The sequence below is a fragment of the Pelobates fuscus genome, chromosome 7 (assembly GCF_036172605.1).
Source record: "Pelobates fuscus isolate aPelFus1 chromosome 7, aPelFus1.pri, whole genome shotgun sequence".
NCBI classification, from domain to species: Eukaryota; Metazoa; Chordata; class Amphibia; order Anura; family Pelobatidae; genus Pelobates; species Pelobates fuscus.
In genome coordinates, this window is record NC_086323.1 from 32,935,797 (window position 1) to 33,079,975 (window position 144,179).

Sequence of the window (144,179 nt, forward strand, 5' to 3'; positions counted from 1 at the left end):
TGCTTAGATAAGGTTTATAATCATTATTGCTGACTGAAAGGATATGAAACAGTTAAACTCTTTTTGCTTTGTATGCTTTAAAATAATGTACAACATAATTATGCTAACTGTGGCAAGACTTAAACAATAACATTCTTCCTTCTAGAGGATGTGCGACATTGCTCAATCTCAGGATGTTCTTGCCCAGTCCAATCTCAGGATATTCTTCCCCAGACTTCATTCAAATGCTTATCTTTCTATTGTCAGACTAGTATGTTCTATTATTTACAAGGAAACGATAAATCTTACTGTTTGTACAACAAATCCCACGGCTTATGTAAGAAACTGTATAAAAGTCAGCTCTGAAATATACTCATTCGAGAAATCTTGTCAAAGCATCCTGTTGTCCGTGTCTTTAATGCTGACAATGATTCTCCATCAACGTTGATTTTGGTGACTGAGGGATCGAGAACCGAGGGGAGTTGAGTCCATTACAGCATCAACCCTTTCAAGGCACACACAAGAATTCAATATGTACAGCGCTCTGGAATCTGCTGGCGCTAAATAAATGATAAAATAATAATATGTGACAACAAACTCCAGACATAAAGTCATGTTGCCCAAAGATGTGTAATGTATTTGCAAAGTACTGTAGCTCACTTTATAAACTCAAAGGCAACCCTGACGTACCCCAGCCTTCCCTAGAAACAGTCAACCGATACTTATACAGAATACCAATCCCCACATGAAATAGCTCACACATGGCAAAACTCTCCAAAACAATACCAGAGAAGGAAGTACTTGCCTGCATTAACACAAAAAGAAAGACACCTAGGCCGTACAGCTTTACTAATATTTGCTATACCAAATTTAAATCTGTCCTGGCCTCTTACTTAACAGACATGTTCAATTGTGCAGTATCGATTGGAAGCAGCTCATGTATTGGGGCTGATGTAGAAACATAGAAACATAGAAACATAGAATGTGACGGCAGATAAGAACCATTCGGCCCATCTAGTCTGCCCAATTTTCTGAATACTTTCATTAGTCCCTGGCCTTATCTTATTGTTAGGATAGCCTTATGCCTATCCCACGCATGCTTAAACTCCTTTACTGTGTTAACCTCTACCACTTCAGCTGGAAGGCTATTCCATGCATCCACTACCCTCTCAGTAAAGTAATACTTCCTGATATTATTTTTAAACCTTTGTCCCTCTAATTTAAGATTATGTCCTCTTGTTGTGGTAGTTTTTCTTCTTTTAAATATAGTCTCCTCCTTTACTGTGTTGATTCCCTTTATGTATTTAAATGTTTCTATCATATCCCCCCTGTCTCGTCTTTCCTCCAAGCTATACATGTTAAGATCCTTTAACCTTTCCTGGTAAGTTTTATCCTGCATCGGTGATTAAAATGAACATTCTCCCACGGCTGCTCTACTACTTCCACACCATTCCCTGGCACGTTCCACCAGAATTTTTTACGTCTCTTAAGTCGGCGGTGATAAAATATGTCTGGAAGGGAGAAAGGGCACGGCTCAGTTTTGACAAGCTATGCCTACCTAAGAATTGGGGGGGCCTGGCCCTACCGGATATCCGCAAATACTTCCAAAAAGATCCTTTAACCTTTCCTGGTAAGTTTTATCCTGCAATCCTGAACCAGTTTAGTAGCCCTTCTCTGAACTCTCTCTAAGGTATCAATATCCTTCTGAAGATACGGTCTCCAGTACTGCGTACAATACTCCAAGTGAGGTCTCACCAGTGTTCTGTACAATGGCATGAGCACTTCCCTCTTTCTACTGCTAATACCTCTCCCTATACAACTAAACATTCTGCTAGCATTTCCTGCTGCTCTATTACATTGTCTGCCTACCTTTAAGTCATCAGAAATAATTACCCCTAAATCCCTTTCCTCAGATGTTGAGGTTACGACTCCATCAAATATTCTGTACTCTCTCTGCCCTTGGGTTTTTACGTCCAAGATGCATTATCTTGCACTTATCCACATTAAATGTCAGTTGCCACAACTCTGACCATTTTTCTAGTTTACCTAAATCATCATGTGTACTATGGTCGTTGCTGCCACCCAAGAGTAGTGGGAGTTTGAGCGCAGAACTTGTTTTTTTGTATTTGTATTCACTTTTTGTATCACACAGCTATGTTACAGTGCTGCCGCCCACCCCATGTGTTCCCTATTAATCGTTAATAAGTATGTAGGGGTTTAGAAAAATACCCCTCTCTGTCTCATTAAGATGTGTACTATGGTTGTTGCTCTAGTAGTGGGAGTTTGAGCGCAGAACTTGTTTTTGTGTATTTTGGCTCATGTAATTACTTGCTGAAACTGGGCAAGTCTCCAACTCAATGCCAAAACTTCAGACCTATTTCCTTACTCAACTTGGATGCAAAGATATTTGCAAAAATATATGCAGAGAGACTAAAGCCTATCTTGCCAGGTGAGCTTTATGGAAGAATGGGAACCGGCTGACAACACCAGGAAAGTGTTCGATATTATGTGTGACTGACTTGCAGTTAAATGGTGGAGATGGACGGCTGGTTTCACTAGATGAAGAAAAATTGTTTTATAGACTGAACTGGCTGTTCCTTGAAGAAACCTTGCGCAGATTTGAATACCCACAGAATTTCTCGACAGCCATTAGGGCGCTTTATAGTTCTCTGTCAGCTACAGTTCTAAATCTAGGAATTCAAGTTCGATCCATTCTACATCACAAATGGCACTCATCAGGGTTGTCCTCTGTCGTCGTCGCTTTGCGTACTTGCCCTGGAAGCACTCACCATTGCAATTAGACAAAATAGAAATATTCTAGGGATACGCGTGGGTTTCAGAGAGCATAGGCTTAATCTGTGTGCAGACGATGTCGCAACCTTTGATCTCTCTGCCCAATTTACAACAGCAAATTCCCATCCATTACAGAATGTCACCAACACTGTAGGCTACGGGCAAATGGCCCTAAATCAACTCCAAATGGGAACTCTACCCAGAAGGCAAGAAAAATGTGGTCAGATTATCTTTTGACATAAAAAAGAAAAACCTGGGGGAACTGCAGCCATCACTAGGGACTTAAAGGGACACTCCAGGTACCCAGACTACTTCTGCCAATTGGAGTGGTCTGGGTGCCAAGTCCCTCTACCCTAACCCTGCAAGTGTAATTATTGCAGTTTTCATAAACTGCAATATTTACCTTGCAGGGTTAAGTCCTCCTCTAGTGGCTGTCTACTAGACAGCCACTAGAGGGCACTTCCGTGTTCATAGAACACGAAAAGTGTGTTATACGATGCTGGACGTCTTTACACTATGTGAGGACCTCTAGCGTCGCCGGAGTTTTCATTTTAACCCCTTCAGCAATTTGGGAAGGGGGTGTGAGGGAGAGGGGCACTAGAGGGTCCGGCAGTGCCAGGAAAACGGATATGTTTTCCTTGCACTGGAGAGTCCCTTTAATAGTGGAATCATCAAACTGATACCCACCTTCTTTACTTTGCATTTGATAGCCTGGGATGGGGGCTTGTAAAGGACAATGAGTAATCATCTGTGAATTATATGTTCTGTAACAAATGGAACAACTGCAATGTTAGTATAAGATGGAATGTATTGCTTAAGGTGAAATGTACTAACTCAAATGCTTACTGTTTTCTGATTCCTATGTAAAACCGTAATAAAATTTAAGTTGAATTTAAATTGTTTTTTTTTTTATTTAAATATGCTTCCTGCGCATTCCAGTCTTTGGCCTGTCTGGAGCCTCTTAGATAATGTGGACGTTTCACACATGACAGGGTGAAATGCAATCAAAATTTACTGCATGCGATTATTTTATTATTTTATTGACAAAAGAGTGACAAGATAGAAACTAATGACTAAAAAAAAAAAACCTCAAAACATTCACCATGCAATATCCAAATACTTTCAAAGTTTATTTTCTGTGAGTAGGTTAAAAAAATAAAGATAAATAAAGAAAGCGGTTTTAATGAAAAGATTTCCAGGGCTACCAAAATACCAAAAACGGCTAACACACATGTGAATTTCAAGATGCTACCGTTACATCAGCCAAAAGAGGAAAACGCAAAGGTGAGAGCTGATTTAGGACCAACAGAAAATTACAAAAATTATATTTATTTTGGTACATTACATTAGTGTATATTTCTACTTTGAAACGGTGGAGCTGTTTCACTCACCTGTATAAGATGCCCGGTTTATTTACTGAAGTGAGAATTGTTTGGAATTCAAAGTTAATTTCCATTTAAGGCCAAAGTAGTTAGACTGGAAACATTCTCCAAGTCAGATATGCTTATAGTTTGGCTACTTTGGCCTTGAATTTTAAATTCACTTTAACCCCTTAACGCCGTTACGGCGTTCTATGCCGTCCCGCATTTAAAGGGCTTTAAAGCCGTTGCGGCGGCATAGAATGCCGTAACGGCTCGCAGCCCCTGGAGGTACTGTGTACTTACCTCCGCCGCGATCCTCTTCTGGATGGCCCTCCCCCGGCCCAGGCAGCCCTCCCCCGGCAAATGAGGCCCCCGGGGGCCATGTGATCACTCTCAAAGAGCGATCACATGGCCCCCTATAGCTGGCTGTGGATCTGCCAGCAGAGGGACTGTCTGAAATGTCAGACAGAACCCCTGCTGGTGGGTAGTGTAAAAAAAAATAAATTAAATATGTTTAAAATAAATTAAAAGTATTTTTATATATATAATAGATGTATATCTATTATATATATATAATATATATACATATTATATATATGTAATGTCATACAAAGTGTATTTTAATATTAATATAAGTATATATATTATTAAAATACACTTAGAATGACGTTACAAATATATAATATGTATATATATTATATATATATAATATATACCCATATATTTTTTATTGATATATATGAAACATGGGGGATGGTTGCACTCACCTGAACATGCTTAATGGGGTGCTGCTGGGGGCCATATTATACAATACACAAGACCCAGCACACTCTCCTATCTTCTAAACAGCAACTTCAATGTTGACAGATTTTATTAGTTTTAACCCCTTCAGGACCGCTGACGGTTCAGGACCGTCAGCGGTAAAACGTGCGTTTGGACCGCTGACGGTCCTGAACCGTCATAACGGTTTTGGGCTACTTACCTGATCGCCGTCGGTCCCACGGCGGCGATCAGCTCTCCTCCCGGTCCAGGGGGACTGCCTGTCTGCCCGGGCAGTCCCCCCTCGGCAGATCAGGACCCCACGGCCATGTGATCACTCGATCACATGACCGTAATAGGGGTCTTTGTATCTGCCTGCAGGGGGACTGTCTGTGCTGACAGGCAGTCTCCCTGCAAGTGAAAAATCAGAAATAAAGTTAAAAAAAAAAACAATCAGTGTAAAAAAAATTATAATATGTGTATATATATATGATATATATACATGTATTATATCTATATATATAATATATGTATATGTATCATATATATAATGTCACACTAAGTGTATTTTTATATTTATATATACGTATATTAATATAAAAATACACTTATATTTAAATTACACACGAATATATACAATATATATAATAACTATATATATATGGTATATATATATTATTATAAAATACAAATAATATGTTAATAAAAATAAATAACAAAAAATAAAAATAATTTTTAATAATTAAAAAAAAATTATATATATATATTCAATTTTATTCTAACAGTATTTTGATATTGATATATATATATTTATATCAAAATACACTTAGAATGTAATGATATATATATCTATGTATAAATAAATAAATAAAAATAATACGAAATATACATATGTCCACATACAAAATTACATTAATAATTTCATAAATATACACGTAGACGTCAAATATATAAATATGTATATATATTAAAATTCTACGTGCATATTTATGTAATATTTTTAACTAATTAAGTAATTTTAATGATTGCAATTTGAGGGACCTGCCTGCCAACCCAGGCCAAAAGTCCAGATAATTTAATTTGCTAGCACTGTGCTTAACCCTGTAACTTTCTATGACACCCTAAATCCTGTACATGGGGTACTGTTTTACTCGGGAGACTTCGCTGAACACAAATATTAGTGTTTCAAAACAGTAAAACATATCACAGCGATGATATTGTCAGTGAAAGTGAAGTTTTTTGCATTTTTCACACACAAACAGCTCTTTCACTGAGGATATTATTGCTGTGATATATTTTACTGTTCTGATACACTAATATTTGTGTTCAGCGAAGTCTCCTGAGTATAACAGTACCCCACATGTAGAGGTTTTATAGTGTTTGTGAAAGTTACAGGGTCAAATATAAGGCTTGATTTTTTTTATTGAAATTTGTCAGATTGGTTAGGTTGCCTTTGACAGCGTATGGTAGCCAAGGAATGAGAATTAGCCCCATGATGGCATACCATTTACAAAAGAAGACAACCCAAGGTATTGCAAATGGGGTATGTTCAGCCTTTTTTAGTAGCCACTTAGTCACAAACACCGGCCAAAGTTAGCGGTTTTTGCATTTTTAACACACAAACAAATATAAATGCTAACTTTGGCCAGTGTTTGTGACTAGGTGGCTACTAAAAAAGACTGGACATACCCCATTTTAAATACCCTGGGTTGTCTACTTTAAAAAATATGTACATGTTAGGTGTGTTTCGGGGATTTATGACAGATAACGGTGTAACAATGTCACTATTGATACATTTAAAATATATATATATTGAAACAGCAATTTCCTACTTGTATTTATAGGCCTATAACTTGCAAAAAAAAGCAATAAAGCATGTAAACACTGGGTGTTTTTAAACTCGGGACAAAATTTTGAATCTATTTAGCAGTTTTTTTCATTAGCTTTTGTAGATAAGTAAAAGATTTTTCAAGTAAAAGTCCAAAAACATGTTTTTTTTTTTATTTTTCACCATATTTCATTATTTTTTTTAAATACAATATATGACATAATATAAATACTGGTATGTAAAGAAAGCCCTTCTTGTCTTGAAAAAAACAATATATAACTTGTATGGGAACCGTAAATGAGAGAGCGGAAAATTACAGCTAAACACAAACACCACAAAAGTGTTAAAACTGCTCTGGTCCTTAACGTACAAACATCGCAAAAACAGGCCGGTCCTGAAGGGGTTAAAAAGTTTTTTTAAAAACACCTAATCTAGGCAAAAAAAATAATGGGGATTTAGTTACATTATATGATCATACATTGCATAAGCCTGCCACAACGTCAATGTACCCCATCTTTGGCAGGTCCTACTCTCACAGTCTAATGTCTGCTCTTATGAGAGTACTGCAGAGAGCCTCAGATGGAATTTGTTCCCAAGTAAGTGGGTTAATCTCCTAAGAGCAGACATTAGACTGTGAGAGTAGGACCTGCCAAAGATGGGGCATATAATTACATAAAAGATTACATTAGTATACACGTAGAATTTAAATACCTATAAATGCATATATATTAAAATTCTACGTGTATATTTAAATAATCTTTTAACATAATTATGTGATTTGATTAATTAAAATTTGATTGACATGCCTGACAACACAGGGAGAAAGTGCAGAGAATTTAATTCGCAAGCACTATATTTGACCCTGTAACTCTCCAAGTCACCATAAAACCTGTACATGGGGGGTACTGTTTTACTCGGGAGACTTCGCTGAACTCAAATATTCGTGTTTCAAACTGGTAAATTGTATTACAACGATGATATTTTAAGTAAGAGTTACGTTTTGTGCATTTTTTACAAACGAACAGCACTTTTATGGACTATATTATTGTTGTAATATGTTTTACTGTTTTAAAACACTAATATTTGTGTTTAGTGAAGTCTCCCGAGAATAACAGTACCCCCCATGTACAGGTTTTATGGTGTTTTGGAAAGTTAGAGAGTCACATATAAGGCTTGCATTTCATTTTTTTTACATTGAAATTTGCCAGATTGGTTATGTTGCCTTTGAGAGCGTATAGTAGCCCAGGAATGGGAATTACCCCCATGATGGCATACCATTTGCAAAAGAAGACAACCCAAGGTATTGCAAGTGGGGTATGTCCAGTCTTTCTTAGTAGCCACTTAGTCACAAACACTGGCCAACTATTAGTTTTTTGCTTTTTTCAAACAAAAACAAATATGAACGCTAACTTTGGCCAGTGTTTGTGACTAAGTGGCTACTAAAAAAGACTAAACATACCCCACTTTCAATACCTTGGCTTGTCTACTTTTTCCAAATGGTATGCCATTATGGGAGTAATTCTCATTCCTGGGCTACCACACCGTCTCAAAGGTAACATTACTAATCTGGCAAATTTAAATTTGAAAATGGAACGTTCTATATTTGACCCTGTAACTTTCCAAAACACCATAAAACCTGTTAATGGGGGGTACTGTTGTACTTGTGAGTCATCGCTGATTACAAATATGTGCATTTTTGTGCAATAAAACCTAACAGTATTATGACATTCACAGCTAAAATGTCAGACAGAAATACAAATGAAAAAAAAAATCTTATTTTCTCACTTTTTAAATTTTTTTTATTCATAATAAATTATGTTCCATATATGAATAGTTAATGATAAATTAAAGCCCTGTTTCTCCTGAACAAAATGATATATAATAAGTGTGGGTGCACTTAATGTGACAGCGGTGAATTACGGTTGGACAGACATATAGCGCAAATTCCAGTTTTTGTTTACGTTTTGTTTTGATCAGAACGTGCATTATTGATCCGTCCTGAGGGGTTAAAGTCCTGACAATTCTCCGTTTAGTAAATAACTTTGTGTGTGTAAGGAGGACAGTCCAGAAAAACAAGGAGGGATTCTAAAAAAGAACGGATAGGAATTCTACTTTACATTAAACCGTCCTTTCCACAGGGTTGGGACCTAAAATTTGCCCCCCCTGTCATTTTAGTGGGTCCTCACTGGTGGGATATTAGTGAAGCTTCGAGTATCTTCTCACAATAAATTAATTTAATCAGTAACGTGCGATGACGATGCTTTTAACTCTGAAAATAGTTTACATCACATATCTATAATTTATATTACAATATAAGGATGGCTAGAATTTGGGGTTATTACCATTGATCTATATACAGAGTCTACAAGGGTGGTTTCCAAAATGTAGAAGTGATGGAGATAGACCTTTATTACTGAGAATGGAAACAAAATGGATACAATTGAAACTCAATGTAAGTATCAGACTTCATATACCTTTATTGTATTGGTGTAATAGTGTGTGTCTTGAAATAGTATTAAAGCCAATCCATTCTATTTTCTAATCGAGGTATTTGTCACCTTTTTCCCTTTGCCCCATGGCCTGTTAGATTAGAATATAAGATTGTTGGTAATACTTGTTAAACCTGTTCTATTGGTTTGTTTCTGTTTGCTAGAATAAATGGTCATTATAGTATTATGGTATTATAGGCAGGAAATAACCCCCATCTTGCAATATATTACAAATATACCCACCCCAAAAAAGAAAGAAATGAAAAAAAAAGGAAAAATATATTTACCTCCAACGTTCATTACAAATATATTTTAATCTCCTACAAATGTTAAGGACATACTTTCACCTTTAGCCCTCTATCATAAATCATGTTCTCTGTATCTAGTACTGCAGAATAAATTAATGCAATATAACTGTTAAAAAAACAAAATATAATAAATAGTGTTCACTTTCAATAAAATCTTTCCTGTTTAGTGTGAAATTAAGCCCACAAATTTCTCCCATATTAAGCAGGGGATAACATATCCCCATGTGTTGAAATATTTTTATATTGCTAAACATGACTAGCTTAAAAAAAATATTGTTTACTATAGATTTTAGTTTGTATACATTTACTTCCTCAATACTAGTTTTCTTCGGCCCTCTAGAGGCTACGATGTGAATTACAACAACTCAATGGTATAGTAGGCAGGCATGTAGTTTTGTTGAATCTGTTACAGTAAGCACACAGCTATCTCTCTCTTTCTGTCGAAAGTGCTGTTCTTACATGAGAACTCTGCATTTCCCTCCTGAGTGCTGGAGTGGAGACTTTGCTCTGTAGGTCATATCTTGGCACCTACAGGGTTGGGCATTTTCAGGGCACAGAGGACAATCCATGGCAGTACTGGGGGGACTGCAGAGGCTGCAGATCATTGGAAGGTCTGCCCATGTATTGCCCTCCAGCTGCACCCTCTGCTCTAAGCTTAGCACTAAATCAGCAGGGGGGCACAGGAGAGGTGCCCAGTCCTACCCAGTGATTAATGGGGACATTCTGCCAATCTATAGACATGTGTATGAAGCCAACACTAGGAACAATGAGGGATGCACACAAAGGTAAGTCATGGGGCTACCAGATCAAGAAACCCAGTGAGACGCCAATTTCCTAGCAGTGGGCATAGTGCCCTGAACCTGCCACCGGTCTGGCAGTGGCATGGGGCTACCAGATCAAGAAACACAGTGAGATGCCAATTTCCTGGCATTGGGCATTGTGCCCTGACCCTGGCACCTGTCTGGCAGTGGCATGGGGCTACCAGATGAAGAAACCCAGTGAGATGCCAATTTCCTGGCATTGTGCCCTCACCCTTGCACCTGTCTGGTAGTGGCATGGGGCTACCAGATGAAGAAACCCAGTGAGATGCCAATTTCCTGGCAGTGGGCATTGTGCCCCCACCCTGGGACCTGTCTGGCAGTGGCTTCTGTCATTCTGTAATAATAACCTCCACCAATTGCTACATTAACTGTGTGTGTGCAAGCAGTAACAAGGTATCATGTAAACAGAGTCCTGTGTTTCAAAACTAAGAAAGCAATATAAACAATAACAAATATTAGCAGTTTTATTAACTAAAGTGAGAATTCAAGGTGATTTCCAAATGAATTTCAAATTTGAGGTTAAAGTAGCCAAACTTGTAAAATTCTCCGATGCTTTTACTTTTAGACACTCCTTCGGCGATGCTTTTACTTTTAGACACTCCTTTCAGCATTAAATTTGAAATTCACTTTGAATTCTCAATTTAGTCAAATATTATCTGATTATTTATATAGCACCAGCAGGCTCCATAGCGCTGCCCTGATACCAGAAAATTAGTATATAGACAATACATAACCATGGAAATTGTATTGGTTTCCATGGTGATTACGCCTCATATAGAACTTTGCCTAACTTTTCTGTTGAGTTTTTTTTTTATATGTGTTTGTCTACATGTTGAATGCGACATAACTTGTTTTTGTTTTGTTTTTTGTTTTTAAATAAATGGTGCCACTTGTTAAAAGTAATTGCATATACATAGAACAATCAATCGTTCAACCGGGAGATGAACAAAAATGATTCCACTCCTTTACTCTGTGAGAATCATTGCATCATGTCACTACAATTCAATGTTCAGTGAATAAACCCCACAGAGGTTTAAGAGTGAATTATGGTGAATTGCAACCTAAACTACAAATTGTAGACCAAAATCAGCTAATTTGGTCAAATTCACCAACTCCGCTACAGGCACCATGTAGGCCAAAATGACGGATTGGGTACAAAATTAACTCACCTGTAGCCCGAGTGACTGTTTTAGTTTTCATTTTTTGTTAGAGAACAAAACCACAAATTGTCAGGAATTTTGCTGTTAATTTTATACCAAGACAGCTGAATTTAAAAAAATCAGCATTTCAGCTATTTTTTCAAGTTTGGCTATTTTGGTGTAAAATGTGAAATTATTTGATCAATTTCCGACTTTTTCCCTTTAAGTTTTGTTTATATATGAAAGTTGGCAGTTCTTTGTGTTGCTAATTGTCTGCCAGACGATTACGGTAAAGATGAGTAATAAAATATGTTGACATTTTATTTTTCCCCTATACCTGAATCATTTAAATTCAGAAACTGAGGCAAATTCTGGTTGTAAAAAAAAAGATAATTAACACTTTGCCTGTAGGATCCCTGGGGGTCTCAATGTGCTCATTTCTGAACAATAGCTTTGTGGATTTCCTCCTGTATGCGTTAACTCCACATCAATGGTACATTTTATATGAGAATAAGGAGTATATCAGAACCTACCCAACTAGACAATTAAACCATCATCTGTCCTCATGTGGGCTAGACAGAGGCCAATGAAAGATAACATAATTTTGCCCTCACTCGGTTAGAAAGCAATGTCTGAGTAAGAGAGTAGTATGTCAAACCCCCATTTTTTTAGGGGTCCTATAAATTACCTGATAGATTAAAGTGTATTTCTGTCATATTTGAAACATAGAATGTGACGGCAGATAAGAACCATTCGGCCCATCTAGTCTGCCCAATTTTCTAAATAGTTTCATTAGTCCCTGGCCTTATCTTATAGTTAGGATAGCCTTATGCCTATCCCACGCATGCTTAAACTCCTTTACTGTGTTAACCTCTACCGCTTCAGCTGGAAGGCTATTCCATGCATCCACTACCCTCTCAGTAAAGTAATACTTCCTGATATTATTTTTAAACCTTTGTCCCTCTAATTTAAGACTATGTCCTCTCGTTGTGGTAGTTTTTCTTCTTTTAAATATAGTCTCCTCCTTTACTGTGTTGATTCCCTTTATGAATTTAAATGTTTCTATCATATCCCCCCTGTCTCGTCTTTCCTCCAAGCTATACATGTTAAGATCCTTTAACCTTTCCTGGTAAGTTTTATCCTGCATCGGTGATTAAAATGAACATTCTCCCACGGCTGCTCTACTACTTCCACACCATTCCCTGGCACGTTCCACCAGAATTTTTTACGTCTCTTAAGTCGGCGGTGATAAAATATGTCTGGAAGGGAGAAAGGGCACGGCTCAGTTTTGACAAGCTATGCCTACCTAAGAATTGGGGGGGCCTGGCCCTACCGGATATCCGCAAATACTTCCATGCCGCGGTACTGCAGCGGATCAGGGACTGGCATACAGCGTCTGATAACAAACTATGGGTGGCACTAGATAGAGAAGGCATGAACAAAGCCCTTTACAGGCTCACATGGCAAGGCTCGGCTGATGTAACATCGAAACTGGGCGCTGAATCACCCATCACACAAACGCTAAAGACGTGGTCTCTCATAAGACGAAACCTACGTATCTCCCCACAACCGAGCCCCCTGATACCGATTACTCATAACTCGGAGATAGGTGGAGGGCTGCACCGATCTTCCTGGCCAATAGAGGGAAACAACGATTATGTCCCGATATACGAGGTCCTAGGCAACTCTGGAATACGGAGCATTCGGGAATGGAGTGGAACACCGCACCCGACGCTAATGCACAGATTTCACTACGCTCAATTACGGCATTTTTATTATAACCTCCCCAACAGGGTAGCATTACATAGAGAACAGACGTGGTTTGAACGCCTCTGCATGACCGGCTCCGACGCGGACGGCAGAGTCTCAGTCATCTACCAACAGCTTATAACAGGAGATCGCACACAAAACACGGCGTTCAAGAGAAGATGGGAAGAGTTGACGGATAGGACGTTCACTGAAGCACAGTGGGAACAGATACTAATATTACAACACAAAAGCTCCATAAGTACCAACTACCAGGAGGTCAACTTTAAGCTACTCTCCCACTGGTATAGGACTCCATCTCTACTACACAGGATATTCCCAGGTACTACGGACACCTGTTGGAGATGCGAAACCCACACGGGCACAATAAGACACATCTGGTGGGATTGCGCAAAGATTAAGCCATTTTGGGAAGATATACAAAGGGAAATGACAAACATCCTGGGAGACCTACCTGATTTCAACATAGAAATGGCCCTGCTGCATCACACGGAAGGCTCAATAGCCCAATACAAGCGATCGATACTGCGACACCTACTGAATGCGGCAAAGGCATCCATACCTGCTAAATGGAAACAGACCCAACCACCAACTGTGACAGAATGGCTTCAGAGGGTAGAAGACATACACACGGCCGAGGCACGATACGCAGAACTGCTCGGACGGAGCACCAAACACGTCGCCACCTGGACCCCGTGGTATGTATACCTCTCTCGACCGGGAGCAGGAGGAACATAACGCACACCATTGTACACAGGGTCCAGGGATGCCCGGGCGCACGTCGACGCACGGTGCCACTTTTACACCCTACCCTCCTTCCCCCCCCCCATCTGTCCCCCCCCTTCCCCTTTCTCTTTCTCTCACTATACAATGCTTCCACTCAAGCCCACGCGACCTACTTCTAGGACACCGTGGCGGCGGCTCGGGCTGGGCCCGAGGAGGTCGGGAACAGGGGTACCCGACTGCGAGGATGCACGAGTTATAGGTCTGGAATGTAGTAGATTTCAGGAAGGCGAGCCAATGTCATCACTAAAGGCTAACTGAAGAAACAACTAGGGAACTGAACATACACAGCAATAACCCCAAAGTATGACACACTAGACTGACAGGGGGACGGGAATACAACATAAACCCTGCAATACTCCAAGGCACCGCATCAGGCTTCAGACTGTAGGACTACTACGATAGACGGACATACCCAAACCACTTCTGTTGCACAGGCGACTCCTGGAATTCTCTTCTTTAGGTGATCCCTGGTTAAGAATCGAATTAGAGGGGTGGCGTCCTTAACTGTGAAATGTATGTGCTTGGAACTGACAATCTTAATTGCACCACAACACACCTAATTCAGCAAATACCTACATGTCTCCGACACTACGCCCAACTGGGGCCACGTAGGATCTTACAGCTCCATGTGCCCAATATAAACATGTTTGAGATTGAAGTTATTATCTAGTTTCTTAGCCATAAGGTCTATATGCCAGGCCCCTTAGTGGGACCAAGGAATGGGGCCCTGAGATATCCCCTTGTTTAAACTCGCTTGATTGATTACTGATGTTACTGAAACAGTTTTGGCTTGTGAAGATGCACCTACCTATAATTGTTTAAATTGTTTAATTTGCTTCCATTGCTTATAATTTACCGATTGATTAACAGCTGTATAATGCATGCTGTATGTTAGATAATCAGAAGACAACAACGCTTACTTTCAGTGTTACTCTCCGAACTGACTATACGTATTTACACTGTTGTGGTGTAAGTATTTTTGTGATTCTGTACTCACCTGATTGTCCTAATAAAGAATTTACAAAAAAAAAAAAAAGTTTTATCCTGCAATCCATGAACCAGTTTAGTAGCCCTTCTTTGAACTCTCTCTAAGGTATCAATATCCTTCTGAAGATATGGTCTCCAGTACTGTGTACAGTACTCCAAGTGAGGTCTCACCAGTGTTCTGTACAATGGCATGAGCACTTCCCTCTTTCTACTGCATTCTGCTAGCATTTCCTGCTGCTCTATTACATTGTCTGCCTACCTTTAAGTCATCAGAAATAATTACCCCTAAATCCCTTTCCTCAGATGTTGAGGTTACGACTCCATCAAATATTCTGTACTCTCTCTGCCCTTGGGTTTTTACGTCCAAGATGCATTATCTTGCACTTATCCACATTAAATGTCATTTGCCACAACCCTGACCATTTTTCTAGTTTACCTAAATCATTTGCCATTTGCTATTGTATACAAAGAAACAAGTAGAATAAAGGCGCTAGTAATAAAAAGTCTAAAAACAGTAATATGCCAGAAATTATTACATACAAAAAGCTGCACCAAAAAAGTGAAAAGCTCCAGAAACCACTTACACAATATACAACTACAAATAAGGTGCGCTGTGTCTTTAAGACATACATTTCAAAATCCAACACAAGTACAGGTAACCCTTCTTTCTTATTCCCGTATGTTCCAATTTGGAAGGCTCCTTACCACTCAGGGGTGTCGACGCGTTCCGAATTGGGACATACGGGAATAACGATGAAGGGTTACCTGTACTTGTGTTGGATTGTGCAATAAATTTGTGAAGAGGATCTTTGGCGTCCGCGCAGTTATTACCCCAGAAGGGACTATTTTGAAGAGGCTGTTACAGTTAGAGCAGGCTTCAATCTGCTCTACCTTTGTGAGTGCACCTCCCCCCCTTTTTAATTTTGATATTGTTTTTAAACGGATTTACACTATTATTGTTTTTTCTTGTGTTTCTCCCTTACATGTATGGTTTGTTATTTGGAGAAGACCCTCAGATGTATGTATGAAATGTTTGTTGTGATTTTTTCTCTATACACAGAGTGCACTTTATATTATTTTGCACTTTATCATATTTAGCACTTGTGGCACTTTTTGAAATGTATGTCTGAAAGACACAGCGCACCTTATTTGTAGTTGTATATTTGCTATTGTGTTGTCTTGTGTCATTTTATGCATATATATATTTATTTTCTAATTATAACTTTTTTTTTTCTTCAGGTATGTAGAATTATTAGAAAAAGTAAAGTTGGGGGGCGGTGAGGATAGCATCCTGCGACATACCCAGCGGAATAAAAAGGTCCTGGTACGAGAGAGACTGAGAATGCTCCTAGATGATGAAATGTTTTTAGAACTTTCTCAGTTTTCCGGCCTGGGATTACCGTATGGAGATGTACCCTCTGCAGGTTGTCTGACAGGTGAGAGAAAAACAACAGTCTTCAGTTTTGAAATGTTCTTTCATAGAATGTTCTCTCGGGGTTTAATGTAATTTGGAAGGATGGTAAGACAGTCTGTTACCATACCAGCTGTATAACCGAATTTCATTGAGTTGGTTTAAAATAACATATTATTATTATTATTTTATTATTTATATAGCGCCATCAGATTCCGTAGCGCTGTACAACGGGTCTATATCTATATCCAAGGACATATATATACAATGAACCTCTGGTAAAACATTGAGGAAATTTGTATTTTAAAGAGAAGCTGTTCATTTTCTGTCCTCACCTCCGTGAACATTACAGAAATGTTTACTGGGGCGACGGGGGCTGAGGGTATAAGTTTAAAACACACTTACCTTGACAGCACCTACTTGTGCGGATGATAGCTCATGCGCTCTCATACACAATCGAGCATCTACTTCTAAAGTGCCATAAGAGTAGGCGCCTGCTTGGGCGTTCCTTCCATAACTCCACGCATCATGCTGCCTGCTGGACTGGCATCTTGTAAAATAGATTTAGTATTGTTCTATGTAAATGCCAATGTTCTGACTGTTTGTATGGTCGTGAACAGCACAATAAAAATATAAAACAACAAAACTAAAATAAAAAAAAAACCTGATTTTGACCCAGTGTAAAAAGTGACGTAAGATGACAGGGGTGCCCAAAGAAAGTTTTCTGGGTTGTGGGGTGAAAGTGAGGGCAAAGCCACGTTATGTTTAGGTATGGTTAAAACCAAAAGAAAAAAAATTTCAAAGAAAAGTTCTCTGCTGGGATGAAATGATAATATATTTATATAATATACATTATTACACATTTTTTGAGAAATTGTAAATGGCAGCGTCATTAAATAGCATTCACCTACAAGCCATGCAGACCCACTTTCAAACTGTAGTAATTATAAAGGATCTACCATGTTACATATCATTTTTTTTTTGAATTTTTTATTTTTTTTGCAGTGCATATTATGGATACAAACTGGCTTGAGGTACCCCAAAGGCAATCCTCTAGCTGCTTAGCATAAGTAACAAGTAGGGTAATCGCTAGACAATGCACAATTTTATATTATATAGTAGCAGTAACGTTGGTGAAACATAAGAGTATTAAAAGTAATTAACAGGGGCGGAGCCAAGCAACGGACGAGAGCGGTCGCATGTCGGCTCGGCTCTGAGCGAAGATAGTGAATTTGACCCAATATACCCACCTTTAAAGGTTCGAAACTCCCCAGAACTATCACTAAGTCCACACGCTCCCAATGGGGAAGAAAAACAAAAAGCTCAAACCTGAGAAGCCTGCAGCCAGCATGAACATCGACGAGATGTGGCGGCAGGCCCGAGGAGCCGCGGGTTCAAACATGGCGTCCTTACACGGCGGATGCTCGGATTTCTATACCGAGACGTCGTATGAGGAAGGGGGGGAACACATCCAGACAAGCCGACCCTCGCCGCCAGCGAAGACACAACAGTTGCCGAGCTCGGCACCCACGCCAGTAAGCATGGAGGCCATCAGGGACCTCATGGCGGACCACCACGCCAAAATCTCAGCGGACGTTGCATCGCTTAGGGACACCCTGCGGGGCCTCACTGGACGACTGGGAGCTGTAGAAACAACTTCAAGCACCCACACTGGTCAACTCTGTCAGCTCCAGCAGGAGGTACAAGAGATAAGACAACAAATGTCTCTGAGTGACATGCGATTTGCAGAACTCGAAGATAAACGACGACAAAAGCACCTCAAGGTCAGGGGCATCAGTGAAAACATACCCGAAGCTGAGTTGCCTCATGTCGTCCGGCGGCTTCTCACGGCCCTACTACAACCAAAGATGGTAAGAGCTGGAACAATCGACGGCATCTTCCGGGTCCCAAAACCCGCCAAAGCGCCGACTACTGCCACGAGAGACGTCGTGGTACAATTTCAGACCTACAGGGACAGGGCTGCAGTCCTGGCGGCCGTCCGCAACAACTCACCCTACCTCTTCGAAGATATGCATCTTACCTTCTACGCAGACCTCTCGGGGGCGACCCTAGCATGGAGAAGGACCTTCCAACAGCTAACTTCCACCCTGCGGGCTCACCACATACGTTACCGTTGGGGCCCGGCACACACCCTGCTGGTCACTAAGGGGGACACCACACTCTCAGCACGCTGTATAACTGAGGCACCGGCACTTTTGAGGCAGCTGGACCTACCCACGGACCCGCTACCAGTACAGGCGGAAAGACCCAAGAACCCACCGTCCTGGGACCCGGCCAGGGCAGCGGAATTCGTACCCAGGTTACCGGCCAGAGTGCCTGCAAGCATGGCCAACACGTGAGGAACTGCAAATGACTTTCCTTCTGGGCCCGTCTAATCACTGCCTGGCTCGAATAGAACTCTTCTCCTTTTTTTTTTTTTTTTTTTTTCATTGTGATTCCTCTTCTGACAGTGGACTGTTTTTTTTTTTTTGTTTTGTTGTTTGTTTTTTAATAGTTACAACTGCATTATTTTACTTTGAATGTTCCACGCTCAGTCCCCATGAGACCACAGCCGTAGGCTAGCACATAAATGTACCTGATAGTTTCAGGCGTTCTTAAAGTGCTGCAATTAGCTAAACGCCAAGAGACACAAATGCTTATTTAAAGGACCACTCTAGTGCCAGGAAAACATACTCGTTTTCCTGGCACTAGAGTGCCCTGAGGGTGCCCCCACCCTCAGGGACCCACTCCCGCCGGGCTCTGGGGGGAGGAAGGGGTTAAACTTACCTCTTTCTCCAGCGCCGGGCGGGGAGCTCTACTCCTCCTCCTCTTCTTTCTCGCGACGTCATCGGCTGAATGCGCATGCGCGGCAGGAGCCGCGCTCGCATTCAGCCGGTCGCATAGGAAAGCATTCATAATGCTTTCCTATGGACGCTTGCGTGCTCTCACTGTGATTTTCACAGTGAGAAGCACGCAAGCGCCTCTAGCGGCTGTCAGTGAGACAGCCACTAGAGGCTCTGGAGGCTGGCTTAACCCTCAGAATAAACATAGCAGTTTCTCTGAAACTGCTATGTTTATAAAAAAAAGGGTAAAAGCTAGCTGGACCTGGCACCCAGACCACTTCATTAAGCTGAAGTGGTCTGGGTGCCTAGAGTGGTCCTTTAATTTGATTTGTTTTCATGCCTATCTCGTATCCTGTATGCACAGTATACTCCTATCGCAATCTTTACGACCTATTACCATAGCATAGCATGTTTACCTATAACTCAGATAGCATAAATGTTACCTACTCTTGCACAAAAGCTAAAACTAACATGTATTACTCTATTCGAAAATTGCTTTTTCATAATGCACAACTGGATGTAAGAATATGTTATATGCTATATAATCAACCAAAATGCATGCCCGCAGCCTGTCACTTAGCCTGTGATTTACAAGACAACCCACCCTCGCTATGTTTTCGATCTTTAGCTTAGAACAGTACCATTTTTTTTTTTTTTTGTATATGAAGCCATAGCAACCCTTATGCCACATATAGAGCATAACAACCTGCGTACCGTACATGCACAATGTGTTTTAATTTTTATTTTACTTAATATATTGCTTAACTGCATCTCGCAGTGAACTTAAAGACAGGGGGCTTAATCCTGCTATGTCTCACTGCGTTTAGTGGCCAAGAGAGTAATAACTGAAGTGTCCAGGCACAGTTACCTTTTTTCCTTTCCTTTCCTTTTTTTTTTTTTTTTTTCTTTTCTTTTTTGCACACGTTAGTTACACTATGTAAATCGTGCCCAATAGCGGGCAGAACCTTAACCTACTGTCACCTGTCTAGCGTAGTGCGATGCTGCGTTCACTAGCCTGATACCGTGTTAAACACATCACTATGCTTTTTGCGACATACATGCCGCACTACATACGAACTACTTAACCTTAAGCGGTAGGCCTCCTCACTCTTTTAAAGCGACATAAACAGACCAGACAAGCGACCTCACAGTCTAACTGTAACGGCAACAGCTCAGGTCTTGTACTACATACCTTAGATGGGTACAGATGAAAGTTTTGCAATCACAGAAATGTTCAACTATGCGACCTGTTCCAGCAGTATAAGCCTGTATGTTATGCCTATTATCCCTGCTCTCCGGGTGATCACTCCATTATATGTTATGTAGGAGACTACAAGCAAATATAACACGCCTGAGATCAACTTTTTATTGCACCTCATAAATACGGTGTTTGAATTTAGCTCGAAACACAGATGCGCTAACTGTTCTAACATAATTTTTACTACATGTCAAAATTGTTACTAGATTGTTACAACGTACAAAAAAAAAAAAAAGTGCAGTTTTGTGAGTACCACATTGTCAATACTGGTGCTTAATCCGTGTGTGCTGTTGTGGCACTTGATATATGCCTGTAACTCCTCATGCACAAACAAAATAAAATAAAATCTAAAGCTTAAAAGTAATTAACAAGCATGGCATGACATATCCCCTTACTGATAAGAGATAGGTACTATGTGTAGATAGTCATGGTAAGGTAAGGGATACAGTAGAGTTTACCACCCCAGATATCCCCAGCAGAATAGATTATAGGAATAGCAGCAGAATAGGTTGCATTACCCTCTGGACCTGGCAACAGGGCCGGTGCAAGGATTTTTGGGTACATAGGCGAAGATGCATTTTTCCGCCCCCCCCCCCTCTAAAATGAACATCTTCACCTATGTGCCTCCTAACCAGCCCCTCCCTCTTCCCCGTCCCTTAGTGTTCCTCTCCCCTCCCCTCTCCTTTCCCTGTCCCTTGGTTTTTTTCTCCCCTCCCCTCTCTGTCCCTTGGTGCACCCCCCACCTTCTTAGTGGTCACACTCCCCTTCCTGGTGTGCCTCCTACCTGTCTTGTAGCGTTGCGGAGCAGACCCTCTACAGGAGCTTCAGTTTTCTGTACCTGGCTGGATTGACAGGAAGTGCTCTCTCAGCGAGCACCTCCTCTCAGTCTGGCCGGGTACAGGAAACAGAAGCTCCTGTACTGCGCTCCGCTCCGCCACGCTACACTCAGTGGTGTATACACACTAACAGCCACACACACTCAATGACAAACACACAGACGTCACTGACAGACACAGACTCACTGATCTGACACACACTCATTCATTGACAGACACACACTCAATCACAAACATACTCTCACTGATTTGACACACTCACAAACACACACTGATACACTGACAGACACACACATTCATACAATCATTCACAGACACACACACACACACAGACACACACATACACACAGAAACACTCACAGACAAACACATACACAGACAAACACATACACAGACACACACAGACACACACTCACACATACACAGACACACTCACAGACAAACACATACAGACACACACTCAGACAAACACATACAAAGACAAACACATACACATACAAAGACAAACACATACACATACAAAGACAAACACATACACACACAAAGACAAACACATACACACACAAAGACAAACACATACACACACACACTGACAAACACATACACACACACACACTGACAAACACATACACACACACTGACATACACACACACACACTGACAGACACATACACGCACACTCACAGACACACACACTCACAGACACACACACTCACAGACACACACACTCACAAACACATACACAGACACACACACTCAGACAAACACACTCACACATAGACTTTCAGACACACACACTTTCAGACACACACACTCACAGACACACACACACACTCACACATACACTTTCAGACACACACACACTCACACATACACTTTCAGACACACACACTCACACATACACTTTCAGACACACACACTCACACATACACTTTCAGACACACACACTCACAGACACACACACACTCACACATACACTTTCAGACACACACACTCACAGACACACACACACACTCACACACACTTTCAGACACACACACTCACACATACACTTTCAGACACACACACTCACAGACACACACACACACTCACACATACACTTTCAGACACACACAATTAAATATTAATATCCACCTAGCATCCCTCCCTGGAGAGCTGGTGTGGATCCGTCCCTGGGGTCCAGTGGGGCTGCTGGGCGGCGTGCGGCAGTGTTCTAACGAGAGGCGGCGAGGGAGCTCTAACCTGTCTGCTCTGCTCCCTCGCGGGCTGTCTGCTGATGCCGGGAGCCGGAATATGACGTCATATTCCGGCTCCCGCAGAATCAGCACACGGCGCGCGAGGGAGCAGAGCAGACAGGTTAGAGCTCCCTCGCCGCCTCTCGTTAGAACGCTGCCGCCAGCCGGGGATCCAGAAGGTGACTTGGCAGGAGGGAGCGCTTCCCTCCTGCCGGTCACCGAAATCTTGCGCCCCCAGTGCCGGTGCGCCCTAAGGCGGCCGCCTGTGCCGCCTTATGGACGCGCCGGCCCTGCCTGGCAAAGTAAAGGAAGTGTGAGGTGCATCACTAGTAAGTTACACGTGTATGGCAATTAAGAAGTCCAGTACGGCCCAGGTACCCCATACTGGGTAGACGCTGGGTTCAGAGGCCCATCTTGGTGGTCAGCCTATCCCCCTTATAGGGAATTTAGTGTCCCAGGGTGCTTGGCTTCTCAGGCTGTCAGGCAGGGGAGACTCCTGCATTTTTTTGTGCTGCACTTCAGTGGCGTACTAAGGGGGGGGCGGGGGGGGCGGCCCGCCCCGGGTGCCACTGACTAGGGGGGTGCCATGACGTCCAGTGTCATGTGTCACCCCCCATCATTACGCTGCGGCGGCTGCGCACAGCCGCAGCACCTTTGCGGCCCGGCAGGACTTACTTCCAGGATGAGAAGGGGGAGGAGTGTTGTGGGCCGCGGCGTCGCGCAACGTGATGACGTCGTGCGCAGCGCCGTCAGCCCGCCTTCACGGAACTATCCAGCGGAAGGATCCAATATCCGGGCGGTGAGGCACCCAGTCGGTCAAGGCATCATCAAAATGTAAGTAGTCATTTTATGTGATGGGGCTAAATTAATTAAAGGGGGGGTGGATAATGGCCATTAAAGAATTAAAGGGGAGGGAGGTTTAATTAAAGGAGTGAGGATTAATTAAGGGGGTGTATTAAGGGGGGTGTGAATTAATTAAGGGGGCTGTATTAATTAAGGGGGAGTGAGGATTAATTAAGGGGGTATTATGAGGGGTATGGATTAATTAAGGGGGTGTATTAATTAAGGGGGTGTGGGTTAATTAAGGGGGCTGTATTAATTAAGGGGGGAGTGAGGATTAATTAAGGGGGGTGTATTAATTAAGGGGGGAGTGAGGATTAATTAAGGGGGCTGTATTAATTAAGGGGGCTGTATTAATTAAGGGGGGAGTGAGGATTAATTAAGGGGGGGTGTATTAATTTAGGGGGGTGTATTAATTAAGGGGGTGTATTAATTAAGGGGGTGTGGATTAATTAAAGGGGTGTATAAATTAAAGGGGGTGTGGATTAATTAAGGGGGGTGTATTAATTAAGGGGGGTGTGGATTAATTAAGGAGGGTGTATTAATTAAGGGGGGAGTGAGGATTTATTAAGGGGGTGTATTAATTAAGGGGGGTGTGGATTAATTAAGGGGGCTGTATTAATTAAGGGGGAGTGAGGATTAATTAAGGGGGGTGTATTTAAGGCAGTGAGGATTAATTAAGGGGGTGTTTTAAGGGTGTGTGGATTAATTAAGGGGCTGTATTAATTAAGGGGGGAGTGAGGATTAATTAAGGGGGTGTATTAATTAAGGGGGGTGTGGATTAATTAAGGGGTGTGTTAATTAAGGGGGGAGTGAGTATTAATTAAGGGGGTGTATTAATTAAGGGGGGTGTGGATTAATTAAGGGGGCTGTATTAATTAAGGGGGGTGTGGATTAATTAAAGGGGGTGTATTAATTAAGGGGCAGTGAGGATTTATTAAGGGGGGTGTATTAATTAAGGGGGGTGTATTAAGGGGTGTGTGGATTAATTAATGGGGGTGTATTAATTAAGGGGGTTGTGGATTAATTAATGGGGGTGTATTAATTAAGGGGGTTGTGGATTAATTAAGGGGGGTGTATTAATTAAGGGGGGTGTGGATTAATTAAAGGGGGCTGTGGATTAAAGAATTAAAGGGGGAGGTTTAAATAATGGGGGTGCAGGGTTTTTTTGATTAAGGGGGTTGCAGTATTCTATTTATTAAGGGAGGATGTGCACTGCAGATTTTTGTTTTTTGTTAAGGGGGTGTGCAGGGTTTTTATAAGGGGGGTGTGCAGGGTTTTTATAAGGGGGGTGTGCAGTTTTTTTGTTATTAAGAGGGGTTGTGCACGTTTTTGTTTTTTATTAAGGGGGTGTGCAGGGTTTTTTATTAAGGGGTGTGCAGGATTTTTATGTGTAGGGAGTGAATGAAATTTATGTGATCGGGGTGCAGGGTTTTTATGTGTAGGGAGTGTATGAAATGTATGTGATCGGGGTGCAGGGTTTTTATATGAAGGGCGAGACAAGGGGCTTTGTAGAAAGGAGCAGGGCAGTTCTCACCAGCCCCTTTCTACAAAAGCACTGGTCTTCCCCCTTCTACAAAACTGGCGCATTTTACAAATGTTACAAGCAGTTTACAAATTTGTGCAATAAATATTATTGAAAACATTGAAAAAAATGTGGGTGTTTTCTTACATTTTTATTATGGGGGGGGGGGGGGGCAGGGGGGTGCCACACTCAGGGTCCGCCCCGGGTGCCAAATGCTCTAGGTACGCCCCTGCTGCACTTGCATTCTACTCCTCTCCCGGACCCTGTGTGTTTCCTTCTGCATGTTGCTGGGGTTAAGGAGCTTTGCGGTTTGCCAGCCGGCTAATTTTACCGCCTTACGCCGCTTAGGCCGTCGTCGCTGTCTCCGGTATGTCGGGTTCGTGGTGTGTGCAGTAGGTTGCTTTGGTGAGTAGCGGGATGGTTGTGGAGGTGCCTCGGTGGTCTCGGTGGGTGTCAGCCTGCTTTCCAGCTTTTTCCAAAAGGCGTCGAAGATTGCCTCTAGGCGCCGGTGTGTATCAGGAATCTCCCCTCCAGGAGTATAGGGACGCGTGTCGTCCGCCATCTTAGCTGATGCTCCACCTTGCTTGCGGGTGTTTGCGGCTCTGCTGCGGCTCTCCGGTAGGGTTTGGGAGCCATCAGGGTAGGGACCGGGATAACCCCCGCCGGTCCAAAGGGGGGGGTAGCAGGGCTCCAGGTACATGTTCAGCACTTCGGTCGCGCCAGTCTGGGAGAGCGGCCGCCTCTCCCCTCCTCAGCGCTCACTAGGCCTCAGTGAAGCTCGGCGTCTGGAGTGCTTGAAAAGGCTGATGGAAGCATTCGCAAGTCGGGTCTTCTCTGTGTACAGTTAGGGGTAAGTCGCTTGATGCCCGGTTTTGGCTATTTCAGGCAAAATAGCCGGTTTGCTTGGTGTGTTCCTGGGAGCTCACAAGAAACACAACCAGTCGCCATGCTTGTCAGGCCCCGCCCCCCTTCATATAATTTTTAATCCCAGCACCCACTGCCTGTAGCGATGTTGTAATGCATTTAGACCAGGCATGGGAGGGGGTGGGGAGGGGGGAGGGGGTTAGTGCAAATAACCTCTTATCCACAATGTTGCTTCGGTAAGTGTAGAACAGTTTTAAGGCAGAGAGCCGTTAATACATTACTGCAGGAATTGTTTGGACGGGCACAGCATTATCTGGGAATGTTTTTTTTAATTTTTATTATTTAAATGTAATGTTATAAACAACACATGCTTTCATTCTTCTAAGGTAAAAAACAATTATTAAAACAATTAAGTTGAGTAAAATATCATCAAGACATTAGAATGTGTTTTAAAATGACAAAATTTAAATGTACCATTCCTGGATAAATACATTCTGGGTTATGCACTAAAGTGGGAGTTTTATGGAATTTAACGTGAATTTGAAAATTATAGGGACTCTATAGGCCCGCAGAGAACTTCATACTAATTAAGTGTTCTGAGTGTCATGCCCCTGTCTTTTTAACTCTGCAGGGTTAACAAGAGTCTAGGGGCTGTCTCTCTGACAGCCGCTATAGGCACTTCTGCCCCGATAGCTATTCAATCAGATGGTCAGATAGAGACCATTTGATTAGCGCAGTATTATGTTTTGCATAATGCACAATATATTCCCAATGTTTATCTAGGAAGAAGCATTGGGTTGGCTGAGATCATTAACATTAATGATCTCAGCCAAGGAGGCCGAGCAGCATCGTGGAGACTGGCGTGGCGAGGGCTAAAAGGTAAGTAATTCTCCCATTTCAAACCCTCAGATGGTGGATGGGACATCAAAATACAAATACTAAAACTATAGCAATAGGAATACATGTTTGTATTTCGAATGCTTTAGTGTTCCTTTAAGGCCAAAATAGAGGAACGTGAAAATTCTTCAAGGAAGCAATGCTTCTAGTCCAGCTACGGTACTTTGAACTTCAGTTTGAGTTCCCGACAATTCTCATTTTAGTAAATAACCTTGCATGTTATTTACCATGTTATGGTATAGGAGACCTGTTTTATAAGATATTACATAAGGGCACTGCATTGCTGTTAATGTATGATTATTTTTTGTAGGAGTTGGTAAAATTTGTGGAATATGGTGTGCGTTTATTGCCACTGATGCAACTGTTAAAGGAGGGACTGCCTATCCAATATCCGTTAAAAAACAGCTAAGAGTTCAAGAAATCGCCATCCAGAACCGGCTGCCCACTGTGTACCTGGTGGATAGCGGTGGGGCGTTCTTACCTCTGCAGGTAGCTGTACTCGTGCCGATTATGTTACATACCATTAATGTTGTAAATAGTGATATTTAAGATATTTTATGTTTTAAATTAACAGGCAGAGCTGTTTCCTGATAAGGAGCATGGTGGGAGAACTTTCTACAATGAAGCCATCATGTCAGCTTTAAAAATACCACAGGTACATCCCACTTCTGCCACCAACGTGTTATGGTAAACACACGTCCAATCACCTTTATCTAATGTGATAACAGCCATCCAAACTTCATTCATAAGAATTGTAGCATCTTATCATTGTTCATGTTTTAAAAAGTGTTTTAATAGAAAAATGTATCCTCATTGAGAGTCCAAAGTATCATTCAACCCAGTTTCAGTGTTATCTCAACTATGGTTGTTGCCAGATACATGAAAATGGAAACGTCTCTCTGCTAGGACATGCTAGGACAGTTTTGTTGAGATATAATTGCCAGACATTCCAGTTTCAGTATGATAATAAGTTTACATTTACATGCTAGAAAAAGGGATTATACAATTCTTTGGACCATCATATCCATTAATTCAATCCGACATGATCACATCTTTTGTCCTACATATATATTATATTTGAGGAATTAAAGTGCATTAATACCCGCTGTGTGATTTGAGTAATATGGTCTTTGTGCAACACGGACGCGGTCTAGAAAAATATATTGAATTGTCCAAAAACCTCATCAGTGAACAAACATACTCTTGCCCAACTCTACCAGAAAAAAATAAAAATATAAATATATATAAAATCGTATAATGTTATACATGAGCTGTGTAAGCATATTTACACATAGTAAGATCTGGTTTCATATTGTCTGCATAATTTTCATCTAAAACTAGAAGGGGTATTTACTTAGTTAAGTTTATATATATGTCAACGTTATTTTCTGGCCACTGAATTTCCTTGTTAGTAGATGGCCAGTTCGGCGTCTGTGAGCTGACCAGAGCTATGCGATGGAATAAGCACATGTAGTGTGATTTTCATCTCTCATATAACCTTGGTAGAAGGGATTAGCAGTTCAGTCAGCTCTAGTATTTCCATATTTAGCAATGAGATCATTCAAATGAGGATAAAGTATGGAGTCACCTTGCTTGGTAACAGAATTTTCTGGCAGCTGTAGGAGTTCTCAATCCTATCTAGATGTTTCTATACTTTTTATATTTTCTTTGATTTAACTTGTAATGCTTGTAATGCTTGGTAGAAGAACCTTTCAGGACATAGCTGAACATTTATACAATGTTACCATTGAGGCAGGTGGCTGTCGTGTGTGGATCCTGTACAGCCGGAGGGGCTTATATTCCTACGATGGCTGAGGAAACTATCATAGTGGACCGTATCGGAACAATATTTTTGGCTGGGCCGCCGCTGGTTAAAGCTGCGACTGGAGAGGACGTTTCCGCTGAAGATCTAGGTGGAGCAAAACTACATTCTAGGTAAACATGTATTTCACTCAAACACTATTTTAGTGTTCCAGTAATGTGGCATTACACTAACATGGCAGACATATCAAAAGAGATATACAGATAATGACAAAATCCCTCGATTTGTTATGTATATAAAAAAGTAATATATATTTTATATTAACAGAGTTGTTCACTAAAGTAGCAATGAAGTGAATTTAAAATTTAAAGGGACACTATTGTCACCAAAACAACTTTAGCTTAATGAAGCAGTTTTGGTGTATACATCATGCCCCTGCAGTCTCACTGCTCAATTCTCTGCTGTCTATGAGTTAAATCATGTTGTTTATGCACCATAGCCACACCTCCCTGCAAGTAACATGCACAGCCTTCCTAAACACTTCCTGTAAAGAGTCATCTACTGTTTAAACTTCCTTTATAGCAAATTATGTTTCATTTAGATTTGCTTATCTTCTGATCTGTTAATAGCTTGCTAGACACTACAGGAGCTCCCTGTGTGTGATTAAAGTTCAATTTACAGAGCAGGAGATACAAACTTTTAAAGCACATTACATCTGATTGCAAAAGGAACCATTTTGTTTTGATGCAGGCTGTGTCAGTTACAGCCAGGGGAGGTGTGGCTAGGGCTGCATAAACAGAAACAAAAGTGATTTAACTACCAGATGGCAGAGAATTAGGCTCAAGTTGTTTTGATTTTATAGTGTCCCCTTGAAAAATAAAAAATGGCTTGCACTCAATCATACAAATCACAGGATGCTAACGGAATATGGGTCAGCATACCCCATGGGACATATATCAAAGAAATAGATCTCAGGGACTCACTGTGATACGTTTAAAGCAGCTTTAATGGCTCCGCAACGTTTGGACCTGTACCCAGGTCTTTTTCAAGCAAGATTCTTTGATATAGCGTCCCTTTAAGGCCAAAGTAGCCAACCTGAAAGCATAGCTGACTTGGAGTATTTTTCCAGTTCAGCTATTTTGGCCTTAAATTTGAACTTCACTTTGAATTCAATATGAATTTTCAACAATTCTCACCTTCGTAAATAGTCCTGCTAATTTTCAGTGCAGCCATTTCTTTCTGCCGGCACCTGGACCTACGTTTGCCTGCGCTGAGTGCCCTCCACAAGAATCAAATCAAAACTGTCCTCTGTCAATAATAAAAACAGTATCATAATGTGTAGCCAGAAATGATACTTTTAGCTTGTTATATCATATTCCAACTGGTGGCTCGATGTTGCATCTTTCACCAAGCTCACTGTCTTCTTTTTCAGAGTCAGTGGGTGCGTCGATCATTATGCAGCGACCGAAGCTGAAGCGTACCATCTCGCCCGATTTATTATATCCACCTTGAATTTTGAACCTTTGCCTGAAGAAACTACAGAATATGAAGATCCCTTATATGATCCTCGTGAACTCCGTGGACTCGCTCCTCGGGATTATAGTTGCACTCTTGATGTTAAACTGGTACTTGTTCCTTTATTCCGTTGTATGTATAATAAAAGGGACACTATAGTCACCAGAACAATAACAGCTCAAGGTAGTTGTTCCAGTGAGTATAGTAGTTCCCTTCAGGCTTTTTTTCATGCAAACACTACCTTTCCAGAGAAAAGGCAGTGTTTACATTGCCTCCTGGGACACCTCCAAGTGGCCACTCCTCCGCTGGCCATTAGAGGTGCTTCCTGGCTCAGTGCTGCTGAAAAATCAGCCCTGACGTTCAGCATCTCCACGCTCTGCATAGAGACGCTGAATTTTCCTCATAGAGATGCATTGATTCAATGCATTTCTATGAGGTGGTCCTGATTGGCCAAAACGGCATGTGGTCATGCCCCCGTGCCGATTTTAGCCAATCCAATGCTTTCCATAAGGGGGAAGCATTGGATTGGCTAAAATGGGAAAGCATTGGATTGGCTTAAAAGTGGCCATTTTGATGATGTCACAAAGGGGACGGAGTCAGTGCCGGGGGACCCACGCGCCGCTTGAAATATGGTGAGTTTTAAACTTTTTAGGGGGGCTAAGAGGGGTTAAGCCACCTATATGATGGGTTTAGCACTATAGGGTCAGGAATACATGTTTGTGTTCGTGACCCTATAGTGTTCCTTTGACTACCAAAATGCAATGCTCGTAGGAGTTACTAATATTATTTTACTTGGAAACTTCCAGAAGACTGACCTTGTAGATACCAGGCCCTCCCAATATTGGGAAGTTACTAAATCAGGATTTGAAAGTACCGAGACAGTGTTGGACTTGTGCCGTGATACAATTTATATATTGTAGGGCCTTTTCACTGGTATCCCCAAAAATCATCGTGGTGGTTTCATACCTACTGGCAGTATAAAAACAAATATGTTATATGTAATACTTATATATTTATATTAACTTAAAATGTGAATTTCAGGTTTGGTGAATAACCCTGATTGTTGTGGATATTTCTTTCCAAACAAAAAACTACAACAAAATAATTACAATTTTAGTCTAGAATTGACACTCTGCGAAAAGAACTGGGCAATTTGACAGGACTCTAGGTTTACAGGTTATTTTCAAAAGTGAGAATTCATGGTGATTTCAAAGTGAACTTCAAATTTAAGGCCAGAGTAGCCAAACTGGAAACATAGCTGACTTAGGGAATGTTTCCAGTTTGGCTATTTTTACCTTGAATGTAATATTCACTTTGAATTCACTATGAATTCTCACTTAAATGAAACACCTCTGAAGTTAGCATATCATTGAGAATTCATGTCAAATTGACCAGTTTTTATGTACACCCTATACTTACACCCCTGGCTGTCATTCAGACTGTAACTTTCTGGTTTGGTTAGCTCAGTGGAGCTAAACCCAAGAGGCAGCAATTGCCCAGAGCACCTGCCTTGTAAAGATTTTTCATTGAGCTGCATTGGGAAGTCTGTGATTGGACAGCCACAGAAAGTCTGGGCGGGGTTAGAAAGGGACGTCTTACAAAGGCTGCAGACAAAAGAACTGTAGTTTTTGCAAGCTGTTTTTAGATTTACTCCAATGAACACATGCATAATTAGATGTATCTACTAAACAGTTATTTGTATTTGTTTTGTACTTGGGCAGTGTGATGTCCCTTTAATGTTGGTGTGATTACACTGGAACTTTCTATACATTTAGCCATTATGAAATGAATTGACCAGTCATATTCTGCTTACAGATCCTCAGCCGGTTGATAGATGGCAGCAGATTTCTGGAATTTAAAACTGAATACGGAACCTGTTTGGTGACAGGATTTGCTTCCATTGAAGGGTAGGTTGTTAAAGCAAATAATTAATTAATAGGGGGGCGGAAGTGGCAAAAGTCCTTGAATCGTGTAACTAACCACAAACCGGAGCAGACGTCATTTTTTGAGGCCTAAACCCCTCATCCATACTACCCACTCCTAACACTCCTCGGAGTAAGCAACACAGGGGTAACCTACGCCATTCTTACAATCCGCCAAGACAAAACGGCAGAAACGCAAGTCCTGGGCCTAGAGACCCTCTCCAAGCCTAGACTAGTCGGAGCTATTAGGCGGATTTGAGCCTTTCGCAGATCCGGAGCAGAAGAATGCTCTGCCGATCACCTACATGTCCTGGCATCGACCATGGGCTGACGGTCCAAGAAACCACCCCTGGAGCCACCTTCGGGGTCCAGAGATATAGGAGCACTATTGCAGCGGCAGCCACCTCCTAAAATGGCGGAAATGGCAGACCACAGAACCGCTTATCCCACGCATGCTTAAACTCCCTTACTGTGTTAACATCTACCACTTCAGCTGGAAGACATTTCCATGCATCCACTACCCTCTCAGTAAAGTAATACTTCATCCCTACAGGATTCAGTACTCACTATCCAAGCTCACCAACAAGCTCTCTCACTCCACTATATAGCACTTGATGACAGGTCACAGCACAATCACCTAAAGATTAGAGGTGTACCCGACACAATCACACCTGATGAGCTTCCTCACTATATGAGGCTACTGGTAGCCTCAATACTACCACCAAACCACGCTAAGAAATTTACCCTAGATGGGATCTGTCGTCTACCATTACCAGGCAGAGCTGCCTCTACTACAGTACGAGATGTGATATTCCGTTGTTCAACCTCACAGGATATATGACTCCTGATGTCAGCATTCCAAGGCAAGGCGCCTCTAACCTTTGCGGGATCAAGCCTCTCTTTCTATCAGGAAAGTCCCTGAATCCTGTAACTAGCCACCTGAGAGCAGCGGGAGTAGAATATCACTGGAGATCACCCTGGTTTCTGGTGGTCACACACAACGGGACTATACACAAAATATCTTCATCTGCCGAATCGCCTAACTTCGTCAAGGCTCAGGGCTTAACTGCCCTTAAGAATAATAATGACAACAAAGTATTTAACCAGGAAAGGCACATTCAGATTACTCTGGTTTTCAAATACATCCAGGGGTTGTTACTATTACCCAATTTAATGGTACTCATTTTATCTACTTCAGAAGGCAGATTTGAACCTGCAACCCAAGGGTTGAACAGAATCTGCTGAGGATGCATTAGCCCACTGAGCTATCTCACCGAACAACAATCCAGCACATGCGACAGGGACCCTGTTCAGGCGTTTCCCTCTACATCTGCAGATCGCCTAATTTCGCAACCAGAGACCTGACTATGTGGAGGGTCTTATTATCTATCTGCGGCTCCTACTCCTTTGCGCGCCCTTTGTGATGCCGTGAACCGGAATATGACGTCATTCCAGCCCCGGCATACTAAAAAGCGGGCAGGAGAAGTGACAAGCTGCCCCACATTGGACCCCAGGGAGGTACGGAGGCTGGATGGGCTTAAAAAAATAAAATTGTGTGAGTGTCTGTCTGTGTGTGTGTCAGTGAGTGAGTGTGTTAGTGAGTGTTTGTCTGTCAGTAAGTGTGTATCTGTGTGTGTGTGTTTCAGTGAGTGAGTGTGTGTGTGTGTGTGTGTCAGTCAGTGACTGTGTATCTGTCAGTGAGTGTGTGTCTGCCTGTCAGTTTGTGTCTGTCAGTGAGTGTCTGTCAGTGTGTGTGCTCGTCTGTCAGTTATAAATTAAATAATAATAATTAAATAATTATTAAATAAATTAAATTCACAAAAATGCATTAAATACACAATTTATCACAGTGATAAATTATGTATTAAATGTACAAAATATGTATTAGGCAGTATGTGTTTATGGATGCATGTATTAGGCAGTATGTGTGTATGGATGCATGCATTAGGCAGTGTGTGTTTAAGGATGTAGGTATTAGGCAGTATGTGTGTATGGATGCATGTATTAGGCAGTATGTATGGATGCATGTATTAGGCAGTGTGTGTTTAAGGATGTAGGTATTAGGCAGTGTGTGTTTAAGGATGTAGGTATTAGGCAGTATGTGTGTATGGATGCATGTATTAGGCAGTGTGTGTTTAAGGATGTAGGTATTAGGCAGTATGTGTGTATAGATGCATGTATTAGGCAGTGTGTGTTTAAGGATGTAGGTATTAGGCAGTGTGTGTTTAAGGATGTAGGTATTGGGCAGTATGTGTGTATGGATGCATGTATTGGGCAGTATGTGTGTATGGATGCATGTATTAGGCAGTATGTGTGTATGGATGCATGTATTAGGCACTATGTGTGTATTGATGCATGTATTAGGCAGTGTGTGTTTAAGGATGTAGGTATTAGGCAGTATGTGTGTATGGATGCATGTATTAGGCAGTGTGTGTTTAAGGATGTAGGTATTAGGCAGTATGTGTGTATGGATGCATGTATTAGGCAGTGTGTGTTTAAGGATGTAGGTATTAGGCAGTATGTGTGTATGGATGCATGTATTAAGCAGTGTGTGTGTGTGTGTGTATGGATGCATGTATTAGGAAGTGCATGGATGTAGGTATTGGGCAGTATGTGTGTATGGTCACATTGTATCCATTGATGCTGAAGTGCAGATCCAAACATTTGTTACTTAAAGGGTTAACAGGGTTATTAGCGAAACTGTGAATCATCATGAATTGATCAGGAATTTCAAATTTTAGGCAAAAATAACCTACATGGAAAAATTCTCCAATTCAGATATATTCTTAATTCTAGCTGTTTTGGACCAAAATCTGACCTTCCCTAGTTGATTCCTAAAAAGTCCATGTTTATTGATTTACTTTGACTTTATAAAAAGCTCATATACCTGATTTCTGTTGTACATTAATCTGGTGTAAATATATAATATTTTTGTTTTTTGATATGTGCTTTAAAACACATTTGGTATATTTAGATCTTAAGGCAACCTTAAAAATGAGGCCATCTTTGCCACTCAAGTCAAACCTTCGCACTGCAAGTATTTGTAGACTGCATTCCAACCACATTTCGCATTAGAAATGTTCTTTACAAAACCATGTTGTGGCAAAGTCATCTGTCATGGATCCACATTCTTCTGAGTTCCAATTGAAGGGAGTGAATTTCTTCAAATTAATTTACGAAAATCATTTTTTAGTGAACTTGATATCCATCGTGAAGTTATTGGCCAACATCGTCTCAAAAATGGTTTCTTGTATTATATTTTAATCTAAATTGATCACAATTAAGAGTTCCAAATCAGTGGAACCTTCTAGTGGTTTAGGTTTGGTCATTATAATTTTAATCAGTATGTCACCAATATATTACTTATTTGATTTCACCATATCAGAGCTTTCATGTCACTTTACAACAATCTGTATTTTTCTCCTGCAGACATTTGGTTGGAATTTTAGCAAATAATGGAGAACTGACTCATGACGCCTCTTTAAAAGGCAGCCATTTTGTGCAGCTGTGTAACCAACGCCAAATTCCTCTCCTGTTCCTTCAGAATACGATCTCTCGGGAATCACTGCCACCAAACATATTAAAGGTAAAGAGGATTTTTAAAATTAGAACTCATTAACTCATTCTTCTAGTAAAATGCTGGGTTTCAGTTTGTTTCATGTTTCTTAGAATTTATGTCACTAAATAATTGTCACTATTATACTCATATTTTAGGCAGAAGAACAAACGAATCGATTGAAAGCTCAGGCATCGATGATGGCAGCTGTCGCTTGCGCCACTGTACCCAAGATCACATTGGTTATTGGCGGATCTTATGGGGGAGAAAGCTTTGCCATGGTAGGTTTATAGACGTTATATCTCATCTTTTACTTATATTAATAAATAACTATATGTAATCCAGGGTCCAGAATCATTTTGCATAGTTGTGCTTATATCAAATGTCTAAAATATATCTTCTGATAGGTATATTTGCAGGTATTGGGCAGACTAGATGGGCCGAATGGTTCTTATCTGCCGTCACATTCTATGTTTCTATTTGTAAAAAAAATGGAATGGATATTTTTCAATTTGGATTCTCAAGGAGTGAGCACAGTTTACAAAAATTGTGTATTTATGCCACTAAAAGTATCGGAGTTATTCAGTAAAGTGAACTGCACATTTAAAGGGACACTATAGTCACCAGAACAACTACAGCTTAATGTATTTGTTCTGGTATCTATAGCCTGTCACTCAGACAGCCACTAGAGATGCTCCCTGGGTCAATGCAGCACTGATGTTCAGCTGGACATTCTCTATGATGAGATGCTGATTAGCACAGCACAGCGTTTTGCCGCGCATGTACCATAGCCTCCCAATGCTTTCCTATGGGTAAGCATTGGATTGGCTGAGATTGTCGAGGAGGAGGAGCGATGGCGGACCTGAGCGGCTCTCGAATAAAGGTGAGGTTTTTTTCTATTTTTATTGAGGGGGGCAATCGGGGCTGGCCACCTAAAATGTTTTGTGTTTTTTTAACACTATAGTGACAGTGACATTCTTCTCATTGAAGTAGTTTGGGCGCAGTGTCCCTGTCCCCTTAACCCTGCATTGTAAAACACTGCAGTTTTTGATGTTTAAAGGATTAAGGCTGCCTCTAGTGGCTTTCTACCAGACAGACACTAGAGGTGCTTCCTGCTGTTTCACAGAGTTTAACTTCATGAACGACGCTGGACATCCTCACGCTTTGCATTAGGTTCCCCCTTGCGATGACATCGGAGGAGGTGGAGACAGAGCTAGCGCAGAGTGACCTCGCCACTGGAATAAGGTGAGTGTTTAAAACTTTAATTGCATTGGGGAGTTCAAGGGGGCAGAGGGACACTACAATGCTACTTTGTATTCCGAACATTATAGTGTTCCTTTAATGTCTGGGTAGCATGTAAATGTTGGAATAAATAGCAGTTTTGTTAAAAGACATTGGTGACATGGTATCCTCTGGAGACCTGCTGCTGTCAGCCATCTTTTCCGCTGAATACCATCTTAGAATCTGTAAACTTCTTCTCTTTTATTTTCTATTAAGAGATTTTGTTGATATATTTTGCAAGAACTTGCCATGGTAGAACTATATTTAGGAGATATTGCTTAAGAGAAAGTGTGCGTGTAGATGTTTGATTTTTGGTGATTTCTGTGCAGTTCTCTATTTCTTGAAAAACATATCTTGTGCTGATCAGGTTTAAATCGGTTAAATTACGGATTAGCTCCGAACGTCTTATGGTCAGTAAGAATGTTGTGAAACTTGCCTCTGTCAGATTTGTTTTACTTTGTGAAATCTCCCTATGATCACGGTTGCAATGCACAATCAATAAAATGCTTTCACACGAACCAACTGGCTCTTTATTATAATGATAACAATATAGTTCAGGGATACTTTAAAAAAAATGAAATGTGCACAATTTATTTTTTTTTCATTTAATTTTCCCTTCAGTTTTTTTTTTTTTAGTTATTGGGGGATATCTACCTTTGAAATTACAAGATATCACTTATATTTCAATAGTTTAGCCTGGTTCTGAAATGTGTGGCAAGAATTGATAAATAAACATGATTAAATACTCAAGTTTGGGTACTGATAAGAAGCTTGATGGTATTTTCTTTTAGGAATACAGCTTCCTAAATATGCCACCAAAAAGTAAAATTGTTTGCAGGTGGACATAATGTCCACATACAGTAAATACAGTTCTCAGTTCTCTGAGAATTCCTTTCCCCTTTGTTAGTTTGCAGCTATGACATTTGACGCTTACTGTCCCTCTGCATAAATGTAGATGGAACAAATTGAATACTGGCAGACTGCAGAGTGAAAGCCAGCGTTGCAGTATTGAGAGTTTATGGGCTAGATTTATTTTTGTATTACTGTGCAATATAAAACACATTGTACCCTGTATATATGCATTGTATATACATGGTAAGTCAATTTCCAAGCTCTCTGTTTTACTTAGTTTAAATGTTTTTGTATGTTTGTGGGGTAGTTGTTACAGTCTTTCGTTTCTCAGTGTGGCAGGTCATTTGCACCAAACTTCTTGTTCCTGTGGCCTAACGCAAGAGTCTGTCTTGTGGACCCAAACAGAGCATCAGAACACACTCAGATGGGAAAGGAATCATCACAAGAAGAAACTGGTTTAAAATCCACACTGGAAAAGTACCTCCTATTTTTACATCATACGTTTTCAGAATCTTAATTAATTAACATGATTAGGAGACCACTGATCGGTTAATTCACTAAACACCGGCCAGAGTCACATAGGGTACAGGATGCAATTTTGTTAGTTAAAGGGAGCCCACAAGAGGTTAAGGGATTTGGCACATGGTCCATTATTATAGTAGAAGACACATAGGACCAATGGCGTTGGCAGGCTTAACAAGTTGTTATAATTTGTCAAACCTGTCTTACAAATTATTATAGAGGGACATTATTTTGGACCGGTGTATTAGGAAGTACTGCTCCATACGTATTATTTCTATTACTCTCTAACCCATATCTGGTGTATGGGTAACTGGTATTACTCCACACATTGGGTTAGGATTGCGGGGAACCATTGCTTGACTTGTTTACAGACTCTCACTGCATCTACTTCCATAGAGTAGGGGAACAACTTTAACCCGTGGACCAATGTTTAATTTGTTTGCCCCCATTTCCAGTGTATGTGTTGGGTTTGTTCAGGTTTATATGGGGATCCTGGGGAACTCCAACAATATAGTTTGATTTATTTCATCTATTTGCAGTCCTGCTGTAGAACATTTGCATTGCTAACATTTGTGCCAGTAGAGGCAGTGTTAATTAAGACAGTTTGACAGTGAAACTATTTTTCCCAACTCTTAACACCCGTAAAGTTATAGGCATTTATTGGAGGCATTTATTCTGTAGAGTTTTTAGTGAGTGATGTTTCACTGATTTACTCACCGAGCTCTGTTACATTTATTAATGATGTCTGTGATTCTGTACTCTGCAGGCTGAAAGAAGAAAGTTCGGCATTTTACTCATCAGCTAGACTGTGGGATGATGGTGTAATACTACCCCAGGACACCAGGGAAGTAGGTATCAGTCATAAGGAAGGCCAAAATGAAGAGAATTGTGCTAGATCAGGGTTAGGCAACCTTTTGCCCTGGATCGTTGTGGACTATATCTCCCATATAGCTGTTACAGCCATAATACTGACAAAGCATCATGGGAGATGTAGTCCACATCATCTGGAGTGCCGAAGGTTGCCTAAACCTGATCTAGATTCATAAATGTGTTGGTTTATCCAGTGCCTGAATTAAGCCTACTATATACCACCCAAGTGTTCAATTTTAAGAGAAACATTCTATCATTGACACACAGATCAAATAATTCCTCATTAACACCCTGTTGTCCATCTTTTACCAATATTTGTTAATAATTAGATGCAACATGTACAGCACTGCTGTACAATAAGAATACACATACAAAACAAAACAACAAAAAATTACAAACAAAAAACAAAACGAAAGAAATTAACGTGAGCAGATTACAGAGAATTTGTGATGTTTATGAGTGTTCTGATATAATGCTGACTATATAGTCACACCTTCCAAGACAGAAAGGCTTTTACATATCTGTTTCCTGCTGAAAAAGTTTGATGAAAGGGCACTTGACCCAAATCTTGAATCATCACTGCCCTCGACAACTATAAACCATGTGATTCAGTTGAACGCTGTTCAGGTCAGTAATGGAGCTTCTTTCTTTCCATTAGGTCATCGGAAAGTGTCTGCGAATTATCAGTCAACAACAGTATGAAAAACGCACTAGTCAAGTATCTCCAGTGCTCAGAATGTAGACGTTTTAGTTTTTTAAATTTGTATATATAGTAATTTTAATAAACATTATAATTAATTGTGTGTGGGGTTTTTTTTTCCATAAGAATATTTTCAAGCCTGTATTTTTGGCAAAACACGTTACTTTATTTTCAATAAATGTTTTTTTTTTTTTAAACAATATGCAATTTAACTTCCTGATTTTATCCAGAACATTCTAAAATCAAATTCCTTGGTTGGGAACATTCCACCCATGCTATATGGATTGGAGCAAAACCATTTTTGCTCTCAACTAGTGAGTATTTCCTTTTAAGATCTTTTAAACAGAGAGCAATGTATATATATTTCATATATGGTGCAATCCTGGTGATATTTTGCTGTACCTTGGGCAGGAGTGCTCCTACTACACCAGCTATTAAAAGCCTCTGCCAAATGAAAAAATTGTGAGCGCACACACAGTCCTCATGGCCCACCAACAGTTCAGGATTGATGTATTTCCCTTTCTTATTCAAATGGAGATACTGAGAAAACCTGGATTGTTGGTGGTCCATGAGGACTGGGTTGGGAACCACTGCTTTAAGTCGCTGCCATTTAACATGCTACACTATATTGCTGCTTTTTCTGTTACAATACACAAGGTATCCAGAAAATCAATCAGCTCCAAAAAATGTAGGCACTACTTTAAGAGTCTGGGTGTTATGCCCCTGAAGTTTTAAATTTACAGCTGAAAATATTGCCGTTATGATTCTGTCCCGTTGTTTCAGTGAAATTCCAACAGTCAATATGAGTATTTCATAAAGATTTGTCTTTAAGAAATACTCATTTGGAGGGTGGAGCCAACTGAGGACCAGTGCAGTAGCACTTTCTAGAGCTCCTGATATCTAAAACGAGCAGTTTTTCGGCAGAATCTGGTCCAGAACACCCTTACTTACACTAATAGGGTTCTAAGGGCCACAAATCCAAAAAGGCAAAAGCTGACAAGGGTCCAGCTAGCAGAGATATTGAAGATATCTTGGAGATATCCGCAAAGCCCAACAGGCCGCATGGGCCAATAAGACTTCTTCCCGGACACAGGCGAAGGGGCCTCGACAGACATGGTGCCGAGATCTGCACAGACGGCCCCAGGGGACAAAGACCCAGTCACTGCAGGCCTCCTGAAATCCATGCTGGTGGAGCTGCAGGCAAATATAGCCTCGGACATAGCCAGCTTCCAGTCCTCGCTCGAAGGAGCAAACTCCAGACTCACCCAGCTGGAAACCACCAACACTGACACCAGGCTTACCTCAGTGGAGAAGAAACTGGAAGGTCTAAAACAGCTCCACACCTCAGAAAGAGTTGCGGCTATGGAAAACGTGGAGACCCTACAATGTGAAAATTAGAGCCATACATGAGGCTGTGGGCCTGACTGACCTACCACACTTCATGCAATGGCTACTTGCACTGGTACTACAGCCAAAGCAGGCCAAGTCGGCAAACTGGACAGCATGTTCCGTATAGCGAAACCGGCAACTGCGCCGACCACAGCAGCCTCCAATCTCATCAGGATACAGTCACTTCAGGACAAAGCTCTCCTTGCGGCAGTCCGGGATAACACAATGATCCAATTTCAGGGTACCACCCTACAGTTCTTCCCGGACCTCACAAGGAACTTTCTCGCATTGGCGCAGGACACTGAAACCCCTCCTGCAAACTTTACATGCAGGAAAGGTCCAATACAGGTGGGGGACTCCACGCTTGCTTTCATTTACCCACCAAGGGACTACCCATAGGGCAAAAACCTATGAGGAGCTACAGACACTATTGAACTAGCTGGGACTGCTTCTGTCACCTGCCACTACCGCACCAAGCCTATCCCACCTGGACCCCACGAAGATTGTGGAGTTTACACTCCACTCAGCCCAAGCTTCTGCAACAACTCTGAACCTGAACAACTCCCCTGTGGGTACACCCTGTGCTCACAACCTCCATTGAGGACACTGTCTCTTGCCTAGAGGAACAGGTTGGAAATCACGATTATTGCTTACGGTTTCCAAGGTTTTTTTCATTTTTCTTTATACATTTTTTCCCCCTTTTTCTTTTCACTGCTATAGTGTTACTGCGGATAAACTAGCTTAATATGTATAAGGCTCAACGTGTTAGGTGACTGGATACCTTCATGGTTATATGGCCCCACTAACGCCCCACAAAGCTTCTGGTCCTATACCACAGCTTGTAATTACCCAACCTCCACCCCCTTATGCCAAAACATGTCTGTGCATTAGTGCTGTACAACTGTACCGAAAGGGGGTGCCTTTTCCCAAGGGCATTAGACCCCTCTTGATTGTATCGGATGTTTCTCACTCCAGCCCAGGAAGACCTTCTAGTTAAATCAGTCTAGTCCTCTCTTGTTCTAAAATCCTCATTCTGCATGTCTTTTGACTGTGATGTATAATATCTCAGACCTGTACTTTAAATACATTTTGGCATCAGTTGCTTAAAGTATTACATGCATGCAGATTGATAAAAAAATAAAGAATTAAAAAAAAAAAAAACATTTTCAGGGGAGTGACAGTGCCGCTTTAAAGGTTTTCTTCACTCCACTTAAAGTAGTTATGGTGCTTGCAGGTGCAGCATTTCAGCAGGATGTAGCTATGATAAAGAGCTTATAGAGCTCCACAGGATCTATTAAAGGCGGGAGCAAAGCTTGGCAAGCCCCAGTTAAGAACTTGAACCATTCTAAAATGGTTTGACTCCTTACCATATGGGGGAGGTGGACAGGGCACTGCAAGCACCCTTATACGAATAATGATGACTATCTTAAGAAAAATAATAGGTTGTACAGCAGGTTGCTTGGCCACCATAATTTTGTAGCCAAAAAAAAGTGCCTTGCACATTCTGCACTTCAACTCTAGAGGGCAGTATATACCATGGGATACACCAACTAAAACTATCTGAACCTAATTCATTTAATACTATGATTTTTACAGAACTTACAAAGCAAATCATTATCCAGAAAATTTGTGAATAAACCTTACATGTGTTTTATTGACTGAGGAAATGAAATAAAAAAAAAAAATAAAACACATTGCAAGGCAACATTTTTAATGAAATAGTTATATAACCGAGTGACATGCAAATGGGAATTTTTGTCTGAATTTAATAGAAATATACTTGGCGTTCGCTACAAAATGGTTCAGATAATATTTTTTCACACAGATCACGTACACAGCGTTAGTTTGTCAGATACATTACAAGCTGCCGTGCAGCGAGTTTAATGTTTGATCAGAATGTGTCCCAAGTTCTGCGTCTGTCAGTTTGCGTGCCGCTGTGATGACAATCTGTATCCTATCGAGGACATAGTGTAGACGGCATTTATCTCTGTCCCAGATAGGACTGGAGCAGAAGCCGTGAGAATAAAATGATATGTTTTTTTTCTGAAGACATACTGCTGTTTTTTTCATTTTCTTTTTAAAGCATTCACTTCAAGGACCTTGGTGTTAAAAGATTTATAAAGACATTGTGAATTCAGTCCTAGCCACCGGTCAGGCTTGTTTGAACATGCCATGGAATGTGACTGGAATATTGGTGTCTACCTCTGCCCTGGCAATTTCACTCATGTCCTTCGCATCCAAAATTAGGAGAAATGCAGGCTTGTGTCCCACAGCTGGGCTGACAACCACGCTGAGCAGAATTCCTACAGTAAAATAAAGATGGTTTAAGTATTGCTTTTAGCAGAACGAACCAATTTATTTTTTAAAAAAAAATAGAAAGCAACACAGGGTTATTCTCACAATTGTGAGAAGTCAAAGTGAATTTCAAATAGTAAGTAAAAAAAAACTACCGTATATACTCGAGTATAAGCCGAGTTGGGGTTTTTCAGCACAAAAAATGTGCTGAAAAACTCGGCTTATACTCGAGTATATACGGTAATTGGGAGTCAGCTATGCCATGCTGTTTGTTTTTCTCTCGCCTTAAATTTGAAATTCACGATTAATTCTGACTTTAGTAAATCACCCTTATGGTATGCAGTAAAACTGTAATAGGCTCCATCTTAATCCCTTCTCTTCTTTAAAAGCACTTTTCATGTAACACCCAACTCCTGCAAAAGTCCACGAATAAGGGCCCATCAATTAGCCTCTCGTGTTCATTTTTTTTTGTTGAGCTAATGCATAGTGGCCCTAGCTGCTTTACCTTATGTGCCCGATTTAAAGATTTCCTCAATCGAGATGTTTAATGTAAGATACGAATTCGTGGATTCTCATTCTTTGATAGTTTTTCATTAGTGTTCTGGAGAATTCTAAATGAAAAGTGCTTTAAATATTACTATTTGTAAACCAGAAGGACTGATGGAAAACCCAAATCGACTGTAATTCTAATTACACCAGTGAGTCAAATATTTAGTAAGAAGGTAACTAGACCTTAAAGGACACGTTAATAGCTTATTTAAAATAATTATTTTCAAAGTAAGCTAATATTATTTGTGTATAAATATGTGTATAAACAGTACTACATATATAGCCCAAAGCCAATCTGTACTGATAAACACATACTGGGACCCAGTGACCGCATGGGCTGACAAACAACAACAACCTGTTCTGGAAAAACACATACAGAAACCAATGACAAACACACACCGAGACCAATGACAACCTCTTCTTACAAACAAATACAGAAACCAGTGGTAGCCTGTGCTGACAAAAACACACACAGACCGACGACAACCTGTGCCGGTAAACAGATGCTTTGCTGACAAACACATACATAGATCAATAACAGTGTATCTTCACTTTCCATACAATACCATAGGATTCCGATATCCCAGAAATATTAGTTTGTTAAACCCTTATTGGAATAGGAAGCCTCATTATTGCAGAAGAATCACATCTACTTTGATATAGTTGTATATGGTTGTAGAGGTTAAGTGGACATTTTGATTTATATTTTTTTTTAAATGAGTTAATCGGTTCCAGCTGATTCTCCTGTATTTTACTTTGTTCTTCTATTTCTGATCATTAAAGGTTAGCTTACCATCATCTTCTTCAAGGGCATCTGGACATGAAACAAAAATTGGCTCGGAGGGGTACATGTTTGGCTCCTGCCACACCCAGATTTCTTTGGTTCGAACATTAAGTTTGGAAAGCTAGAAAGAAAATTTAAATCCCCGTTATTTGACATTCTCTGCTTACTGAGCAGCCAGCTATAACCCAAAGGGATAATCTTACCCTATCTGGAACAAAATTATTGAGTCCCAGGCCATAGGCATAACTGTAGGGTTTTCCTCCATATTTTTTGTAGTTGATTTGTGGAAATTCAAAAGCTGTTGGTTAAGAAGAAATGTTGTTACAACCCACTGAATATTTTTTTTCACGACTCAAGATTTTGTTTCTATTAAATTTTATATTCAGCGTTCCTACCTTGGCGAGGACCTGAGAACAACACCTCTGGTTCTAACCAGATCGTTCCATCGCTGCGTAGTGTGGCAGTGGCTGTGGTATATGGCAACGACACAAGGTTCTTACCAGCGTCTTCCTGGAATAATAATAAAAATGTAAAAAAAAACTATGTTGCAATAATATACCATTTATTTCTTTTTCAAAATTACCATGTTATTAATGGTCAAAATGTGCCAATCATCCAAACACAACGTAAACCTAAAAACAGTATTTTCGTACATGAGAGCTCCTTAGATAAGACTCCAGCTTTGTTTGACGAGGCTAAATTCTTGTCAAAGTCTCCTGTAGTTGTTAAGCTTCCGATACAATTTGTGTTATAACTATATATCTTACCATGTATAATTTGATATTTGCTGACAGCTTAGAGATTGCTGATGAGGAACATAGGCTGCTGGTAGAAGCTTGTTTTTCGTCAAACTACTTGATAACAGTTTTGCGAAAACTTCAGAGAGTGAACTCATATAGGTCTTGCAACATAACCACTACAATATGCTGTAGTAGTTATGGTGCTTAGAGTTTCACTTTAAAGGAAACTCCCGAAAGTTGAATTTGAAAAAGATGTGGGGGCATGGAGGGACTTGGTCTGGTGTTTCTAGTATGGAAACTCTTAGTAAAATTATCCTTGGTTATGGTCAAACATCTGCAGGATCCCACATCCCAAATGCAGCACGCCAGTAGGTCTATTTTACCGAGATTGAGAAAAATAGATTGGCTTTCCTATTTCAACCCCCCCCCAGGAAACAGGTAAGAAATTAACTACACATTTTGGGGTAGAGAGAAGAGAATGGATTTTTAAATTTTCATTACTATAATTTATGTCCGTGGATGAATAACATACCGTCTTGATATCAAGGGGTAGAACATATCTGCGGGCTTCAGGCTGAGAAGCTTTTTCAGCATGTTTTTTAACTTCTTCCCAATTTGACCGTAAATTGGCCAGGTACAAATAATTATAGATAAACTCAAACCTACAGAAAGAAAGATAGAGATTATTAATAATTTTGTAGACCACAGATCTGCGATCCATAGTTTTGAATTGGGGTGATTAAAGGACAACTATCACTTCTATGGCACCACTAAATAAAACTTTGGAAATCCCATACAACACGTGCTAGCCCTTTTTTCTATAAAATGCTCCATTTTGAAGCAAAGACAAGGCAAATCCAGGGCAAACATTGCAAATGAAGAGGAGAAATAGAAACATTGTTTCTCTTTAGACTTTCATTATGCTGAAAGTCAGGTGCACAAAAAAAGTTTATAGCAGTGATTGACAGGGAGCCAAGATGGAGGCACACAGTTGCAGGATTCAGAGGTGCGTATTTCTATAATTAATTTCATTTTTGACACCTCACAAATACATATATGCCAAAACTAGAAATAGGTAAACATAATATTAAAAATCCCGGGAAATGCCATCTCCCCTTTAAATCCCTCTTTGCAGTTTCAGGCATGGCAACGCATTACCCTTTCCAGCAGCAGACGTCCACAACCAAAAAGCCATTGTCCTCGTAAGTGTTAATGTGATGGAAAATATTGAATGCGGACGTCCTGTATTTTATATTGAGATATTCTCCTGTGTGTTTTTCTGCAACATGCATCCACACCTACACCATCAAAAAGGGGAGGAAGAGAGGATTTAGCAGAACTGATTCATATTGGATAGTTTGTATAATATTATGCATCCAAACTATTTCCCATTAAAAGACACATGATAGCGTTTGTCAACATTGCAGTCTGGTCCCCCCCCCAAAACAAACAAACAAAAAAAAAAGCCCACTTATGCCAGCCCCGCTTTTGTTAAAAGAGAAAGATGTACAGTTTTGGGATAGGTATGTTAAAGAAAAACGATTGTTAGGATGGCAAACACTGCAATAGGATGTCAAAGGACAACGGTCATCACAGTTTTACTTGCTTGGTTTTTGAGAAAATATCACTTTTATTCTGTCCGAGCAGCCCTGTTGGGTCAGACTCTATAGTTATCTGACCAACCGCTGCTCAATCTAACTTGCTGCTGCTGCAGTTTCACACTGAACAAACACAGCAGCAGACAAGTTAGGTTGAGCAGCAGTTGGCTAGAGATATAACAGAAGAGTCTGACCCAACATGGTTTATAACCAGAACAAACTGTAAAGTTATAAAAAAAAAAAAAAAAAAAGTTATAATACTAATCAATATACAACATTTAAATATATATATATATATCTCATTAAGTTTCATTAACTGTAATAAACTTTTAGAAAATGAGTAGTGAACATTTGGTGAAAGTTGGCCTTTAAAGGGACACTCCGCGCCCCCTCAATTAAAAATAAACAAATCACTGTTTAGTAATTTAATAATTTAATTTAATAATAACTGCAGATAACTTATAGCTTGTCTGAAGCCCTTTCTTTTTACACCTGCCCAGACTTTCTGTGGCTGTCCAATCATAGACTTCCCAATGCAGCTGCAAGGCAGGTGCTCTGGGCAATTGCTGACTCCACTGAACTCAATAACCAGTAAGTAACAGGGCCGTTTGTCTGATTGACAGCCAGGGCGTGTAACAAAGTGACTGTATAAAAAGGGACATGTGATTTTTGTAAAATGAAAAAATAAAAATAAAAAAAAGAGCACACACTCTCTTCACACATAAAGCTTTTGAGCAAGCTAAAGTGCTTTAGGGATCTGGAGTGTCCCTTTAAGCAGTTAACAGATAATGGCGTTTCCTCTTTTTAGTTGTACTGAAAAACAATAGCAACTATATTTGCATAAAACAAAAGAAAACACAAGCATTCTATATAGCAGAGCAATTATGGATAGTGTCCATTTAGTTAAAACTCAAGATGGAGATCGTGTGTTCTAGTGACTAAGCAAAGTCACAGTTTTCTTATAAACAAAAACACGCCCCATGAGATCTGTGCATGTATACAGGTTTATCAATTCAAATACCTTGATTTACAAGTGGGGCAATTCAATTGTGAGAAATTAGCCTTATTTTTGAGAAAATATATCAATATAACTCAGCAATGCCAAACCAGGGGCAGGGAGGCATTTATTGGCAATTTTGAAAAATGATACCAAGGAAATTTAAATCCTGAAAGTTTTGAAGCCCAGACACAACAAAAGGTCCAGCTTTCATGTCTTTCTGATAAATATGCGATGAGGAATTTGTGCGGGTAACTCACTCCCATAGTTTCGTTGGGCTCGAAGCAGTCCATGTAGTTTGCTCCCCAAATACTCCAGGCTGAGAGGAACTTGAACAAATTAATTTTCACCGGTTGTTCTACGAAGACGAAATAGTTTGTGGACATCCCAAAGCTGGAAGAGAAGTGCAATTTCAGCGAGAAGGCATTGGATACATTGACTCAAAAATAAGCAGAGTAAAGGGGACTTGGGCACATGTGCAGATGGGGTTTTAAAGAACCATTAAACATTATTTGTGATTTGGATTACCTGTGGACGTAGGATGGCTGGAACCGGTCACTGCAGGGGAACTGGACCACCACTTTAGCTTTTGTTATTGGATCCTCTTTGTCTGAAATCGGCAGAATATTTAAATATGGACACGTTACTGCAAAATCTTAGCACTGTACATGGCACTTTGGTTAGCTGGTAGCGAAGGTATTATTCAGGGGATCTACTTGTCTAGGCACAAAAATAAATAAATGGCAAAAAAAAAACATGTAACACAACATACTATTCACCTTATCATCAAATATTATAATTCAGTATTTTTCTCATTCCATTTTATTGTTTATCTTTCTGGAGCTTTGGGTTCGGTAGGCATAGGACTGCTGACCATTAGCCGCCTGGCTGTTTTTGTGTTTTAAACTTGGAACACGGGACTGGATATCTTATGGATATCTGCACATCTGCCTACCATTGATTTCTCTGCCTTATTATTATTATTATTATTATTATTATTATTTATATAGCGCCAACCTTTTTCACAACACTTTACAATATTATAAATGGATGAAATGTAACAATAAATGAGACAATTGCAAAATGTTACAGGAACAGTAGATTGATGGGGACCCTGCTCAAACGAGCTTACAATATAGAGGAGGTGGGGTGTAGGAAAAACAACAAGTGGGGCATCAAAGGGGATAGCAACTAAGAAACAAGGTGGGAAAGTAGCAGAACTGAAATATGTCCGGGAGTGAGGCCCTTTAAGAGAGAACAAGAGATGGGTTTGTGAAGTATAATTTACTCTGGGAAGCTTTTCTAAAGAGATGTGTTTTGACGGACTTCTCAAATGATTAAAGACTAGGGGAGAGTCTGATAGGGTAGGCAGGCTGTTCCAAAAAGTAGGATCCACCCACAAGAAGTCTTGCAAATGCGAGTTAGCAGTAACTGTGCAAGCTTTGGACAGGAGAAGGACACCAGCAGAGACCGAGAGACCGAGAAGGGGCGTACCTAACCCCCCCCCCCCCCCCCTACATGTGTTAGAAGAAGATTCAGGATAATGCCATTCTCCGTGGATTATCCTGAATCTTATTGCCCTTGTTTTTAAATAATCCATGCACTCTTCATTGGGTAAGGGTTGGAAAGACACTTGGCTCAATGAGAGTCCAGGCTACCGTCTTTCAGAACCCAATCATTATCTATGTCTAGTGGTTAAAGGTTATTGTGTCAAGAATTGAAGATAGTGTGTAGTTTCTCTGCAGGTTAACAAACAGCTCTAGAACAAAAAGGGAAATTAAGTTGTACTTTATCGGATTAATATCTTTTGCATTACCCTGAAATTTTTCAGCATGTGTATATATATATTGTTGTAAAAAATGTGATCCGTTAATGGACAAATAACAGAGGTAAACTCAGTAGCTAAATTCCTAACAACCTGCTCTTTGATGGTCTGTTAAGTTGGACACTCACCTGCCTGCAATGGCGGGATTTGTATTAAATTGTAGGCAAATGCAAAATGCTTTCCGAAGCAGTTTCCCATATTATATACCGTGCCGTCACGTTCAATATGAGGATGAGCTGTGACTCCGTTAATGGCAACATATTTACAAAGATCCACCTGCCAAAAAATAAACAGCAATAACTTATTTCTCTTATTGATAATTACATGTTACATTAAACAAAAAAAACACAAACAAAAAAACACAAACAAAAAAAATCAAACTTATAAATAATCTTTGCGTGTTTTAAAAAAGCATATATATATATATATACATACACACACACACATATACACAAACATAGTTGCAAGAAAAAGTATGTGAACCCTTTGTGCACGTCTGATCTGCAACTACAGGAAACGTTTGGTTGAAGTTATTGCTGCCAAAGGAGGTTTAACCAGTTATTAACCCCTTAAGGACGCAGCTTCAGAAGCCTATGTCTTATTTTGGGGCATTATAGTAGTTTGGTTGTTCAAATGACCACACAAAGGCCTCCCATTCGTGAAAGTAGACACTCCATGGTATCTCATATGGCATATTTTGCCTTAACTTGTCACCATTTATTCACCATTATATGTCAAAATTTGTGTTAAAAAAATATTTTCCGCATTTTTTCCTTAAGCATTACATTTGTGCTGGGCATTTTGTATATTTGATATGTTCCACTATGATCAAACACCCCTAATTATTCTCAGCTAAGTCTTCTGAGTAAAACAATACCCCCAATGTATGTATTTGACACTATTTGGTGACGCTACAGTGCCATAAAGGAGACCTGACCATTTCAGTTTTTAGAGTAGAATTTTGAGAGACGAATTTGCAGGGCTTATGTTTCAATTTGGGCCATTATAGCAGTTTGACTGTTTCAAAAAGCGCAAAAAGGCCTACCATTTGTGAAAGTAGACACTCCAGGGTATCTCATATGGCATATATTGTGCCTTAACATGTCGCCATTTTTTCGCCATTATATGTCAAAGTTTGTGGTAAACAAATATTTTTCACATTTTTTCCTTAAGCATTACATTTGTGCTGGCCATTTTGTATATTTGATATGTTCCACTATGATCAAACACCCCTAATTATGCTCAGCTAAGTCTTCTGAGTAAAACAATACCCCCAATGTATGTCTTTGACACTATTTGGTGACGTTACAGTGCCATAAAGGAGACCTGACCATTTCAGTTTTTAGAGTAGAATTTTGAGAGACGGATTTGCAGCGCTTATGTTTCAATTTGGGCCATTATAGCAGTTTGACTGTTTCAATAACCGCAAAAAGGCCTACCATTTGTGAAAGTAGACACTCCAGGGTATCTCATATGGCATATATTGTGCCTTAACATGTCGCCATTTTTTCACCATTATATGTCAAAGTTTGTGGTAAAAAAATATTTTTCCCATTTTTAACTTATGCCTTACATTTGTGCTGGAAATTTTGTATATTTGATATGTTCCAATATGATCAAACAACCTAAATTATGCTGAGCTATCTCCTGTGAGTAAAACGATACCCCGATGTATGCCTTTGGTCGTATTTCCTGAAGCTACACTGCCACATAGGAGACCTGACCATTTCAGTTTTTACAGAATTTTATAGGTTTATGACTCATTTTGGGTTCTAATAGCAGGTTGCTTATTCAAACTTTCCCCACAAAGGCCTACCATTTTTTTAAAGAAGACACCCCAGGGTATTTCAAAAGGCCCATTTTGAAGCTTAGGGTGGGATCATTTTTTCGCTAGTGAGTACCAAGTCTAGTAGTAGTAAGCATTTTCTCTGCCTTTTTGACACACACTTTGAGATTTTACTGCATAGTTTACAATCCTTAGGTGTGCTACGGCAGTATAACGCTTCATATGTCACTCAGCTATGTCGTCTGAGTACAGCAATACCCCCATGTGTACCTTTCCCAGGTATATGTGGATGTTGGAGGGGCAAATTTGAGACTCTGCCATTTCAGGTCTGTTTCAAACTTTGAATTTTTACGCTGGGTCCATGTCCCATTTTGGGGCATTTGACAGGTTGAGAATTCAAACTTCCCTCCCAAAGGCCTACCATTTTTTAAAGAAGACACCCCAGGGTATTTCAAAAGGCCCATTTTGAACCTTAGGGTGGGATCATTTTTTCGCTAGTGAGTACCAAGTCTAGTACTAGTAAGCATTTTCTCTGCCTTTTTGACACACACTTTGAGATTTTACTGCATAGTTTACAATCCTTAGGTGTGCTACAGCAGTATAACGCTTCATATGTCACTCAGCTATTTCGTCTGAGTACAGCAATACCCCCGTGTGTACCTTTCTCGGGTATATGTGGATGTTGAAGGGGCAAATTTGAGACTCGGCCATTTCAGGTTTGTTTCAAACTTTGAATTTGCATGCTGGGTCCATGTCCCATTTTGGGTCAAACTCTGAGGCACTGTCTGTCACCTCTGAATCCGCTGTCAGAATTCTCTAACTGTACTTCCTAAGCATTTTGAACTTTTTACACAAGAACTTGTGTAACAAAACAATGTTATAATAATGTTATTTTATTTTTTTGTGTTTATTTTTTTTTTTTTTACCCCTAGCATACGCACTAAACTCCCCAATTTCCCAGGAACTATTATCCACCCCAATTAACTAAATAAAAGTATATATATATATAGTTAGTGGTTAAATACCAGAAGAACTACAACAAGAATATTAATTGTATTGAGAATTTATTGGCCCTGAGTATGAAATAATTTAAAACAGTTCCCAATACAAAGGCCAGGCTGAGAGGGACAATCAGGGCAGTAGAAACAGGTCTCCGTTCGAATGCTTCTCTGGTAACACAGCCTGCACCTTTTCTGGGGGGTCTTTTTTGGGGGGGTTGGTGGTATCTGAAAGCAGAAGTGACCTGTCTGAATATCTCTGCTGCTAGGCCCTGCTGATGGCTCCCCACTGTGGCACTCAGTGAGCAGCACCGAAATTAGCTGGAACTGAAATGTAAGAAAAGTACATTTCAGCTGAGGATTTGCCTTTTTGAAAAGGATGAATGCATTGTGAGTAGCCATTTGCATTAAATAAATGCCCACTTTCTTATACCAGGCCCTGGTCTTTCTCATTATCAGATATGGCTGCAGCAGTTGATCAGACAGGTCAACTCCCCCCATGTGTTTGTTGTATTGCTTAATGCAGACAGGCAGCCATCTTGTTTCCTGTCTGCCACGGACTGCGACCCTGCGTGTGTGTTCACTGTGCATGGTAGTCAGTATGAACACCTCCTTTTTGTCTCTGTATTTCAGAGCCAGCAGTTCGTCCTGGCATAGAGCAGCCGTTTCCCCCTTTTTAATTTTTTTTCCTCTGCCAGAGCCTTGGGGAAGCCAGTGCGTGTCTTGCGGATAGTGCCGCAGACCACAGTCTCAAAACAATATAGCATTTTTTGGAGGGGTATGCTATTGTAATAATTATCAAGGTAGAGGTGGTACCCCTTGTTCAGTAGCGGGTTCATTAGATCCCAAACTATTTTTCCGCTAGTCCCAACTACATCAGGGCAACCTGGGGGATCCCGGTGGCTATCTTTACCTTCATATACTCTGAAGGTATAAACATACCCACTGCTACTTTCACATAACTTGTATAGCTTGATGCCATACCGGGATCTTTTGGCTGGGATGTATTGCTTGAACCCCAGTCTACCCTTGTATTTCATTAGGGACTCGTCAATACATATATTCTTTTGGGGAGTATAAACTATGCCAAATTCTTTATTAAAATGGTTAATTAGGGGGCGGATTTTATAGAGTTTGTCATACTGCGGATGATCTTTGGGGTGGCACTTCAAATTATCATTAGAAAACGCAGTACTGATTCATATCTGGGCCTACTCATGGTCTGAGAGAAAATGGGAGTATTGCATACTGGGTTTTTGGACCAGTACATTCGGATGCTGGGCTTTTTTATAATTCCCATTAGCATGGTTAGTGCCCAGAACTGTTTTAACTCTGGCACACTGGTGGGGTACCAGCTCCCTTTTGTGGCAAGGTGACTTGTTGCATTTTGTGCCAGATACTGCGCTGCATAAATATTTGTTTGTGTAACTATCTGCCCTAAAAAATCATCCCCAAGGAACAGCTCCATAAAATCCTGGGAGTTATAGCTGGTCACGTCTCCCTGAATACCAGGAGTCGCAGTGAACAGAGGGATGTCGGGGACAAAATTGTTAGGGGGCACCCAGATATCAGCGCCAGGAGCAGTGCCAGGGGTATCGTCACTTTCTTCATCTGTGTCTGGCACATAGTAACCCTCCGCACTCTCTGAGGCAGTGTCGGTTGCCTCTGAGTCGGCTGCTAACATATTATATGCCTCCTCGGCACTAAACTTTCTAAGCATGGTAAAAGCTTAAAATTAACTTTAACTAAATAACGTATTTTTTTTGGGGGGGGGGGGGGTTTAAACTTTTTTAATACTTTTTTTTGTTTTCTGAACTTTTTTTAATACTTTTTTTTAACTTTTTTAAAACTCTTAAAAACTTTCTAAAACTTCTAAAAACTTTTTTTTTTAAATGAACCCTTTGGGTAAAAACAGAAATCAGATCACCGCTAAACACAGTGCTTACACCTAGCAAAGCAGAAATGCTTTGACTTTTTTTTTCTCTTTTTTCACTTTTTAATACTTTTATAAACTTTTAATAACTTTTACAAACTTTTAATAACTTTCTAAAACTTTTCAGCTTCCTAGCTACACTAATGCTAGATTCCCCAATTCCCCATAGCTTCAATCCACCCCAGCTAACTAATTAACTGAAAATAATAGTAAAAAAAATAAATTAAATATATTTAACCCCTGAGGGTTAAAAAGAAAATAAAGTTAACCCCTGAGGGTGAAAAAAACTAAACTCTGATCTCAGTAAAGTACTGTGATCAGTATTGTGATCACTGCTGCCAGTGATCAAAGTGTTAAACCCTTGTTAATTTTCAAAGGAAAAGGAGGTACAGTTTTTCTTTTAACTTTTACACACTTTGTGTCTGTCAGGGACACAAAGTTTCAAACGATCCGTCTCTCTCCGCTTCTAATCACACACAGAGGTGGAAGGAGGAAGATCAGAATTCCCAGCAGCACTGTGATCACTGTAACTGGCTGTCACAGCGATCACATGTGCTGGGACAGCGCTATTGGCTGTTGCTGGGCTTCCTCAAACGCCGAGGCACCCAGCAACAGCGTTAACCCCACGATCGCTGCAATTGCGGCGATCTGGCGTTAACTTTAGTAATTGACGGAAATTTTCCATCAAGCGTCCTTAAGGGTAGGTCTGCCTTGACGTAAAATTTCCGTCGAGCGTCATTAAGGGGTTAAATCCAAGGGTTCACATACTTTTTCCACCTGCACTGTGAATGTTTACATGGTGTGTTCAATAAAGACATGGCAACATTTCATTCTTTGTGTGTTATTAGTTTAGGCAGACTGTGATTGTCTATTGTTGTGACTTAGATGATGATCAGATCACATTTTATGACCAATTTGTGCAGAAATCCATATCATTCCAAAGGGTTCACATACTTTTCCTTGCAACTGTATACTCAAAAAATATAACCTACAAATGTAATTTGTCAGCAATTTCTCCATCTGTTAGACCACAATGTTATATTCATTACATTCCCAGTCATTTTAAGAGATCTTCACCTCACTTCTTTATGTCTATTTAAAGGGACTCTATAGGCCAGTGATGGCGAACCTATGTCACGCGTGCCACAGGTGGCACGCCGGGCCCTTTCTGTGGGCACGCGGCCATAGGTTCGCCAATAATGCAAAGTAGGCACCTGCCTGCCCGAAACTGCAGGCGCCTACTCTGCTTCCGGGTCGGGAGGCAGGGGAGGGATCTGTGATGCAGCTCCCCTGTCCTCCCGCGAGCAAGCTGTGTGGAGCGTTGCCGCGCGTTACCATGGCAATGCTCCACACAGCATCGTGCGGGAGGACAGGGGAGCTGCTGCAAAGATCCCTCTCCCTGCCTCCCGACCCGGAAGACTGCTTGCCACCACCGGACCACCGGACTGATTTAATATACTTTTTTTTATTAAAACACCTTTAGCCCTACCCCCCACACACAGCACCCCTACCCCCCCACACACAGTACCCCTACCCCCCCACACAGTACCCCTACCCCCCCACACAGTACCCCTACCCCCCACACAGTACCCCTACCCCCCCACACAGTACCCCTACCCCCACGCACACAGTACCCCTACCCCCACGCACACAGTACCCCTACCCCCACGCACACAGTACCCCTACCCCCACACACACAGTACCCCTACCCCCACACACACAGTACCCCTACCCTCACACACACAGTACCCCTACCCCCACACACACAGTAACCCTACCCCCCCACACACAGTACCCCTACCCCCACACACACAGTACCCCTACCCCCACACACACAGTACCCCTACCCCCCAGCAGTACCCTTACCCCTCACACACACAGTACCCCTACCCCCCACACAGTACCCCTACCCCCCACACAGTACCCCTACCCCCCACACACACAGCACCCCAGCAGTACCCCTACCCCCACAGAGTACCCTACCCCTACCCCCCCACACAGTACCCCTACCCCCAGCAGTACCTCTGCCCCCACACACAGTACACCTATCCCCCACACAGTACACCTATCCCCAACACAGTACCCCTACCCCCCACAGCACCCCTACCCCCCACAGCACCCCTACCTCCACATACAGCACCTCTACCCCCCATACACAGCACCTCTACCCCCACACACAGCAGCCCTACCCCCCCACATAGCACCCCCACAACACAAACATAACCCCTACTCCCCACAGCACAGCACCCCTACCCCTGCACAACAGCCCTACCCCCCACACAGCACAGCACCCCTGTCTCACACACACACACACACACACACCACCCCTCATACACACACACCACCACTCATACACACAGCACCACACACACCACCACTCATACACACAGCACCACACACACCACCACTCATACACACACATACACACCCCATACACACACACAGCACCCCTCACACACACACACAGCACCCCTCACACACACACACAGCACCCCTCACACACACACACAGCACCCCTCACACACACACAGCACACACAGAAACCCTCACACACACAGCACCCCTCAATGCCCCTTAAACTACAACCCTCAATGCAGTATGTGTGTGTATTCAGCAGTCTGTGTGTGTGTGTGTGTATTCAGCAGTCTGTGTGTGTGTGTGTGTGTATTCAACAGTCTGTGTGTGTGTGTGTGTATTCAGCAGTCTGTGTGTGTTCAGCAGTCTGTGTGTGTGTGTGTGTTCAGCAGTCTGTGTGTGTGTGTGTATTCAGCAGTCTCTGTGTGTGTGTGTATTCAGCAGTCTCTGTGTGTGTGTGTATTCAGCAGTCTGTGTGTGTGTGTGTGTGTATTCAGCAGTCTGTGTGTGTGTGTATTCAGCAGTCTCTGTGTGTGTGTGTGTATTCAGCAGTCTGTGTGTGTGTGTGTATTCAGCAGTCTGTGTGTGTGTATTCACCAGTCTGTGTGTGTGTATTCACCAGTCTGTGTGTGTGTGTGTGTATTCAGCAGTCTGTGTGTGTGTGTATTCAGCAGTCTGTGTGTGTGTGTATTCAGCAGTCTGTGTGTGTGTGTGTGTGTGTGTGTGTGTATTCAGCAGTCTGTGTGTGTGTGTATTCACCAGTCTGTGTGTGTGTGTGTGTGTGTATTCAGCAGTCTGTGTGTGTGTGTGTATTCAGCAGTCTGTGTGTGTGTGTATTCAGCAGTCTGTGTGTGTGTGTGTATTCAGCAGTCTGTGTGTGTGTGTGTGTGTATTCAGCGGTCTGTGTGTGTGTGTGTATTCAGCGGACTGTATGTGTGTGTATTCAGCGGACTGTATGTGTGTGTATTCAGCGGACTGTATGTGTGTGTATTCAGCGGACTGTATGTGTGTGTATTCAGCAGTCTGTGTGTGTGTGTGTGTGTACTCAGCAGTCTCTGTATTCAGCAGTCTTGTGTGTGTATATTCAGCAGACTGTGTGTATGTATTCAGCAGTCTCTGTGTGTATGTTTGTTGGAGATACTAATAAATATAAGCTTAATTTTATCTATTTATATCATTATTTAAAATTTGTATTATTGAACTCTCTGCTGTTGTGTTCTTTTAAAACAAAAGTTGTTAATTAGTTCGGACAACAGTACGAGTTGTTTTTTCTAAACTTAAACCTCAGTATTGAGGTTTAATTGCCGTGTTGGCACTTTAAGGAAAAAAAAGTTGGCATGTATTGCGGTTTGGTCACTCGGGCTCAAAAAGGTTCGCCATCACTGCTATAGGCACTCACACCACTTCAGCTCATAGTGGTCTGGGTGCAGTGTCCCAGGTCACTTAGCCCTGGAAAAGTAATTATTTCAGTTTAAGTTTAAGAAACCGCAATAATTACCCGCTAGGGTTAACTCTACCTCTAGTGGCTGTCTACCAGACAGCCACTAGAGGGACTTCCAGGCTGTTCGGTGACTTTTGGTCGCCGGACGTCCTCACGCTATGCATGAGGACATTCAGCGTCACCAGAATCCCCATTGGAAAGCACTGTATAATGCTTTCCTATGGGGATGTTGACAGGGAGGAGAGAAGGCGGACCAGGTAAGGGTGAGTGCGGGGGTGGTGGGTGTTAAACACCCAATCAAGTTTGTTTTCCTGACACTATAGTTTACCTAAGTTTGATAAATACCTTTAAGTTCAGTATACAGGATGCACATACAAAATATGAAAGAATGACCTTAAAAGAAAACGGCCCACCTTTTTAATGGTTTCCAGAGTTTCTGGATTAACCTTCGTTATGTAATTTGTCTCGGTGCAGGCGTAATAATCCTCGCCGATAGGATACACATTGACCAGCGCATTATCGGTCACTTCCAAACCTTTGAAGTATGAAAAAAACCTACACAGAAAAATGAGCATTCACTAGCTTACTGATACTAGAACATTCTATACATCCAATTTACCATAACTACCAACATTCCAAACGACAAAAATGGAATCTTCCATTCTAATGGGTGTGGATAGAGGGAGAGCGGTTATTATAGGACATTTTTAGGAGATTTTGTGACCTACTGATGATTATTTACACAACTTTAAAAAACTATTTAGAACAAGCACACTGTACACACATTCATTGTACTGTAAGTACATATTATGGCAAATTGTATTGCTGTGAAATTCTGTTATACGCTAGATAAAAGGGATATTAGGATAGAAACGGGAGCAGAAAGATTGGGGTATGAAACAGGGACTCTCCGTCCGAAAAAACACTTTGCTTACCTTGAAAATATATTCCTACAGGGATCGGGGAATGCAAAGGTGCCAAACTCTGTAATTACAATACGCTTCTCTGTCATTGCTCTGACGTAAGCGTCGGTACGAATAAATCTGCAAATAGAAAGATTGCTCAATAACGCAAGAATTGTGGGAGTTTTAATTAATTTGCCACTTGGAGAACAAAGATTGGATATTCCTTTTTTTTTTTCTCCTTCATTCTTAGTCACATCACCATCGCTGGCTATATGTATGTGTCTATTTCAATAAGAGTTTAGTTCATATATTTCAGACAGCATATATTTAAGTACATCTACTTATTAAGAGCAACATCTCAATAATATACACTTTAAAATATGGCGGGAGTTAAAAAAAAAGCCCAAGAAGTACCGGATAAAGATTAAAGGGTATTTGGGAGCAATATTATATTACAGAAAAATTAGCCCATATCAGGAATAGCCTTCCAATGTTCTAACTTAGAACAGAATCAGGAGAATATGAGAGTCACATTATCAAGCAAAGGAAATCGTAAAAGAAGAGAAACAGGTTAACTGAAGGTTTTTTTTTTTTTTTTGTAGGTACCTCCGATGATACGTCACATGTCCGTCTTTAAACTCAAATTTATGGAGAAGAGCCTGTCCGTCAAACAAATGGTAATAAATTTCAGAGCCAACCTCAAACAGCCCAGGTCCACATCTTAGGAGACTGCCTGATAGCCAAAGTGGAACGCGACCTTTTCAAAGGAATAAGTCCAAGTTAATAGATAATAGCATAAATCACAGGAGATAGCAAATTAACCGGTACAGCTTTTTAAGAGCTATATTATGAATTTCAAAACACAAGATTAAATTAAATTTTGACTTGGAAGCTCTAAACTGTACATTTTGGAGAATTGCACTTCTTAATTTAAAATGGCCAAAGATAGAAAGCTATTTTACGACTTGGCTTGAGATGTGCAGCTCCCTTGTGAATTCCTTATTTAAAGAATAACCCTAAAGTGTATTTGCCGGATGAAGAAGATACAAGTTTACCAATTTTCAAACTCAATTGAAACAAGCCGGTGTTATTGAAGCTATTTATAATAGACTACAATCCTGGGACTGAAGGTCACCAGAGCTGCCAAGTTTGGTAGTCTGAAATCGAGACAGGATTTCATATTTGCCAAGTTTGCAGTTCTGATATTGGAAGGGGTGGGGTGGGTGGTGGGTATGCCCACTAGCTTACTGGTGGATGTTTCCACCAAAAATGGGAGTATGCTGGCAGGACAGCGATTTAGGGCCCCTCTGACCTATTCACTACAGAGGAATAAACTTTTTTAAAAACTAGAACGTAACTACTGATTTGCATCAACCGGACAGTTTGCTGTCTCCCGGGTGCCACATGTTGCTGATAGAGTGAATGGATTATTGGGAGATGCTGGGATGAGCCAGCTGTTATGGTCCATGTTGGTACTACTCACAATGTTAGAGGAAGATGGAGGACCTTGAGTTCAGGGAATTAGGTGGCAAACCTAAGAAGAGGACCTCCAAGGTGGTATTTTCTGAGATATTACCTGTGCCGCATGCTATAGTGGAAAGGTAGAGGGATATTAGAAAGGTCAAGGCAAAGCTGAAGTGTTGGTGTAGGAAGGAGGATTCTGGCTTTTTAGAGCACTGGGTTGATTTTGCACTTGGGCACAATCTTTACAGCCAAGATGGATTGCACCAGAATGGAAGAGGGCCTTTTGTGCTGGGGAAAAGGTTGTCTAGAAGGTTGGGGGAGGCTTTAAACTATGATTGGTGGGGCGTCATAGAATGGTAAATGTGGTAGATAGTACAAAAAAGAGAGGGAATTTAGCTAAAGTCAAGGAGGGTGGAGGCGGTGGGCAGTAGTAATATTAGAAAACAGAGAAAGAAGGTATTAGTTGCAAATTGTTCAAATAACGTTCAAGAAACAAATGGTAACTTTAAATGTCTGCTGGCTAATGCAAAAAGTTTGTAGGAAAGTGGAGGAGCTTAAGATATTGGCATACAATGAGCATTATGCTATAATTGGGATTACTAAAATGTAATGTTTGTGTGACCACAAACAGGATAGAATCTACTGGTCATGGCTTTGTCTATAAGAAGCTTTGACTTGGACTTATAGTTCCCACAAAGGACTTCACACACATTCCAGCTGAGATTTTGAATGTGTACCCTTGTTCAAGAATGTCTTATTGATAAGCATGGTCTTTGTTCTTTGTCCAAGCCTTCAGCTCTCTGAGTGCCAATGAGCCAGGCGTTGTGTTGTAGAGATTTGGAATTTATGCCAAAGCCACGGATTTAGAAATAGATTCTTCATTTACATATCCCCCACCAAGGTCAAATCTTTCACATTGTTCACAGATCATCTTCAGTCTGCTTATTTCTAGAACAGTAGACAAAGGTCCCCAGATCTGACAATGAAGTATCTTTTTTTAGCTCTCGGTTTTTATAGGTGATATCTCTCTGTATACGTTCTTGTGCTGGTCCTCTAATCTTGGGGCAGTGACTCACTCTATGATCCTTCATAACCTGAAACTATAAGCCACTAGTGCACCCTCTGTAAGCCACAGGCAGAACATCTGGATAACTGAGGAAACTCTGTCTCAGAGTTTCGTTGGCATGTACATCATCTTCCCCCCCCCCCCCCCCCCCCCAAAAAAGCCAATGCGTTTCATGCATCACGGGCTCTTTATTCATCTCTGATGAAGTGCTCATGAATCACAGAAACCATAAGCGTTATCGTGGTGATGTCTTTCCTGCTACTGCTGGTCCCAGCCCCAAATTTAACTATGAAGCAATAAGAGTACTTTTTTTTTTAATTAAATTTTGCACTGTTTTGGATTTTCTCTCCCAATGTTTTTTGGCTGAATTACGTAGGCTCTCTTATCTATGGACTCAGAACCCATAACAGCCATTGTGTAATCCTTCCCATCTGTGATATATGGAAAACGTTTAGACATATAAAGTCTCTACCTACAGCCAAGCAGAACATGTGTGAGCCATGTTTTTTTTTTTTTTTTATAAATTCTTTATTTTTGTGTGCATGAAGAATGAAACATATCTGCTGGTAGTGCCACAATAGCAGTTACCGGCTATTCGTGGTTGACAGTTATATGGCATAGATGAAGTCTGCACAATTTTTTATATAAACAAGCTTGACTTTAGGTAAAACATTGTCATGTTGAGTAAACATACTAATATGAACATCTGCTAATCATTCTGACATTATGATATAATAGGGGTACATGTCTGAGCATTCTAGCTTAAAGGACCACTCTAGGCACCCAGACCACTTAACCCAATCTTCTACAGCTTCCGCTCGGAACCTTGACGCACCATCCTCCTCCAGCTTAGCTTCGGGCACCTCTCAAGTTACCACTCGCCCGCCTGCCGCCACCACCAACACTAGCACCAAAGCCGCTTCACTTGATCTGTCAGAGGAGTTATTTACACATCAGTTGGCAGAGATGAGTGATGCGCAACCATTATTGCCAGAGGATGTAGATAACAGGGATATGTCTCAGTCAGGCATTACACACATGGACGTACGGTGTGATGATGATGATGTTGTACCCGCTGCTGCTTCCTTTGCTGAGTTGCCAGATACAAGTGAAGCGGTTGATGATGACGATGCATCCGTGGATGTCACGTGGGTGCCCACTAGAAGAGAAGAAGAACAGGGGGAAAGTTCAGATGGGGAGACAGAGAGGAGGAGGAGACGAGTTGGAAGCAGGGGGAGGTCGTCGCAAGGAGCTAGTGGCACAGTCAAACAGCATGCATCGGCACCCGGGGTCAGCCAGACAGCACGCCAATCAACGCATGCTGTTGCCACCGCCAGAATGCCGTCATTGCAGAACTCAGCAGTGTGGCATTTTTGTTTTGTGTGTCTGCCTCTGACAACAGCGATGCCATTTGCAACCTGTGCCAAAAGAAACTGAGTCGTGGGAAGTCCAACACCCACCTAGGTACAACTGCTTTGCGAAGGCACATGATCGCACATCACAAACACCCATGGGATCCACACATGAGTACAAGAAGCACACAAACTCAAAGCCGCCATCCTCCTCCTGGTCCAGCATCTTCAGCCACGTCAACCACTGCTGTCCTCCTTGCCCCCTCTAAACCATCCGCCACTCCGTCTCTCGCCTTCGTCATCTGCCCACAGTCAGGTGTTTTTTTAAGGACATGTTTGAGCGTAAGAAGCCAATGTCACAAAGTCACCCCCTTGCCCGGCATCTGACAGCTGGCTTGTCTGAACTCTTAGCCCGCCAGCTTTTACCATACAAGCTGGTGGAGTCTGAGGCGTTCCAAAAATTTGTAGCTATTGGGACACCGCAATGAAAGGTACCCGGACGAAATTTCTTTGCACAAAAGGCAATCCCCAACCCGTACTCGATTGTGCAAAAGGAAGTAATGGCATGTCTGGCACACAGTGTTGGGGCAAGGGTCCATCTGACCAGTGATACCTGGTCTGCAAAGCATGGTCAGGGCAGGTATATCACCTACACTGCGCATTGGGTAAACCTGCTGACGGCTGCCAAGCATGGAATGTGTGGCTCTGCAGAGGAGTTGGTGACACCGCCACGACTTGCAGGCAGGCCTGCTGCCACCTCCTCTACTCCTCCTACTCCATCCTCTTCCATAACCTCCTCGGCTGAGTCCTCTTCTGCTGCTGCGTCTTGCTCCACATCAACGGCACCCCCCCAGCTCCCCAGGTACTATTCCACATCCAGGATACGGCAGTGTCACGCCGTCTTGGGGTTGACTTGCCTGAAAGCAGAGAGTCATACCGGACCAGCACGCCTGTCTGCCCTGAACGCACAGGTGGATCAGTGGCTGACTCCGCACCAACTGGAGATCGGCAAAATGGTTTGTGACAACGGAAGAAATTTGTTGGCGGTATTGAATTTGGGCAAGTTGACACATGTGTGTAATCTGATCGTACAACGCTTTGTGCATAAGTACCCAGGCTTACAGGACGTCCTGAAGCAGGCCAGGAAGGTGTGTGGCCATTTCAGACGTTCCTACACGGCCATGGCGCACTTTTCAGATATCCAGCGGCGAAACAACATGACAGGGAGGCGCTTGATTTGCGACAGCCCGACACGTTGGAATTCAACACTCCTAATGTTCGACCACCTGCTCCAACAAGAAAAAGCCGTTAACGACTATTTGTATGACCGGGGTGCTAGGACAGCCTCTGCGGAGCTGGGAATTTTTTTGCCACGTTACTGGACGCTCATGTGCAATGCCTGTAGGCTCATGCGTCCTTTTGAGGAGGTGACAAACCTAGTCAGTCGCACCGAAGGCACCATCAGCGACATCATACCATTTGTTTTCTTCCTGGAGCATGCCCTGCGAAGAGGGCTGGATCAGGCCGTAGATGAGCGTGAAGAGGAAGAGTTGTGGTCACCATCACCACCTGAAACAGCCTTATCAGCATCGCTTGCTGGACCTGCGGCAATGCTGGAAGAGGATTGTGAGGAAGAGGAGTAAGAGGAGGAATGTGGCTTTGAGGAGGAGGAGGAAGACCAACCACAACAGGCATCCCAGGGTGCTTGTTGTCACCTATCTGGTACCCGTGGTGTTGTATGTGGCTGGGGGGGGAAGAACATACCTTCAGTGAGATCACGGAGGACGAGGAACGGGACATGAGTAGCTCGGCATCCAACCTTGTGCAAATGGGATCTTTCATGCTGTCGTGCCTGTTGAGGGTCCCTCGTATAAAAAGACTGAAGGAGAACGACCTGGTCCACGCTACTAGACCCCCGGTATAAGCAGAAAGTGCCTGAAATGTTACCTAATTACCGCAAGTCGGAAAGGATGCAGCAGTTCCGAAATAAATTAAAAAGTATGCTTTACACAGCGTATAAGGGTGATGTCACAGCACAACGGGAATCTAACAGGGGAAGAGGTGAAAGTAATCCTCTTCCTCCCACGACCACACCGGCAAGGACAGGACGCTTTACAGACGTGTTGTTGATGGAGGACATGCAGAGCTTTTTAAGTCCTACGCATCGCCACAGCCCTTCGGGGTCCACCCACAGAGAACGACTCGACCGACAGGTAACAGATTACCTCGCCTTAACTGCAAATATCGACACTCTGAGGAGCGATGAACCCCTTGACTACTGGGTGTGCAGGCTTGACCTGTGGCCTGAGCTATCCCAATTTGCGATAGAACTTCTGGCCTGCCCCGCTTCAAGTGTCCTGTCAGAAAGGACCTTCAGTGCAGCAGGAGGTATTGTCACTGTGAAGAGAAGTCGCCTAGGTCAAAAAAGTCTAGATTACCTCACCTTTATTAAGATGAATGAGGGATGGATCCCGAAGGGACTGACAGTGGGCGATACATTCGACTAAAAAAGCCCTGATGAGGGGGATGTAACAGGGATTAAACTGATAAGAATAGTACTACTTAACACACCACTCCTATCTGGTGGCACATTAGATTGCACGCGCAGTGCCCCAAATTTGAAGTAGGAGGACCGACCAAGCATCTTTTTCCATCTACCGGTTCCTAAAATCGATGCCATATACACGTCCCCTGATAGGGGACGTAACAGGGATTAAACTGATAAGAATAGTACTACTTAACACACCTTATAATAACGCAGAGAGAGGCAACGCAGAGAGAGGAGTCTGAAGAAGAGGAGTCAGAGGAGGAAGGTGGCTTTGAGGAGGTGGAAGACCAAACACAGCAGGCGTCCCAGGGGGCTTGTTGTCACCTTTCGGGGACCCTTGGTGTTGTACGTGGCTGGGTGGAGGAAGAGACCTTCAATGACATTAGTGAGGACAAGGAACGGGACATGGCTAGCTTGGTATAAACCTTGGGCAAATGGGGAGTTTGCGGTTGTGCAAATGGACTGTTTGCGGTTGTTTGCGGTGCGTTAAACGGGGAGTTTGGTCTGTCACTGTGAAGCGGGCGTAACCCTTACACTACCTGATCGATACAACATCACACCTGATGTTTTAAAGCACGTTATTCCAAACAATTTAGGAATGTTAGGTGATTTATGCCCTTTATGGATTAAAACCATCAACTATGTAATTTTCCATGGGAGTTTTGCCATGGATCCCCCTCCGGCATGCCACAGTCCAGGTGTTAGTCCCTTTGAAAAAACTTTTCCATCACTCTGTGGGTTTTAAAATTCGCCTGCCTATTGAAGTCTATGGCGGTTCGCCCGGTTCACGAACATTTGTGGAAATTCGCGTACACGAACGGAAAATGTTATGTTCGCGACATCTCTAGTTAGAGGTGCTTCCTGGGGCAGTGCAGCACAGTGTACAGCACCGATATTCAGTGTCACTGAACTATACTTACAGGGATGCATTGATTCAATGCATCTTTATGAGGAGTTGCTGATTGTCCAGGTCTCCGCCTCCGCCCCTTTGGCTAAGATCATCAGAATTGACTATCTCAGCCAATCCAATGCTTTCCTATGGGAGATCTTCAATTCTGTCAGCTAAGGAGCAGAACAGGACATGAGCCAGCGCCGGCTGATCTGTGCAGTGCTGGAACTCAGGTAAGTGTTTACTATATTTAAGGAGCAAGAGGGGGGCCCGGGCAGCTAAATAGTGTTTTTAACACTATAGGGCGGGTATAGGCAACCTTTGGCACTCCAGATGTTGTGGACTACCTCCCCCATAATGCTCTTACACCCATAATGCTGGCAAAGCATCATGGGAGGTGTAATCCATAACATCTGTAGTGCCGAAGGTTGCCTATGCCTGCTATAGGGTCAGGAATACACGTTTGTATTCCTGACCATAAAGTGTTCCTTAAAAGAGGCATATAAAAGAGGAACCCCTGTTCCTCTTTATTATTCAAAACTGTGTCGGTTTTAGGAACCAAATGTTTGTTCCTGTTTTCCTTTCTAGTTTCCGTCTTTTCTAGGAACCGAATGTCTTGTTGAGCATGATCTTATAACAAAGCTTAGCAGCAATACAACTAACATTTTTGTGTATTTAAACGGCAATAAGCATTTTCTGATAAATAGTTTGTGTAAACATAAGACCCCAACAAACCTGAAAAAAAAATCCAATGTATCCGGCACAATAATGGCACAATAATGGCACGATGTCTAGAGCCTAGACAGAGGGATCTGGGTTTTATGTTAAAAAAGGTCAAGACAATGCAATGTCAACTAACCAGTAATGTGGACGCTCATCGGCGTTGCCAGCTCCTCCACGGTTTCAAACAATTTCTTATAACCCCCCGCTGGATGCTCCACTCTGAAAATAAAAAACAATAATATTTAAGAAATTCAACCATAAACACATACAAACTAAGAAGATACATGTATTTATACATTAAAGTATCACTATAGGAACACAAACATGTATTCCTGACCCTATAGTGTTAAAACCACCATCTAGCCCCTCCTGTCCCTCCTAAATATAGTAAAATCTTCCTTTTAGTCCAGTGTGCAGCTGCTGGCTCTGCCCCTGATCTGCCTGCTTGGCTAACATCATCAGAAGTGATTCTCTGAGCCAATCACAATGCTTTCACATAGGATTGGCAGAGACTTTCAAGGAGGCAGATCAGGGCCAGAGCCAGCATGATTCAAACACAGCCCTGGCCAATCAGCATCTCCTCACAGAGATTAGTTGAATCAATGCATTTCTATGAGGAAAGTTCAGTCTCTGCATGCAGAGGGTGGAGACACTGAATGGCAGCACTGCCCCAGGAAGCACCTCTAGCAGCCATCTGAGCAGTGGCCAGTGGAGTTATCACTAGGCTGTAATGTAAACACTGCATTTTCTCTGACAAAAAACAGTGTTTACTGCAAAAATTCTCAAGGGAATAATTCTACTCACCAGAACAAATACAATAAGCTGTAGTTGTTCTGGTGACTATAGTGTCCCTTTAATTGGACAGTACAGGCACACACTCAACTTTTATGTATTTTACAGTGTTTGGTCTTCTGTTCTGAGCAAAACTGAGGTCATGATTTGAAATCTGCTAATAAGCCTCATCCTAATTAAAACTTGCAAGGTTTGGTTAAAGTAACACTCTAAACACAATAACCACTACAGAGAGCCTTAGTGGTTATGGAGCCAAGAGTTCCCAGGCACCCTCCAGTATAAGTAGTTAAACCAATGGTTTGACAATTTAAATTGGGTCTACTGGGCATTGGTCACCTGCTCCAGGAGGGTCATTGAGCTAGGCCCAGCTTACTCTTTCAGCCAATGAGCTTAAACTGAGTAGGGCTAGCAATAGCTCCCAACGGGAGCTTCTGGCTCTTAATGGAGAAAGTGACAGGTGTCATGTGTACCCCAGGAAGGTTTTCAAGCTTTTTGCAAATTGACTGTGGGAGGGGCACTCCTGGCACCATATGCACTACAGTGCACTGAAGTGGTTTTGGTGCTTGGGTGTTCCTTTAACCCCTTAAGGACACATGACATGTGTGACATGTCAGGATTCCCTTTTATTCCAGAAGTTTGGTCCTTAAGGGGTTAAAGAGACAGTTTAGGCTACTTTTGACACCATAAACACATCTAAATTAAATTATGGTGCCAGACACTCACCTTCACTGGTTAAATCGTTTAAAGGTTAAACCCCAGAGCTGCCTCCAGTTGCGATGTCCTCTCCCTCCTCCCCTCCCTCCCATGGCATCCGGCTTCAGAAATTTTACTTTCATGAAGCACTGAGTGCCGCCGGGCAGGGGTGATTCTGATTGGCTGAGAGCAGTCAGCTGACGTTATCAGCCAACCAGTGACTTACCATTCACAAAACTGTCCTGGAAAAGGTATTCAAGGACCCGAAACCAGGAAGTCCACCTAGTGGCTATTTGAGTGACAGCAACTACAGGTGACTTCAGGAGAAGTTAAAGCTGTAGTGTTTCTGGAGCACATAGTGCTTTGCCTTTCATGGCAAAAACGTGGTACAAAGTGGCCCTGTCACTAGAGGATTGCTAATAAAATAACTAGGGCCCACAGCAGAAACAGCATCTTGAAGCTACCAATCACTTACAAGGGAACCAACATTATAAATCATCTGTATTAAACCCTTTTCATGTGATGCTCTATAGCAGGGGTTCCCAACCCAGTCCGCAATTACCCCCTAACAGTCCAGAATTTAGGGATGACCCTGTTGTGTCTAAAGGTTTGTTTTTTTCCCCCCCATTCTCTTTCTTTCTTTCTTTCTTTCTTTCTAAAAGCACCTTAGATAAGTTGGTAATCACTAAATCCTGGACTGGTAGTGGGTGATTGAGGACTGGGTTGGGAACCACTGCTCTATAGTCTTTAAATATGTATTAAAGATTTAGCATAAATCAGTCCAGAGAAGGCAAAGCCAGCGCAAGCAAATATAATATTGTATCATTTCTCCTTCTTTTCAGTACATTTTCTCTATGCTGAGGACCAGGTGGAAAGGACAGAACGTGTGCAAATGGAACCATGAAGTTCCTGGAGAGAGGTCAATACAGTGGTGTGGAGTTTCACTATTATTTTTCAGGCCTAACAAACACATATTTGTAAAACATAGCTGATAAGTATGTATCATATGTAATATCCTGGGTAGTCACAGGTCCCCTTTAACTCCAAATCCAAATCCACTTTATCCTAATCCCAAAATCCAAACACCTTCTAATCCTAAATCCTAATCTCGACCATAGCCTTTCTCCTATCCTCTCACAACCCTAAATGTAACCATTATAAATGAGGTATTTCTTAATAGTGTCTTAATGTCTTCTACAAAAATGTTTCTGCTTATGAAAATAAATGAATCACTCACGCAATTAACCGTTTTTTACTTATACGGGATACAACGGGGCAACACTTTTCATTTGTTTTCCATCAGAATGAAAAGTTATATGTGCTTAGCAAAGCTTGATAGATCTAGTACCCTACAGTCAATCGTCTTCCCACATCTGCACTCAGCAGGTTGATTTATATTATTTTCATCTTAAAATGTTACAATAGCTAATAACTAAATATTACAAAAAAAACTAGATGTAGTGTTAACAATGATCTCAAAAGGTTAAGCTGTGTTTAAGATATTTTAATGGTAGAATTTAAACATTTAATTTAAGCTCCAGGAGGTATTGTTGGAGAGGAAATGTTGCCCTAGGTGGGGTCCCAAAAACTCCCGGGTGGGTCTAATTATGGCACCGGTTTGATGTTAGTCTCAAGTCCGCTGTATTACTGAAAGTGAAATAATACCCCCAATCAAGCATGACCTCTTAGCAGGTCGAAACGTTGCTCTTTTTTGTTCCATTAAATCTGCATGCGGCGTGAACACCTTAAGTGCCTGGAGATTTCCTCTTTGTTTGCAAGCTAGCTATTTAGGTCCACAGCTCTCTCTCTATTGAGATAAAAAGTGTTTTTATTCACCTTTTCTCTAATGCCGAACAGAGTGTGGAGATACTAAACGTAAGTGTTGCATACAGTGCAGCACTAACATAGAAATCACCTCTAGTGGCCTACGTTGTGACTACCACAAGAGGTGCTTTCACATTAAAAAGCCTGCCTTGAATCCAGTGCAAATAAGCCAAGCAAACCAGGAAGTAACAGGACATATTGTCTACTAGAAAAGCCAGGGGGGTGCAACCAGTATAATTTATAAAAGTGTCAATATCTATTTAATTCTGAACTATTTCCAAAATGAAGAGAGCAAACTTTAGTGCATATAAAAAAAATAAATGGAATTGTGGGGAAATTAAAGGGACACTATATACACACCTGAAACACTACAGCTTAAAGGGACACTCCAGACCGTCTGGAGTGTCCCTTTAAGCTGTAGTGTTTCAGGTGTGTATATAGTGTCCCTTTAATTTCCCCACAATTCCTTTTTTTGTATACCCCCCCCCCCACCCCAATTAAACTACTGTTATTTCCTCTTTTTTTTCATCCATTAAAAAAAAAATTAAACCATTATGAAATTTAAAAAAAAATTTTTTTTTCCATATCCACAGTATACAAGTTTTATCTACTATTGGTAAATAAAGGAAAACAATACAAATGTTACAAGTGTCTTTTTCATAGAACAATGTGTAACGCGTGATTCTAGAACCAAAAACGATTTCAGATGGATGCAAAAATTAATGTTATTTATTTAATAATAGTATGTCTTCATGTTCATGCAAAAAAAAAAAAAAAATAGTCAGTTAAAAAATATGATGATTTTAAATGAAAACTATAAAGTTTTTGATGTATCAATCAAATATACTGGGCAGAATACTAATATCATAAAACGTCATACTTACTGATTTGACATTCTGTCTCCCGTGAAGAACGAATCGCTCTGGGAATAGGCTGTAAAGTATAGGACCAGTGTGTTATTTATAAGGGACTTTGATTTCTTTCAAGAGAATAATCATCTTAACAAGCTTTACGAGCCAATCGGCGCACAGCTCAGAAACAGACGTTTCTTTCAGAAGTGAAATTCTCCTGAAACCATTTTTTTCTCTAAGTTTTTACTGCCCTTGCATCACGCACAACGAAGTTCTTTGAGAGATTTCCTTAGCTCTAAATCCTTTCAAACCAGCGTTGGATTAAAAAGAAAGAAGCAAGGGAAAGAATTCAGTCACACAGTGTGACAAGAGCTTTTACATGCTAATTGCTCACTGTAGGTTAAACACTTCAACAATTTTTACAATGATGACCCTAGGTACCCCCACTATAATAGCATGGGTCATTCTTGTGTACATTTCCCCACTTCTACCATCGTAAACAGTCAGAGGATGGAGGGAGAGGAAGGGAGGGATAAAATGGATTGTTTAATGGAAGGACGGAGGGAGGGATGGACAGACAGACCGACAGTTGTCAGACATATTGACAAAGCATCAGAGAGACAGACTGATAGACAGGCAGACGTTTCTAAACTTATATCAAAATAAATAAAGCAGGTCTTTAAGTTTGTTTGCTCAACAGTTTTAGGCATAAAAAACATAGAAACTTTAGAAAAAACACTCTTTTGTTGTTATGGAAACAAAGACATTCAGCCAATTCATGTCCTGTTCTCTTGTGTCGTGACTACACTCGGGTTCGAATTAAACAGCCCCGCTGAAAATATGAATTGGACAAAACCTAACAAGATTAGGAAGCAATTTTTGACCAGGACCTGGGTATTCATAATATTTTATTTAGTTTTAAATATATTTAATATCAGGTAGGTAGATTGTATATTAACAACATTTTGAGAGCAATGTTGAAAAATGCTAAATGTAATGTTGAAAAATGCAAAGTTATGCACTTCGGCGTAAAGAATACACAAGCAACGTATACCCTTAATGGAAGCGAATTAGGGATAACAACACACGAAAAGGACCTTGGAATTGTTATAGACAACAAACTATGCAGCAATGTCAATCAGCAGTGGCCAAGGCCAGTAGGGTACTGTCATGCATGAAAAAGGGCATTCATTCTCGGGACAAGAATATCATTTTGCCTCTTTATAAATCACTGGTAAGACCACACATTGAATATGCTGTGCAATTTTGGGCACCTGTTCTAAAGAAGGATATTATGGCACTAGAAAAAGTGCAGAGGCGGGCTACAAAATTAATAAAAGGAATGGAACATATCAGCTATGAAGAAAGGTTAACAAATTTAAACCTATTTAGTTTAGAAAAACGTCGCCTGAGAGGGGATATGATAACATTATACAAATATATTCGAGGCCAATACAAACCATTGTGTGGAAATCTATTCACAAACCGGACTTTACATAAGACACGAGGTCATGCATTTAGACTAGAAGAAAGAAGATTTCGTCTAAGGCAAAGGAAAGGTTTTTTTACTGTAAGAACAATCAGGATGTGGAATTCTCTGCCTGAAGAAGTGGTTTTATCAGAGTCCATACAGATGCATACTTGCAAAAACAGAATATTCAAGGACATAATCTTTCAATGTAGGGTAATAACTGCTTGATCCAAGGATAAATCTGACTGCCATTCTGGGGTCAAGAAGAATTTTTTTCCTAGCTTGTTGCAAAATTGGAAGTGCTTCAAACTGGGTTTTTTTTGCCTTCTTTTGGATCAACAGCAAAAAACATATGTGAGGAAGGCTGAACTTGATGGACGCAAGTCTCTTTTCAGCTATGTAACTATGTAATGTTTACAAAGCTTGATATGTAAAACCGGAGATATTTTATAAGTTATCTAAAGGAGTGTTCTAAGAACCATAATATTACAGCTCATTGCAGTAGTTGTAGTGCTGTGGATGCCATTTACTAGTGATGTACCGAACGGTTCGCTGGCGAATAGTTCCCAGCGAACATAGCGTGTTCGCGTTCGCCACGGCAGGCGAACACATGCGCGGTTCGATCCGCCCCCTATTAGTCATCATTGAGTAAACTTTGACCCTGTACCCCACAGTCAGCAGACACATTCCAGTCAATCAGCAGCACACCCTCTCTAGCAGACCCTCCCACCTCCTGGACAGCATCCATTTTAGATTCATTTGGAAGCTGCATACATTTTTTTTATTTATTTATTTTTTTATTTTTATTTTTGTATTTTTCTTTTTAAATTCTTTATTTTTGTAGTGCATGGAGGTATAACAAATGAGCATGTGGTACCCCAACGGCATTCCTCATGCTTTTCAAGTAACAATTGTAACAATAGGGTATATGTTAATACCCTAGTCTGCGCAGAGTCCTCCATGGGTGAAGATGGATTCATTTTTTTTGCGCTCTGGTTTTTTATTTTATTTTTAAGTTCGACGGGTATGATGGCTTTTTATTTGGCCTTTTTTGGGACTGAAAAATGAAGATTTTAGAAAAAAGAAGACGTTGAATAGTAAGTTGAATTTTACTTTACATGGTAGTAATTTTATTCCCCCCTCACTATTTTTTAGGGTGAAGGGGGTAGGTAGGGGCTTTTTTATTTGGGTGTGTGACTATGGGCTTGGGGACTCCTAGTCACCTTTGATGGGGGAGGGGGGGATTTTCATTTAGGGCCCCAACCCGCCGCTCAGGGGTGGGGGCCGGGGGGAGGACAGTAGGTCCCCCCCTCTTATTGTAACTTAGGACCCCCACCCGCCGCTCAGGGGTGGGGGCGGGGGGGAGGACAGTAGGTCCCACCCCCCATTATTCTTTTATAGGGCCCCCACCCGCAGCTCAGGAGCCATGTTACTCTGTATATAGAGGGAGCCATGTTTACACTGTATATAGAGGGAGCCATGTTACTCTGTATATAGAGGGGAGCCATGTTACTCTGTATATAGAGGGGAGCCATGTTACTCTGTATATAGAGGGGAGCCATGTTACTCTGTATATAGAGGGGAGCCATGTTACTCTGTATATAGATGGGAGCCATGTTACTCTGTATATAGAGGGAGCCATGTTACTCTGTATATAGAGAGGAGCCATGTTACTCTGTATATAGAGAGGAGCCATGTTTACACTGTATATAGAGGGGAGCCATGTTTACACTGTATATAGAGGGGAGCCATGTTTACACTGTATATAGAGGGGAGCCATGTTTACACTGTATATAGAGGGGAGCCATGTTACTCTGTATATAGAGGGAGCCATGTTACTCTGTATATAGAGGGAGCCATGTTACTCTGTATATAGAGGGAGCCATGTTACACTGTATATAGAGGGGAGCCATGTTACTCTGTATATAGATGGAGCCATGTTACTCTGTATATAGATGGAGCCATGTTACTCTGTATATAGAGGGAGCCATGTTACACTGTATATAGAGGGGAGCCATGTTACACTGTATATAGAGGGGAGCCATGTTACACTGTATATAGAGGGGAGCCATGTTACACTGTATATAGAGGGGAGCCATGTTACACTGTATATAGAGGGAGCCATGTTATTTTGTATATAGAGGGAGCCATGTTTACACGGTATATAGAGGGAAGCCATGTTACTCTGTATATAGAGTGAGCCATGTTACTCTGTACATAGAGGCAGTGGCGTACTAAGGGGGGGGCAGCGGGGGCAGTCCACCCCGGGTACCAATCACTAGGGGGGTGCCCGGGGCGAACTTTCGCAGGGGCGGTGAAATGCCGCCCTGTGTCTTGTGTAAAGGGACCGGCCGCTAATAAGACTATCTACCCGAGTTTCCCATCCAGCAGCAGCAGGGTCCTCTGTTCTCGCGATCCGCGAGAGCGTTGCCGTGGGTTGCCATAGCAACGCTCTCGCGGATCGCGAGAACAGAGGACCCTGCTGCTGCTGGATGGGAAACTAGGGTAGATAGTCTTATTAACGAGCATGGAGAATACTGGGCCCCTCTAAACTGCCCAGTGATGCTGTGCCACCAGACCATCAGTCGAGGAGGACGGGAGGGACAGGTAAGTGGCAGCACTTATTCCACACAACATACACACTGTGTAGAGTGTGTGTAGAGTGTATGCAGATGCACACTGCATACACTCTACACACACTCTACATACACTGCATACACTCTACACACACTGCATACACACTACACACTGCATACACACTACACACACTGCATACACTCTACACACACTGCATACACTCTACACACACTGCATACACTCTACACACACTGCATACACTCTACACACACTGCATACACTCTACACACACTGCATACACACTCTACAGACAGTGCATACACTCTACAGACACTGCAGACACTCTACACACACTGCAAACACTGCACACACACCATGCACACACTATACACACACTGTACACACTATGCACACACTGCATACACTATGCACACACTGCATACACTATGCACACTGCATACACACTGCACCCAATATACACACACTGCACACACCATACACACACTACATGCACTACACACACTCACTATACACACTGCATACACTATGCACACACTATACACACACTACATACACTGTGCACACACTGCACACTCTATACACACTCTACACACTGCATACACACTGCACACACACTGCATACACACTATACACAATGCACACACTATACACACACTGTACACACTACACACACTGCACACAATATACACACACTACAGGCACTACACACACACTGCATACACACTATACACACACTGCATACACTTCATACACTATACACACACTGCATACACATACTTTTCAAAAAAATTGCAGTTGTTTTTTACATTTCAAAGTTGGGGAGGGGGTTGCCAAATAAAGGATCCGCCCCGGGTGCCAAATGCTCCAGGTACGCCCCCGTATATTGGGGTGGAGCCATGTTACTCTGTATATAGAGAGGAGCCATGTTTACACTGTATATAGAGGGAGCCATGTTACTCTGTATATAGAGAGGAGCCATGTTTACACTGTATATAGAGGGGAGCCATGTTACTCTGTATATAGAGGGAGTCATGTTATTCTGTATATAGAGGGAGCCATGTTTACACGGTATATAGAGGGAATCCATGTTACTCTGTATATAGAGAGGAGCCATGTTTACACTGTATATAGAGGGGAGCCATGTTACTCTGTATATAGAGGGAGCCATGTTATTCTGTATATAGAGGGAGCCATGTTTACACGGTATATAGAGGGAAGCCATGTTACTCTGTATATAGAGAGGAGCCATGTTTACACTGTATATAGGAGGAGCCATGTTTACACGGTATATAGAGGGGAGCCATGTTACACTGTATATAGAGGGAGCCATGTTTACACGGTATATAGAGGGAGCCATGTTTACACGGTATATAGAGGGAGCCATGTTTACACGGTATATAGAGGGAGCCATGTTACTCTGTATATAGAGGGAGCCATGTTACTCTGTATATAGAGGGAGCCATGTTACTCTGTTTATAGAGGGAGCCATGTTATTCTGTATATAGAGGGAGCCATGTTTACATGGTATATAGAGGGAAGCCATGTTACTCTGTATATAGAGAGGAGCCATGTTTAAACTGTATATAGAGGGAGCCATGTTACTCTATATGTAGAGGGAGTCATGTTACTCTGTATATAGAGAGGAGCCATGTTTACACTGTATATAGAGGGGAGCCATGTTACTCTGTATATAGAGGGGAGCCATGTTACACTATATATAGAGAGGAGCCATGTTTACTCTGTATATAGAGGGGAGCCATGTTACTCTGTATATAGAGGGAGCCATGTTACTCTGTATATAGAGGGAGCCATGTTACTCTGTATATAGAGGGAGCCATGTTACTCTGTATATAGAGGGAGCCATGTTACTCTGTATATAGAGAGGAGCCATGTTACTCTGTATATAGAGAGGAGCCATGTTTACACTGTATATAGAGGGGAGCCATGTTACTCTGTATATAGAGGGGAGCCATGTTACTCTGTATATAGAGGGGAGCCATGTTACTCTGTATATAGAGGGAGCCATGTTACTCTGTATATAGAGGGAGCCATGTTTACTCTGTATATAGAGGGAACCATGTTTACTCTGTATATAGAGGGAACCATGTTTACTCTGTATATAGAGGGAGCCATGTTTACTCTGTATATAGAGGGAGCCATGTTTACTCTGTATATAGAGGGAGCCATGTTTACTCTGTATATAGAGGGAGCCATGTTTACTCTGTATATAGAGGGAGCCATGTTTACTCTGTATATAGAGGGAGCCATGTTTACTCTGTATATAGAGGGAGCCATGTTACTATCTGAGGTGGTTAACTATGATTGGCCCTGGCATGTTTGTTAGTCTGGCCTGCATGGTTGTCTGGCATGAATAAAAGTAGCATGTTTCAACTATATTAGTAGTTAGACTAGTTTGCACTAAAACATGTGCAAATGGGGAGTTTGCGGTTGTGCAAATGGACTGTTTGCGGTGCGTTAAACGGGGAGTTTGGTCTGTCACTGTGAAGCAGGCGTAACCCTTACACTACCTGATCGATACAACATCATACCTGATGTTTTAAAGCACGTTATTCCAAACAATTTAGGAATGTTAGGTGATTTATGCCCTTTATGGATTAAAACCAGACTCTGCATCAACTATGTAATTTTCCATGGGAGTTTTGCCATGGATCCCCCTCCGGCATGCCACAGTCCAGGTGTTAGTCCCCTTGAAACAACTTTTCCATCACTATTGTGGCCAGAAAGAGGTTTTAAAAATCGCCTGCCCATTGAAGTCTATGGCGGTTCGCCCGTTCGCGAACATTTGCGGAAGTTCGCGTTCGCCGTTCACGAACCGAAAATGTTATGTTCGTGACATCACTACCATTTACCATATTTATGACAAACTGCTTGGAGCAGTCATAGACTGATACTTTGATGTCAGCTTAAAATATTCAACAGGATGGTCTTGATAGGGTCCCCAGATCTCTAATGCATTCATATCGGCTACTTTGGCCTTGAATTTGAAATTTACTATCAATCCCCAACAATTCTCACTTGACGTGAATAAACCTCCTTATTCTCTCCCATGAATAAACCTGCTTATCTTTTCTTTATGTTTAATATGTAAATCTCTCTTTTCACTGTTGGAGGTATTTGTTTATCTGCCTAGTTAATTTTTGTATGTAATACACCCCCTCCCCTCCCAATTCTCACCACCTGGAGATTCCTTTACTCCAATGGATGTTACAGAAAAGATATCCCAGTTACTTTAAGCAGTTAGTACAGGCACTTCCTTACTTCCTTTTAACATTACAGGTTATTCACTTAAGCGAGTATTCTCGTGAATTCAAAATTAATTTCATCCAAAAAATGTAGCTTAATGAAGCGGTTTTGGTGTATAGATCATGCCCCCTGCAGTCTCACCGCTCAATTCTGCTATTTAGGAGTTAAATCACTTTGTTTATGCAGCCCTAGTTACAGCTCCCTGCATGTGACTTACACAGCCTTCCTAAACACTTCCTGTAAAGAGTCGTCTAATGTTTACACTTCCTTTATTTCAAATTCTGATTAATTTATAATTCCTTATCTCCTGCTCTGTTAATAGCTTGCTAGATCGTGCAGGAGCCTCCTGTGTGTAACTAAATCTACAGAGCAGGAGATTTTACAGAGCAGGAGATTTTACAAAGAAGGAGACTACCTTTTCCAAGTCAGTTTTTCAGCCAACTGCTTTCAGCCAATTTCAGAAGCCGGATGCTGCCAGGGGGGGTATGGCATCACCGCTTGAGGCAGCTTTGGGCTTAAACAATTCAAGTAATCCCCAATCTATCCCTAATGTCCGCACACTCAGACCTTAGTAGTACCCTCCACTGCACAGAGAACGGTTTAACCCCTTGAGGTAAGATTGCCTTGGGGCACCATAACAACTTCATTTAGATTAAATTGTTTTGTTGCCTGGAGTGGCTCTTAAACTCTTAAATAACAGTGAATTGAGCAGTGAAACTTCAGGGGCACGAGCTATACACAAAAACTGTTTCATTAAGCTAAAGTTGTTTTGCTGACTATGATGTCCCTTTATTGCCAAAATAGCCAAACTTGAAAAATTCTCCAGGACCGCTATGCTTCCATTTGGGCTACTTTGGACTTCAAAGTGAAATTCTAATTTAATTCCTGACAATTATTATTTAATTTTATTTACAGGGCACTTTGCTAGATCGCTGTGTTTAAAAAACCTTTTTTCTCAGGCCTCTGTTTGCGACTATTCAAGCTAAGATTAATATCGTTATTGGCGCTTTAATTGCAAAAACCGCAATACATGTTTCTTTACTGACTCACTGAACTGTGAATTTAGTACTTCTCTTGTATAATCACAGTTCAGCCTATCAAAGTTTTTTTCCGGCATCTAGAGCTAGTAGAAGCCCGACAGCTTGGCACAGTGGCCAATGAGGGTGCAGAGAGCAGTGTAAGCTGTGGTGGGCAGGAATGCATAGGGGCTGTGGAGGTGGCAAAGGTGGCTTAGGTGCTATGGAGGTTACAGAAAGGTATAGAGGCAGGGGTGGGTGAAGGGGGGCTTAGTGGATGTGATGTGTGCAGGAGGGTATATAGGGGCTGTAGTGGGTGCAGGGAGGGCTTAGTGGCTGAGGTGGGTTCAGGGAGGAATGGGGGTTGAGGTGGGTAAAGATGGGGATAGCGTCTGTAGTGGGTGCATAGGGACCATAGTGGGTGCAGACAAGGATAGAGATTGAGGTGGGTGCAGGTAGGGCACAGTGGCTTCATAGAGGGATGCTGTAGTGGGTGAGGTGGGTATAGGCAGGGATTGTGCCTGTGGTATGTGCAGAAAGTCATGTGGACTGGTGTGGTTCCATTAGAATTAGCAGCTGTAGTGGGTGAGGTGGGTACAGGGAGGGGTAGGGGTTGAGGTGGGTGCAGACAGGGATAGAGGCTGGGGTGGGTGCAGAGAGAGGGGGCAGTAGTGGGGGCAGGTAAGACATAGTGGCTTCATAGAGGAAGTGGGTGAGGTGGGTACAGGGAGGGATGGGGGTTGAGGTGGGTGCATGGAAGCTGTTGTGGTGGGTGCAGAGAGAGAGGGGGCAGTAGTGGGTGCAGGTAGGACATAGTGGCTTCATAGAGGAAGTGGGTGAGGTGGGTGCATGGAAGCTGTTGTGGTGGGTGCAGAGAGAGAGGGGGCAGTAGTTGGTGCAGGTAGGACATAGTGGCTTCATAGAGGAAGTGGGTGAGGTGGGTGCATGGAAGCTGTTGTGGTGGGTGCAGAGAGAGAGGGGGCAGTAGTGGGTGCAGGTAGGACATAGTGGCTTCATAGAGGAAGTGGGTGAGGTGGGTAGAGGGAGGGATGGGGGTTGAGGTGGGTGCATGGAAGCTGTTGTGGTGGGTGCAGAGAGAGAGGGGGCAGTAGTTGGTGCAGGTAGGACATAGTGGCTTCATAGAGGAAGTGGGTGAGGTGGGAACAGGGAGGGATGGGGGTTGAGGTGGGTGCATGGAAGCTGTTGTGGTGGGTGCAAAGAGAGAGGGGGCAGTAGTGGGTGCAGGTAGGACATAGTGGCTTCATAGAGGAAGTGGGTGAGGTGGGTACAGGGAGGGATGGGGGTTGAGGTGGGTGCATGGAAGCTGTTGTGGTGGGTGCAGAGAGAGAGAGGGGGCAGTAGTGGGTGCAGGTAGGACATAGTGGCTTCATAGAGGAAGTGGGTGAGGTGGGTACAGGCAGGTATTGGGGCGGTAGAAGATATCTACATGGAGCATACCTGTACTGTTTCAGCCATGGCTCACATTCCAGGAACACTCAGCAGTAAAGGAGGAGAGTAGAGGGCAGGAAGTGATGTCACTTTCCATCCCCTGGACTCCACCTCTTCCTTCACACAGAGCACCTCATGGGAGAGGATGGAGGAGGCCTAGTAGGAGGTGAAGGATCACTGCCAGGTCTCACCGAGAAGGGGGGAGTCTCTTACACTGCCATAGGTTGCAGAGGCAATTTACCCATGTAATTTGTGAGGAAATATGTTTTCTGATCTCCCCAGCCGGTCTTTGTGTGATATTTTCAGTGCTTTAAAAAAAATGGACAATAAACCCACAATTAATCATTCACACAGTGATCTTGGAATGCATGGATTGTTCGTGAATATTAAGGTCAACGTGGAAAGAATTGTGTAATTGGATTAAAAGGTTTTATCATTTGGTTATGTAGTTACGTGTTTGAAGCTAAGACTTTTACCCTAGAACACTAATGAGATGGAATCATTACAATTGCCTTTAGGGCAGTGCTTGTTTCATAAACATTGGCCGGCTCCTAGATTAGAGGCATGTTACTGAACGTATGATGGGAATTACAGGACTGAGCTAATCCGAGGCCCAGACAGGAAGACATGTTAGTTCACCAGTAGACGAATGACAACAAGGAGGAGTCTCTTACACTGCCATAGGTTACAGGGACAATTTATCCAAGTAATATGTGAGGAATTATGTTTTCTGATCTCCCCAGCTAGAGCATGGCTGTTCAGCAGGGCCGCTGACTGCTTCTGCTCTCAATCCACGTCTGATCTCTCTGCGGGGTTGGTCCGTCCCCTCCAGCAGTGCTCCTCAACCCTCTCCTCAAAGCACACCTAACAGTCCAGGATTTAGCGATTACTCAGGTGTTTAGAAAATGAAAAACCGTAGAGTCTAAATAGGCAACCTTCAGCACTCCAGATGTTGTGGATTACATCCCTCATAATGCTTCCAAAGCATCATGGTAGGTGTAATCCAAAACATCTGGAGTTCCAAAGGTTGCCTATGCCTGACAAGGTTAAAATAAATAAAATAAAAAAAAACAGACACACCCAGGTAATCCCTAACTCCTGGACTGTTAGGTGTGCCTTGAGGAGAAGGGTGAGAAGCACTACCCCCTACAGGTATCAAAACAACGTTAGCTTAAAGGGACACTATAATCACCAGAACAACTACAGCTTAACATAGTTGTTCTGGTAAGCATGATCATTTGCAGTAGGCTTTTTAATGTAAACATTGCCTTTTCAGAGAAAGGGGTGTGTGACTAGTTCTGTATAAACAAAATAATTTAAATTCTAAATACAGAGAATTGAGCAGTAAGCATGGAGCATGATCTATTCACCAAAACTGCTTTACTAAGCTAAAGTCATTTTGGTGCCTAGAGTGTCCCTTTAACAACTGTTATTATCTACTGGGCATTCTGGAGTAAAATCGGAGACCTCTTTGCAGATCTTTTCTTTGTGGCTAATCAGGGAATTGGGCCAGTTGCCCTGTGTCCACTACAGAACCTTTGAGCTTCCCAAGTTTTCCAATCTCTTGACTTTAAATATTACATCTTAAATGGAAGAGAAAAAGCAGGTATACAATAAAAAATTATCAGTGTGAGGTAATAGCAGAAGTATGAGAAAGAAACATTACTTGTAACAAGATGGATATGAAAAATGCCAATCTAATTAAAATCTAACCTTGGATGTTATTGGTTCTACCATGTAATGTGTGGTAACATGCAAACAATAAAATAAAAATAAAAGTGAAAAGCATATAAGTTACTTGGGGATGGAGGAAAACTCAGGAGAAACGAATGGGTCTTTGTGTGATATTTTCAGTGCTTTAAAAATGGACAATAAACCCACAATTAATCATTCACACAGTGATCTTGGAATGCATGGATTGTTCGTGAATATTAAGGTCAACGTGGAAAGAATGGTGTAATTGGATTAAAAGGTTTTATCATTTGGTTATGTAGTTACGTGTTTGAAGCCAAGACTTTTACCCTAGAACACTAATGAGACGGAATCAACATTACAATTGCCTTTAGGGAGGTGCTCGTTTCATAAACATTGGCCGGCTCCTAGATTAGAGGCATGTTACCGAGCGTATGATGGGAATTACAGGACTGAGCTAATCCGAGGCCCACACAGGAAGACATGTTAGTTCACCAGTAGACTGATGACAGCATGATGTCACACACTGCTCACTAGCTGGATGACCTTAAAATGGATACAGATAAAACAAAAAATGGCTCACATAGCACCGTTCTAGGATATGATCAGGGCCAAAATAGAGGATATTCTGGGCGAAATGCCCAGGCGCACAATGGAACAAGCACTTTTACACTCAACTCCCCTCTCGATCTCTAGATACAAACGATCCATTCTGAGACACCTTCTCAATGCTGCTAAAGCACTGGTGCCTGCCCTCTGGTTGCAAACGTCCCCACATTAGAGCAATGGTATGACCGGATAGAAGATATAAGATATTCAGTCAGTAGAATCAATCCACGCTTCACTAACTGGTGCAGATGCGAGACACACCAAGATGTGGCGCCCCTGGTTTGGGTTTGTTGCGAGACGCGAGGATGGAACTTGGGGAAATGCAAGGGCAGACCGGGGAGGCACAACCTCGGTGACTTGCGGAGGTGCCCCATACACCTCACTGCTTCCCTTCCCCTTCCTAACTCACTCTTGAACCTGTACAATGACTTTCTCAGGCTTACTCCCTCGTAGTGTCACAAGCCCACTTCCCAGCAGGCACCACCCCCCTCTTGTAGAAAACCCCAAAGCGAGGGTGAGACAAGACACAGGTATAGAGAGAGGAGGAGAAAACCTACAAAGCGAAACCACACGAGATATGCCTGCAAGGAGATGACCCCGAACATGACGTCTCACTTAGAAAGGCCTTAAAACGGGTACCTCAAGTCCCCACCCCTCTCTCATCTCCACATAGATACCCTTCAACAAAACATTCTAGCTTACACATAATCTAAAAACAGCACACCAATAACACCTTTACAATATTCATGACTAGACTACACCAGAAACACACAAAACGCAAAGCTACCTGCTCGCCCTAACACTAGCTCTGAGTAGCCAAACAATCTACTACATTAGCGCAATGGAAAATGAGCCTAACAAGTAGCAATGATTATTGATCCAGTCTCTTCACATCCTAGCCCCAACCCTCCTCTTCAATTAGGAAAACTCTACGCTACCCCACTTTAGCAAGGCCCCTTAGGCTATATCAGGCAACCACAAGATGGTGTCAAATGGGCAAATCCCTAATAACCACACCAGGAATGTATTTACCACAAGGGAAACAAGGCATTAGCCTAGGGCGGCACTTTCAGGGGGGGGTTCCAAAAAAATGCCACCCTAAGCTCCCAGACAAATGCCTTGTTTGCTTAGTGTTCTGGGGCTGTCCACCTTACCATGAGTGAGTGTAGCGGTCAGTGTGTGTCAGTGAGTGAGAATGGGTGTGCCTGTGAGTGTGTGTGTGTGTGTCATTTTATGTGTATCTGAGAGTGTATGTATGTCATTTTATGTGTATCTGAGTGTGTGTGCCAGCCAGTGAAACTGTGTGTTGGTTAAACAGTGTGTGTGTATATCAGTGCATGTATCAATGATTGCATGTGTCTGTCAGTCAAAAAAAATGGCATTGACACAAATTGGGGGGGGGGGGGGGGGGGGGTAAATGTCGATTTTGGGGGTGCCCAAATATAGTCGTGCCTAGGGCAGCACAAATCCAAAATACACCACTGAACCACACATACACTTATATGCTTCTCTCAACACCACAAGTAGAATACCAGGGACAGGGGAATTACAGTTAACACACAGGGGAAACCTAGCTCTGCAGGTGTGTTATGAGCCCAAAAATGAACCAATGTCTGTGAGATTTCCTATGTACTGTTTTATCAATGCCTACAGATGTATCTCAATGTATACAAATATCTTACTTCCTCAAATAAAAACATTGACCAACAAAAAAAAAAAAAAAAAAAAAAACAACCCACAAATGACTGCAATTTCCAGGAACTATTTATTTTTAAAGGGCAGTGCCATAAAATGTTTTAATTTCCTATTTAACTTTTAGAACGTTATAACTTGCTGAGAATTACATTTCGCAAACAGGCTGTAAAATGCAAATGTTATTTTCTTTTCAAATTGCTTGTGTTAAGATCTCTCATAATTCTAACAGGAGATAAACATTTTTATGGCTTTTAATCTGCTGGGGGTTTTAGGAGATCACTTGCTGTTAAGGGGGGAGGTAAGGAAAGGGATATCTCACAGACATAATATAGGAAAGAGCTGCTGCGGAGAAAAGTTAAAAAAGTTCAATGATCACCATGGAGACCAATAATAAGCGCATTGTTCCACTTTTCACTAATATTGCCTCTATCAAACTCCAGTGCATCCTCGGATAGTGTTGATTAAACAAATATTTCCTCCAATTTAGTCAAAATTAGAATGGCTTTTCACAGCATGGCAGCCTAGAATAGATAACACTAAACTGTCCAGTATGGAAAGTACCGGAGATTCCTTAAAAGGAACACTCAGTCTTTAAGATTTAGAAGTATACATATTTTCTTTAACGTGACCAAGAGATCACACTCTGTTAACACATGAAGCACTAAAATAAGTAATAATGAAGTTCTATAGGCTCCCAGAGCACTTCGGTTCATTGAAGTTGTCACAGTGTCCCTTTTGCACTCAGTGCTGCAATGCTAGACACTGCAACGTTTCCATTACAGCACTAAGTTTGTGTCCAGTAGCAGTCTACCAGACAGCCACTGGAGGAGCTTCCTGTATCCAATGCACCTTTGGTTTAATGAATTGGTTTAAAGCATTGATTTAATGAATTCCCATGGGGAGGTCTAATGCGCGCAGCATTTGCAGAGCATGAGCATTAGTGCCCACGCATTGCGGGACAGAGGAGCATGGGAAGCCAGGCACCAGCGCAGAGGGACATCGGCGCTGGGATCAGGTAAAGGATTTTTAACTCTTTATCTACCTCGGTGGAGGGGAGGCAGAGGGAGCTATAGTGCCAGGAATACAGCTTTGTATTTCTGGCACTTCTTGTATCCCTTTAACTAAGGTCTGGACTTAATGTCTAGTGTGTAAAAGAGCCTTAAAGGAACACTCAACACACAAAATAAATAAAAAGGAATGCTAGGAGAACGAATGAGCCAGGAGAGCTGAGGTACTATGAACCTTGTGGAGGTTAGCACTCATAGGCCCTCTATTACTTAGTTGAGGAATTGGCAGTTGTGCTCTAGTTGAAGAGGAACTACTCTGCTGTTTAAATGATACCCGGAGCAGCATTTCATTTATTTAGAAAAGTGACCATTTTGTGTAAACAAAAAAAAAAACACACACTTTTATAAAGTGCCAGTAAAATGGGATACTCCTTACCCATAAAGCACTCAGAGGGTCATTTAACACAAACTGCCCACAAAAAAAAAAAGTAATCGGGGAAGGCAGGTGTGTTGCCCTTAATTTTCACACAGGACCTGTATGCAAGAGTTAGGGGCTCTATCCTTACACCATTTGCCATCAGGACAGGGCTGGGATATGCACAGTGCCAGAATTTAGGTTAAATGTGGTGTCGACATTTCTTAACCAGGTTCTACCCATATTTTTTTTCAGCTCCATCTTCAGAAGAATAAAATTGGAAACATTGGATTTTGTCTAGGTATCCATCTGCAAAGAACTGAACGTTTTGGGAAATGTTCTAGACTGTTTGTTCTGCCTTTTGGGTCCAGAAGGGGATATGAAACATCATCGATGACTATAGTTAAATGAATAGTCTCAGCCATTATCAAGGACTACAGAACTTTTCAGCTCCTGGTCCCCGATGGTATGCATGACCACGCTACAAAAGCTCCGCCTCCTTCAGGGCACACCTGCAGCTAGTATTTCACCAAATCAGACACTTGGTCACCTAAAAATACCTTCACTTGCAGTTGACTTTTAGGGATGTTTCTGTCAATGAGTTGTGGGAAGGTTCTTCCATGGCTTGTTGCTGGAAAAATGAAAATATGGATACATTTTCCAAGAAATACTCCATTCAAATAATAAAGGGAAAAAAAGGTCTTTAATTTCAACAAAGTTAAACTAAAGCTTGGTGACTTTACAACTTCAATTTCAATATAATTAGGTACAAAAAGATTTATATAAAAATAAATTTAATTCATGCAGCTGTAAAGCACTTACTGGAGAAAAACAAAAACATACAAAAAAAAAAAAAACATTTAAAGTGAAAACACAAACATAAATAGCAACAATATTTACAATGGAGTGCAAAATGTAGCAAATGATTGGAGGCGCATGCAGAAGCTTTACAATAGTCAAGTTTTTTCAGTTTTTTTTTTTTTTAAACTAGCGAAACTACAAAAAATGCAAACATGTCAGTTTCAGGCACCATGGTGATTTCTAAAGTGTGCAAATTGGCAGGGCTGGTGGTATGATGTTTAATATTTGAAGAAGAGCTTTCGCTCAGTTTTGGTTTTTTACCACATATCACGTCATCTCTTTGGTAATTTTTTTTAATGCCTCATTTAACAAGTATATATTGGTGTAACAATGGTTTGTAGAGATCAACCATCTGTTACCATCCATTGAGTAGCTGTCAGTTGAGTATTTATAGCTGTTGGACGTCCTGGCATTAAAAAGGTCTATGTGAGTGTGGTGGGATGTTTAAAGGACCACTATAGGCACCCAGACCACTTCAGCTCAATGAAGTGGTCTGGGTGCCAGGTCCCTCTAAGGTTAACCCTGCAGCTGGAAACATAGCAGTTTCAGAGAAACTGCTATGTTTACATATGGGTTAATTCAGCCTCTAATGGATTTTCAGTGAGAAGACGCCAGCGTCCATAGGAAAGCATTGAGGATGCTTTCCTATGGACTGACTGAATGCGTGCGCGGCTCTTGCCACGCATTCAGTCGATGACTTCCAAAGGAGGAGGAGAGTCCCCAGCGCCAAGGGAGCCCGGCGCTGGAGAAAGGCAAGTGTTTAACCCCTTCCTCCAACTTCAGCCCGGCGGGAGGGGGGCCATGAGGGTGGGGGCACCCTCAGGGCACTATAGTGATCCTTTAAGTTGGTTGCTGGTGTATACATAACCTGTTCAGAAGGCTATCGAAGGACAAAAATTATTTTAAATTAAAACACCCTGATCCAGTTTTCTTAGCAAAATATTTAGGGGTGGGGAGGATTACTATATATTTTTAATTTTATATAAAAATAAAAAAGGAGATAAGGTTAGACATGGACAGGAGCTCATAATCACATGATTTATTTTTCAGGTGCTGTAAAAACACCCTTCAAAAACCTCCATCATCAGCGAGGTAGATCCGTACTTTCCCCATTTGAGTGAAAAGGGCACACTATACAAAAATAATAAATAAAATAAAACCAGGTCAGAAGGTAACTTGTTTAGGGGAAGGGGGGGGGGAACTAATCCTCAATAAACACATATGAAGGGCACAAGTTTCAGACAGACATTCTGGTACTCCTACTCAAAGGCATCTTGTTAACAGCTTGCCATTTGCATCCTCGTTTTTAGGAAAATGCAATTTCCTTAAAATGTAAAAACAAGGAAATAATTCCAAAAACACAAACTTAATTTGTCAAATATAAAAAGGTAATTCTAGGGTGGAATGTTCTATTCCTCATATGGCTTGTAATATTCCTTAAGGTTTGAATTGTAAAAAAATATTTGCCATCAAGCAAAGTCAAAACAACTCTGGTATCCTGGTGAGTGCGCAGGTCAGTATCTTATGCTATGGAACTTTGGCTTCTTCAAAACCAACATTGGTTGCTTGATTGTAGGTTTGTGTTCAAAGAGTTTAGCTTCACTTTCTGTGGTTGGGAAACGGCTGCGATAGATCTCAGGATATTCTTTCTGGAACTGAAACAGTACAACATTTTACAATAAAAATAAATAAAAATGATTCACCTATTCTCATAACTGGAAACACCAAAACGTAAAACCACTCATACATTTTTTTTTCCACATGAACTGGTATAGTGACTTCAACACATGGTAACCAATATACATTGAATTAGCACACCAAAATATATTTATATACATCTCAATAAAACACCAACCCTTAACTTTACATCTACTTATCCCAGTTCGCATTTACACAGTGCTCAATGACCATTAATATAACCAGGATCTAAAGTTTTAAATCGAAAACTAAAAATAACCGGATCCCTGTTTATTCTTGAGTTTCAATAGTAATTCCAAACAATTTATTACATTGCATCAATATTCTAAAAAAATATATATAAAAAATATAAAAACTCACTAATGCAAGTTAAATCCCATCAACTTCTTAAAGTTAAAAGGACCACAACAAACCCAAAGAGCTAACACAAGGCAGTATTTGACGAAATATTAGTGTCAATGTGTTACAAAATGTTAATGTCATTGTGTTACAGAAAGTGTATTCTGGCATTAATATCGTCTAAAGGGTCTTTCGTCCCTTCTGTATCCCAAAACAAACAAACCAAACAAACAAAACGGACCACAACAAGCACGCAGATAACTTAATCTCAATGAAGTAGTCCAGTTTTCATCCTGCAATGTAAAACATTGCCGTTTAGTGGATACGTCATCTGTCATCAGACGATCACAGGAAAGCATTAGATTCAATAGCTTGCTATGAGAAGCATTGGATGAGAAGTCGAAGAGTAGACAACCTCCAGGAAGAGGTCATTGGAGGCATCAGGAAGTGGGCCGTGGGAAATTTCTGGATAAAGGGTACGCAAAAAGCTTTTTTTTTTTTTTTTAAATATAGGTGGGACTTTAATTGTAGGCATTAGGAATTCACGTTTGAATTCCGAACACTATACCTCACATAAGCTGTTTATACTGAAATCAGAGACATTACCCAAACAGACCAACAAAGGAAGAACAAAGCTCAAAGTTTCCCAGACTTGAAATCGGATACTAGTACATTGAACTTGGAAATGCACATTACACCAGTCAGGCAAGAGACAAGTTACATACATACACACCCAAAACAGTAATAACTAAAAAGAAGGTTCCTGACCTGTCTGAGCTTTTTCTTTTTGTCTTTAACAGACAGATTTCGGTCCTTAATAATGTTCTCTAGAAGTTCTTCAATGGCAGCTTGTGATGTGGTAAGTCTCTGAGCCTCAAATTCTTGTTTACTGATCTGCTTACAAAAATAGTAGGCAGGTACGCCATCTGCAACCTTCACCTGCAAAATAAAGGCCAGTGAATGACCAGTAACTAATCCCTTCCAAAAAAAATAAAATGTGGACTTGCATCAGTTTTTTTTTTTTTTACTGAGTAGTAATATAGTTAAGAGTTCAAGGCCTACAGAGCCCAGAATCAAAGACTTAGCATACATGTGCCCGGCGTAGATACTGCATGTGATCGAGAACAGCAGTCTGTAGGTAACATGGAACTTGAAGGACATCTTGGTGATGATCAAGAAGGAAAGAAACCAATCTCGTAGCAAGTAATTCATCCAGATCCACCTCCTCAGCACAGCACAACACACAGCGGGAGAAAGTTTGGATCATCTGAAGGGAAAAACAAACACAAAAACCCACAAGGTCACACATGGCCAAGAAGATAATCAAGAGGTTTGTAGACAGTCTAGAATAATCTGGTGATAGAAGAACATGAGAATTTAGTGGCTGAGCAGACTAACAACCTCTAATCTCTCTATGCTTCTCCTATTGTTAGGACTCATTTATGGTGTTATGGGATTTTTTTTTTTTGACAGTAGACGAGAGTGGGAAACAAGCCCAAAACAAGAAGTAATTGATATTTATGCAATACACATACTCTGCATATAACAGAATAGGAGTCTTCTAGCAAGGAGATAAAACACGGGCAGAATAAGAGCGCCGACATTGGTCAAAGCTTTACAATCTAGAAACAGACAAAAAATGAATTGAAAAAATGAATTGAAATGTCAAATATCTATATCATGAATGAATTGAAATGTCAAATATCTATTCTAAGAGCTTCATACACTTTGAATACCACAGTATATGGGATAAAACAAAGCTATGTTTGTTACTGAAAGTGTCCAGAAAGCGGGCATTTATGATCTATTAAAGGATTCCTTTAAAATTGCAAATGGGCCTTTTCTCAATTAACACCATACTCCCAGAACGCAATGTTGCGGCTTTTTACTTACAAGGGATCTGGTTCCCATGGCATCATGAAGCCGTGGCATGTCCACGTTCTGACTCATACGTGAAATCATTCGCATAAGCAGCTGAAGTTTTCTTCGGTTTGCAGGTGGAAGAAGCAAACAACAGAGCTGGAGGGCCTCGATTGCAACCCTCTCTAAATGAGGCTGCAGCAATCCTAAATAATGGGTTCAAAAAAGGTTAAAACATATCTGAGATGTTGAGACAGGAAACAAAAAAAATAAAATAAAAATCACAAGCCCAACAAGGAGCACAATTACAACATAGAGATGAACAAAAAAAACCTGTTGGGAGCACCCAGAAAAATACAACCAGTGCCGGTTTGCTGAACAAAAACACAATGGTCTTGTACGGTTCATTAAAGAAAGCCAATCATATCCCATAGCCAGCAACTGCATAGATCTCAATGCTCCAAGAATGATATGGTCAGTTATCATTGGCTGCCTATCCCAGGGGTCAGACCTGTTACTGCAGGGTCTGTGTTACAAATGGCAGCTTTCTCAATAGAATCCAAATCTGAAGGTGTTTAAGAATGTTAGAGTAACACTCCACTGACCATATAAAAATATAATTCTATATAAATACAAAATAAAAAACACTGTTTAGTAGATACACCCCAATAAAAACATGCACACATTTAAAAGGACCACTATAGGCACCCAGACCACTTCAGCTCAAGGAAGTGGTCTGGGTGCCATGTCCATTTAGTGTTAACCCTGCAGCTGGAAACATAACAGTTTCAGAGAAACTGCTAGGTTTACATTAGGGTTAATCCAGCCTCTAGTGGCTGTCTCATTGACAGCCGCTAGAGGCGCTTCTTACTGATTTTCCCAGTGAGAAGACACCAGCGTCCACAGGAAAGCATTGAGAATGCGTTCCTATGGATTTACAGAATGCACGCGCGGCTCTTGCCGCACATGCAGCCGATGACGTTGGAAGAAGGACAAGAGTTCCCAGCGCCGAGGGAGCCCGGCGCTGGAGAAAGGTAAGCCTTTAACCCCTTCCTCCTCCTAGAGGCTGGCTGGAGTGGTACCCTGAGGGTGGGGGATCCTATTAACACTATAGTGCCAGGAAAACGAGTTTGTTTTCCTGGCACTATAGTGGTTCCGTTAATTGTGTATTTTTCTCTTTGGGGGCGATACCTAAAATTATCTTTCCAAAGGCACAGATCTCGCCTGCAGTCTTTGCCAATCCTCCCCGGCTTTGTGGCTGCCCAATCACATACTTCCCAATTACAAGGCAGGAGCTCTGGACAACTGCTTGCCTCTTGAGTTTAGCTCCACTGAGCGGATTTACAGCCAGATGGTGTAATAAGTTTAATTTATAAAAGTGCCAATTTCTATTGAAATCTGCACTTTTTGGAAAATTAAAAAAAAAAAAAAAAAAAAAAACTCTTCACATAGAAAGCACCTCAGCAAGCTAAAGTACTTAGGTGTGTGGAAGGTTCCTTAAAGGATTATAGTTGGTATACTGCATAATGTCCAAAACATTTTTATTCAGCAAAGTAAGACTGCATATTGCAAGATGCTCTACGACAGATTAAGTTAAGCTTTTAAGTGATTTCGGTTTCTGTTTAAATTAAAATGGTCAAGTGAAAATCAAGACTTACATTTCTCATCTATCACTTTGTTTAAAAGCCCAGTTAACCTTCAAAAAAAGGTAACTAGATATATTTTGTGCGCTATTTGTTTGCTGGTACCCAGAGGGTTTAACAGAACCACAGGTCCGTTTCCATTCTATAGACAGCACTTTTCCAGTGATAAAAGAGTTTTTGTGATGGGACAAACACCAGGATTATTAAAATGATTAGGATGTCAAACTATATCACGTCAATGAGGTAGAAAGTCGCGGGAAATCTCAAAGGAACACCAGAAACACATTGTTTAGGTTGTCCGGAATCGAACGTTACAAATCAGTATGCAGCTGCTCTCAATTACAGCGTGTTTAATGATTGCGGCACTGCGGAAATTTCACGGCATGCCTGGAGCTCATTTAGCAAAGGAAGGTCAATGTTCTTATATTTAGAGCATTGCTAAAATTAGAAGACGCTTGTCCAGAAAACCAGCATTAATACAGCAATATTTAAATGTAAAATCATTAAGGTCTCAAGGACAAAATAATAGATGGAACTGCGAAGATTACTAAAATACGTGTATATTTTTGTTCCATCAATGCTGCAGAGTATCAGATATTTAAACTTTCTACTAGAATTTATAGAGTTAAATTTCACACACACTGGTTAAATATAAGAACATTGAAAAATCAGTGTACGAAAAGTGAAAGCACATGCAAAGTATGTTAAAAAGCTGCAAGCATCCCACTTAGACATGCAGTGAAAAGCATTACCCTTACTTTGCGTGCTTGGGCAGTTTTGGGAAGAGTTTGTGGGAACAGTGCTGTTAGAGAGTTCCATTGAGCTCTGACACAATCTTTTGGTTACAGTGATCCCCAGATCCATAGATTCGCTTTCTGTAAGAGAAGGCAACCGCTTTTGTGTCCTGTATTGCCCAGGTCGGACTGTGATCTCAGCAACGGGTGTATTTATGCTAGAACAAGACTCAAGATCATCACCCATGCTGTGTGATCTAGAAAGCCTTCTGGATCTCAGTCGATTATGGGAATCATCAAAGCTAGTCCTGCAGTCAGAAGGTCTCTGCTTGTTGTAATTAGATGGAAGGAAATTGATAGATTCAGATTTATTTTTGGAGGGCACAGCGGTACTATCAGGAGAGTGTTGGCCACTGATTTCGGAATCCAGATCAAGGATTGGTTCCATAGAACAGCTCCGTGCTTTCATTTTGCTTGGTGCATCCATGCCATTCTGAGGGAAAGAAAGATTTTGGCAACTGCCTCCGACAAGCTTGCCGTCCTTTTGATTTCTGCAGATCGAATTGGACAAGTGTGTATGTGCTCCTATTTTTTGTTCCCTGGCAATTTCTCCAAAACTTTGATCATCTTCCTCTTCCTCTTCTTCATTGGGCACTTTGCGCAGCAAACTTAAAAGCAGGCATTCGGTGGACTTAAAGTTAGCGTGGTTTGAATGTAGCATTTTGGAGTGTTGCTGAGAAGACCTGTTTTTCTGGAGTGTATGCTTTTCATTAAGCCTGTTAGGAACCGTTATGTAGCCACAGACAACTATCGGGGAATGAAATAGAAATTAAAAAAACTCTTAAAGAAAAAAACAACAAGCAAACCAGTTAGCAGCTTATTAAAGAGTTAGTATTTATGCAATGGGGTTATAAGCAGCCAGAGTGAACAAGCAGTGTTTAACCAATACCTGTTAAACGTAACCGCTGTCATATCACTGCGGGAAGTTAAACTTAATACAAAAGGATGGAGCAGGAAAATAATACAATTCTATAGGATGCGATGATGAAAAATCAGATATACGTACCCAATATATTAACAAAAAGCTCATAATACTCAAATGTAAGGAGGGGTTCGGGGAGACCCAGGAAATAATCAGCAACAGTTCTGAAGACGTCACGTTCAAACCCAACATAGGTTGCCTGGCTCATGTCATTATTCCGTGGCCCTACAGAAGAAAAAAAAAATAAAAAATATCAAAAAGTTAAAAGGTTTAAATTGTTACTTTAAAGCGATAAACTCTTGAAAGTTTGTCTTTCAGATGTTCCCCCAGGATCTGACGGAGATAGTGAAGCCCAATGCAGGCTCTATTTATTCATTCTATAGCAGTCTAGCGACTACAACATCCCACGAGTGCTAATGCCAGACATGCAATCTATCCCCAACATAGCATTTGGATACTTTGTTTCCTTTCAAATAAACCACTCAAGCCTTTTCCCCATTGATTTAGAAATTAAATAAGAATGCAGATTGTCAATTAATTCCATACACAAGTCTGCCAACATTACATAGTCTTTGTAGTCTGCCAACGTCTTTGCTATGAGATTTCAGAGCACAGGTCTGCAGGATGGTGCAGTAGCCCACGCTCACACATGAATGTTAAAAGTTTACTCCAAGCACCGCGACCACTTAATAGAGCGGATGTAGTCATGGTGCGTGGAGTCAGTATGTGCTGCAATTCATGTTGAAATCCCTTAGCTGCCAGAGGTGAAACGTCGCATCTGGCAGCATCATAAGCCAGACCAGAACAAAGTTCCTGGCTTAATACGGTCAAATATAGGCAAAACTGCCTCCACTGACCTCCTTTTGGTCAGTTTCCACTCTAGAAAGGGGTAGTGATGTCAGCCAAGGAGGATCGAGCTGAGTGGAGAACTTTGATTTCACACGAGACACCAAAAATCTTTCAGTTGGTATTTAAGCCAATTAAAGCAAGCACCCAACACATAATGGAAATTTTTAACAACTAGGAACAGACGAGATTTAAAAAAACCCACAAGAACAAAAGCAGTGCCACCTATCCAATTGAAGATATTAAAACCTAAATGGGTTGAAGATTAACCCCTTAAGGACATGACATGTCATGATTCCCTTTTATTCCAGAAGTTTGGTCCTTAAGGGGTTAAACTCCCAAGCTCAAAATAAAACATTCAGATGAAGTGTGGGGATGATCACAAGTCAATAAAAGAAGACCATATCCATTAAGATAACTTGTGCATTCCAATATTACATAAACTGGAGAGGTGACCTGCGCAACATCAATGTCCAGTCATGCTATACCGTAACAAGACACAATATGGGGCAACTCACAGTTTGCAAGGCATTTCATAGCAGATAACACCCAATGGGGAAGATCATCTGAAAAAAAAAAAAAGTTAATAAAAAAATATAACCATTTTTATGTAAAATATTATGTTGCATTAGGAACAATTCACAGCAAACCTGTCTTTTCTTCAAGGACAACAACGCCATGTTTGCTGGTGTGTGTCATGTTGTACATAATATGGTTGGGGTTTATTTGAGCTGGATTTAACACTTCTTCCAAGGATGGCAGGGCCAAGATTTTCTGAAGGCTGGGAAAACAAAATATGGTAAAAATGTCAGGCATTGTTTGACACAATCTAGGAACAGACTGACCAGTATATGCTAAATCTACCACAGCTTTATCTCGCTTCATGTGAAAATAAAAAAAAAAAGTTATTCCAGTGATCTGCCAAACCCAACAGGAAATTAAAAAAGAAATACAATGGAGCACATGAATACAAAGGGTTATTCAATAAAGTAATCATACTGAATAGAAAGTAAACATCAAACTTTAGGTCAAAATAATTAAATTGCAAACACAGCTGGGTTAACATTTTTCCAGTTTGACTATTATGGCCTTAGACTAGAAATTCACTTTGAATTCCCAACCATCCACACTTTAGTGAATAACCGTATTAGTTGTGTGCAGAGTGACTGTTCTAAAAATAAATACACAATAATTTTTTTTTTTTTTTTTTTAAGTGAGGAAGCAAAAATAAATTCCAGAAGTTGTTTTGCCCAGATAGGCCAGCACGTCAAGTGAAAATGGCACACACCACTTGTTTTAAGCAGAAGGAAAGCAGCTTTAAAACTTACTGTATCAGAGTAATGTTTCCCCAGATTTCTTCTATGTCCTTTTTGCTCAGCTCTTTAGGGCCATCATTTACAAAATCCTCCTCCGTCTCGCACACGTCATTTTCTTGCTCGACCTAAAAAAAATAAATAAATAAATCGAAAACCAGCATTGAATATGCACTAAAAACTAACCACTTTGTAGAAGGCACTCAAGAGTGACTTCCCGCGAGTGGGCCAAGCAGGTTGTGTTCACCAGAACTTCCAGACTCTAATATTGCCAATAAAATCAGATTTAAACCTTGAGCTGGTCCACCTTTAAAAAGGTAAAGAATCACAACAGCACGCTAGAATGATTATGGTGTCAAAAGTTCCATGGAATGTAGTCTGTTTTCCAATGGTTTGACATTTACCCGATTCCCCAGGTCCCACCTTTTCTGATATCACAACTGCAGATGTGTCCATCTCACTGCAGGTGTTCGTTCTGCACTTGCTTGGGCTTCTGATTTAGCTATATGAGAAGAGAAGCTGGGCTGACATGGGGAACAAAGAAGTGATGTTGCTGAATACCAAGTACGTCAGCAGAGATGACTGCACCAGAAGTGCCTGGAGGACCCAGGAAAGTGTCAAACTCTTTGATTATTTGCCGTCTAGTATGCCAGTGGTCTGTGACTACAGAAGTTTCTGTGGAGTATATGTATGTGATTATTTGAAGAGATAGCTGGACGGAGCTTAGATTACCTTAAAGTCTGGCTTTTTAGGGGTTCTCCTTGAGAAATGTGGCAGCTTGAATAGATTCTCTCTCTCTTTGAATACATTTTCTAAACTGCTTCTCTTCCACAATGGATGACGATTCGGGACTGGTTTTACTGGGGATGTAGAAGGAAATCTAGAAGGAGAATAAACATTTATATGTGTTATATATACACAATGCCCAATTACCTACCTATATATGCACAAAGTATGATGTACAATATACATTAAGGGGTGGGTGGGAATACCTGTAAAGAGCATTATTGTCATCCAGATCCTCCGAGCCCCATCTTCCCTTGAGATCTTCAATAACATGGTTCTTCAAGAACTTCCTCAGCAGTTGGATAGTCTGCTGTCGGGTCACTTCTGCTCCAAAGTTACTGTTGCTCTTCAAAAGATGGTGGAGCCAGTCGATGGCCTCCGATGCGGTGAAACAATTTGCATACAATTTGAAGTGTACCCGGTGTTTCTTTAAAGGCATCCCTGCCCGAAAGAACTTTGTGACTTCATTCCACTGAAGAGAGGAAAGAGAACGAGGTTAGAATTTACTAAGGTATTGAAAATTAAGGTGATAAGATTTCAAACCAGACCGTACATAGACAAAACATTTAGTCTGTACATTACATAAACAATTACAGCCAGGTGGATACCTACCTGAAGCAGACTTTTTTTTAGGAGGCACTGCAGTAGATGTGAGTATATCTGCCCACCTCAAAATGCTCAGTCTGCCATGCCACCCATCACAAAGGACCACATCTGCTTTGGGATACCCATTTGTAGTTTTTACCTCTATGCTGAAGGCATAGGTAAAACTAAACATAGGATTAAACTTGTATTTCCACTTAAAGCGGCACTGCCATTACCGCACCTGTTTTTATTTTTTTAAACCCCCCTCCCGACTCCTCTACATTGAATTGCCCTCCCAGTCCCCCTTCCCCCAAAATATTACCCTTTTTTATTACTTTATTTTGTGCCCAGACCTAAGTCCTGGGTGCCGCCATCTTTGTGTGGACCAATGAAGGCCCTGTGGGACAGCTGCCCACACTAAATAGCGCTATGAAATTCCCACGCACGTCCAGTTAAACACTGGAAATCCTCACGCTCGCACGGCTTCAATGAAGAGCAACAGAGGGAATTTATTTTAACCCCTTAACGACGAGTGATGGACCTCGTCCGGCACGCGGTAAAATTAACCCCAGATCGACGCAATCGCGGGGTTAATGGTGCTCCGGTCTGCCTCTGTATTAGAGGCAGACCGGGAGCACCGGATCGGGCTGTTCCAGCACATGTGCCCGCTCTGTGCTGTGTATACTCACCTTCCGCCTCCCTGCACTTCCGGGTTCACTGTGAAGTGCAGGGAGACGGATCAGTGCTGATCTGCGTCCTGTGTAAAAAAAAACAAAAAAACAAAAAAAAAAAAAAAAAAAAACTTTATTTAAAATCCCACCCCTTTTACCATTTTAATAAAAAATTAACCCCTCCCCTGCCAATTGATCACTTGGCTGGGTGATCAATTGTCTGGGATTGCATTTTACTATGATCTGATTTTTTTTTAACCCCTGAGGGTTAATTCTTTTTTTTTTTAACCCTCAGGGGTTAAATTTATTTTATTAATTAATTTAAGTATTTTAAAATTATATATCTAGCTAGCTGGGGAGGGTGGAAGTTAGTGGGGAATTGGGTGTTAGGCTAAATAGGGGTTAACGTTAAAAAAAGTTTTAAAATAAGCTTTAAAAGTTAAAAATTAAGTTAAAAAAGTATTATACTGTGATCCAATTTTTTTTTAACCCCTGACGATTAACTTTTATTTTTTAATCCTCAGGGGTTCAATTTATTAAATAAAAAAAAAGTTTTAAGAAAGTTTAAAAAATTAATAAGCAAAACAAAAGTTTAAAAAAATAGTTTTAAAAAAGTAAAAAAAAATACATTTAAAAACGCTCATTACCACTACACCTAGAACAAACTAGAGAAAAAATGATCCCACGCCAAGGTTCAAAATATGCCTTTTGAATTACCCCAGGGTGTATTCTTTAATAAATAGTTGTGTTTGTGGGGAAGTTTCAATAACCAACCATCTAAACTACTCCAAATTGGAACATGACACAGCGTAAAACTTCAAAGTTAGAAAAAAACTGAATGGCTGCGTCTCAAATGTGCCCCTTCAACATCCACATATATCTGGCAAAAGGTACATACGGGGGTATTTTTGTACTCAGCTGACATAGCTGAGCAGCATATGAAGTATTATACAGATATAATATACAAAATATACTGTGCAAACTCACTTTGTGTGTCAAAAAGGCAGAAAAAACGCTTATTACCACTACACCTGGTACAAGCTAGCGGAAAAATTAACCCACGCTAAGGTTCAAAATATGCCTTTTGAAATACCCTGAGGTGTCTTCTTTAAGAAATGGTAGGCCTTTGTGGGGTAGTTTGACTTTAAAACCTGCGAAGATGCTTGGAAATTGCACATAGGCCCAGCGTCAAAATTCAAAGTTCTGTAAAAACTGATAAGGCTTGGTCTCCTATATGGCACTGTAGCTTCACAAAATAGTGCCAAAAACATACAATGGGGGTGTCCTTTTACTCAAAAGACTTAGCTGAGCATAATTTGGGGGGTTTGAACTTAGTGGCGCATATGAAATATACAAAACACCCAGCAAAAATGCAATCCGTATGTAAAAAAATGCACAAAGTTATTTTTTACCACATACTTTGGCATATATTGGTAAACAAATGGGGGCATGTTAAGGCACAATATGCACCTTATGAGATACCCTGGGGTGTCTACTTTTACAAATGGTATGCCTTTGTGGTTTTTTTTTTTGAACAGTCAAACTACTATAATACCCCAAATGGAAGCATAGGCTCATTAAATCCGTTTCTCAAAATTCGACTGTGAATACTGAAAAGGACAGGTCTCCTATATGGCACTGTAGCTTCACAAAATAGTGCCAAAGACATACAATGGGGGAGTCATTTTACTCAGCAGATGTAACTGAACACAACGTTACAAAATACACATGAGAAGTTCTTTGTCATAAGTTTGTGTGCCAAAACCCCCCATAAAAACTCAATTTTACTCCAATATTTAGCAGAGGTTGGCGGTAAAATGGCTACGTAGAAAGTGTCAAAACAACCTTAGCCAAATAGCCTGTGGTGTCTACTTTATATAAATATATACTTTTGTGTGGCAATTTTGTTTTCTTTTATGGCTATTAAGCTTACAAGACAAACATACCAAATTCTAAAATCGCTCCACATTAAAGGACCACTCTAGGCACCCAGACCACTTCAGCTTAATGAAGTGGTCTGGGTGCCAGGTCCTTCTAGGGTTAACCCATTTTTTCATAAACATAGCAGTTTCAGAGAAACTGCTATGTTTGTGAATGGGTTAAGCCTTCCCCTATTTCCTCTAGTGGCTGTCTCACTGACAGCCGCTAGAGGCGCTTGCGTGATTCTCACTGTGAAAATCACAGTGAGAGCACGCAAGCGTCCATAGGAAAGCATTATGAATGCTTTCCTATGTGACCGGCTGAATGCGCGCGCAGCTCTTGCCGCGCGTGCGCATTCAGCCGACGGGGAGGAGAAGAGGAGGATCGGAGGAGGAGAGCAGGAGGAGAGCTCTCCGCCCAGCGCTGGAAAAAGGTAAGATTTAACCCCTTTCCCCTTTCCCGAGCCGGGCGGGAGGGGGTCCCTGAGGGTGGGGGCACCCTCAGGGCACTCTAGTGCCAGGAAAACGAGTATGCTTTCCTGGCACTAGAGTGGTCCTTTAAAAGTTTATTTTACTCCTTGTGCTTTGTGACCTGTAACTACCAAAAAAAAAAACTGAAAATCCCAGACACATTATATATTCTGTAAATCAGAACAACTAAATGAATTTATTTTTAATTACTTTCCTTAACCTGCACTAATTGTGCACACATTATTATTGCAAAAACTGTAAAAAATTATATATATATATATATATATATCATCAAATTAAAGCCCTTTCTGTCCTTTAAAAAAAACGGTATAGAATATGCGTTGGTGCAATAAATTAATTAGTCAAATGCAAATTGCAGTTGAACGCAAACAGCAAAAAATGCCGTTGTCATTAAGTGAAAGACAAGCTTCCGAAGCTCTGTCCTTAAGGGGTTAAGGAGACATGAATTTACATATAACCAATGTTTCAGTCCAACTACTATAAGAAAAGTTTGGTAATGGGACTGAAATTGTGAAAATATGCTGTTGCACTGCTGTAAAAAAACAAATTACGTTATCTTGTTGATTTTTAAGTCGTATGAGGGAGTTCTGCACTTTGGCTGAGATTATCAAACTCATCTGCGCACTGTAGCCGCCGGATATGACTTCACATGCTGTATGCTCATATCCGGTGGCCAGCGTGGACCAATTCTTAACGCCATTACGGACGCCGGAGCATGCAATCGCCCGTGGCAGGGCAGACAGGGGAAATCTTTTCTGTCTTGCGGCTGGTCGCAGCCACACCACAAAGTGGCCCCAGGACAGGTGGGCCGCAAAGAGACTCGTTTGACATGCTTGCTCTAGAGGCTGTTGGAGTGACAGCAGGCAGCACTATAAACTGTCTTTTCCCAGGGAGAACAAAACAAAAAAACAAAAAGGGTTTACACTACTCAGCCTGCAGCTGTAGTGCCGCTGATGCTTATAGTATCCCTTTAAGTTGATCTTTCCACTCCCATTGTACTGGGAATAGGAAGCACTCACTCTTAAAATGAGGTGCGTGTTATACGCCGATAAATACGGTATTTGCTGTGTTTTAACTTTTTAAATATATGATCTTTATAATGCATTACAAAAAGAAGAAGTTATTTTGCCCCACAGTAAAGAAGACTTCTACCAAGTTATACTCCCAAAGTGTTTTTTTTTCTATTCTACTGAGCAGGAAATGGAGACCTGGGCAAAAAGAGGTGAGCTGCAGGATGGCAGTTGTAAATTTGTGTAATTATGTAACGCTATTAAAAGGAATACTATAGGATCAGGAATATAAATGTGTACCAATGCATCTCTGTGGGGAAAGGTTTAGTATCTCCATGCAGAGCGTGGAGACACTGAACGTCAGTGCAGCAATGACCCAGGAAGAACCTCTAGTGGTCGTCTGAAAAAGGTAATGTTTACAGCAAAACACCTGCAGGGACATACTATATTCACCAGAACAACTACATTAAGTGTCCCTTTAATTTTTATTAATGTATTAGGTTGTGGGTATAACATGCAGGTTATTGTTCATTGAGGTTTGTGAAAGGACAGAGGCAGTTCCAGCCAAAACATGATCAGTTTTTATGCTTATAATTCCTAAGTCTGCAAATGAAGCCTTAAAGGGAACCTATAGTGCCAGAAAAACAAAGCTTGTTTTCCTGGCAGTGTAGCTTCCCCCTCCGTCAATGCCACCCCCGTGGTGCAGAAGGTGTTAAAAAACCCTTCTGTCACTTACCCAAGTCCAACGCCGATGTCCCTCGGCGCTGGTTCGAGTCTGCCTCCACCCACGACAGTTGGCGGGGGAGACTTAATGCGCATGCACGGCAATGGCCGCTCTTATTAGGATTTTACCCATATTATGCAATGCTTTCCTATGGGGCATTGGCTGAAGCTGAACATCGCCTTGCATAGCGCAAGGACGTCCAGCGTCAGTTAGGTGCTAACAACATGGAAATCACTCTAGTGGCTGTCTGGTAGACGGCCACTAGAGGTGGGGTTAACCCTAGAAAGTAATTATTGCAGTTTCTTAAAAACTGCAATAATTACCTGCTTAGGGGCGGGGCCTGACCGCAAGTGGGATCAGACATGCTTTGTCTGAGCTCCTGCCTCTGAGCTGGAAAATTGGTGCAAACTGCAGGCCAAAAGCAGACACCAACCTGAAATTGTGATTGCGGCATCACCCAGGTGACGGCGATCCAGGGGATACCCGACAGGACCCCCACCGGCACCAAAGTAACCCGATCGAGGCCTGAGGCCCACAAGCTTCAGCTCGGGCGAGACGGGCGTTCTCCCGGTTCTCCGACCAGCGCTCTGTGTGTGGGTAGTGGATGCAGTGTGTTTGTGTCTAAATATGTGCGGTAGGAACTCTCTCTCTCTCCCCCCTCCCCCCCCCATAATGATCCTCTCCCTTATCTTTTAGGGCCCACCAACCCCCCTTCCCCCCCACAAGGGCAGAGTATAGAATATTTGATACCCTACCAACCTCAACATCCGAGGAAAGAGATTTAGGAGTAATTATTTCAGATGACTTAAAAAGGTAGGCTGACAATGTAAGAGTAGACGGAAATGCTAGAAGAATGCTTGGTTGTATAGGGAGAGGTATTGGCAGTAGAAAGAGGGAAGTGCTCATGCCATTGTACAGAACACTGGTGAGACCTCACTTGTATTGTATGCAGTACTGGAGACCGTATCTCCAGAAGGATATTGATACCTTAGAGAGAGTACAGAGAAGGGCTACTAAACTGGTTCATGGATTGCAGGATAAAACGTACAAGGAAAGGTTAAAGGATCTTTACATGTATGGCTTGGAGGAAAGAAGATATCATGATACCCCCCTGCCCCAAGACAGCCTGAACCTAGCAAAACTTAACAAAAAGGCCAAGCATCAAATTCTGTCAGTTATCACAGCTGTGGGAGTCGACCATCCTTTCACACGTTGCTCTATGGAAGATCCTGCATTCCCCTCCACAAATCTATGCGTGGTACAGCAGCAATGGAATAAAGACGTTGGCCTCATGCAGGGTGTCACCTTTGAGGTCCTTTGCAAAGAATTTGAGGAGGTGTTCATTCTGTTCATGCACGGTTTCATAAAATAGTTTTTTGTTATAAGCAGTACTAGCACGCCATAATCTTTCCTCCATCGCTTCCTCTCTTCTTCCTTTTTTCTAAATGATTCCCCCCAATTTTTAACTAAACAAACAAACAAAAAACAAACATGTATTTTTCCTCCACCTCACTTTTTTTTTTTTTTTAAACACTGGATGCAGCTACAGTGTCAATCCCGACAGCTGTCATTAGTGACTGCTATAGGGAATTGTCTCTGTCTGGATCCTCCATAGTCCTCAATCTTGTACTCTCATGCATGCAACACAGTAGCTGTGATGTTGGCTCCTAGTGCTGAAGAAGACCCGCTAGAGGAAAGATGGCGGTGTCCGCAAGGGACAGGTTCAAGTATGTAGAGCTCCGCTTTCCCTGCACCCCGCCACCAGTGGCTGATGTCACAGGTGGGGTCTTTGCAAATTGTGCAAAGTCCCCAGGCGGAAGTAATTTTAGGTGTTGTATTGTGATTGGCACATCTTGAAAGTTGAACATTTAGTGGGGTCCTTCCCCCACCCCCCAACCAATTCAGTAAGGAAAGCACTTTAAAAATGTATCAAAATGGTTGATCACCAGCAGCCATGTCAATACATATTTTTTACAAGATTGTAATTTCCTTCTAAATCTGCACAAATTAGGAAAACTACAATTAAATAGATTAAATTAGCATCTTATAATGGCTTTTTTTTTTTTTTTTTTATTGGAATAACAGTTTTGTAAGAACAAGTTTTCAGGTTGACATTCCAATAAGAAAGCTATTACAAGATACCAGTCCCATGTGTTATGTTATATGTGGAGCAGTAATAGCCCACCACATCCCCTGCACTCAGTGAATAGGAAGATAACCTGACCCTGCAGCCATCAATCACTACCACAAATACCAGCTGTGAGCATGGCTGGGACTGGCTGCCTCTGGAGCTCCAGCCAATATGGACTCCCACTCCCACAATGCTCAGCCAGCCTCTCCCTTGGTACAGGGTTTAGTTTCAGTGTTACCCTGGGGTTCCTGACCCCCCGATACAAACTGCACACACAGAGCTCGGTCTCCATGGAAGCCCTCCATGGTGTCTACTCACCAGTTTGGTGGCCCTATAGGGCCCCGGGGTAATGATGCGGCTCTCCATTCCGGTCAGAAACCGAGCGAGCAGGACCCCCTGCCCTTTAACCCGCCCGGACCACGTGACTCCGGGGACTGAGCTCCCAACCGCTCACTGCAGGTTTGAAAAGCGAGCCTGGGAGCGTTTTGCGCTGTGATTGGTGGGAACGGCGGACACGTGACACGGGGCTCAGATACTCCACAGTCCCCAGGAGACACAGTGACACAACTGGGGAGGAGGAGGAGAGGGTTATACACAGACACACAGAGTGCTCTAATATACAGAGTGTGTGCTCTAATATACAGTGTGTGCTCTAATACACAGAGTGTGTGCTCTAATTATATACAGTGTGCTCTAATATACAGTGTGTGCTCTAATATACAGTGTGCTCTAATATACAGTTTGTGCTCTAATACACAGTGTGCTGTAATATACAGAGTGTGCTCTAATATACAGAGTGTGCGCTCTAATATACAGAGTGTGCTCTAATATACAGAGTGTGTGCTCTAATATACAGTGTGTGCTCTAATACACAGAGTGTGTGCTCTAATTATATACAGAGTGTGCTCTAATATACAGTGTGTGCTCTAATACACAGTGTGCTGTAATATACAGAGTGTGCTCTAATATACAGAGTGTGTGCTCTAATATACAGAGTGTGCTCTAATACAGTGTGTGCACTCTAATACAGAGTGTGTGCTCTAATATACAGTGTGCTCTAATATACAGAGTGTGTGCTCTAATATACAGAGTGTGCTCTTATACAGTGTGTGCTCTAATATACAGAGTGTGCTCTAATATACAGAGTGTGCTCTAATATACAGAGTGTGCTCTAATACACAGAGAGTGTGCTCTAATATAGAGTGTGCTCTAATATACAGAGTGTGTGCTCTAATATACAGTGTGCTCTAATACAGTGTGTGCTCTAATATACAGAGTGTGCTCTAATACAGTGTGTGCTCTAATATACAGAGTGTGTGCTCTAATATACAGAGTGTGCTCTAATACACAGAGTGTGCTCTAATATACAGAGTGTGTGCTCTAATACAGAGTGTGCTCTAATATACAGTGTGTGCTCTAATATACAGAGTGTGCTCTAATACACAGAGAGTGTGCTCTAATACAGAGTGTGCTCTAATACAGTGTTATCTTATACAGATAGTGTGCTCTAATATACAGAGAGTGTGCTCTAATACACAGAGGGTGCTCTAATATACAGAGTGTGTGCTCTAATACAGAGAGTGTGCTCTAATATACAGAGTGTGCTCTAATACAGAGAGTGTGCTCTAATACACAGAGAGTGTGCTCTAATACAGAGAGTGATCTCACACAGAGAGTGTGCTCTAATATACAGAGAGTGTGCTCTAATCTAGAGTGTGATCTTATACAGAGTGTGTGCTCTAATACAGAGTGTGATCTTATACAGTGTGTGCTCTAATATGGAGTGTGATCTTATACAGAGAGTGTGAGATAATACAGAGTGTGATCTTATACAGAGTGTGATCTTATACAGAGAGTGTGCTCTAATACGGAGTGTGATCTTATACAGAGAGTGTGAGATAATACAGAGTGTGATTTAATACACATTGTGTGATCTAATACAGAGTGTGGTTTAATACAGAGTGTGTGCTCTAATACAGAGTGTGGTTTAATACAGAGTGTGATCTTATACAGAGAGTGTGTGCTAATACAGAGTGTGATTTAATGCAGAGTGTGATTTAATACACACAGTGTGATGATACATTACTCTATATTTTTCAGGTGTGGCTCTATACATAGGAGATCTACTGTGTCTTTATGCAGTAGAAGTGCCGCAGGCGTGTAACACTTAGAGTTAAATGCTTTTTTTTTTTTTTTTTTTTTATTCTTTATTTTTGTGGTGCAAATATATAACACAAGCTTTTGCCATGCCTCAACAGCAGATACAAGATAGGTAAAGTACACATATGAACACTTTTAAGGCATAGAGGGTCACTGCACACATTTTTGAAATTAGGTAGCTAGGTCATAGGGGAATCAGACACGTCTATAGCGTATATAACATAACATATCATGTGATCTATATAAGCTACGTATACATGAGTGAGTGTGAGACAAGCCGGTGAAGCATGAGTGTCAGCAGAGTTAGTTATTAAACGAGTAAAGCATTAGGCAAACATATGAGTCAATGTTAAAGTAATTGGGAACAGGCTATCTGATCATATGCCTAGTGAGTGCTGTATAAGCTTATAAAAACATAAAAGTACAGTATTAGATAATATAAGATAATCAGGCTGGATCTTGGTGAGTAGCTTTGAAGAAGATAAAATAAAATAAAATGAAATAAAATGTCACGAAATGTAAATGAGATGAAATGCCACCAGGCAGATCGCGGTACACTGGGTCGTCATCTGCGGTAATCAGGGTGGAAAAGACCTCTATGTAAAGCCGGTTGGGCTGTACCTTTACTAGCGTTTATGTCCGTGTGGCGGTGCATGCCGCCAGAGTGTCTCTTGGCGAGGCTGTCTGCGGTGAGTGCCTTTCATGTCTTCCGTCGTGAGGAGTTAGGGCAGTCGTCGTTGCTTGTGTCGTGCGTGGTGTTGATAGGCAACCTTCTAAATATTTGCTGACTCCTCAAGGACTGCTTTATCTAAACCCACTTTTTGGATGAAGCCTTTTTTTAACTGTTGTTTTGCTTTAGTTATCTATTTACTGGTCTGCTGTCTCACAACCCGTGCAATGTAAACGGAGCCACGTAATAGTGAAATAAACTAGTGACTGGATACAGTATACAGTGCTGGTGCAACGTACCATGTGATTTCCAAATATACAGCAGTGATTGCCGAGGCCCAGCGATTGCGATGGATGGATCTTTCTCTCCATCTGCAATATGTATGGTTCTTCCATGAAAAACTCGCACAAAACATGTCAGTCTTCACAATTCACACTTAGGTTATAGAAAATTCTGTAGGTTCCTCAGACATTCTTTCTTTCTTTTTTTTTTGTGGAAAGATTTCTCTTGGAATCAAGGTACCGATAGACTAATTCCTGTGTCTTTAAAACACAGTCCATATAAAGAGGGCGCACATACAATGCCTAGAAGGCTTTTGATAGACTTAATTGGCAATATATGACCTGCACCCTCAAACAATTTGGAATCTCCCCTTCCTTCTTAATGGCAATCATAAGCTTTTATTCAGACCCATCCACACGTATTTTATCCTCAGCCTTCCTTTCAGACCCCTTCCAAACGTGACGAGACAGGGTTAACCCGTCTTCCCTGCCATTTTCATCGTCACCCATGAACCCCTAGTGCACAAGATTAAATCAGCCCCAAACCTAATGGGTTTCCCAACTCCTATAGATACGCAAACATTATCTCTACATTCTGACAAAATCTTTCTAACACTTTCATTACCGGAGTCATCAATCCCGGGCCTCTCATACCTCCTCATAGAGCATGGCAAAGTTTCTTATTAGAAGAACAATGCAATGTCGATCCAAATGCAAATCCTACCTCTCCACGTGCCCCCAGTCAGTGCTGGAGCAAGAATTTCTGCCGTCATAGGCCAAGATCCATTTTGCGGCCCCCCTCGTAAATTACATTGTCATTATTCCAGCAGTTTATTCATCAAACTTTAGCAAACTGAAAACCAGATCGCACACGTTAAGTTAACATATCAAAGCTGTTACTGGCTGCGAGCTGTGTCAAGTTCAAGACATTTTTCAAATTAGTTATTTTGCTCTAAATTTAGCAATTCGGTTTTCACTTAACTACAATTTGCTGTTTTCGTGAATAAGCCTCTCAGTCGTTTCTTGCATAAGCCTCTCAGTCGTTTCTTGCTTCTTTGCTAATTCTTCTTTACTTCATTTTTTTCAGTCTGTCTTTTTTAATGTCTCTTCCTTTTTGCACAATTCCCTGTGTGTTTTTTTAGTTTTTTTAGTTTTTTTTTCTTCTAAATGATAAATGGGTCTGTTGATTAAACAGTGGGTTAAAAATAAGGTCAAAATAGAAAAGTTTCTCCATCTCATAATTTTTTTTTTTTTTTTTTTTTTTTATAACTTTGCCTTTTTTTTTTAACTTAAGTTTTAAAAGAGACTTAAACTCTCTGTTTGGAGAATAGACTCCTAAGTGTCTAACTGCTTGTTTTTTTTTTTTTTTAACAAGATAGGCACATAATAAGAAAGAGATTGGGGATACAGGGAAATTAGACAGACTGGAGAGACGTTTAGGGAAAGAGACCGATCTACATACATACACTGCCTAATACGTAAATAAAAACACCCAAACACACTCTGCCTAATACATGCATCCATACACACACACTGCCCAATGAATAGGCACATACACACACTGCCAAATACATACAACCATGAACATATTACATAGTACATACATACACAGACACATAGCATTCTGTGCACAAGGAGGGGTTAGGAGCATTGCAAGCAGCCCTATTTCAGTCAGTGTGGTGCCTCCTGCCTCCATTCCGTCTGAGGACTACCTATACCCCCTACTTCAAGTTTGCTTCTATGGTATCATTGCCAAGTACGAATGCAAAGTACAGGTAGACCAGAGCAGGCAGACAAGGCACACATGCGTTGTCTTCCTTTTCTGAACGCGTGCTTTGTGGGCATCACCTTAAGTGCACCTGGTTGCCAGGCAGGTGGTAGATCAGCTCTCAAAGAGAGATCTATGCCACCACCTATTTGACCTAATGGCAGCGTGTGCCCTGCACCTGGTTCTGCTCAACCAACATCAATCGACACATTGGTTCCATTGGCAAACTACATATATATCATACTAGCAGGTCAAGATTGCCCTCAACAAAACCTCTTTAGTTAAAAATCCCATGCTAAAGTTTTGAAGACCATTTCAGCCCAACTGGACAAGTTGGTTGCATCAACCCCATCAAGATAAGTATACTTCCTCTTATACTATACCTGTTCTGTACACTCCTAATAGCTGTATATACTAACATACTTTACAAATTTTAATCTCTCTTACACTAATACATTTGGAAAAAGTGTCTGCCAAGAATATCCCACAAAGTAAGTAGCATGCCTACCCCTAAAGGTGGTATAGATGTTCGACTTTACTATTATGCCACTGTTTTAGCTCAGACCTTACGGTTCCACTCAGTAAAACTGTCCACACCATTCTTACTCCCTGGACTCTAGATCAGATCCTCAGGGTCAAACCACACCTTCGAACACCTATATCAAAGGCCTAGACTTCCACATTTCTATCCCTACGTGTATAGAAAATGGGACATTGTAAACTTATTCCCCAAATCCTTTTTTTTGCATGCATTCATATTCTGATATTGTTATCACTGGATTTTATTAAAGGACATGGAGGCTCATATTATCCTTTATCTCTTCCTTTATTCCTCAGCAGCAAAGAGAGGATACTGTAAATATTCAAAAGAAAAAAGTTAAAATGTGTACCCTAAATAGTTAACTGGATAAGATTTAATATCCAAGAGAATATTTTACCACTTATTTCTCTGTCTTTACAGCCTCCTAATTGGTCTCATACTAGTCCACATCAGTTCATAACACGTTCCATCAGAGGATTGCAAGTTATACACAAAGTTCTACTGTTGGATCATCCGGGAGTCGCTGTCCTTCGCATCTAGTTGGTCGAACATTGCGGTCTTGTGGAGATGTTTGTCGGCATCATTAAGAAAGAGGAGTAGCTGAAGGTCACATGGGACATATATTGAATAACATGTTATATTGTGGTTAACCTTTAGGGTACACGTTTTTTTTTTTTAATTCTTTATTTTTGAGTGCAGTGTTAAATTTACATTTCAGCATTATCACATAGCTTTAGAGATCGAGTAACAATGTATCTGTTGGCATCATTATGGTGTGCTGCACTTTTTTTTTTTTAGTACATAAGTAATAAGTAGCATTTTACAAACAGGCGTATCAGCAAACATGCTGAACAAATTATGAGGGTAGAGATTGAAATGAGTTTGTAGGTTAGTGTTCGTAGAGTTTAGTTTTAGTGTTTGTAGTTTAGCTTAAGTTAATAGTTAGATGAGTAGCGTGCAGGATTACTGTTAGCGTAGACAACAATAGATTGTGGAACAGAAGGAGCTGTGTTGGGGTTAAAGATGTTGTATGCATACAGGTGTGTGTCTTCTAGTAAGAAGAGTAATGGTATACAGGCTAAGCATGCTGTCTGTGAGCATATTTTTTCCAGGCATGTCGATGGTTAGACAGACATGTGAAACATAGGAAATAATACTGCTCATGTTGTTTGTCTTGGAAACCGTTAAAATAACTCACGAGTAAAGCAACAAAAAACAACAACAACAAAAAAGAAATAAACATGTGTAAGCGTTGTACAAGTATAAGGTCGACAACCACTCTAGCTAGTTGCAATGGATGTGATCAGAAGAAAGCTGTCCAGAAGCACAGCGCGTTAATAGGTTAGGACAGTCAGGATTGCAATGGGCTATTAACATTTAGACATAATCACAAATGGTTAAAGAGGAGAGCTGGGTCATAAACATTACCCCATATGAGACAAGAGGTCTGGGGAGAGGAAGGCCTGTATTGAGGGGGGTAGTCAACCTATGCCCACTGGTCCGCAAAGCCTGCCCAGGAGTATCTGGATCCTCTCTAAGCTACCCCACCAGACCCAGTCTCTAGTGCAGTCCCGTAGTTGTTTCTCGCTTGTCCATTCGCCTCCCACGGTCTGGACGGAGTCTCGGGTCTTCTCTGCATGAGGCTGGGATTGGAGAGTGAGCCATGCTTGGGTGTACGTCCTCGGACGGATCGAGGTCCAGTAGGGTGCTGGGAGACCTTGCCGTGCTGCTCGCTTGTGGTGCCTTGTCTGGGCCGTGTATGTGGGTGACCCGGCAGTGGGTTAGGTCGCTGTGCAGCTTGCGTTCTCTGCCGGTGTCTGGCTCTAAGTGTCCCCTTCCTCCTTCTTGGTGCCCGTCTGCTGTCGAGGCGTTGGGCCTCTGGTCGACTGGCTGGTCGCAGTTTCCGCTCTTGGAGGTGGGCACCGTTTGGTTGGGCAGGTTGGTGTAGCCTGCGTTCCAGCTCCCTCCAGAGCTTCGCAAAGTGCCTGTTCAGCCTTGCTTCGAAGTTGTATGTAGCTTCGATGGGACACTTGGTGTCTGTAGCGTCGGCCATCTTGAATGAAGCTGCGCTCTCATGCTTTGTCCCCGAGGTGGCCTGCAATATTTCCGCACGCCTAAGGTAGTCTCCGCTGGGTGGACCGGGATCTCCCCCACCGGTCCATAGGGGGGGGGGGGTGACGGGGCTTGCTCGTGGTGTGTGCATCGTCAGATTGTCTCCGGGTTGGGTGAGCGGCCGTCTCACCCACCCGTCGTGTGCTAGGCCGCACTATCGGACCCGGTGTCATCGGGTCTTGAGCGGGTCTCTCAGCTTCCCAATGCCCATCCGCTGTAGCGGGGTGTTTACAAGTGTGTGGTACTGCTTTTTGTTTCTGCAGATGCAGCATTATGTCGCTTAGTTTGCCAGAGTTAATCAGGAGCTTTTGAAAAACACGTCTGGTCGCCATGATGGTTAGGCCCCGCCCCCCCTAGGGTACACGTTTTAACTTTTGAATATTTACAGTATCCTTTCTTTGCTGCTGAGGAATAAAGAAAGAGATAAAGCATAATATTCGCCTCCATGTCCTTAATAAAATCATGACTTTATGGCATGAAATTAGTAAAATCTGGTAATTTCCCTACGCAATATGGGGCTGCAACAGGCATAAACAAAATGAGCCTAATACTATTAACTGATTCTATGCGTCCATTCACTGAACTCTTGCAAACCTATCCATTAACCTCGGCAGATATCTTCACCTACCGACGCCTTAAAGATATTCTTCAAAGTTCTAAGTTTCTCTCTACAGATTCATCACATATGACACACTTCTATAGGCTCCTATGTGGAATACTCAGTATATCTTAAACCATTATCTACATGCTACAACTCTTTCCTCACACAAGAGATTCCTAAAAAAAAAAAGATGGGAGTCCAACCTTCAACACACTTTCTCACCTGAAGAATGGCATGATGCAGCCATAAACTTCAGTGGAGTCTCCAAGTGCCTATATCATTGGGAGACAAACAGAGAACTTCTCTTTCACTGGTACATCGTGCCCACTCGCTTATCTCACATCTACCCAGAGACCTCACCAACCTACTGGAGATGTAACTTATCCACTGGAACCCTGCTGAATATCTTATGTAATTTTGATAAAATCTCCACATATCGGAAGATGGTCTGGAGGCTCATTGCTTAAGTCACAGAGCATGCACTTTCCTCGCTCCCTAAAGTTTTCTTAGTAGACACTTGATCTTACATATTCTAGTTGCAACAAAAATAATTTAGCCAAACATTGGAATTCGTCAGAAACTCCTCCAACATGACCAATTTATTAACACTCCTGCTTATATTATATCTGTTCATTTCATAAAATGCATGCATTAAGTAAGCTTTTCCCCAGATTTCTACCAGCTCTAGCTCTGTAACCAGTGGAATCTCAAACTCAAATTTGAAGAGCTCTGGGTCTACAGCTCTAATTAGCAAAAAAACACAACAGTCAGCCTCTCAAATCCAGATACCTATTTGCTCACAACCCATACCGGTGGAGATGGGATGGTTATCCAAAAATCCGAGAGCCTCCCAGACTGGGAGATTCCGAGATATTGGGGATTATTCATCCCGTGTTACCAGTAGGTCTGCTGACAAAATGGCGGATGCGCCCCACGAGGAGCTCTCATCTTTGGAGGAGTCCGCCTTAGACAAACAGGATAGTTCCCTCCCTCTGGCCTCTACCACCCATCCTTGGATAATGTTGATGCAATGTCATGTACAAAAAGAGATATCAAAGCTCTTCTATGAGCGATTAATCAACTACTGGCAATTGAGGTAAGAACGATGAGAGAGGAGGGAAGTGAGTGACTTTACTTGATACCTGATACATTTCACATTAGAATTGTGACCCTGGAAGACAGCAGCCATTGCAGGCGCATAATGCTCATGTGCCATCTGAGGGGATTTTCAGAGTTTTAAACTCACCTGGAGCACACAAGAAGGATTCTTATGTTGTCATAGCTCAACTGTCCCACACGGGGGACAAGTTTGCCTTCATGCAGGTGGTTTATAGTTCTTCCTCCTACGCCTTTAAGGGCAAGCATCTTTCCCAGGCTACCCTCACTCAAGTCAAGTTACTAAAGTACTCCGGTACACTTACTGGTGGGGAAACTCTAGGTCCTTGATAGTGAAATGCAATGGAGTGATGCTGAAGGTAATCCATGCTAAAGAGGCTTCAGCATTTCTAAAAGAGCTACGACTACTGCTGCTGTCTACAGATACTCAAGGTCAAATTAATCGTATGTCAATGGACATTGCTAGGGTTAAACAATTTGTTCTACAGGCAAAACACATTTGCCTGTAGAACAAATTGTTTGACCCTAGCAATGTCCATTGACATCCGATTAATTTGGCATATGTGTCTATATGAAATCTAAATTTTATTACTTTATTACTTTATTAGTTGTGTTTCCATTTCTTGTTTTATGTTTGTTCTACTACCTGTTAAGGTCGGCCTTGTGATTTTAAGTGTTTGGTCCCTTGACAATTACTAATATTTTCAGATGACCGTGTTTTTCCTTCCTCTCCTATATCCAGCACTAACAGAGATGCTATGTCGACTAACACCTGCAATGTTCTGCATGCACACCACACTTACCTAGGTACACCTTACAACAAAAATTAGGACTGAGACTCAAACACTTCTCATTATAAATTGACCCTGAAAGTTCTGGGGAACATCTGTATAACCAGTATTTGTTTTGCACCATGATACGAAGATGGCCTCCACTGTTAAACCAAGTAAAATTAAAAATATTAAAAACTGGTTGTTTATCAATACTAATACATAGTTATAAATGGCCAAGTAACCTACATTAGAACACTTAAGATAGATTATTTCCTCTAATTTGGGCAAAACTACAGTAGGCACACAACGCAAGCTTACTGACCACCAGGGAGAAAATCCATAATCTTGCAATGTTGGGAGGTGTAAGGCTGTACGCTGTAGCGGAGCTGCAATCCTGAGACCGAAAATCTCTGCTGAAGTCCTCTTGAGCTGGAACAAAGCGCTGCTTAGTGAATATAGCCCATTCCCCCAGTAACTGGACGGCACATAGTTCTGGGAGGTTTATTGAGCTGCACTCGGCTTTTTATGCACAGACCCCCAGCATGGAGTCTCCATACAAAAGGATACAAACCCCTCCCAGGCGTCCTTGTGTCTGGGAGATAATTGAGTCAAGGACTGGTAACTCAATTTTCTCTCAGTTACAGGGAACCAGACAAAAAATACAGACAACACCCCAAAACTACATGCAAACAATACCGGAACCCCACATGTGTCATATCCCCGAACTGCCCAGATCTGAGTGCCCAAGATGTCCAAAAAGTGCTCAGATCCATTTGGTGTACTGGAAACACCATTTAGGTAAAGTTCTGAACAGGGAAAAAAAGGCAGCGGGAATCCCGTTATGAATACTACCGAATGCTCCCCCCGACCCTTAGGGAGCCAATGCTTCCCTCAGATGAACGAGTCTCTCCCCCAAAAAGCACCCTCCTGGTTTATCTGTGAATGGAGCAGGCCGCGGTACAGTTTCTCCAGAGTCCGCAAGCTAAAGTATCTGAAATTAGTTCCAGGTGCTCGACGACCAGGTACCGCTGCCTGGGTTCGAGAGCCAAAATGGCCGCCATTCTATAAAGCATGTGTTCAGTCATCCGAATGGCGGCCACCCAGAGAGCGCACTTGAGTTAATGGGTTCTTTTGAAGTTAGTGAGCCAAGGGGTGGTCGATGTTCGGTAGTATAAAAGGGGAAAACTAAGGTACGTTCAGGAAACTCCAGAATAGATACAGGCAACTGAATAGGACAGATAGGACAAGGTCCGCCACAAATGCCATTTACTAAAAAACATGTTAACACCCACTGCAAAAGATATTGTTCTGTCTAGCTTTCTCAATCTATAAAATATGTGCATTGTAGGTAGAGATCTCTAGCTATATTTGTAATATATGTAATAGTGCAGTAAGTAAAAGATGGCATTTTTCTGTCCACACATACCCTGATCAGCCACAATATTTGTATACTGGCATGTAAACAAAATAAATCCACAATTCAGCACTTTAAATGTCAGCAGTGATTGTTGCTAACAGCAACAAATGGGATTTCGTCAAAATCATTTTCAGTGCTATTAAACACCCACATTTATTGCTAGTTGAGAGTAAATGTGCCCTCACAGAACTAGCTGCTGCATAGAAATAGCCTTCTCAGGTTCTATTCCATAAAAAGCACTTTCTTTGAAGGTTTTTGACATAAAAAAAAAAAAAAAACGTAAGCACACTGATTTCTGGGAAATACAGTTCAATTAAAGTTACAGTGCCGCAGTTAAACCAGCCTATGATTTAACTCAGACCCGGATTAAGAGCCCTTTGGTCCTAATTACAGAATCTTATCGACAGAACACACAGGAGGCATTTATAAGAAAACACATACCCTATGCTAATCCAGGGCTGTATTTACCACAAGGCAAACAAGGCATTTGCCTAGGGCGGCACTTTCAGGGGGGGGCGCCAAAAAATGCCCAAGCTTCCAGACAAATGCCTTGTTTGCCTCGTGTTCTGGGGCTGTCCACCTTACTGTGAGTGAGTGTAGCTGTCAGTGTATGTCTGTGAGTGAGAATGGGTGTGCCTGTGAGTGTGTGTTAGTGTGTGTATGTCATTTTATGTGTATCTGAGAGTGTGTGCCTGTCAGTGAGTGGGTGTGTCAGTGTGTGTTGGTTAAACAGTGTGTGCCAATGACTGTATGTGTGTGCCAATGACTGTGTATCTGTCAGTGTATGTATCAATGAGGGCATGTGTCTGTCAGTCGAAAAAATGGCCTTAACACAAATTGAGGGGGCAAATTTTGATTTTGGGGGTGCCCGAATTTAGTCGTGCCTAGGGCAGCACAAAATCCAAAATACACCACTGTGCTAATCTCTCGCTTTCATCTCCCAACCAAATCCATAAACCCCAAAATCGGCGTCCAGGACGTTGGTGGGTAGGGTAAAATGCAGTGGGGTAGTGACAAGACTCATGTCACAGGCACCGCCTAAAAGAGCTGACCCGCCTAAAAAGTAGTAAGGAGGGCTGGCGTGAATGCCTGAAAATCACTCAGGCCTGCCAACTAAGGTCGGACTATGCAGACAGCGCTGTTTCAGCACACTGAGCTTATCATGAACTCGTCTAATGATGTGCTCGCTCAACTCCCTGGTGTCCCCCATCACGCATTTGTCTATTCATCTCCTTTTGTTGCAAGGATTTTTTCCCCCTTATGAAAAAAATTAAGAGCCTCATACACTACCCATGGTGTGACATCATCTGAACTACGTCCCCCCTATATAATCTAACACTGCCACACACAAACAAGCACACTGACACACACAAGCTTACTGGTGCAAACACATACAAACAAGGTCACTGACACGTACAAACTCAAACAAGTTGTTTTCCTTTACATCCCTTCTAAGTCTCCCTACTTAATTCCATGTGCACAAAGCAAGAGCATGTGAAGAGTAGTAAATAAATGTATATTTATATGTTTTTTTTGTCAATCGGCCTATTTTGTGGGCATGGGCCGGGAGTTCAGTTAATCAGATCTGAAAGTCATCTGCTGAGCATAAATGAATGGCTCCGTGGCCCAGAGACCTCTGTCTTTGCGTTTTATAAAAATATTAAATCATTTGAAAAGCGTTATCCAAAAATATTAAATTGAGGCCTATATCAGAACTTTTCATATCAGCTCTCAAGGGCAGAGGTAGGTGTGTAGGTGTGTGTGTACATTAAATTGTATCAAGGTCCAGCTGGCTTACCTGTAGGGGATATGAACCCAGTGTGTACACAATCTGGTAAGAGAGTGATGAAGAATTTAAGTAGGACATGAAGATAAACAAACAATTAAATGATGGTATCTGGCCAATGTAATCATCTATTGTTAGTTTTACAGATGAATGTACCTAAGAAGTCATATTTTAGGACTGCTAAGGTCATTAACCCTTGAAGTGCCAGGAACGTAATGTATTGCTTTTTTTTTTTAGTAACCAATGCCTAGTTTTGCAAATTGTGGTGCATGCCTCTGGTACCTCAAAGGGTTAATGCCCTTATTGATCCTGAAGCATGGACTCTGACGTGTTCCACTGGAAACCCGTTGGCACCGATGATTACATCTGCCAGATACCATCACTTAATTAGATGCCCATTTAACTTACCTCCAACGGGAAGGTCCCTTTGGGAGATAAACTTATATGTGATGTTTTAGGAAAAATGCGCTTTGCATTCTAATGTGATTCCTTGACTATTTTCCTGAAGATTTCTTTTTAGACTCATGAAGAGACGGCTTATCAGTTTCTCTCTTTAGACGGTGAAGCATCAGAGGAGTTGTCCTGTGACAGCTGGTGGTGTTCCATAACCAGTGTGCAGCTACCTGCAGGGAACTGTGTCCTTTTAATTATTGTAGAATTGCAAATCCCATTCTTTGTGCCATGAGGGTTAATGATAGAAAAAAAGGAGGATCTAAAACCACTACTTATCAGAGTATTAGAATACAGGTTTATATTTCTCGTATTTTTCAGAAGGTGTTGTAGTTACTAGATTATATATCTCAGAAAGGGAATGTAAAGGGATATAAATCGCAATACAGTAAATTGTAGTGAAAACTGAACTTGTTTTATTGACATTGGAAGAATACATCTCTAAATAACCCCTTTCTATAATTATAAAGTGTTGTGACATAGCTTGGCATTATATAACATGCTAATAATAATCACAATAAATAAAATACGCCGTTTTTCTTTTTCAGTTCTTTATTTTTGATGTGGAATCATATAGGTATAGGTAAGACATGTATATTTTCCACATATTTAATTGATATTGGTAAACATCAAGCAAAACACAATTTGTTTCCATAAAATTTGGCATATAAATAACAAGACATTTAAGGGCAAATAATTAAACTCTAACATCTCCACTATTCCTTCTCCGTTCATACATGGAGTCACCCACGCATGCACCCAATCACTCATTGACACTCCCATACATCGTTCCCAAAGTCGAAGGGGGGGGGGGGGGGGGAGGGCTATATGATATAGTAGAGAGCGTTCTGGGTGCAGAATAACTTGCCACAGGAGTTAGATGTCATGATAAACACAGCGAGATACGCACATTGATCATGGGGCCTTCACACTTCCTTATTGACTATCCGGGGTGCCCCCAGCATAACAATCTATTCCCCAGGCCACCCAGCAAGCTCAATGCACTACAGTTTAGGGAGGCATAAAACTAGGCCGTCAAGGGCCAGGTAGACATATGCAATGCACTCACTCAGGGTCTCCCACCTACAGACTCATATTATATAGAATCACAAATATTTTTATTTATTTATTATTGCCATTTATATAGCGCCAACAGATTCCGTAGCGCTTTACAATATTATGAGAGGGGATTTAACTATAAATAGAACAATTACAAATAAACTTACAGGAACAATAGGTTGAAGAGGACCCTGCTCAAACGAGCTTACATTCTATAGGAGGTGGGGTGTAAAACACATTAGGACAGGAATTTACAATCAAATAAGGTGGGCTGCCCTTTAGGAGAGGGCAAGAGACAGGTATGTGAGGTAGGGGTTAGTCTTGGAGGCCATAAGCTTTCCTAAAGAGCACCTAATAAGCTTTCCTAAATACACCAGCACACCCCTGCACCCACATGCACTCTGTAAAATATTACATATTCTATGTTTCTATTGGTTAGGTATGGATGTCTGGATTGACATAAGTAACAGATGGTATCAATAAGTCACGCGGCTTTTTTTGTCTGAGAGCTCTGGAATGTGGATTGGGGGTTTTGTCCTTATATGGCTAGTGTCTGGCGTCATTATGGTCATAGCTATATAGAATAGTGAACAAATGGCCACGAATTTTGTTGTCAAACTGTTCCCTAACTATGTAGAGTCTTATTCTAACTTCAGGAGTCCAGCAATTACCATCTGCTGTTGAACATCAATTATCCTGTAACATCCTTTGTTGTTTTGTTATATTTCAGTAACTGTTAGAATAAACCTGAAGAAATCGTAAGTCTGATGTGTATTGATGTTTGTAAGTGACACACAGAAGAATTATAATATAGATAGATAGATAATATAGAAACACGACGAGCCACCCAACAAGAAGAAAGAAGATATATACAAGACTTTTTTCAATCACCCATTTGGACACACATAAATTAATTTATTACACAATCACAGCATACTAAAAATGAACCAACATTTGCAGAGTAAGGAACAACAAAAAATAAGAAGGAAGCTTATATCAAAGTGAAGAGAAGAAGGCTTATGGCTAAACTCAAATACACCCACTGGGCAACTGGAGAGCAACTCAGAATGACAGAGTATTCTATTGTGGGTCCAGAACTCTGCCCCTGACCACTTTCCCTCTGCTGGTGCTGGGGTCAGTCAGGTCAGTGGTTGGTGTCGAGGGTGACTTAGGCAGCAACTGTAAGGTATGCAAGAGCCCTGTGTCTTCGCGGGGTACCACTAAAGTTCCTGATGCTCCCCACCAATACCTTATGCCTTGTTACTGTGGCTTCTGAATACAGATATTATGGGCATTGCTCTACTTTCTCTCCATTTTGTTTATTAAGTCCAGCAGGGCCTCTGGGCACATCATTTTTGGGGCCTTACGCAGTCTGAGATTAGTCTGGTGGTGCCGCACCTCCATCGAAGTTACTGTGCGGGTAATTAGCTGGACCTTCTGAGAAACCATCTCCATCTGTGATCGGGTCTCTGTTAGCCAGCCCTCTCGTTCCCCTTCTCGGGATTCCACTTCACCAATGCGTCTGTTCAGGCTGCCTATCTCTGTTTCCACCCCAACCAGGTTTGCTTCCCAGACTGAACAGAGGTCGAGCAGTAGCTTTTTAATGTCCCCTTTCATGGATGGAGATGTGTCTGTGTATGAGTCTATTCACTGGTACACTCTCTCTGTTGCCTGAGAGGGGGTAGAGCTCTCCTCCCCTTGGAGTTACCTGACTCACTGGAGCCTTGTGCCTACTGTAGCGGCCTATCAAAGAACCTGTGTATGCCAAACAGGAGGGAGCCCTCCAAGTGGGCTAATTTTCTATGTTTGCGTCCTAACTCTTTATGGGGGGATTCAGAGTGCTGTCTGATCCATTTTTTTTTCTGTTGCAATAAGGTTACTTGTAATTTTGTAGAAACGGAGCTCCTCACAGACACATCTAGTCTGTTGCTCAGCTAGCTTCGCCCACAACAAATATGTTTTTATGGTTTGTCTGTCAGACTGCTGCTGTTGCTTATATTCACAGTACTCCGTCACCCAGGGTTTTTATTATTAAACCAGGAGTTGTGGTGAATAACCAAAGGAACTGCATGTTTTAGGCCAAATTAGCTGAGCTATTGAGAGAGGCTGTTTCCAACACGCCAATTTGCTTCTTAATTTTTCCCATTGCTTGCTTTAGTAAATACATCTTATAGTGAACCCTGCTGGGCATTGAACCTCTGACCCCGAGGAGTGAATCAGTACTGCAGATGGTATATGTACTAACATTCAGGACTTGTCGACAACACCTACGGACAGGCGATATGCTAGCTGACGTTTAATGAAGAGATCTGAGTGACACATATAAATCTAAACCAGCACATAATGAATTACATAGTTATACTTATCAGACAAGAAAAACATTCTCACAATTTGCCTGTAGATGGCGCTAATGTTTTGTAAACATTCAATATTTAATAGATACATTAATCAAAGCTTTCCAGCTGCTTTACTGGAGGCGTTTGATAAGAATTTGCTGATAAATGTTGATGTTATTTATTCAAACAGTCCTTTAAAAACTGTATTACAGTGTTGCTCCAAAGTAAACCCCCCGACTTTGAGAACACAAAAACAGATTTAAAGGAAGACTCCAGACTGTGGCCGACCCATACTTTTTAATGCGTTATATAGATAAATAAATAAAATAGACCGTGTTGCTTCTGTGGTGAGCTCTGCCCAAACCAGGAAGTTACTTAGCTATTCATGATTATTTGTGAATTTCTTATGAGCATGTTGTAGAGTTTATGTCAATATTCCATGTACAGTAGAGCTTGATGAGCACACAGTGTTCTAGTTCTATTGTCAGATAACAACTCCCAAAAACCTAAATGGTGACACCAGGGTTGGTGCAAGGTTTTCCGCTACCCTATATTTATCGCACAGCTACCTTCAGTGTATCTATTCACTGAACTCACTTCCTCTCCATCAATCGTTTTCATACTAGTTAACTATCTGCAGGGATTGTAGTGTGTGCATTGTGTGTGTGGGGGGGTTGTCTGCTCATTTTGTATAATAAAAGATGCGTGTGGGAAGGCTTCTTGCTGTCTTGTCTCTGTGAGGTAGTTGTGTGTGTTGATTGTGGTGTTGCTGTGTATGTGTGTGGGATAGTTGTGTTTTTTTTGTGTGAACACGTGTGTCTGATGTGTCTGAGTGGCTTCGTGACATATGTGTCATGTCGATATGTATGTGCTATGGCTGGCTCTGTATAATGTATGTAGGGAGGCTTTGTTTGTTGTGTCCAGCGTCTCCGCTATCTTTCTATCTCTCCGTCTAATCAATCTATATACAGATCAACAGAATCTATAAATATGTATGCCGTCTTTTCGAAAAACTGCATTAAAGAAAATATCTGCTCTTCAGTGCAACCAGTACAACATTGCAGCTATATAATCATTTAGAGAATTTATTTTATGATATCTTCATCATGTTTATTGTTCTGTAAACAGCACTCATTGGCCTTTATTACTGCATATAAACAGATTCAAATTCCAAATCTCGCTGATAAATCTAGGGAATTGTGAATCAATATTAAGGCATTAACTAACAGATAAAGCTCACTGAAGCAAATATTTGGGCTAATGGAGATTACACATTTGTGAATGAATGCGATGCATAGAGCTAGTCTGTGCTGAGTTGTGCTCGCTGGAGCTTACAATCTAGAAAGAAGGTAGGTTACATAACATATCAATAGCCACAAGCCAAGGAAGAACTATGGTAAAAATGAAACAGCGCACACCAAACCATATTCTTTACTACAGTCCACAGTTAATGAACATCAACACTAAAGTAGGTATACACAGGGCTGGTTTTGCCACAAGGCCACTGAGGCCATGGCTTCGGGGCAGTCGGCAGGTGAGGATTCGGAAGGGCATGGCTGGTGGGGAGATAAAAGATCTCCCTCACTGTCCATCCTATTCTCCTGTTGTGTGTGGCTGGGGCCCAACAGGCTCATTCGCACCTACTACAATGGAAGAGGTTTCTGCTCTGCTCATCCACACTCTGTCTCCCTCTCTTGCTCTTCCTCTCACTACAAGTTTCAATCTCTCCCTTTCCCCCGGCACATTTCCTTCACCCTTCAAGCATGCAACCATAACGCCGATTCTGAAAAAGCCCAACCTTGACCCCAACTCTCCATCCAAATACCGCCCTTTATCGCTACTGCCATTTGCCTCCAAGATCCTTGAGAGAGTTGTGTATGCAAGATTGACAGACTATCCCCATGTCTGTCTCCCTCCAAGTCATCGGCACCACATAACCATCACCTCCACCTCGCAGGCTCACTGCCTAGGTGTTCTCTTTGACTCCGACCTCTCCTTCACCCTCATGTTAAGGTCCTGGTCCATGCTCTTGTTCTCTCTCACCTGGACTACTGCAATCCCCTTCTCAGTGGTCTAATGTATTCCCAGATTGCACAGCTGCAATCTATAATGAATGCTGCGGCAAGGCTCATTTTCCTGTCCGCCCGCACCTCCCACGCCTCCCCTCTCTGTCAGTCCCTACATTGGCTTCCAGTTAGATATAGGGCTCAATTTAAAATTCTGGTGCTTTCTTACAAGTCCCTAAATAATGCTGCTCCAACCTACCTATCCTTCCTAATTGTCATGGTAATATACCCCAACACGCAAGAATAATCCAGATAGTCTAGAGGCAAGAAAACAAGATACGTCTTACCGGACCTTTAGAATGGCCGGACTAGATGAGGACAAGAAAAGACAGAGTCCAGAACGAGCCGAGGTCAAGGGGACAGAGAGACAGCGTAAACTAGAACAAGCCAAGGACTGGTAAACAGGAGAGCAAACCAGCAATCAAGACAAGCAAGGATAAAGAGAAAACGGAGTCAGGAACAAAGCCAAGGTCTAGCACCAAAAAACCACAACTGAACGATAAAAGCACTAAAGGGAACTGAACCAGAAACCACGATAGGACAAGGTTCTAAAGGAAAAGGTGAGTATAAATACCCTAGTATTCAATTTGATTGGCCCCTGTCATATCCACGCCCCCAAAACGTGAGTTTATGGGGAATGTGGCATGACAGGGGCCAATGGTAGACCGTTTCATATTTCGGCTCCCACTGTCCCTTTAAGAGCGCGCCCGAGACACGCGGCGCGCTCTTAGAGTCAGGCGGGACACGTGACCGCTTCTCGCGGTCACTGCCCGCCTTTCTGGTATCGCCGTCGGATGAGCCGCGTGCGGCTCGCGCAAAAGCAGGACCGCGCGCAGCGAGGACAGAGGACCGCGGCCTGCCCCTGGAGAGGGTAAGTACCGCTACACTAATACACAAGTATGTCCCGTCGAGGCCCCTACGCTCTGCCAAAGACCTACGTCTGTCCTCTGTCCGTACTCCCACCTCTAATGCTCGCCTCCAAGACTTCTCCAGGGCTGCACCTTTTCTGTGGAACTCCCTTTCCTTCTCCGTTAGACTTTCACCAAGTCTCCACCCCTTCAAAAAATCTTTGAAAACACACTGTCATATCCACGCCCCCAAAACGTGAGTGTATGGGGAATAATAACATAATAATAACAGGAGAGAATTCCCCGAACCGTCCACTGCAGGGCCAGTGCAGAATAGAAAAAGACTCTCCCTCGCCTGTATTATACCGGAGTGTTGCCGCAGATTACCATGACAATGTTTGATACATATCCCGCCGCTGACCAGTAGGAGCTGTCTGCACCCACTGGGAGCGTAGACATGCTGCATCTCTCACCAGACCACCAAGGAACTGGATTGCCCCTTCTTTGGCAGCAAAGTAAACCTCAAGGAGGGGGGAATACACTTTTATACAATCCCTGTCACCCCACCACAGACCCCATCACCCAGTATAGCCTCTCTCACCCCACCATAGCTCTTGCCACCCCATCACAAACCCTATCACCCCACTACAGTCCCTGTCACCCCACTACAACCCCTGTCCCCCCCACTACAGTCCCTGTCACCCCACTACATCCCCTGTCACCCCACTACAGTCCCTGTCACCCCACCGCAGCCCTGTCACCCCAACAAACCCCTGTCAACCTACTACAGCGACTGTCATCCCAGTATAGTCTCTGTCACCCCCATATAGCCCTTATCATCCCAGTATAGCCTTGTCACCCCACTACAGGCCTATCCCCCCACTATTGTTCTTGTCACCCAACTACAACCCCTGTCACCTGACTATACCCACTATCCACCCCCAATAGGCCCTATCCTCCCCACTATAGCCTCTTCTCCCCTACTACAACCCCTGCCATCTGAATTTTTTTTTTGACATTCTTTATTTGTAATAGTTTTCAAGACAGGGAGGGAGACAGAAAAAAGAAAAGGGAGGGGAGGGGGGGGGGAAACAAGTTACACGTTACAGAATACAGTGCATCTATGAACAGTTTGACTGACTACCTAAAGTCAGAAGCGACTACTGTGATACCTTTGCGATTGATACACAGCCAGCCTGCACCTTGTCCGCATGGGCGGAGTTCCGCTGGAGGGCTGGGCCGTGATGGGCGTAAGTGACACATAAAGTAGACCAGTCTGGGGTTGACAGAGGGGTGTGTACCGGTGTCAAGGTCGGCAGGGGGAGATCACCCTATGTGGGAGGGTTTCTGACTCGTAGTGATGACAGGGCTCTAGCCACAGATGACCGTGGCTTGGTTCGGGCATAGGGGGGGAAATGGGAGGGGAGGAGGGGAGAAGGGGAAGGTCTGGGACCAAGGGGTATGGAACGGTATAGAAGGTTTAGTCGCCTGGGGTTTATCGGAGGTAAAGTAGGCTGGTCAGGCCTGTCCTCGGGTGATATAGGACGTCCAGGGATACCATAGGAGAGCACATTTGTCCGAGCGTTCCTGCAGGGACGCGGTCAACATTTCCATATTGTGTATTTCCTCTACCTTATCCACCCATTGTTTGTATGTGGGCACTGCCTGGCTTTTCCAGTTCAGTGGAATGAGGCTTTTCGCGGCAGAGAGCAGGTGTATCGTAAGCAGTTTCTTATACCTTTGGGCAGGCATGGATGTGTGGTGCAGGAGCATTGGTAGTGGCTGCAGTGGGAGATCTGGGTCTACAATTTCGGTGATCTTAGTAGGTATCAACTACAAGTATGGGACAATGCGGGGACAGGTCCACCATATGTGAAGGTTGGTACCAGAGGCTGAGCTACATCTCCAGCATTCGCCAGAGGAAGTGACATACATGCGTTTAAGCATGTCTGGGGTTCTATACCACTGTGTGAGCAGTTTATAGCTCATCTCCTGATACTTAGAGCTGATGGAGCACTTGTGGGTTAAGAGGAAGATTTTGTCCCACTCCTGGGCCGTCAGGCGCACCCCCGTCTCCCTCTCCCACCTGTCCGTGAACCCTAGAGGGCATTCATTGCTCAGCGATTGTAGTGTAGCGTAAAGGTGGGATATTGCATGTTCTAGGTGTTTCCTGTCGGTGCATAGGCGCTCGAATTCTGTCAGTTGTCTATGTATGTGGTCTTTACCTCGGAGGTTCGTGTAATAGGTCTTCACCTGGTGGTAGTGGAACCTGTCTAGTGTGGTTGGTCTCTGTGCCGTCACTACGTCAGTCAGCGGTTTAAGGGTTCTGTCATCTGTCCATTGGTGAAGGTAGATCCAGTCCGTCCGGCTGAAATTCCTAAATGCCGAGGGGGGAAGACCCCCTGCCAGATTCGGGTTGTGTGCGAGTGGGGTAAGTGGGTTTGGTGATGTGGTGAGCCGGTGTTCTGTCAGATTACTATACCTCGTCAGATTTCTAAGGGGTTAAACGAGATGACGTGGGCTTTTAAAGAGCAATTTCTTACTATGCTTATTGCTATCTTTTATAAGCAAAACTATGCATAGGCACAGTGACAAGAGGACCTATATGCACCATAAATTATCAAATGTTGTTACAAAGCCATATTTCCTAACAGTCCTGGATTGTTTGGTAGAGTCCCAGTTTGGGTTTTCTCTCCACTGTCCCACAATAATTATCAGGTTAACGTTATAACAGACAAATTACTGTAGATTTAAAAATTAAGAGTTTTAATCTTTCTAAAAGTGGCAATATAAAAAAGTCAAACAATATTTAATTTCTAATTTAACAAAATTGAAAAAGTATGTTGTCCATTATTTACATAATAATTGCACATGTGGCTTAATATCAGATATTGTTATTGTCACCCCCCTCTTACTCTGTCATCCCCCTGTCACCCCCTCTCACCCTGTCAGCCCCCCACACCCTGTCACCCCTCCCTTACTGTCACCTCACCTCATCACCCCTTGTCACCCCCCTCTTACGGTCAACCTCACCAACACCCCCTCACTCTGTCACCCTCCTCACACTATGTCACCCACCCTTACTCTGTCACCCATACTCTCACATTACGTCACCCCCCGCTTACTCTGTCATTCCCCCATCACCCTCCCCCTCACACTATGTCACCCTCCCCACATGGCCACCACTCCCCGTACACACGAGCACCACTCTCCACACTCTGGCACCTCCCTCCATACACACTGTCAACCCTCAACACGCTGGCACCCTCCTGCTCTTTTACACTCACCCTGCCACAGTTACCCCTTTACTCACCCTGTCACCCCCCAAAGGCAATCATCATACACACCGTCATAAAACATAGCTTCGCCATAAACTCAGTGCCAAAGGCCAGTCAGTACACAAACATACACATGCTCAGAGAAACATACATACAGATACAAGGATACTCACTGTCAGACACACACTCAGGTAGACAATGAAACGATGTATACAGAGACTAGCTCTGTGTATCCAGTGCTGAAAGCTCCCCCATCAATATATCTACAGCTTCTTATACACAAAGTCAACTGCTATTTTTTCTTCACTAATGGTGTTCTTCGTGGGGCCTCATGTATGAGTTTCGCCTAAGGCCTCGCCAAGTCTAGAGCCGACACTGCAGTACAGCCCTTCAGTATCCAATAGTCTCTTGTGCAGGGACTCCTCAAAGCGGTTTGCTCCTTCCCTCTGGAACTGTAAAAATAAAAAATATAGTTACAACTCACCAAATCGTAATCAGAAAGCATATTACTTATTTTATATTATTACAAACGACAATTTCAATGTTGGAGATTGGAGGCGTAGAATAGAAAGAATGGTCGAGCGCTTTCAATTTTGAATAAAAGCATGTCTGTGCTTACAGTATGAGCAGTGTTTAGGCGATAGGGTCACAGTGCAAGCAGTGTATATGCGATAGGGTCACAGTGTAAGCAGTGTATAGGAGATACGGTCACAGTGTAAGCAGTGTGTAGGTGATACAGGCGTTTAATTCTCCACAATCACAGTACTTTTGGTTACCTTATAAGTATTACAGTGACTCACATTGGTTGAATTGGCACATGAATACACATGTGAGCAGTAACGCCACGTCAAGGCTTCAACCCTTGTTACTGACCATTCACACACACCATACTTTTCATTCATACACATTCGGTATTCCAGATGTTTTGGACTAATACTGTGCAGACCCCCCCAATACTGCACATACCCCCCCAATACTGTCCAGACCCCCCCAATACTGTCCAGACCCCCCCCATACTGCACATACCCCCCCAATACTGTACAGTCCCCCCCCAATACAGCAAAGCTCCTCCCAATACTGTCCAGAACCCCCCCCCTCCATACTGCAAGTTCCCCCCAATACAGCACAGTCCCCCCCTGATGGCTGAGAGTGTTGGGAGCGAGGCTTACCTGATAGATGTCAGAATGCAGACACCGCGCATGCGCACTCGGGGGTAGGAGATTTCTTAGCAGAAGATATGGCCATCAGATTTCTATACCCCCTCAGTGCGCATGCGCGGTGTCCGAGGCTGTCCTGGCTGGGTTGGCGCATGCGCAGTGTGGGGCAGGGAGATCGGATGAATATTCGGCAGAATCGATCTCACTGCCCGCTGGTGCGCACGCGCGCTGTCTGTGCCCGACGGGAGTACTTAGGCGCGCGTGCGCACTGGCCCATTAGATCCCCTACCTCCCCCCCCTTGTGGCTCCAAGCGCAGGCGCAGTGTGTTGTTCGCGCATGCGCAGTACGCGTCCTCCTCTCTGTACCGTGGTAAAAAAATAATCCTACCTGTTCTTCTGCACCTGCGCGGCGCTCTGCTCCTCCTTCTCCTGCTCCGAAACGTCAGGTCCGGTGCGGCTGCGTCACATGCGGTGCGGCCGCGTCACTTCCGGTATAGAAATCTGACGAGGTATAGTAATCTGACAGAACACCGGTGTGTGTAGCGCAATGTGCACCATACCCTAAGGGTAGCATCGATGAGTGGGTTTTGGGTTCTGAGTTCCGCGTATGTAAGGGATCCAAGCCACAGCCTGGCTGGGATTGTCCCCCGGGCCTGCTGCACCTCCATGGGCACCCACCATTTGGCGCCAGAGCGTACATGCCAGTCCACCACCCGTTGAAGGTGTGTGGCCCGATAATATTGCTGTATGGAAGGTAACCCGGCTCCCCCCGCCGATTTTGGTCTTTCCAAGGTGGATCTACGTATGCCCTTGTGAGGATGCGGAAGAACGCTTGGGGTATCGCGACAGGCAGTGCTGCGAAGAGGTACAACAGTCTAGGGAAGTTCATTTTTAGCGCCTGAATGCGGCCAAACCAGGTGAGGTACTGTGGTGACCAGCGAAGGAGGTCCCTTTGGATGTTCGCGAGGAGGGGGGGAAAGTTTACCTTGTATAGTTGTGTCAGGTCTCGCGGTAGCCAGGTGCCCAAGTATTTCAGTTTGGTGTGTTGCCAGGAAAAGGTGAACATAGTTTGAAGGCGGTCGGCTAAGCTAGTGTCTTCCAGAAGTGACATGGCTTCAGATTTGTCCAGATTAAGTTTCAGGTTGGAGACTTGGCGGTATTCCTGGAATGCTTTGAGGAGATTGGGGATGGAGATTAAAGGCTGTTCTAGAAAGAACAGCATATCGTCCGCGTAAGCGGCCAGTTTGTGTTCCTCGGCACCCAGCGACACCCCTGTAATGCCCCCATCCCGTCTGACCGCCTCTAGAAATGGTTCCAGAGAGAGGGCAAACAGGAGGGGGGACAGGGGGCATCCCTGTCGAGTGCCGTTACTGATGGGGAATGGATGTGTAAGGGCCCCATTGACTCGGATCCGTGCTGTCGGTGTCGTGTACAATGCCGACACCCAGGTGCATAGTTGGGGGCCAAATCTAAAGTGGCGGAGAGTGGACGCGAGGTATGTCCAGTCTACCCGATCGAACGCCTTTTCGGCATCCGTCGAAAGTAGGACAGCCTCGCGCTTCTCAGTCGTCGCCGAATGTATTATGTTGAGCGCCCGTATCGTGTCGTCCCTGGCTTCCCTCCCTGTGATGAACCCGACCTGATCAGGGTGGACCAGACCCGGGAGGAGCGGGGAGATCCGCCGAGCCAGGGTCTTGGCGAAAAGTTTCAGGTCCGAGTTTAACAGCGAGATTGGGCGGTAGCTCGAGCAGTTAGTCGGATCCTTACCTTCTTTGGGGATTATCGTGATTGTGGCGGCTAGGGTGTCAGTGGGGAATCGCCCGCCCTCACGGATCGAGTTCAGCCCCACCAGAAGTTTGGGCAGGAGGGTGTCACTGTACGTGCGAAGATACGCAATCGGCAACCCATCGGGGCCGGGGGCTCTATGTGGCTTCATGAGTTTCAGCGTTCCTCTGAGTTCATCAAGTGTTATGGGTTGTTCTAGGCCGTCTGATTGCTCCTGGGTGAGTGTCTTGGATATGTGTTTGGTGAGGTAGTCTGTAATCTTCCGTTGGTGTGTCTGGGTATCTGTCCCGTGTGTGGTTTGTGACCGATTATACAGGTCTCTGTAGTATGTCTGAAAGGCGTCAAGTATCCCGTCCGGGCGTCTCGTACTACGTTGGTCATGCGTGTTTATTTTGTGAATGTGCTGTGCCCTCCTCTTTGCCTGGAGCATCCTTGCCAGGAGCCTACCACTCTTATTTGAATGTTCGTAGAAGTACCTGGCAGATTTCGTTATAGTGTGTAAAAGTCCCTGGGAAAGATGGTCTCTAAGCTCTCTCCGGGCCGCGGTCAGTTGTAGGTAGTCGTTATCGTCTAGTGTTTGTTTATGTGTGGTTTCTAGGTGTGACACTTTGGTTGTGAGGTCTGTGAGTTGTCTGCGTCTGTCTTTTTTGCGCTGCGTACAGAGGGCGATGTAATGGCCTCGTATAACACATTTATGTGCCTCCCAGACCGTCAGGGGGGGAGTGTCTGGGCCTTCGTTCGTGTCAAAATACTGTGTGAGTGCTTGGAGCGTGGATGCTCGGGCGGCTACGTCGTTCAGCAGGGACACATTAAGTTTCCATTGTCTGTCCCTAGGTCTGTGGAGGGGTGAGCTTGTACGAATCGTAACCGGTGCGTGGTCCGAGTGGGTCGTTAATCCGATATGGGCGTCGTGGAGTAAGGAGAGGAATTCCTGAGGCATGAATATGTAGTCGATACGACTGTAGTGACGGTGGACATGGGAGAAGTGGGTATAGTCCCGCTCGTCGGGGTGTGCGATTCTCCAGCAATCCACGAGGCCTAGGCCGTTCAGTGCCCTAGCGGCGGTTCTTAGGCAGTGCGAGGGGACCGTGCTGGTCCCGCGAGACGTGTCCAGGAGTGGGTCGAGGGGCATATTCAGATCACCCGCCACCAACAAAAGGCCCTCTCTGAATTTACTAAGTTTGGTCAGGGTACGGGAGAGGAAAGTGTGTTGACCACGGTTGGGGCTATATATGCAGGCAAAAGTGTACTTGTGGTCCGCAATTGTCCCCTTAACAAAGAGGAAATGGCCCTCGGGGTCAGGGAGAGTTTCCGTGTGGCTAAAAGGTACGGAACGTGCAAAGAGTATCGCTACACCCGCTCTCTTAGACGACTGGTGGTTGGCATAGTAAGCCAGATTATAGCGGTTATTTTCGAGTTTGGGCGCGTCCGGGCCCCTAAGGTGCGTCTCCTGCAGGAAAGCTACAGACACCCTCTCCGCCCAAAGACGGCGTAGCAGGTGGGAGCGTTTCTCCGGCTGGTTGAGACCCCCTGTATTGTTAGACCAATACGTGAGCAAGTCTGGTTTAAATCCCGCTTGGTCCCCCCGTGGGGAGAACATTGGTGGTGGGGGGATCCATAGGTGGGGGGCGGGGAGGGTAGGAGTGAAGAGGCAAGGGGAATAAAGGCAACTAATGAGCCTAGAATGGTTGGTGGCGTTCAGGAGAAAGAGAGAACTGGAGAGTCTCACCGAACCCCGGTCCTATTTACAGGGAGAGGTCAGTTGCGTGAGGTGCGAAGAAGTCCGCACACGGAGTCTGTCCCGCTAGAATGTGGGTAGTCAGCGCCCGCGTCCCTCGGCACCCAACCCACTGCCTGGGTTTAGGTGTCGGGGACTTCGCAAGTCCGGGGGAGGGGGGGGGGACAGGGGTTGGGGGGGGAGGGAACGAGTCCTGTGATGCCGCAGTGCGCGGCTCAGGAGGGTCCGTCGGCAGTAGGGGGCACAACTAGGGCGCGGTCCTTGAATCGTGGAGGGGGAGGGGGGGGGGAGAGGGGCCGTCAGTTTCCCTAAAGAGGAGAAATACAGCATACATTAAATAGCGAATTGTGCATCAAACATTTACATTACAAAATGCGTCAGAGATCAAAGCTTAACTCAAAATAGGTATCCGGAGCAATATAGTGGGCACAATAATCATCCGGGTGAGCGTTATGTAGTAACATCGCAGTCACATTGCAGTCTATTGCAGGGGTGAAACTGCAGGCTGGCATTGGTACTTTAAGCTACGCAAACAGAAAAACGCCAGGTTTATCTAAGTGTTTTACTATCTATTACAATGCTCCGGACACTGAACCTGTGATCGTGGCTCAAATCGGTCCTTGTGGTCACCCCAAAAAATATAGCGTGCGTTATGAAGTGCTTTAAACACGGGTATTACATCCTACACAAATGACATAACCTTAGCTCAGTACTGGCACCCGGGGTGTCGGCAGCTACTCGAAGAGGGCATATACAGTATACACTAAATTATGTATTACATGACAAATTTTAACATTACCATATGCATCTAAAGACAAACTTTAGCTTAAAACGAGCATGGGTATCATGGGCTGGCCGGAAAATGGTTACATGGGCGTCGTACAGACCACTACACTGCCCCGGACACCCAGGGCCCAACCGAGTCTTGATTCAGTCCTTATGGACACCACGAAGAATACGGCACGTTCTGTAAAGTACATCTGATATAAACAGTGTGTCCTACACCAAGGGGATATAATTATGGCTCAATTCGGGCTCCTGGAGCAGTTTAAGTGAAAGGGCTTGGAACATGGGGTGATGTCACTACTCCCACCCGGGGCAAAAACAATGGCGTGTTCTAGGCTATTGGGGCAGCGCGGTGCGCCGTGAGAGTAGTAGGGTGTCCCTCACCCAAAGGCATTACTATCTTTAGCGGGGGAAAACTGTGGCTAAGTTTAAGCGTCGTGACCAACCCGGTGGTCGCAATGGGTAGAAGGGAACATTATACATAGTGGTGTTGTAACGTGCGGGCGGGGGAAAAGCCACGGCCCATTTCAGGCTCATGGCACCACGTGGCGTAGGCCCCGAACAGCGGGTTGTATGCTGTGTATTTACTATCATCGCCCATTCCAAGGGGAAAACTGTGGCGTTGAGTAGGCCCCTCGTACCACACAATTAATACGCCAGGCAGTGGAAAGAGTATCATACAATACCCTCGTAGCGCGTTCCTGAGGCAGAGGAACGGTGTTATATGGGCAGCGTGGGTAGTGCAGGAGACGCAGTAGGTGACAGGGCTGCTCCCTATAAGTAGGGAAGTTTGTGGCCTAGTTGAGTAACCTGAACAGCAATATAAAGAGTGAGGAACACATAAATGCAAATGTAAATATAAAAAAGACAACAAGCGACTGATAAAAGGAGTAGGTACTATCACCCACATGGGCGTTTAACTTACAGGTCGCAGATACGGATTCAAACATATGCAGTTCTGGATATTGCGGCCCCTTCCCCCATCCCAAACGGGTCGTAGCAGCGCGGCTCACACCGTGTGGCCTGCCAGCCCAGAAACATCCCACCCTCTTTGCGTCCCCAAGTCTCGTGTTGCTAGGTTGTGTCCTTGGCTACGGTCCGCTTACCGGTGGTCTAGGCCTGCTGGTCACATCCCTACACGTGTCGTGATGAAAGTTCGCCATAGGCCAACAGCAAATAGATGTCCTTCCCTGGAGGGTAGGGGGGATGTTCAGGAAATGGTCCGTGATCCGAAGGGCAGGAGATCAGCTACAGGGATCCAGTGCGTCATTCTTCTGGGCCGTCAGGGCCGCCTCGGTGCTGCAGAGGTGGAGCAGCGTGCCCCCCTGCTAGGTTCTCTGCCGCCGGGTAGGGTCCCGTGGGGCGAGCCGGTGGGAATTCGAGAATCCAGTTCGGGATGTGGACATGTGGCAGTCCAGCGTACGTCATTGGGCCAGCGCAGCGTGTGCCAGCGGTTCTCAATCTTAGCTTGCAGGCTGAACGGGAAACCCCATTTGTAGGGAATCCGTTTTTCAAGCAGCATGCTTGTCAGAGGCTTCAGCGCCCTTCGGGCATCCAGAGTGAGGCTCGACAGGTCTTGAAACAGCCAAACCTGGGTATCCAAGTAGGTAATTGTGCGCTGTGCTCTGGCTGCCCTCATTATGGCGTCTTTCTGCTGAAACGATGTAAGGCAGCATATTACGTCCCTAGGTAAGCCGTCTCTCCTGGGGCCCCGCAGTGCTCTGTGAGCACGTTCCATAGGTATGTCAACCGGTGAGTCTCCTCCAAGCAGTTGCGTGAAGAGGCCCAGCAGCAAGTCCCGGGGAGACTCATTGTCCGCTTCAGGGAGGCCCCGCACCCGTATATTGTTACGGCGGCCCCTATTGTCCAGGTCTTCGACCTGCCTACGCATTTCAAGCAGTATATTCCCCTGTCGCGTAGTCGCCAGGTATGTGGCTTGTTGATGGTGGGATGAGTGGAGACGGTGTTCCTCCAAGTCGGTCACCCTCTGTTCCAGGACCGTTAAGTCTCTACGTACCCCGGCAATCTCCTCCCGGATGATGGTGCGCAGCTCAGTGACCATGGCCGCTTTATCTCCCCGTGTAAGCATATTTGCCGATATAGCCGCCAATTCTCTGGACATCTGGGTTAAGGCATCGGCGTTGGGTGTTCCTTCCGCGGAGCCTGCCATGCTGCTAGTGCTCGGGGAGGGAGGGGAGGGGGGCGCCATCTTGTCCGTGCCGCGTGTGCCTCTGAGGTGTTGCGGGGTGGACATAAAATCGTCCATGGGACCTAATTTAAGGTTCGTGTGGGGAGTGGGAGGATGGCGGGGGGTGTTCCGTCTGGGTTTCCCCATGTGGACCGCGATTTCTGCTGTGAATTCGGGCTTATGCGGGTTGGGGCCTGGGAGCGAGTGCAGCGTGCGACTTACTCCATGAGCGGTCAAGCCACGCCCCCCGTCCTGCCATCTGAATTTACCCACTATCCACCCCACAATAGTCCATATCCTCCTAATATTGATACCAGAGAAACTGACGGAAGCCAAGCACAGAGAGATGGACACAGGTTTCTTCAGGAAGGAAGAGATTCTTTATTGGATCACCGATCGGGACTCAGAGGGACTAATGTCACCAAAATACAGCAAGTTCTGAGCCCCAGACAATAGTGCAGGCTCCTTATATAGGCACATAACTCCTCCCATATTAAGCTCCACCCGCACATTCTCTTGACCAATCAATACAAATAAGAATTAACTTCCTGCTTGACCGCATGGCCTGTCCAGCACAATGGAGGAGGGGAATACTACATCCTGTATTCTTGCACATGCTCCGTACACTACTGATCGTATCTTGCCTCGTGCAAACAACTGATCGATACGTCAGCATATGCACGTACACATGCCACGTGGTAATCTCGGCCTACTAAATTTATTTTTACCGAGATTCCACCACATTCCCCCCTTTGATGCCTCTTGATATTTCACAATTACTTGAGGCATCACTTAACCTTGGTTTGCATACACCGCAAGTTACCTTGAACCAGACCAGACTTATCTTATGATGTGAATCTTCAACACTCATCTTCCTGCATTGGTTCTCCCTGATCTAGAGCCTTATATTTATAAATTGCCATTATCTGTGCAGCAGCCTTCCTCTCTGCTATATTTTCTATCAGGCTTTGCACAGACCTAACTACTAAGGGTATAAGACACGGCAGGAGTAGACACAACATTAAAATCAGTAGGACTCCACCTACCACTGCCTTAAGCCCTCCAAACCACTCATACCAGCTACCAAACCAACTGCTTGGATTATACCCTTTCCATACCTGAGTAGGCACATGCGCTAGTTTAACCATATGGCTAGTAAGCTCAGCTATTGCTTGCCCTTCGTCATCTATTTGAAGACAGCAATTGCTCAGGTTAAACTTCCCACATACACCTCCCTCTACTGCCAAAAGGTAATCCAAGGCTAATCTATTTTGGTATACTGCTGTCCTCATCCTGGTATTGTGCTTCGCTAGAAGATTGAGCGCTTGTGATGTCTCGTTAGTAATAATCTCAACCACCGCCTGTAACCTTATAATACGGTTGAGCATATAAATAGGGGTTCTATAACCAAAGGTACCATCTTCTGCCCACGTGGCTGGCCCATAATAATCTATAATACGCTGGGGAGGCCATTCATTATCTTCCCAGGCGCCTATCTCTATGGGTCCCCTTTTTTCCCTATGATTCACATCATACACTTTAACACCTAAAGTCTCACCTGTTTCAATAGGTAACAAGAAGAAGGATGGTTTGAGCATACCCAACACACATGCCCCTTCCCAGTCCTGTGGCAACTCCGAATAGGCTTTCTTACCACAGATCCAGTACAAATTTGCTGGGGCTCTCCAGGTAGATGTGATGGATAGGTCAAACCACACATCCTTTAAATTGGCGTATCTAGCAAACGGGTTAGATGGTTCTGAGACATTTGAAGCCGACCACCAAGTTGTATTCTTTGTATCATCATCATAAGCTTTTTGCCCTAGACAAGTTAATTCTCCTACAGAAGTATTATACATCATTCCTTTCCTTGCTATGCAAACATAACCTATGATGGAGGTCTTTAATCTCCACTCAGATTTACCTCTAACACTCATATGATAATCGGCTTGTGTAGATATTACTTGGTCAACTGCCTCAGAACCGGACATTACCTCCTTTGCTTCCCAAGGCCATTGGTCTCCCATGTTAGTACCTCCACACACATAGCAGTTGGTAACATTAAGACTACCGGCAATACTTTCGGCTAAATCAATGAACAGGTTTTTAGCATTATGGGGGATCTTATTATCTATACTCATCTCTTCATAAAAGGAATGGTATACTTGATGAGTTTGGGAGGATACCGTATCAGTCTCTATCCCTATAAACAATACTGTCCCAGGATCTAAACCCGTCCCATATATTTGAAACCCAAATAAATTACCATACTTGTCTAAGAACTTGTCAGTGTTATTTATAAGTATATGGACTGGATTGCATTCCATAGACTTACAATATGGGCTGGTAGGCCCCTGACGAAGGTGCATTAGAACGCACCGAAACGCGCGTCGGGTCCTTTTATTTTATTTATTATTTTGTTCACACAGCACTATGGGAACACTAGGTGTTTAATTTATTTGTTTTGGGTCACCTAAGTTTTTTGCCTAGACAGCACTACTTTGATTAAGAATTGGAATGCCATAGCATTTGGAGTAGCTATGTCCCTGTTTTTCTTGGAGCTCCTAGGATCAGCATAGAACACCCTTGAAGGTGTTTCCTTAGGAGTTATAGGGATATATATTATTGCTCCTTTGCACTTTCCCTTCTCTGTTATAGCTGGCACTGTTTGATGCTAACTAGAGGTTTTGATCACCTAAGATAACTGGATTAGTACGATCTCTCCTTCTTTTCACTTTCAGGGAAAGTATAGAACACCCTTGAAGGTGTTTTCTAGGAGTTGCAGGGACAATTGCATCTTTGATTACTTTTAGTTGGTCTCTACCTCTAGAATTTCTCAGATCTTATATTGATTAGCCTCATATATTTTGGAGGCGCTTTATCCAAGATACCTATGATTATGCTTTCATTTGCATCAATTGCAGTATACCAATTTAATCTTGGGGGATTCTCTATTCTAATCACTGTTTAGAGAATCCACCACTATCTCTATAGCCTGTGCATTCCAGTTCTTATTATATCGTATCTCTCCTTGTTGGCACTCCTCAGAGGCATTATGTGTTCTTATGGATTTCTGTTCTGTCAAAGAACACTATAAAGTATTTTTATTAGAACCTATGCCCTATATTTGGAGCCACACATCAGGATAATATAGATACTATACAGTGCGTCTGGTTGAGTCATTTGTATATATGTTAAGTCATTAAGTATTTATTGTTAAAAACCAGCTCATGAGCCTCACTTCGGTGAGTCTCTACATTGTTTATTTACCTTCTGTTTTTACCTCTAACACTCATATGATAATCGGCTTGTGTAGATATTAATTGGTCAACTGCCTCAGAACCGGACATTACCTCCTTTGCTTCCCAAGGCCATTGGTCTCCCATGTTAGTACCTCCACACACATAGCAGTTGGTAACATTAAGACTACCGGCAATACTTTCAGCTAAATCAATAAACAGGTTTTTAGCATTATGGGGGATCTTATTATCTATGCTCATCTCTTCATAAAAGGAATGGTATACTTGATGAGTTTGGGAGGATACCGTATCAGTCTCTATCCCTATAAACAATACTGTCCCAGGATCTAAACCCGTCCCATATATTTGAAACCCAAATAAATTACCATATTTATCTAAGAACTTGTCGGGGTTATTTATAAGTATATGGACTGGATTGCATTCCATAGACTTACAATATGGGCTGGTAGGCAACTTAGTCACAATCATGTCCCTGTCTACTGTCTGTCCCCAAGTTGCCCACCCCACACAAGACCAATATGGGCAAAAGTTATAATCTCTATTTGGGCATCTAGGACTCACAGATTTATTTTTACTACTGGGACAAATATATTTATCGTTAGACCCATACGTCCTCTCCCATCTAAGATCCCCACATACATTCCATGGCTTTCTACCACTTGATATCGCCTTACACGCATCAAATAGCAGAACACCCGAAGAATGTACGGATTCTAACACCGTCTTATTAATTAGGGTCCCCTGAGGATCTCCATTCCTGAGAGTCAACCAAATTGTACGAGGTTGATACTCCGGACTGAAGCACTTAGGTTCTCCTACTCCTAAATGGCACACACTATATTCTATATTTAGGTATCTACATCTTGATACATCTCCTTTACACTCGTATTGTGAATGCCAAATTAGGGTTTGGGAAATATGGTTACCTGTTCTTGTAGTCTTAATGCATACCTCACAGCTAGGAGTGTCGGTACCTCTACCTTCCTGAATATAAAAATACACATAAATAAACATTATCATAAACACATCTTTCGTCGTCATCCTCAGTCTTCGTCCGTGCGAAGGCACCTCAGCTTCCAGGATGTAAGGGCTGCAGGGAATGGAGTTCTGCTCGTCTTCACAGGAGTCCCTTCGAGACTTTTCCTGGCTTATATACTATACGTCGGTGAGCGGACAGGCTTTATTATGGCCCTCTCACTCACTTACCAAATCTCTGAAACAATACAATTTTGTAATCCACAAAGTTCCTCGTCACTCCGACTGAGTCGTGCGCTTTAACCGGATCTTGCAGGGATTCTCTGGATCTGCTGTAACTTGCCAAGAATCGACTGCTGCTGGTTTAACCCTGGAGTGATGTATCCACGGAGTCACTTCGGCTACTTTTATCGCTGTAGGGGTAGACAAAAGAACAACATAAGGACCTCTCCACTTGGGCCCTAACGGTACATTATTCCACTCTTTAATCCACACTTGGTCTCCTGGGTGGTAACTATGAACTGGGGGATAAATATTCACAGGTAATCTATCTTGTACCCATTTCTGTACCTCCTCCATAGTCTTACCCAACTCTACAACCTGCTGCCGGGTAATTCCTTCTCCCAACTGACTCAAATCCCCCCTTAAGTTACCAAGTACGGGAGGTGGTCGCCCATACATGATTTCAAAAGGAGAGAGGCCCATCCTTCTGGTAGGTGTACTGCGGATTCGCAATAGAGCTATGGGTAAGAGAACGTTCCACTTAAGTTGGGTTTCCTGACACATTTTAGCCAACTGATTCTTAATAGTTCTATTCATTCTCTCTACCTTACCAGAACTCTGGGGTCTATATGCCGTATGAAGCCTCCACTTTATACCAAGCATATGAGTCAGTTGTTGTAGGCACTGATGAACAAAAGCTGGACCATTGTCCGATCCTATAGAGCAAGGTAGTCAATATCGGGGTATTATTTCTCGTAACAGGAATCTCACAACTTCTCCTGCTTTCTCTGTATGAGTAGGACATGCTTCTACCCAGCCTGAATAGGTACACACAATTACCAGCAGGTAACGATGTCCACCCGATTTAGGCATCACTGTATAGTCAATTTGTAAATCGGACATGGGGAGTCCCCCCATAAACTGGACTCCTGGTGGCTTTACTGGTCCTTGCCTTGCATTATTCTTAGCACACGTTACACATCTTCGTACAATGGCCTGAGTCAAGTTGGACAATCTTGGTATGTAGAAATGTTTTCTGAGAGATTCTTCTGTGCTGTCTCTCCCAGAATGTGTCCCGTTGTGATAGTTTTGGACAATTTCTACCGCTAGTGATGCTGGAATGACTATTCTTCCATCTTCTAACTGAAACCATTTGTTCTCCAAATACTTTCCAGGTTCAGTCTTTAACCACTCCTCTTCTTGAGCTGTATAAACTGGAGTCCATTGAGACAGTGGAGTTGGTATAAGAGCAGCTATATGCCCCACATACTCCTGTTTTCCCGATTCAGCAGCACGCTTAGCTGCACTATCTGCCATCCGATTTCCTTTGGTTACATCACCATCTCCTCTCAGATGCGCTCGACAATGTATGATACCGACTTCTTTCGGCTCCCACACTGCTTCCAATAGTTGTAGGATTTCAGCTGCGTACTTGATTTCTTTGCCTTCTGAATTCAATAGTCCTCTTTCTTTATACAAAGCTCCGTGGGCATGAGTGGTTAAAAACGCATACTTGGAGTCCGTATAGATGTTCACTCTTAAACCTTCAGCCAATTGTAACGCTCGTGTCAGTGCTATCAATTCTGCCTTTTGTGCTGATGTTCCTTTCACCAGTGGCCGAGCTTCTATCACCTTGTCTATTGTTGTTACTGCATATCCTGCATAGCGGATCCCTTCTTTCACATAACTACTGCCGTCGGTGTAATATTGAACATCGGGGTTCTGGATGGGAAAATCACGAAGATCGGGTCTACTTGAAAATACTTCATCCATTACTTCCAAACAATCATGTTGACTTTCAGTAGGTTGTGGCAAAAGGGTAGCTGGATTTAAGGTGTTTACAGTCTCTAAATGCACTCTTGGGTTTTCACACAACATTGCTTGATACTTGGTCATACGGCTATTACTGAACCAATGATTTCCTTTGTAATCCAACAACGTCTGTACTGCATGTGGGACTTGTACATAAAGTTCTTGACCCAGAGTGAGTTTATCGGCTTCAGCTACTAGCAGGGCGGCTGCAGCTACGGCTCTTAGACAAGGTGGAAGTCCGCTGGCCACTGCATCCAGTTGCTTAGACATATAGGCAACAGGTCTTTGCCATGATCCCAAGTACTGTGTCAATACTCCCACAGCCATTCTTCTTTGCTCATGTACATACAGGTAGAATGGTCGTGTGTGATCAGGTAGACCTAATGCTGGGGCACTCATCAAAGCCTTCTTCACATCTTCAAATGCCGTTTGCTGTTCTTGAGTCCATAAGAAGGGGTCGTGCTCTGTACCTTTGATAGCTGCATACAGAGGTTTTGCCAGTATCGCGTAGCTGGGAATCCATATCCTACAGAAGCCTGCTGCCCCCAAGAATTCTCGCACTTGTCTTCTATTCTTGGGTATCGGTATTTGGCACACAGCTTCTTTTCTCTCTGGCCCCATAATTCTTTGACCTTCAGAGATATGGAATCCCAGATATTTGACAGTTGGCAAACACAACTGAGCCTTCTTTCTAGACACCTTGTATCCTGCCTTCCAGAGAATGTGTAGTAGATCGTGCGTTGCTTGCTGACATATTTCCTTTGTAACTGCTGCTATCAACAAGTCATCTACATATTGTAACAATACACACTCTCCTGGGATGGACTCGAAATCCAATAAATCTTGACTTAGAGCTGAACCAAATAGGGTGGGTGAATTTTTAAACCCTTGGGGCAGTCTTGTCCAGGTCATTTGGCGTTTTGAGCCCGTCACAGCGTTTTCCCATTGGAAAGCGAAGATACATTGACTTTCTGCGGCAATTCAGAGGCAAAAGAAGGCATCTTTGAGGTCTAAGACTGTAAAGTAAGTAGCCCCGCCCGGAATTAAAGCAAGCAGGTTATATGGATTGGGTACAACTGGATGTATACTAACAACCGCATCATTGACTGCTCTCAAGTCCTGCACAGGTCGATACTCATCTGTACCGGGCTTTTGAACAGGCAGCAATGGGGTGTTCCAGGGGGAAGTACAGAATTTTAGGATACCATACCGTATGAACTTATCCAGATAAGATTGGATGTTCTTCTTAGCCTTCTGCGGGATGTGATATTGTCTTAGGCTTACTGGATAAACCCCAAGTTTTAGTTCGATTTTAATAGGTGGAATATTGCGGGCCAGTCCTGGTGGGTTGTTCTCTGCCCAAACTCCTGGTATGTTGAATAAGGACTCATCACGCCTAGGGTTTTGGCTAGTCAACGCTGTATAAAGTCGCCACTCTTCTTCCTTTGGTACGGATAATGTCATAATACCTGAAGGTCCATTAAACTTTAAGGATGTTGTTCCATTTGGTAGGAACGTAATCTGCGCTTGTAATTTGGATAGCATATCACGTCCCAGCAATTGGACTGGACATTCAGGCATATAAAGGAATTGATGTTTTACTACGTGGCCTCCCAATGTACAGAGTCGACTTTTAAGAACCGGTTTTTCAGCACTTCTTCCAGTTGCTCCTATTACAGTA

At 42.5% G+C, this 144,179-nt stretch overlaps 3 protein-coding genes across 5 annotated transcripts; 1 reads left to right on the plus strand and 2 right to left on the minus strand.

Annotated features, from left to right (window-relative positions):
- Positions 1 to 9,991: 9,991 nt before the first annotated feature.
- Positions 9,992 to 39,804, plus strand: LOC134569060 (methylcrotonoyl-CoA carboxylase beta chain, mitochondrial-like). Of its 2 annotated transcripts, XM_063427905.1 has the most exons (12): positions 9,992 to 10,302; positions 16,257 to 16,453; positions 27,037 to 27,215; positions 27,301 to 27,381; positions 28,483 to 28,661; positions 29,921 to 30,113; positions 31,819 to 31,910; positions 35,355 to 35,511; positions 35,640 to 35,762; positions 37,946 to 38,091; positions 38,903 to 38,984; positions 39,665 to 39,804. In XM_063427905.1, exons 1-12 carry the CDS (start codon positions 10,085 to 10,087, stop codon positions 39,746 to 39,748), a joined length of 1,731 nt encoding a protein of 576 aa, XP_063283975.1. In that variant the 5' UTR covers positions 9,992 to 10,084; the 3' UTR covers positions 39,749 to 39,804. The 2 variants fall into 2 exon arrangements, with proteins under 2 accessions (XP_063283975.1, XP_063283976.1); XM_063427906.1 differs by lacking the exons at positions 37,946 to 38,091; positions 38,903 to 38,984; positions 39,665 to 39,804 and adding an exon at positions 36,608 to 36,972.
- Positions 39,805 to 42,789: 2,985 nt separating this feature from the next.
- Positions 42,790 to 71,611, minus strand: RPE65 (retinoid isomerohydrolase RPE65). The gene is made up of 14 exons (XM_063427908.1): positions 71,537 to 71,611; positions 67,480 to 67,562; positions 59,908 to 60,058; positions 59,332 to 59,439; positions 58,810 to 58,951; positions 50,012 to 50,159; positions 48,587 to 48,668; positions 48,319 to 48,451; positions 46,622 to 46,761; positions 45,996 to 46,125; positions 45,119 to 45,233; positions 44,927 to 45,021; positions 44,733 to 44,844; positions 42,790 to 43,398 (listed from the first exon to the last, which is right to left on the minus strand). Exons 1-14 carry the CDS (start codon positions 71,545 to 71,547, stop codon positions 43,247 to 43,249), a joined length of 1,602 nt encoding a protein of 533 aa, XP_063283978.1. The 5' UTR covers positions 71,548 to 71,611; the 3' UTR covers positions 42,790 to 43,246.
- A 16,656-nt stretch (positions 71,612 to 88,267) lies between these two features.
- DEPDC1 (DEP domain containing 1) lies at positions 88,268 to 105,747 on the minus strand. 2 transcript variants are annotated; one of them, XM_063427910.1, is made up of 12 exons: positions 105,632 to 105,747; positions 97,988 to 98,253; positions 97,728 to 97,875; positions 97,011 to 97,123; positions 96,333 to 96,463; positions 96,201 to 96,248; positions 94,921 to 95,061; positions 93,879 to 94,661; positions 91,511 to 91,683; positions 90,708 to 90,884; positions 90,386 to 90,556; positions 88,268 to 89,235 (listed from the first exon to the last, which is right to left on the minus strand). In XM_063427910.1, exons 1-12 carry the CDS (start codon positions 105,677 to 105,679, stop codon positions 89,095 to 89,097), a joined length of 2,340 nt encoding a protein of 779 aa, XP_063283980.1. In that variant the 5' UTR covers positions 105,680 to 105,747; the 3' UTR covers positions 88,268 to 89,094. The 2 variants fall into 2 exon arrangements, with proteins under 2 accessions (XP_063283980.1, XP_063283981.1); XM_063427911.1 differs by lacking the exon at positions 93,879 to 94,661.
- Positions 105,748 to 144,179: the final 38,432 nt, after the last annotated feature.

What these genes read in the sequence shown, in the direction of transcription:
- RPE65 (XM_063427908.1), bottom strand. An exon ending in TGTAGGAATATATTTTCAAG is followed by an intron (nt 58,952 to 59,331) that starts GTAAGCAAAGTG and finishes TTTTCTGTGTAG; the next exon opens with GTTTTTTTCATACTTCAAAG. An exon ending in AGCCCAACGAAACTATGGGA is followed by an intron (nt 46,762 to 48,318) that starts GTGAGTTACCCG and finishes TTGATGGTGTAG; the next exon opens with GTGTGGATGCATGTTGCAGA.
- LOC134569060 (XM_063427905.1), top strand. Translation starts at nt 10,085, where the DNA reads ATGGCAGTACTGGGGGGACTGCAGAGGCTGCAGATCATTGGAAGGTCT. An exon ending in TGCCACCAAACATATTAAAG is followed by an intron (nt 35,512 to 35,639) that starts GTAAAGAGGATT and finishes CTCATATTTTAG; the next exon opens with GCAGAAGAACAAACGAATCG. An exon ending in GGGGAGAAAGCTTTGCCATG is followed by an intron (nt 35,763 to 37,945) that starts GTAGGTTTATAG and finishes TTCGTTTCTCAG; the next exon opens with TGTGGCAGGTCATTTGCACC.
- DEPDC1 (XM_063427910.1), bottom strand. Translation starts at nt 105,679, where the DNA reads ATGGAGAGCCGCATCATTACCCCGGGGCCCTATAGGGCCACCAAACTG. An exon ending in TGTCCTTGAAGAAAAGACAG is followed by an intron (nt 96,249 to 96,332) that starts GTTTGCTGTGAA and finishes TTTTTTTTTCAG; the next exon opens with ATGATCTTCCCCATTGGGTG. An exon ending in AAAAGAAAAAGCTCAGACAG is followed by an intron (nt 89,236 to 90,385) that starts GTCAGGAACCTT and finishes GTACTGTTTCAG; the next exon opens with TTCCAGAAAGAATATCCTGA.